This window comes from Salvelinus fontinalis, chromosome 25 (genome assembly GCF_029448725.1).
Source record: "Salvelinus fontinalis isolate EN_2023a chromosome 25, ASM2944872v1, whole genome shotgun sequence".
Classification (NCBI taxonomy): Eukaryota; Metazoa; Chordata; class Actinopteri; order Salmoniformes; family Salmonidae; genus Salvelinus; species Salvelinus fontinalis.
The window spans coordinates 3,297,956-3,427,026 of record NC_074689.1 but is presented as its reverse complement, the minus strand read 5'-3'; the positions used below and the strand labels follow the sequence as shown (position 1 = coordinate 3,427,026).

Sequence of the window (129,071 nt, the reverse complement as noted above, 5' to 3'; positions counted from 1 at the left end):
TTACTGAGGTAAAAAAACTGTTATTTTTGGATGCAGTATTTGTAGCATACTGCAGTTATACTGCATTCTAAATGCAAACTTTTTTCGTAAGGGATGAAGTTCTAAAATGTCTCCACTACTACCAATGACTATTATCACATTTGGGAGAAGTTATCACAGCTGGGGGTGTGGAATGCCATACCATTTCATTCAGCCTAATGGGAACCCACGCATAGAACATGCCCTCTCTGGTTTGTGGCCCCTGAAACCTCTTTGCCCTGGAGAAGCAGTCCACTGATCAAAGACACATGGTTTTCTCAGGCTAATTAGCACATGAATGCAATATGACCCCCTTTTATCTTACGTTAAAGCCGCATGTTTTACTGAGTGTCTAATGGAATACTATTTTGGGGGCGGCAGGTAGCCTAGTGGTTAGAGTGGCGGGCTAGTAACCGACAGGTTGCTAGATCGAATCCCCGAGCTGAGAAGGTAAAAATCTGTCGTTCCGCCGTCATTGTAAATAAGAATTTGTTCTTAACTGACTTGCTTAGTTAAATAAAGGTTACATTTTTTATTTTTAAACACACAGCTTTTCTGGTTGTCCCAAAACCTCTTATGTCCACATTGAACAAAGCTGTGTGTGTGTGCAGTACGCTCCCTCAAGCTGATCCTGATCCAGATCAAGCTGATCCTCTGGTACGCACTAAGTCGCAATCCGATTCTACAAACAGATCGATCTCTGACAAAACAGGCAAGGTTGACTCGACTCTGAGCCCTGTAGAGCTCTGATCAAAAGTAGTGCACTGTATAAGGAATAGAGTGAGATTTGGGACTCATCCTTCTTCTCTTTGGATAACGGAGCCCATAACCCAGGCTCAGTGTTAAGGGCTTGGCTTATGACAGTCCGGAGTGTATCAGATTCCAGACCTGTCTGAAATAATTTTCGGGGTCATCCAGTGTTTTTCTTATGGCTGCAAAACTGTTGTTTTACCATCGGCCATAATTGCAGCTGCAGGCTGGTATTAGGGCCCAGGTAAAGATCACAGTGGCAGGCAGTCTGTAGACCAGGCTCCTGCTGGGCCTCTTTCAGAGGTTGGGACCTACTTTGCTGAGTCAGGGCTCTTTTGCAGTACAGAGGGTTCATATGAACCTGGCTGGAGATAGATACCACATAGGTGGTATCGAACTACAAGTTCCACATTCTTCACTAAGTTAGTCAAGGAACGTGCTCTAACGCCCTGGACCAGCGCTAGATGGTCACATGATGAGAGCCTTTGGTGGCTCGGCATCCATGTTGTAAGTTTGGGTCCTGGTATCGTTTTTTTTGTGTTTGCTAAACGCTAACTACTTTCTGCTCTGCTTGTGTAGCTAATGCTTCCTTGCTTGGGTAGGATTTGTGTTTGCTAAAAACCCACTACTTTCTGCTCTGCTTGTGTAGCCAGTGCTTCCTTGCTTGGGACAGTAGTAAGAGTAAATTCAAAACAACTAACCAGATGAGTTTGTACCAGACGGTGCCCTAGGCGATGTGGCTTCACAATGAAAATGAAAGATACTCACAAGTGGTGTCCTGTTTGCTTGCGGTTGAAACACGCTGAGAAGACTTTGGCTTGGACCAGTTCATCGTCTCTGGCTGGGTTCGACTTCCATTGGGCGTCAGGATGACTTTGTGAGAAAGATTGTGGCTGTTGGCGAAGGGTCTTCCGGTGGAGTGACCTCGGGAAAAGGGATTGTCTGAGGCCGGGAGAGAGCAGCAGCGGTGGTTGGAGTTGATATGAGGCTCATTCCGGTTTCTCTGGCAGTGTTCAGAGTCCGGATTCCAGGAATGATATACAGCACTATCCTTGGTTGGCTCTGGAGAGTTTTCAGAGTGTGAATCGGATGACAGCCCATGGTAGCCTTAAGCCCCTGCTTTGGATTCGGGGGGGAGAGTGAACCGTTGGTGGTTAATGTGCCTTTGATGGAGCTGTGTCGTAGGGCGGCAGATCACCTGGGGGTGGATTGGTCGTCTTCTCACCTGCAGTGGAGTTCCTCCAGGTTTGGGGGAAGGTATTTACCTCTTGTCCCTGCAGCGGTGAAGCGTCGCTTACCCCTGTTTAAAGATTTTTCCGATGAGCTAAAGGCAAACTCTGATTGGTTTGTGGTATGTAATACGTATTTTTTTTTAAGTAATTAGGCATGTATGTAGGCTTCTATGAAGTATACAGTTGAAGTCGGAAGTTTACATACACTTATGTTGGAGTCATTAAAACCCCTTTTTCAACCACTCCACACATTTTTTTGTTAAACAAACTATAGTTTTGGCAAGTCAGTTAGGACATCTCCTTTGTGCATAACGCAAGTAATTTTTCCAGCAATTGTTTACAGACAGATTATTTCACTTATAACTCACTGTATCACAATTCCAGTGGGTCAGAAGTTTACATACACTAAGTTGACTGTGCCTTTAAACAGCTTGGAAAATTCCAGAAAATGATGTCATGGCTTTAGAAGCTTCTGATAGGCTAATTGACATCATTTGAGTCAATTGGAGGTATACCTGTGGATGTGTTTCAAGGCCTACTTTCAAACTCAGTGGACACCAGCTCTTTCTGGAGGAATGGGCCGAAATTCACCCAACTTATTGTGGGAAGCTTGTGGAAGGCTACCCGAAATGTTTGACCCAAGTTAAACAATTTAAAGGCAATGCTACCAAATAATAATTGAATGTATGTAAACTTCTGACTCACTGGGAATATGAATAAATAAATAAAAGTTTAAATAATTCATTCTCTCTACAATTATTCTGACATTTCACATTAAGTGGTTATCCCTTCTGACCTAAAACAGAGAATTTTTACTTGAATTAAATGTCAGGAATTGTGAAAAACTGAGTTTAAATGTATTTGCCTAAGGTGTATGTAAACTTCCGACTTCAACTGTACCTATTTTTGTATTGGCAACAACTGATGACTGATATTGCACTAAGAGAAAGGCTGTGTGGTGTCTTTTGTCATGTGTTTTGCTCTTACTGTCTTTTTTGCTAGGGATGATATTTAGCTCTGACAGAAATACAGAATATGAATATTGTCAGTGGGAGAAAATAACGTTCCTTTAGCATTGAGTTACTCTGTAGTTTGCCATCCTGTAACGGCTTTCCTCCTCCTCTTCATCAGAAGAGGAGGAGCAGGGATTGAACCAATATGCAGCGGATTGTGACGACATGATTTATTAAAGAAAAAAAACACGAACTCGACTATACACTAACAAAACAAATAAACGGTGTAGACAGATCTGAACGACGGACTCACATAACACACGAGAACGCACGAACAGGGAAAAAAGCCTACACATAAATGACACTGAACGAACAAACCGAAACCAGTCCTGTGTGGGTCAACGACATACACAAACACAGGAGACAATCACCCACAACGAACACTGTGAAAACACCTACCTAAATATGACTCTTAATTAGAGGAACGCCAAACACCTGCCTCTAATTAAGAGCCATACCAGGCAACCCATAAACCAACATAGAAACAGAAAACATAGAATGCCCACCCAACCTCACGTCCTGACCAACTAACACAATTAACAAACTAACAGAAATAGGTCAGGAACGTGACACATCCACTATTCAGTAACTTCCGTTGCATTTTTAGTGGATTATTTATTTTGTGGACATAAATTATTTTCTGTCATAACCCATCCCTAAAATGTGAATGATAAACATCATGGTCAATCTAATCTATCTAGCTGTTTATTGTCCTCATGAATTGCAATGTCTTTTACAAATCATAGGCCTATTTTCATGACTCGTCTGAATAATTGAGATATGGCACCCCCTTGTGGCAGAATACTAATTCGTCACATATGGTGTCTATTCTAATCCTCTGATCTGTGAAGATCAGACAAGATCAAGCATTCTAAACGAATCAATGACTTCCAGGAAGGTTACATAAGATGTCATCACTCTAAAGACAAATTCAGAGTCCACAGCCGCTAGTCCGGCGGCCCATTGTGACATACCTAGGGCCAGTCAAGAGAGCACGTTTTTCTGTTTCTTTTTTCATGCAGTAAAATATTCAGTCATTTTAATCGAGTCTTAGCAAATCGAATCCAAGTAAAGACCAAGACCAGAGGGAGGGGGGGGGGGGGGCGAGAGACCGATTCAAGACCGAGACCGGGAGGGCGACAAGGGGTCAAGACCGAGACCAGAAAAATGCGAGTCCCATTCATGCCCATGATTCTAATTTTTTCCCAAAATGCATGCTGAGGGAAAATAGGGCTTCTCTACAAATTATTACTACCTCAAACACAGTGGTGAACAATGGGCCTTCTATGCCTTCAGAGAAGGGATAAGGATTTATAAAATAATGATTATAATCATATACAAATGATGATAATGATATTATTATTTTCAATGTTGTTCTGATTTGATTTCTTCAGATTTTGTTGGAAAGGGTTAACATTGAAGCGAAAAAAGATCCAATCAGGATTTTTCTTTGCTGGTCTCTGGGGAGATACATCTAGCTAGCTGAGTCAGTCATTGGCTAGGCCATCAGAAGCATGATAAAGGCAACTGTATTAGGGCAATATTTTGGAGTGACAGTGGAATCAACCAATCACATTTTGACTTAATGAGTGGGACCGTTTTTACAAAAACGTATGAAAACGTATTCTTTCTTGAAGGCCAACAGGTTACTGCGCAATAGCGAACAGTAGTTTTCCCATGGTCCAGCTAGCTAGTTAGCTTTTGTTTTTGGCTGGTTTGCAGCGGCTGCAGCAAGTGTTACCAAAGAGGATGTAGTTGCTAATTTGTTAGCTTCTCCCTTTTCATGAATAATTTTCAACAAGAACTTCAGTTTGAAATGATCATCATCTGGGGAGTAGAACTATGTTTTTAATTGCAGCGCGTTTGCTGTTGTTAGCCATCTCTTTGAAAATAACTTTTGTTTGTGAAACATTGTTGCATTTAACGTGGAACGGACAGCATTTTAGCAACATGAAATCTTATTAAAATCTGTTCATATACACCCTCTGGAAGGATATGACACTTAAAAAAAAAAAATCTGACAAGCGACCACTTATATGGTCATTTTCACGTTTTAATAAATTCATATTTAATCTCAGTTTTTCACAATTCCTGACATTTAAGTAAAAAATCCCTGTCTTAGGTCAGTTAGGATCACCACTTTATCTTAAGAATGTGAAATGTCAGAATAATAGTAGAGAGAATTATTTATTTCAGCTTTTATTTCTTTCATCACATTCCCAGTGGGTCAGAAGTTTACATACACAATATTTGGTAGCATTGCCTTGAAATTGTTTAACTTGGGTCAAATGTTTCGGGGTAGCCTTCCACAAGCTTCCCACAATAAGGTGGGTGAAATTTTGGCCCATTCCTCCTGACAGAGCTGTTGTAATTGACTCAGGTTTGTAGGCCTCCTTGCTCGCAAATGGTTTTTCAGTTCTGCCCACAAATTTTCTATAGGATTGAGGTCAGGGCTTTGTGATGGCCACTTCAATACCTTGACTTTGTTGTCCTTAAGCCATTTTGCCACAACTTTGGAAGTATGCTTGGAGTCATTGTCCATTTGGAAGACCCATTTGCGACCAAGCTTTAACTTCCTGATTGATGTCTTGAGATGTTGCTTCAATAAATCCACATAATTTTCCATCCTCATGATGCCATCTATTTTATGAAGTGCACCAGTCCCTCCTGCAGCAAAACACCCCCACAACATGATGCTGCCACCCCCGTGCTTCACGGTTGGGATAATGTTCTTCGGCTTGCAAGCATCCCCCTTTTTCCTCTAAACATAACGATGGTCATTATGGCCAAACAGTTCTATTTTTGTTTCATCAGATCAGAGGACATTTCTCTAGAAAGTACAATCTTTGTCCCCATGTGCAGTTGCAAACCGTAGTCTGGCTTTTTATGGCGGTTTTGGAGCAGTGGCTTCTTCCTTGCTGAGCGGCCTTTCAGGTTATTTCGATATAGGACTCGTTTTACTGTGGATATAAATACTTTTGGACCTGTTTCCTCCAGCATCTTCACAGGGTCCTTTGATGTTGTCCTGGGATTGATTTGCACTTTTCGCACCAAAGTACGTTCATCTCTAGGAGACAAAACGCGTCTCCTTCCTGAGCGGTATGACGGCTGCGTGGTCCCATGGTGTTTATACTTGCGTACTATTGTTTGTACAGATGAACGTGGTACCTTCAGGCATTTGGAAATTGCTCCCAAGGATGAATCAGACTTGTGGAGGTCAACCATTTCTTTTTATTTCTTTTTATTTTCCCATGATGTCAAGGAAAGAGGCACTGAGTTTGAAGGTAGGCCTTGAAATACATCCAGAGGTACACCTCCAATTGACTCAAATGATGTCAATTAGCCTATCAGAAGTTTGTAAAGCCATGACATTGTTTTCTGGAATTTTCCAAGCTATTAAAACGCACAGTCAACTTAGTGTATGTACACTTCTGACCCACTGGAATTGTGATACAGTGAATTATAAGTTAAATAATCTTTCTGTAAGCAATTGTTGGAAAAATTACTTGTGTCATGCACAAAGTAGATGTCCTCACCGACTTGCCAAAACTATAGTTTGTTAACAAGAAATTTGTGAAGTGGTTGAAAAACGAGTTTTAATGACTCCAACCTAAGTGTATGTAAACTTCCGACTTCCACTGTATAATCACATTCAAACACATGTACAGTACATATACATATCTTTTTTTAAATTTAACACGGTCTACCCCGTCCAAACCCGGACGACACTGGACCAATTGTATGCCATCCTATGGGACTCCCAATCACGGCCGGATGTGATGCAGCCTGGATATTGACAGGACACTCAACTTACCTCTTATCTCTTTTCCTACATCAGATATGCAGGTGACATTTCCACCTGGATGACAGCACATAATCAGCAAGACAGAGATGCTCTTCATCCGAAGGAACGCCTGCCCGAGATGATCAAGTCATTTACATTCCAGCCCTTGTCAGCTCCAGATTTGACTACTTCAACTCACACCCTGCTGGAATCCCTGCATTATCAGATTCCCCTCTGTTATTAATCTCTATATTGTAATCAATAAAGTGTTTTAAAATGCTGTACTTTTATTAACATATACAGTACACTGCCGTTCAAAGTTAGGATTGTTGCCTCCCCTTTTAAGTTTATTGTGATGGTAATGATGATTGTTTTTGATTATAATTATTAGGTGGAGGTCGCTAGCTACAATGGTATCTTCAAAGTAGGCTAGCTTTTAGGAGTATCCTACCAATAGCCACCAGTCTAATAAATCAATTTAATATACACAATGACATAGAAATCCATTCATATTTTGTTGAGGAAGGTCATAAAAAACATGATACTAAAACAATGTATTTCAAAAGAACAGAATAGCATGTTTTAAGATGTAGTTCTCTGTGCAATAGTAGCTGAGGCTATGTTTTAGGACATGTCAACAAAATGAATTTACTTGTTATGCTCTTTCAGATAGGGTATAGCAATCAAAACGTCTGGCCTGCATAGACTTCTGTGGGATTATTTGGGAAAGTAAGAAAGTGCAAACAAGCTTCATGAAGACACCCTCAAAGATGCCCTCTGGTGGTTTGAACGAGCATGAACGGCAACAATGGCTGACTGGAAAATACACTGAAGTCATGCATTGTAACATGCTGTACTATACCGCTGTATGGTGCATCTTTTAAATGAGAAACCACTGTAGCTGCTATGCAGTGCAAACTAGCTTGACTTACTATGAAGTTAGAGAAAGTAAGTTGAGGAAAAAGTAACTAAACAAAACATGTTTTATTATCACCTTAAACAATGTACCGTAATCATCCTGTCTTGAATGAAAATGTCATATTTTGCTATGTATAAATGTGATCTCTGACGAGAGGGTTCTCCTCCATATTGCTTTGCCAATGATACACTTGTCCATTCAAGACTCCTTGAAGATGATGTGCACGGGGCATTACCTTATTCAGTTGCGTAACGCACTTATGCAGGTGTGGCTACCTTGCAGGCTTTGAATAAGTTTAATTCAACCGCTAAAAACCCTCCCACTTGCTGGCCAACACATTTTCTCATGGAGTTTTCATTCAATATGTTTTTCAGTACATTTTCTTAAGCCATCCCTTTAAATACGGTGTAGGAAATAGAATTTTGTCGACAGACTCACAGCAAAATATATTTGGTGGTGGGGGTGCTGCGCATATGTTTTTGTTGTTGCCCGCACTATAGATGGCTATATTGGTCCTCTAATACACGACTAGTAAAGGCCCAGTGCATTACTTTTGTGGGGAAACATTTTTTTTATTTATTCAGATTTTTCAGGGGGTGCTGCGGCTATGGACTATGGAATATATCAAGAGAACTGGTTTAGAATATTAGGAATCAATGAAAGAAAGCCATCTACAATAAATATATGCATATTCATCTCTGTTTCAATACCAATTGGTAGATTTAAAAATACTCTTATTTAGGCTTAGGAAAGTATCAAAATCATAAAAATAACTGGTTTGGAGAGCCTTTATACAAGAAAATGGGGGTTTGATTTATTTCTGAAAATTGCCACGTTCAGTTCTTCAACCCACGGTAACGTTGGAAGATTAGTGTACATAGAATTATTATAGGGAAATAGTGTAGGCTATATGCTGGTCCAGGGTTACTCAACTCTTATGTTATGAGGTCTGGAGCCTTCTGGTTTTCTGTTCTACCTGATAATTAATTGCACACACCTGGTGTCCGAGGTCTAAGTCAGTCCCTGATTAGAGGGGAACAATGAAAAAATGCAGTGGAACTGGCTTCGAGGTCCAGAGTTGAGTTTAAGGGCCCTAGTCTATTTCCTGAGCTAACCATGGAACTGTGTGATGACACGGCCAAGCATTGCGTAATTGGTTGGTTTCAAACTGTTATACCTTGATCTGCGCTCTGCTCCATAACGATTTAATTAGCATATTTTTAAACATTTTGTATATATATTATCAGCTGTTACTAATGATCCTCAGCAACAACCACACTGCGTTTATAGAAGAAGCAAATCAAGGTAAATGAAACAATGTAATTAAATTAAATGATAGGCTATACTATACCAAATGAAGGGAAGTAACAGTAAATAGGCATTTGAATATGTGTGGTTATTAGGCCTACTGATGGTTGATACTGACAGTGGCCAATATTTAACATGATAGAAATAGGAAACAGAGAAGGTTGTGGTAGCCTATAATTAAGACATTAAAATCCCCCTATACCATCAGACTACTAATATACCTAGATCTTATCAATAGCTCTTATCAAGTAAATTACAGTGCATGGACAATGGTGTTATTTCTATCGGAAAAAATAAAGTAGATGCCTTTTCCAATTTTAACCAGTAGGTTCGCTAGACCTTGTTCATGGTTTCCTCCCACGTAAAGGTGGTGGAATTATTTGAGTCAAAATCAGAACGCGACGTGTCACCTCAGAACACCTCTGCCACACCTTCATTTGTTCAAACTCCACCCTCAACAAATAGCAGGTGAATATTGCGTGAATTCAAGGTCAGAATACGCTTAGAGAGAAAAGTGCATAGAAAGGGAATTATGTTCCATTTACACACGCTTAACTTGGGTCGGAATTCGTCCCTAAGTGAATTCATAACGTTTTTGGTGACAATAAGCTTTGAAATCAGCATATTTTGTGTTATGGTTGGCATATAATCACAAAACAAGTACTAGGGTAGTGAATTGATGTTAGCATCAGCTGTAAGTTAGCAAGGAAAGTTAGCCTACAAAGCTGGAAGCTACCGGTATCTTCTTGCATTGTAAAGTGTTCTATCCTGTATGGACATTGCTTTGCTAACATTAATTAACAGTTTCAACATTTCTGCATGCCGTGTTGCATTATTCAAGTGTGTTAAGTTTTGTGCAGAATGAGTGGGGAGGGAACATGTTTCAGCCCCGACTTCCAGTGCTCTAGAAATGAGTAAGTGGAGCCGGCAAGAAGCAAGGTTCACTTGCGCTATAGGGAGCATCGGCTCCAATGATAGACAGACTTGATCCTCTCAATCAGTATAGGAGGTGAGACACATTTGACAGAATTACCTAAAGTAAAACAAATTCTAGTACCAAACCTTTTTTCATGTTCTAGTACTAACAAAGTACAGAAGTTTTAGTGTACTGTGCAACACTACAAATCAGTGACTTGCTCCTGCATGTTCATGCTCTACAACATTTCCTCACACAAGAAGCAGCGCAGGTCCTAATCAAGGCACTTTTCATCTTCCGTCTGGACCAGTGCAACTCTCTGTTGGCTCGGCTCCCTGCTTGTGCCACCAAACCCCTGGAATTGATCCAGAATGCCACAGCCCACCTAGTGTTCAACATTCCCAAGTTCGCCCATATCAAACCTTACCTCTTCAAATAGTATCTTAAGTAAGACATCTGTAATACAATTGCACAGAGGGTTCTACATCAGTGGAGGCTCATCAGAGGAGGAAGCGGAGGACCATCCTCAGTGAATTTCATTTTTTTTTTTAATAGTTAAACATTTAAAAAGTTCTCCTTTTTACATAAACCTATACTAAATATATTCACGTCACCAAACAATTGATTAAAGCACACTGTTTTGCAATGAAGGTCTACAGTAGTCACAACAGCACTGTAATATAGCACCATGGTGTAGCCAGAGGAAAGCTAGTCTCCATCCTCCTCTGGTTACAATGACTTCAATACAAAACCTAGGAGGCTCATGGTTCTCACCCCCTTCCATAGACTTACACAGTAATTATGACAACTTTCAGAGGACATTCTCCAACATGAACTGACATATTGTCCAACCAATCAACGGATCAGAGAATGAATCTAGTATTGAAAGCAGAAGCTACAGCTAGCTAGCACTGCAGTGCATAAAACATGGTGTGTAGTTGACTCAAAGAGAGAGAAAGACAATAGTTTAACAGTTTTTAACAAATGTATTTATTTAAAAATTAATGAGAAGCAAGAGAGAGAGAGTTATATTTAGTTTTTTTCACTTTCACTTAGCTAGTGAATGCAGCTAGCTAGTTTAGCCTACTCAAACACCCGGCTCAAACAGAGAGGGATGCTATGTTAGCTAGCTGGATATGGCTATCCAACACTGGAAATCTTCCAAGTCAATGTAAGCTTTTAACACCAGGTAAAACCACCAGTGTAACTGCTAAACTGCTGTATTGCATGATTGCAGCGGGTTTACTAACGCGTTAGTTCTAATAGCTATGTTGACGTTAGCTAATATGGTGACAACGATGTAGGCTGTGTGTAGCGGTTAGCAGTTATGATATGAAAGTTTGGCTTGGAAAGGTTTTTTCGCCTGGTCACAGAAATCTGATGTGTTGTGCACTGAAGTCCACAAGTGAAGCGAAAAGGTGAGAGGAGGAGAACGCGTAGATGTGAGAAGGAATTACACAATGAGCAAAATGTTAATACTGTTTTTATGTGGCTGCTATGAAAGTGAACTGTGTTTGCGTGTGATCAGGGGTGTATTCATTCCGCCGATTCTGTTGAAAAACGTTTCTTAACCGGAAGCAAACGGAATGAAACGGGGATTAACATACTTGAGTTTGTCCAATAGAAACTCTCGTTTGCAACTGTTGGACTAATGATTACACCCTAAATCATCTAGATGCAGGCAAGAGTGTGCAAGGCGGTATTGAATGTGTCAATTTCTGTCACCTTGATTACTAAAAGATTTATCTCGATGTGTCCACCTACATTGTAAACTTTCATTCTATAGGCTAGGTTGTAGCAACCTCGTGATGGGTATATATCATCCTCCCTCATATGCCACCAACCAACACTGTTCTACATGGAATCCAATAAGGTTTTACCTGGAACCAAAAAGGATTCTCCTATGGGGACAGCCGAAGAACCCTTTTTTCTAAGAGTTTAGTGCTCCTGCTCCTAGGTCAGGGCTTCCGAAACTATTCGTAATATGACATAACGTAGCGTAACACATCATACTAACTAGAGGTACACAAATGTAAGTAAAATATCCTACATATAGTTCTGATTTTAGGCTGGCCATACAGACTGAACGGCAGCTCTTTGAGAACAGACACACACACATGATAATAATATGGCGCCAAAGAGGATGGCTGACATTTTACATGCTCCTAACCAACTGTGCTATTTTGTTCGTTTTTTTGCGTTGTTTGTAACTTATTTTTTTACTTATTTTGTACATAATTTTGAAAAGAACTTCTGGACATCCGAACAGCAATTACTCACCTCGAACTGGAAGAAGCTTTTTCCTTTAACAAGTAGGATATACTGCTTTCCCAGGAACAGGCACAAATCCCGTCATTTGCGTGAAGAAAAGACGGAGGAAACAGGGGCGCAGGTCGGGCTTCCTTCTGAGTATACGTAGGCGAGCGAGTAAACTCCCAGTGCCATCCGTTCTACTGGCTAACGTGCAATCAATGGAAAAGAGAATTGATGACCTACGATTAAGATTATCCTACCAACGGGACATTGAAAACTGTAATATCTTATGTTTCACTGAGTCGTGGCTGAACGACGACACGGATAATATAGATCTGGCGGGATGCACCGGCAGAACAGAGAAGCTACGTCTGGTAAGACGAGGGGTGGGGGTGTGTGTCTATTTGTCAATAACGGCTGATGCGCGATGTCTAATATTAAAGAAGTCTCAAGGTATTGCTTGCCTGAGGTAGAGTACCTTATGATAAGCTGTAGGCCACACTATCTACCAAGAGAGTTCTCATCTACATTGTTCGTAGCCATCTATTTACCACCACAGACCAATGCCGGCGCTAAGACCGCACTCAACCAACTCTATAATGCCATAAGCAAAGAAGAAAATGCTCATCCAGAAGCGGCGCTCCTAGTGGCCGGGGACATTAATGCAGTTTTACCACATTTTTATCAGCATGTCAAATGTGCAACCAGAAGAAAAAAAAAACACTAGACCACCTTTACTCCACACGCAGAGATGCATACAAGGCTCTCCCCCACCCTCCTTTTGGCAAATCTGACAATAATTATATCCTACTGATTCTTGCTTACAAGCAAAAACTAAAGCAGGAAGTACCAGTGACACGCTCAATACGGAAGTGGTCAGATGATGCAGATGCTACGCTACAGGACTGTTTTGCTAGCACAGACTGGAATATGTTCCAGGATTCATCCAATGGCATTGAGGAGTATACCACCTCAGTCATCGGCTTCATCAATAAGTGCATTGATGACGTCATCCCCACAGTGACTGTATGTACATATCCCAACCAGAAGCCATGGATTACAGGTAACATCCGCATCGAGCTAAAGGCTAGAGCTGCCACTTTCAAGGAGCGAGACACTAATCCAGACGCTTATAAGAAATCCCGCTATGCCCTCAGATGAACAATCTAACAAGCAAAGCGTCAATACAGGATTAAGATTGAATCCTACTACACCGGCTCTGATGTTCGTCGGATGTGGCAGCGCTTGAAAACTATAACGGACCACAAAAGGGAAACCCAGACGTGAGGTGCCCAGTGACACAAGCCTACCAGATGAGCTAAATGCCTTTTATGCTCGCTTCGAGGCAAGCAACACTGAAGCATGCACAAGAGTACCAGCTGTTCTGGATGACTGTGTGATAACGCTCTCGGTAGCCAATGTGAGCAAGACCTTTAAACAGATCAACATTCACAAAGCCGCAGGGCTAGACGGATTGCCAGGACGTGTACTCAAAGTATGCCCAGACCAACTGGCAAGTGTCTTCACTGACATTTTCAAACTCTCCCTGACCGAGTCTGTAATACCTACATGTTTCAAGCAGACCATCATAGTCCCTGTGCCCAAGGAAGCGAAGGTAACCTGCTTAAATGATTACCACCCCGTAGAACTCATATCGGTAGCCATGAAGTTCTTTGAATGGCTGGTCATGGCTCACATCAACAGCATCCTCCCGGATACCCTAGACCCACTCCAATTCGCATACCGCCCCAACAGCTCCACAAATGACGTTATCGCAATCACACTCCACACTGCCTTTCCCACCTGGACAAAAGGAACACCTATGTGAGAATGCTGTTCATTGACTGCAGCTCAGCGTTCAACACCATAGTGCCCACAAATCTCATCACTAAGCTAAGAACCCAGGGACTAAACACCTCCCTCTGCAACTGGATCCTGGACTTCCTGATGGGCCACCCCCAGGTGGTAAGGGTAGGCAACAACACATCTACCACACTGATCCTTAACACTGGGGCCCCTCAGGGGTGTGTACTTAGTCCCCCCCTGTACTCCCTGTTCACCCAAGACTGCGTGGCCAAATATGACTCCAACACCATCATTCAGTTTGTGACACAACAGTGGTAGGCCTGATCACCGACAACAATGAGCCTATAGGGAGGAGGTCAGAGAACTGGCAGTGTGGTGCCCTCAATGTGAGCAAGACAAAGGAGCTGATCGTGGACTACAGGAAAAGGCCGAACAAGCCCACATTAACATCGACAGGGCTGTAGTGGAGCGGGATGAGAGTTTCAAGTTCCTTATTGTCCACATCACCAACGAACTATCATGGTCCAACCCCACCAAGACAGTCGTGAAGAGGGCACGACAAAACCTATTCCCCCTCAGGAGACTGAAAAGATTTGGCATGGGTCCCCAGATCCTCAAAAGGTTCTACAGCTGGACCATCGAGAGTATCCTGACCGGTTGAATCACCCGCAGTGTATGGCAACTGCTCGGCATCTGACTGTAAGGCGCTACAGAGTGTAGTGCGTATGGCTCGGTACATCATTGGGGCCAAGCTTCCTGCCATCCAGGACCTATAAAATAAGCGGTGTCAGAGGAAAGCCCATAAAATTGTCATAGACTCCAGTCACCCAAGTCATAGACTGTTTTCTCTGCTACCGCACAGCAAACGGTGCTGGAACACCTAGTCTAGGACCAAAAGGCTCCTTAAGAGCTTCTACCCCCAAGCCATAAGAATTCTGAATAATTAATCAAATTGCCATCAGACTATTTACATTGACACCCCCCCCCCCACTCGTTTTGTGCACTGCTGCTTCTCGCTGTTTATTATCTATGCATGCTCACTTCTCCCCTACCTACATGTACAAATTACCTCAACTAACCTGTACCCCCGCACACTGACTCGGTACCCCCTGTATATGGCTATTGTGTTGTTTTTTTTACATTTTTTACTTTACTTAGTTTACTTTAGTAAAATATATTTTCTTAACTCTTCTTGAACTGCACTGTTGGTTAAGGGCTTGTAAGTAAGTGTTTCACGGTAAGGTCTACACTTGTTGTAATCTGATACAGTCACAGGGAGACGCCAGGGAGGGGTGCATGAGAGCGTGTCTGTACAATACATGGCTCTTATATGACATATTACAGTCATGTGTGTCTTTCATTCTTGTGTCTTTCATTCTTATCTACAATACACCATTACTGCGCATAACCAGACTCCTGATTTCCTGTAAACCCTACCCCGACTGTTGAAGTGAAGTACAGTTCAGCGTTTTAACTCTTCAGCGCTCCAGGCTTCACACATGCCTTAACTCCAGGATTCTAATTTACATTGGGATTTAAACTGTTAGGAATAGTGAAATACTGAACACATACAAAGAGCGAATATGAAATAGACCTATTCTGACTCAAAACTGTGACTTTCCAGAAGCTGAGACTGTAAGGTAGGTAAACGTTTGACTAGATATCTTTACAGAGAAGAGCGTGTACTATAACTGCACTGTAATAATTCTGCCATTGGTAAAAGTACAGCCACACACAAGCTAACTATTTGGCAAGTAGCAAAACTATAGTCTTAAACCATCGAGCTATAGATGTTTATTAATGGTTTGTAAACTACATAACAATGGAAAGTGTTGAAAGGAAATGGAACTTTCCCTGTACACAATTACACCAATGTTTTTTTCTGTCTTACAGAAGTTCTGCTTTCCTGTAACTTCACCTTTCTGGAGGTGTTTCACCAAACTCAATTACCAAAGGGCTGTTTGTTACCTTCACTCTCCCGAACACAACACCGGGATTCTTAAGGACAAAGTTAGAACTAAAGGTTAAAGTATACTGCCAGTAGTGCTGTTACTGTATCTGGTGTTCTACGATGACAACATCTAATCCTGTCCCTAAGCTGCTGATGGACATTCTGGAAGAGCTGGGTGAAAATGACCTGAAAAGATTTCAGTGGTACATGATTCAGAACAAGTTTGAAAGCTGTCCCTCCATCCCATCAAGTCAACTGCAGAATGCAAAGAAGGAGGAAACGGTGGATACGCTGGTGCGAACCTATGGAGAGAATATGGCTGTGGATGTCACACTGGATATCCTACGTAGAATGAAAAACAATAACCTTGCTGACCAGTTAACTGAAGGTAGCCAGTGGTATATGAAATTAATCAATATCCATGACCACATTGTATTGATCATTTCAACATTATGTAATTCTGGGTCAAATCTTAGTGCTAATTTCAAAGGTGAAACTAAAAACATTTCATTTCAGCTTGGAAGGAGCGTATAAAGATCTCTCCGTCAGTGGCACCATCTGAGAAAATGGCTTCCAGATCGTCTCTCCTAGAGGAGGATCTCTCTTGTCCTGTGTTTGGGGAAATCTTCAAGCGTCCTCTCATCCTGTCCTGTAGCCACAGCTTCTGTAAAGAATGTCTGGAGAAGACCTGGAAAAAGACCCCGTCTCGGGGCTGTCCCCTTTGCAGGAGCACATCTTCGATGGAATTACCTAACTTGGCTTTGAAGAACTTGTGTGAGTCCTTCTTACAGATGACTGAAAAGAGAGGTGAGACGAGTCTGGTAAGTCCTTTATGTTGGCATCAGGATCTAAGGAGCTCTGCAGTCTACATAGTTAAAGATTCAAGATCTTCTGTGCAGCTGCAGGAACACACAATTTGATTAATGTGTTATAGGACAGCTGTAGTTCTGGAACTTTAACTTTTTTCAAAAAACCTCTACTGCAGCAAGGTATATTCTTAATGTAACAAACTCTCGCAGGGTGACACCAAGAGCCAAGTTAATTAGCCATCATCTAACAATAACCTATGTAATTAAATACATTTATGAAAAATATATTATTGATGATGCAGTTACATCAATTGATATATAATTAATTCATTAATTGAACTGCAGAAAATCTTACAGAATGTGTCTTTCACTGGGTCACTGATTCCCTGTCTCTGCAGTTTACATTTACATTTTCCCTCAATAAAGAAGTTAGTAAGGTTGTTCCAACAATTTGGTGGATTTTGAGAAGTGTAACTTGGTCAAAAATAAATCTGTCATAAAGAACACATTTCAAGAGGTTAAATTAAAAAAAATATATAGTAAGTGCCTATTAAGTGCCAAATAAAGTATGGGGTTGACCGTAACAGGGTTGATGATTTCATCTTAAATCAGCCATAAATCCCCTTGTGAAATGGGGAATGGAAGCTTGTTGTGTGCAACAGGGAGTGGCAATTGAATGCAAGCTTAAAAAAATTATAGATTAAAAAAAAAATTCTAGTCTGTCTATGAGTAACAGGGTTGACTCGTTATGCTCGACCCACTCAGTTTTCCTCCACAAAACACCAGAAAATGCCCCAAAAGCATAGATCCAGCTCACCTGGTTTTACACTATGATTTTAATATTAGAAGTCTGTTTCTTTTGAAAAAAAAATATTTAAAAAGGAATAGTTTCACCATATTAAAACGAGAGTTCAGTTCACATAACAGGGTTGACTTTAAAACGAGGGACAGACGTAAATGATACACTAATCACATAAAATTAAAAATAATCTTCAGAAATTACTTTGTCAACGCAACAAAATAAATAGGGCTTTACAATTATGGTGCAAAGTTTGGGGTTAAGTGGGTAGAAATCTTCCTTGAAGTCAAGTGTGCACGGAGGGACAAGTCAAAATGCTGCATTTTGGCACTTTAGCAAGTCTATAATCGTATAAAAAAATCAGATTTATTGAATAATCCATGGGGTCTATATTAAAGGGCACTTCAATTAATATACAGATATAGGATATTAATTTGATCACTCTTTTGATGCTGAGAATTTTCCTGCACAAAAGAAAATGCAAACTTGTAGTGTATTTGAGTTTTAAAAAGGCCTCTGAAGATTGTCATTTCAACTTGAAATTTCAGACTTGATTTGCCCTAATGGAAAATGTATCAACCCCTACAAAAAATGTCTATTTAATTATGATTGACATTTCCTATTTTCCTTCTAAAGCAAAATGGCTCAACTGAAGATCCTACATCTGTAACAGGCTTATAAAATTCAATATTGGTTCACAATTTCCACTTAAATTATCAAAGGGATGCAACAGGCACTATTTTAGTGGAATGACTCAGTAGAGTTTAAGGTTAAAGCTGAGTAACACAGTTAGACTGCTCTCTCTCTCCAGTAAAATTAGTTTCTTTCAATGAGGTTATGTCCTATTACAGGATGAAGTCTCATTCCAGACTGGCCTAAAGCCCCTTGAAGAGAAGCTGAAGGACTTTAAGAAAATTCAACAAGTCTGTGATCAAACAACTAAACACATTAAGGTGATTACAAGTCAAACAAGGTTGCAGCAACAATGGACTTCACTTGTGAGAGCTATTCCTCTCACTGTTTTCAGAGCCAGGCCCAGAACACAGAGAGGCAGATTGAGGAGGAGTTTGAGAAGCTTTACCAGTTTCTACGACAGGAAGAGAAGGCCAGGATAGCTGCAGTGAGGGAGGAAGAGCATGATTGAAGAGATGACCAGAGGTACATTATCACTTTCAGACACGATCAGAGACATAGAGGAGCTGCGAACTGAAGACATCTCATTGGTGCAGGTAAGAACTGCTCTCTTTCAGACATATCGTGTAATATGTTTTTACATAGATTCTAAATACATTCCACACAGGAAAAATATATGACTTACATCGTTGATAATATTGATAAGTATGCTGTCCTTCATCTGCAGAACTACAAGGCCATGATTGAAAAGTAAGTGATTATGCCTCCTCTCTCTTCTCTCTGGTTCTGAACCCAACCCCAAAGCATCACTGACTCCTGAATGTTTTCTTAGGACCCAGTGCACACTGCCCAATCCAAAGCTGCTCTCAGGAGCACTGATAAATGTAGCCACACACCTGGGCAACCTGCAGTTCAGAATCTGGGAGAAGATGCAAGGGATCATCAAACACAGTGAGTATGGCACAATACAATACATCTATTAATATGGTAAGTACTTTCATAATACATTATTGATAGTTTATTTTGAAGGAGTTGGGCGGGTCCACACCGTACATATTTATATTGGATAGGATAGAAAGGTAAAGATGTAAGGGAGTGTTCTGAAATAGCATAGGCCGAATTCGTACCCATGCTGCAGCAATATATGTATTCCTGAGGCTTAGACCACTAGAACTCCCCAGGTCACAAATTATTGATCGTTTATATTATATTCTCTAACCAACAGAATGTCTTTCTTTGTCTTACAGCTCCCGTGATTCTGGACCCCAACACTGCTGCCCCTTGGCTGTCTCTGTCTGATGATCTGACCAGTGTGAGTCAAAAATGGCAGCAGCAACCTACGAACCTAGAACGGTTTGAGAATTATCAAATTGTACTGGGCTCTGAAGGGTTCAGCTCAGGAAAGCACAGCTGGGAGTTGGAGGTGGGGGACCATCCTCTCTGGGATATGGGTGTGGCCGAAGAGTCCATCGAGAGGAAGAAAAATCTGACTGTATCACCAGAATGTGGAATCTGGGCTATTTGGTTGAGGAACAGCAAGTACATAGCAGGAGTAGGCGAGATCCTCCCTCTGCAGAGGAGACCCGAGAGGATCAAAGTGCAGCTGGACTATGACAGTGGGGAAGTATCTTTCTACGACTCCAAATATATGACTCACATCTACACTTACAAAGACATCAAATTTAAAGAGAGGATGTACCCATACTGTATGGTTGGACCCAGTAGTAATGCCACCAACCCTGATATAAAGATCTGCCCATCAGAGGTGTCTCTGACAATGTTATCTCAGTGAGGTGTGTGTTCCTGTGTCTTTGTGTGTGTGAATTATTAACTTTGATAATGACGGTGATTATGTCTTGAAGATGAAATCAGATGAGCGATGAATCTGTTTATCTCTGTTAGTGTGTCAAGTGAAGTAATGTGTGTGTGATTCTAGTTTCTCACAATAATGGTCAACTGGTATAATTTCTACTCTTTTAAATTCTGTATAATAGTGTATGGTGTGTGTGGTGGTTGGGGGGTGGTGAGTGGGGTTATTTTACTTTATCCACCTTCTGTTGACTTTGTATTTGAATTATGCTACATCCATTTTTGGATTTATAAGTAAATTATATTTACCCATTGATTCTCGAAGAATATACTGTATGTTATAAATGCCTCATGAGCTTAGTACAACTGTCAAACCACATCAGAACCCATATCAAACGGTATTTGTCACGTGCTTCATGGACAACAGGTGTAGACTAACAGTGAAATGCTTACTTACGGGTCCTCTTCCATCAATGCAGAGTTAGATAACATAAGAAATAGTGAGAAGAATCTAATAAAAAATAGAAATAGTGACACGAGGAATAAATACACAGTGAATAATGAGTAAAAATAAAGAGTAAAAATAACATGGCTGTATACAGGAAGTAGAAAAGCACAGAGTACAGGGAGTACCAGTACCACGTCGTGCAGGGATACGAGGTAATTGAGGTAGCTGCTGTATGTACTGTACATATAGGTAGAGGTAAAGTGACTAGGCAACAGGATAGATAATAGACAGTAGAAGCAGCATAAGTGGTGTGTGTGTGTGTGTGTGTGTGTGTGTGTGTGTGTGTGTGCATGTTATGTGTGTGTGTGGGCGTATGTAAGGTGTGTGTGGGGGTGGGGGGTAAGTGTAAGAATGTGTGAGTGTGTGGGTAAAGTCCAGTGTGTGTGCATAGAGTCAGTGCAAGAGAGTTAGTGCAATGTTTGGAAACAAACACTATATAGCCTATGCAGTCTATAATTGTGGGTTCTATTCATTCCGCATCGCGGAAGTTGAGCTTTACAACATGATTGAAATTTAAAGGCAATGTTCCTGCTTTAGCGTAGCCTGCATTCACGGTAAACGCTGCATGTGTCAGGTAAATCGAAAATTACCTTTACATTTCTATCTCGGAATGTGTAACGCTTCTGTAATGCTTCAGCTGTACAGATTGAATAGAGCCCTTTGATATAATGGATGGTGTGTCCTTGCATCCATAGCTCTGTCTATGAATTTGAGAGTGGTTACATTTCTCCAGCCCTATCCCTCAGCTTTTTACCGACACAAGGGTGGGGATCACTTTAAGGGCCACGCTGTATGACATGTTCCTCTAGGAAATCGCACTTGAATTGTAAAAAAGGATTTTAGACCAGGAAATGTTTTTGCCTCCATCTTTTTTTTGATTGGACATAACTTTATGTAGTGTCTTCGACGGCTACCAAATTAAACCCGAAAATTGAACGAGACGTTAACGCAGAAGCTGACACTATATTAATTCTTTCTGTATTTTTGTTAGCTAGCTAACCCACAAAATGCCTGCTACTTCTGACATACATACAGCAGCATCTTGTAATAACGAAGAGCCAAAGAAAGCAGATAGTCAGGTCGGAAACACGTCGTTGTCTCTCTTCTGTGATGAACGCGTGTATCTGAGTCAATGTGAATACATTCTACAACACGGCAACCGAAAGGGAGACCGAACAGGAACGGGGGTCATCTCTGTTTTTTGGCTCACAATCGAGATACAGTCTCCGGGGTAAATCGCTGAAGTTACTTTTCTGTGTGTGCTGGAAGTTGTGCGTATGCGTTTCAAGTTTGAAACGCACGACTGAAACCAATGTAATATTTTGACATGGTGGGAATTGCATGCAACAACAAAGCACTACCTCCTGACTGTTCAAATGACTAGCTAACTATTTCAAATCAAATACATTTGTATTGGTTACATACATGGTTAGCAGATGCTAACATGGTTAGCATGTTAATGCGAGTGTTGCGAAGTGCTTGTGCTTCTAGTTCCGACCGTGCAGTAACATCTAACAAGTAATCTAAGAATTCCACAACAACTACCTATTACACACAAATCTAAAGGGACGGAATAAGAATATGTACATATAAAGATATGGATGGGCAATGACAGAGCGGCATAGGCAAGATGCAATAGATGGTATAAAATACAGTATATACATATGAGATGAGTAATGTAAGATATGTAAACATTATTAAAGTGGCATTATTTAAAGTTACTAGTGATCCATTTATTAAAGTGGCCAATGATTCGAGTCTGTATGTAGGCAGCAGCCTCTCTGTGTTAGTGATGGCTGTTTAACAGTCTGATGGCCTTGAGATAGAAACTGTTTTTCAGTCTCTCGGTCCCTGCTTTGATGCACCTGTACTGACCTCGCCTTCTGGATGGTAGCGGGGTGAACAGGCAGTGGATCGGGTGGTTGTTGTCCTTGATCTGTTTGGCCTTCCTGTGACATCGGGTGCTGTAGGTGTCCTGGAGGGCAGGTAGTTTCCCCCCGGTGATGCATTGTGAGTTTGTGAGTGTTTTAGTTGACAAGCCAAATTTCTTCAGCCTCCTGTGTGGGTGGACAATTTCAGTTTGTCCGTGATGTGTACCCAGAGGAAATTAAAACTTTCCACTCTCTCTACTGCTGTCCCGTCGATGTAGATAGGGGGGTGTTCCCTCTGCTGTTTCCTGAACTCCACGATCATCTCCTTTGTTTTGTTGACGTTGAGTGAGAGGTTGTTTTCCTGACACTACACTCTGAGTGCCCGCACCTCCTCCCTGTAGGCTGTCTCGTCGTTGTTGGTAATCAAGCCCACTACTATTGTGTCGTCTGCAAACTTGATGATTGAGTTGGAGGCGTGCATGGCCACACAGTCATAGGTGAACAGGGAGTACAGGATGGGGCCGAGCACGCACCCTTGTGGGGCCCCAGTGTTGAGGATCAGCGAAGTGGAGATGTTGTTTCCTACCTTCACCCCTGTGGGCGGCCCGTCAGAAAGCCCAGGACCCAATTGCACAGGGCGGGGTTGAGACTCAGGGCCTCAAGCTTAATGACGAGCTTGGAGGGTACTATGATGTTGAAAGCTGAGTTGTAGTCAATGAATAGCATTCTTACAAAGGTATTCCTCTTGTCCAGATGGGATAGGGCAGTGTGCAGTCTGATGGCGATTGCATCGTCTGTGGACCTGTTGGGGCAGTATGCAAACTGAAGTGGGTCATGGGTGGCAGGTAAGGTGGAGGTGATATGATCCTTGACTAGTCGCTCAAATCACTTCATGATGACGTAAGTGAGTGCTACGGGGCGGTAGTCAGTCATTTAGTTCAGTTATCTTTGCCTTCTTGGGTACAGGAACAATGGTGGCCATCTTGAAGCATGTGGGGACAGCAGACTGGGATAGGGAGAGATTAAATATGTCCGTAAACACACCAGCCAGCTGGTCTGCACATTCTCTGAGGACGCGGCTAAGGATGTCGTCTGGGCCAGTAGCCTTGCGAGGGTTAACATGTTAAAATGTCTTACTCATGTCGGTCACGGAGAAGGAGAGGGGGAGGGGCGCAGTCCTTAGTAGCAGGCGCGTCTTTGGCACTGTATTATCCTCAAAGCGGGCAAAGGTGTTTAGTTTGTCTGAAAGCAAGACGTCGGTGTCAGTGACTTGGCTGGATTTATTTTCGTAGTCCGTAATTGCCTGTAGACCCTAGGTCTTATGTCTGAGCCGTTGAATTGCGACTCCACTTTGTACCTACACAGACATTTCGTTTGTTTGATTGCCTTGCGGAGGGAATAACTACACTGTTTATATTCAGCCATATTCCCAGTCACATTTCCATGGTTAAATGCAGTGGTTGATCTATCCACGGTTTCTGGTTAGGGTAGGTTTTAATAGTCACAGTGGGTACAACAGTGGGTACATCTAAAATGCACTTCCTTATAAACTCACTCACTGAATAAGCGTATAAATCAACGTTATTCTTTGAGGCTGCCCGGAACATTTCCCAGTCTGCATGATCAATACAATCTTGAAGCGTGGATTCCGTCAGACCAGCGTTGAATGGTTCTTGTCACAGGTACATCCCGTTTGAGTTTCTGCCTATAGGACGGTAGGAGCAAAATGGAGTCGTGGTTGGATGTGCCGAAGGGAGGGCGGGGTAGGGTCTTGTACGCATCGCGGAAGTTAGAGTAGCAAATTTGAGTGTATTGCCCACGGTCCAGTGTATTGCCCACGCAACAATCAATGTGCTGGTAGAATAAAAGAAGCCTTGTTCTCAAATTTGCTTTGTTAAAATCCCCAGCTACAATAAATGCAGCCTCAGGATATATGGTTTCCAGTTTACATAGAGTCCAGTGAAACTCCTTGAGGGCCGTCGTGGTGTCTGCTTGAGGGGGGATATGCACGGCTGTGACAATAACCGACGAGAATTCTCTTAATATGGTCGGTATTTGATTGTAAGGAATTCTAGGTCAGGTGAACAAAAGGACTTGAGTTCCTGTATGATGTTATTACACCATGAGTCGTTAATCATGAAGCATACACCCCTGTCCTTCTTCTTCCCGAGAGAGATGTTTATTTCTGTCGGCGTGACACATGAAGAAACCCTGTGGCTGTACCGACTCCGACAACATATGCCAATAGAGCCATGTTTCCGTGAAACAGAGAATGTTACAATCTCTGATGTCTTTCTGGAAGGCAAATTCATTTTGTCTACCTTGTTGTCTAGAGACTGGACATTGGCGAGTAATATACTCGGAAGCGGTGGGTACGCCTTCGAAGTCTGACCAGGAGGCCGCTCTGTCTACCTCTTCTGGGACCACATTGTTTTGTGTCGGCCTCTGGGATTAGATCCAATGTCCTGGTTGGTGGTCCAAAGAAAGGATCTGCTTCGGGAAAGTCGTATTCCTGGTCGTAATGTTGATAAGTTGACGTCGCTCTTATAGCCAATAGTTCTTCCCGGCTGTATGTAATAACACTAAAGGTTTTCTGGGCTAACAATCTAAGAAATAATACATCACAAAACAAAATACTGCATAGTTTTCTAAGGACTCAAAGCGAGGCGACTTGCAAATGTTTATCATTGTTGATCATTCCAGATCAGTTTCCTTTGTTGACAACAAAAAGGGTTTTTCTGGAAAGGAATTCTCAAAAAACTACTTTGGTTTATCAAAGTAAGAATGAAACCATATCCTCTGAAATAATCCACACTTGTGTGTTAGCTAAAATGCATTGAATTGTAGGTCTGCCTACACACTTGCATACCACATCCAGTAGGTGGTGCTCCATACCATACATGGGGCAGAGAAGTTGACAGGTCTTGGTTCTGTGTGTATGCTGTAGGGCACAACAAATGCCAAGGAGCTCTCAGAGAAAGGGGTGAATATTTGGGATGCAAACGGGTCCCGACACTTCTTGGACAAGATGGGGTTCAGAGACCGGGATGAGGGAGACCTGGGACTAGTGTATAGTTTCCAGTGGAGGCACTATGGTGCGGAATACAGAAATATGCACGCAGGTACGCCACACCCTGACATGGTATTTTAGGATTATGAGTGTTTCATTTAAAAAAAAATGGAACTAGTGCTTCATTTTCATGGATAATACTTCCCTTATAGATTACACAGGACAAGGCGTAATCAACTACAGAAAGTTGACACAATCAAGACCAATCCAGAAGAATCATCATGTGCGCGTGGAACCTCAAGAGGCATCTGACAGTCTTATGACTTCACTGTGTATACACTTAACAGTCAATGTTGGTTTGTATTGCTCACACACCTGTGCCTGTGTTGTTCCCAGACCATATGGCGCTGCCCCCTGCCATGCCCTGTGTCAGTTGTACGTATTTGACGGGAAGCTGCCGTGCCAGCTGTACCAGTGCTCGGGGGACATGGGCCTGGGAGTGCCCTTCAACATCGCCAGCTACGCCATCCTCACCTACATGATCGCCCATATCACAGGACTTGAGGTGGGGCAGACACCAGCTTAAATTCCCTATTCGCTTTGACTCAAAGGATGATCTTTTAAGTGTAATGACCGGTCTATAATAAAAGCAGGGTAGTAAAATAAGGTATTTCATTCCTGCCTTTCTCCCTCCAGCCTGGTGAAAGTAGGTTCATGACAGACACAACTGAGATATACACACTGCAGTGACAGGTGTGTAAAGCTATGGCCACACAGATGAATGAAAACAAATACACATTCATCCTTCTGTATTTGTCCATCAAAAGTTCAACTGTTTTCAGACTAGTTGCAAAACGGACAAAGGCCTACATATTGTGCGTTTGACGGACTGTCGTCCATTATCCGTCAATGGATGACTCCCATTGCAAAATCATTGGCTCAATCCATACATTTCTGACAGAAAGTGTCTGGCCGCGGCCCAAACGTGATGACTCTTCCCTTACAGCTCCAGAGAGATTCGGCCCTTCCCCAAGCTGAAGCTCATTCGGACGGTGGAGAAAATAGATGATTTCCGTGCAGAAGACGAAGATCGTTGACTACAATCCCCAACGCATCATCAAAATGTAGATGGCAGTTTAAACGGGCTTCAATTAACAAAAATATAAACACAACATGCAACATTTTCAAAGATTTTAAGTATAGCTCATGTAAGGAAATGTCAATTGAAATAAATTCATTAGGCCCTAATCTATGGATTTCACATGATTGTGAATACAGATATGCATCTGTTGGTCACAGATACCTTAAAAAAAATAGGGGCATAGATCAGAACCAGTCAGTATCTGGTGTGACTACCCTTCATTTGCCTCGTGCAGCGCGACACCTTCGCATAGAGTTGATCAGGCTGTTAACTGGGACCTGTGGAATGTTGTCCCACGCTTCAATGGCTGTGCGAAGTTGCTGGATATTGGCGGGAACTGGAACACCGTTGTACATGTCGATCCAGAGCATCCCAAACATGCTCAATGGGAGACATGTCCGAGTGTGCAGGCCATGGAAGAACTCGGACATTTCAGCTTCCAGGAATTGTGTACAGATCCTTGCGACATGGGGCTAATGCATCATCATGCTGAAACATGAATGGCCCGACAATGAGCCTCAGGATCTCATTGAATCTCTGTGCATTAAAATTGCTATCGATTAAAATGCTATTAATTTATTGCAGCTTATGCCTGCCCATACCATAACCCCACCACCACGGGTCTCTGTTCACAACGTTGACATCAGCAAACCGCTTGCCCACACAACACCATACACGCCATCTGCCTGGTACAATTGAAACTGCTGCGACTACGAACTGCAGTCCGGTCAGAGGAAGCTGATTTGCTTCCCTGAGATGATTTGAGTTTATGCAGAAATTCTTTGTTTGTGCAAACAGTTTCATCATCTGTCCGGGTGGCTGGTCTTAGACAATCCCACAGGTGAAGAAGCCAGATATGGAGATACTGGGCTGTAGTGGTTCTACGTGGTCTGCGGCTGTGAGGCCAGTTGGACGTACTAACACATTCTCTAAAATGACGGAAGTAGCTTATGGTAGAGAAATGTACATTAAATTCTCTGGCAACAGCTCTGGTGGACATTCCTGCAGTCAGCATGCCAATTGCATGCTCCCTAAACTTGACATCTGTGGCATTGTGACAACTGCACATTTTAGTGGCCGTTTGTCTACAGCACAAGCTGCACCTGTGTAATGATCATGCTATTTAATATGCCACACCTGTCAAGTGGATGGATTATCTTGGCAAAGGAGAAATGCTCAGTAAAAGGGATGTAAACAAATTAGTGCACAAAACAAAAAAAGCTTTTTGTTCATATGGAACATTTCTAGGATCTTTTATTTCAGCTCATGAAACCAACACTTTAAAATGTTGTGTTTATATTTTTGTTCAGTGTAATATCTGGGAGGTTTTCCTTTTGATTGAAATATTCTTGTACAGTGTCTACCTGTTGCCTTTTTAGATTCAATTGTGTATTTTATGGTTTGCATCATAGGAATTTGGTAAATAAAGAATGTATACATTTAGTTAAAGCTTGATTATTTCCACACATCCCTTTTAGAAACATACAAAAGTGAAATCATTTCATCTTGTGCAATGATAACCAAATACAGGAATTTTTCAATGGTTACTTAAGAATGTCATCGTCTGGCAACTTTGTGCTTGGTTGAAAAATCTACTTCAACTGCCCGGCTTCCTCCACGACACCGTACTCGTCACTGGAGCTTCTTCCACACTTGCCCCTGAGGGTACTGGTGTGTCTGCACTGACGACTCCAACATCTCACAGGAGTAGCCTGGATCCTGATGGAACAATGACCAACAGAAACCATGGGCAAGACGTAAAGATCCACAGCACTTAAATGAATGACCACAACACCAGATCATGTAGATTAAACCATACCTTGGGAGGCATGTAGTGGGCGTTCTGAATCACAACAGGGCTTTTGAAGTGCTGATGGAGGTGGTCCACAAATTCACACATCCTGAGAAAAACATATTTTATTTCAGCCCCTGACCACAGCTCAAATAACTACACAGTTATAACCAAATGAAAAAATTATGGGGTCATGGTTATATTCTATATTATGTCGTTGTAGCTTGAAAGGTTTAGAATGACGGGCTGGGATGTTCACTCACCGGTTGTCCAGACTGGCAGACACAGAGATGTAGTCAAAGAGAATCAGGTGCTGAACCAGCTCACACAGTCCAACACCTCCAGCATGAGGACACACAGGCACTGGGGAAATAGATTAAAGGATAAACACGCAGCACGGGCAGAGAGACACGCACAGCTGGGCTCATCTGCTGATCTAGGATCAAGTCCCCCCCCCATCCATACAATCTTATCTACAAGGCAAAACTGATCCTAGATTCGCCCTCCTATTCTGAGATGCTTTATGAATATGACCGCTGATGTCATACCCTTGAACTTGTGGGCCATGAGCAGCACGGCTAGGTTCTCGTTGACACTGCCCAGTCTACAGCTGTCAATCTGGACAAACTGCAACGCTGACGCCTGGAGGAACTGCTTGAACATCACTCTATTATGGCACTGGAGGGGCCACAAGAACAACATTCATTACATATCAGTTAAACTGACTAAATACTGATAGCGCTAGTGTGAAACACTGAACACAATGAGTCAGTAACATTGACACACAGTGAGTCCTAACCTGTTCTCCTGTGGCCACTCCAATGCCAAGCGGAGCCAAGGCCTGCAATGGCAGAACAGAAATGTGAAACTTAAGCAGAAACAAGCATCAAGGCTTTGAGAATAACCTTGTATTCTGAATCCATGACCGTTTCTCAATTTGTGCTGCCGCAATTTCTCACATCCCATCTCCTTGACTCCTCAAAACACATCAGCGAAAAGGTCCAAGGGGAGGGACCTGCTCTAATACAGTTGAAAAGGAGGCGAGGAAATAGGATGCGAGGAATCACAAAGAAATTGAGAAAGAGACCAGGCCTCAGATCCTTCCCTCATCACCTTGGAGATGGTAGCATGTCCCAGGATATCGTCAGGGGAAGTGGGCTCTTCGATCCACAGGGGTTTGTACTCAGCCAGCCTGGTCACCCAGGTTATGGCCTCGCCTACGTCCCACCTTTGGTTAGCATCAATCATCTGAAACAGAGAAGACAATTGGCTGCAGAATGACTTGATCCAATCCTGTGCATTAGGTTTACTGAATCCAACGGCATCACCGATTTACCAGTGTGTTGTGGGGTCCAATCATCTGCCGTATGAAACTGCACCGGCGAATGTCATCCTCTAGGTCAGCCCCCACCTTCACTTTGAACTTGGTCCATCCATCATTTAGTGCATCGGTGCACAGCTATAGGAAGATAGATACAGAATGACATAGTGGGGTCCGAAATGATTGACACCCATACCCCCAAGACATGCTAACCTCTCACCATTACCAATAACAAACCAAAACGAACTGCATATGCTTGATGTAGTCATTGCATGCTAGGACTAGGGGACCAAATATTAAACTTTCGACTCCTTTATTCATAAGAGTCTTCAGGGGTGTCAATTCTGACCCCTATCTTTTTGAGAACAAAAAAGTATCACTTGTTAAACTCTGAGAAATTGTATTAGTTTAGAAAACAATCCACTTTTTTTGCATTCAATATAGCTCAGCATTTTTATTATTTCATACAGTAATTATTGCTCATCTTTATTAAGGGTGTCAATAATTTAGGACCACACTGTATATACTGTTTCCTTATGGGGCCTGGTAAAACGTAGTGCCCTACATAGGGAATAAGGTGCCATTTGGCACTCGGACCATTGCACAGCATGTGTATGAGAGGAGACCTGTTTCAGCAGCTGGTCGGAGTATCCTAGCCAGGCACAGGAGGTGGTATAGGCAGGATAACCCTCCTTCAGCATTTGGTCCACTGAGAGGTCACACAGTCATATCAATACACTTCATTAATAAAATTCATAATCCAAGAGAGGAAGATACATTTTTATAATTGCAGTACTGAGTATATTATAAGATCGTAGGGCACTTCATACGTCTATGTGTTCATGGAGGAGCAATTACAGCCACTCAAACCCACTTATCAAAGCCATTAACGTCTCAAGCCCTTTAAGTGTGCTTACCTCTCTGCTGCTTCCCCGTCTGAGCTTTCACAAGTATATCTGAGAGAGCGCGAGAGAGAGAGAGCGAACACACAGATCAAAGATAATAGGTAATGGTTTTTGTAGACTACCTTGTGAACCTGTTAAAACAGAGTGCAGATGGCCATTTCAGGCAATAGAGGAACATATTATGGACAGTGTTCAGCAAGACATACCAAGGGCCTCCTGTTCAGTAAGGGCATCAGTGATATATCTGAAGTCGATGCATGAGATGAGCTTGCTGGGGTCCTGAGGGAAGAACACAAGCATGTACAAGCACATGTACATACACTACCTCATCCTAAAACGTGTCTGATTACAGCACATTCCAAGATGTACACATTACATTGTGTCATTCCAAACTTTATCCGCAACATTTTCCAACGTCGCACAAAATGGAATATGACGTTGCGGATAAAGTTCGGCACGACAATTTCATTTGTACACATCTAAAGACCTGCATCACTATACCGAGAGCTTTTCTGTTTCTATAAAGACGCATTTGGAGTTGTTCGAGCCCACATACTACAGAACGAGGATGTCAATCGCTGGTTTGGGTAAGTTTCTGTCTTGACATTTCTAGAACATGCCATTTACATCCAAAATACAGATTTGATTGTCAAAAATAAACTTCTCCTTTAAGTTTGATGTTTTACTCAGGTTAAAAAGCTCTCCATATCAGCAACTTACCATGTCAACAAGCAGCTTCCACAGTGGCTGTTGACAAAAAGGAGAACAGTCATTTTAGCAGGATCTCGACATATGAAATGTCTTGCTATATTGCTTGGCATGCCTGGTCCACTAACATCCAATAGCGTCGCTGTCTGATGAAAACCTCAGAACCAAAAATCAATAAAAAATGTAAAGAAGAAACATATTTTGAGTACATTTTCTTGGTCCTATGATATGTTCAGAGTACATTGAGGGGTTACTGCTTTCAATTCATTTGAAAAATAAATAAATTCAGTTACAAGGTTCAGACCGCAACGATTACTGAGGCAATGTGGGCCATGGTCAAAACTAGCACACTATATAGGGGACAGGGTTCCAATGTCTCACCTTGCCCTCGGACCGTGCCCAGAGGTCCCATACTGCATTCAAGACCGCCGCAGTGGCCAACTGAATGACTCCTTTCTCTGGTCCAATCTGGCACAAGACCGGGGGAAAAAAGCTGATTACACACATATTTCAGTGAAGGTTAGTTAATCAGTTTGGATTGATTAGGGTAGTTTGTGTTGGAGTGGCTGTGTACACTCACCCATCGCATTTGTCCATCGCTGGTGAGGAGACGGTAAAATCCACGGAAGTCACTCACAATCTCCTCTAGAGATTTCCCAACAACTAGGGCTGACAGGGCTTCCACAGCGCACACAACTGCAGTTTAAAGGGACAAAAGTTACTCATTTGAAAACAGTACACAGTATTATCCTCAGACTGGCAAATCGGTTCACATTGGGACAACTAGCATGTAATGCATAATCATTTAGAGATCTGGGAGCACCTATGCATACAAAGCCAGACCTGTAGTGTTTACACATTACCACAAGATGTCGCTGTGGATAACATGTATTTAGACTACTAAACAAAGCCCACCAACTATAACACATTGAAAATGGTGCAGGTTGGATCAAGAATCTTACCAATTTCTGTGCCTCTCCCCACAGTAAAAGTCAACCCATATCCTTGCATTCCTTGATCAGTTTCGATGACAACATAGGCGACAGAGTAGTCCGGGTCGGTGTGCTGAAAGAAGCCACATTTATATTTTCCTATATGATCCTTAGGCCTACCATATGTAGGGGTAGATGTGACATGAATAAAGCAAGTGCTGCAGAAATAACTTGTGTCTGCAACTTATGAAAGAAAGCATTCATTGCATTGATGCACGTACCATTGCGTCTGAACCATGTTGCTCCAAAGACGTTGGAAATCTGACATCGCGGACAGTCAACCTTATAATTTTTTTAGGCATTTCGCTCAAATTTTTAGACAGGGAAGTAGCCCGCTAGTGTACTATCGCTTGCTCAACATGGAGTCCCGCCCACTGCGACTGGTTGAAATGCCTTTCCGCGTAGGAAAAGTGTGATTCTCACATGACTTTATGCAATCATAGTGGCTACAACCGGGTGAACCAGGTTGGCGTTGATTGCAATCTATTTGGAACCGGCTGCCTCTTGGGCTTGAGCCTGGTGCTCCGTTTTGTCCGACGGCAAAAGTGACGCGCATGGAGTAATGAGTAGGATTCGGTGTTTTCACATGCAACAGTTATTGGTTTTGATAAAAACGTAGCATTGTTGACAACATGACAGTGCAAAACAGATTACCGTTCAATTAGAGCAGGGCTCGCGGTTACGTCTGGTCACGTGACGGGCCATAGTCTAGGTAAATCCGGGGCAGTTTAATAGATCTCCGTCAATGTAACAGACACAAAAAGAATTCATTAATAATAATATTAACATTATGACAGCTCGTGCCTCGACAAGTGACATCAACTCCCCGTTGTCTATATAAAACTATTGCATCTAACGAATTAAGCAAAGAATACCACACATTCAAATCTGAAATGTTTAATTTTCCAACTGTAGAAATTCCACAGATTAGCATCCATAATTATTTCTCCAACGTTATAATTTGCATTCTAGTTTTAGCTGTCTTTAAAAAAACGTGATATCAACTGTCTGTATGAAACTGATGAATCTAACGAGTTCAACAAATAGCACACATTTACATTTTTAATTTTCCAACTGTACAAATTCCACAGATTAGTATCTAAATCATATTTCTCTTTACACCAACTTTATGACTTGCATTCTAGTCTTTGCTGTCCTTTTTTATTTATTTATAAAATTAGGATTTCACAACTTTGTACAAAGCCCTTCTTTAAAACCTCAGCTGACCATGTGTGTTCTGCCCATCTATGCAAGTATGCATGATCAAATGCATCACTGAATTGATGAGTTTAAAGAAAAACAAAGGAGTAAAATGACAACTGTTGATGTGACATGACACATTAAAAAGACCTTTGAGCTTCCTCCTGTTGCAGTCTTAAAATAACTGACTGCTCACGGGTTATGACTACTTTATAAAAACAAAAATGTCAATAAAAACTCATTCTCTTTGTATCTAGACTGAATTAAATCCATTCACACAATAAAATCACATGGAGACAACATAAAACTGTTCAGGTGCTTTGGCAATATTTTCCCATAAAGGCAAAATTGTTACTTTTTTTTATAACCATTTTTAGAACTGAAAGTGAAACACGTGAGGATGAGTCAAGTATAAAATCCAAAACAGAACGTTTGTTGAAGGACTTCTAAATGTATGTGAAAGAGAAGGCCAAGTCCTCTTTAACATAGGTGTGTAGAAGCATTTGCTGGCATGTAAATGGCCAAATCAGGTGGTTGTATCAACAAATTCAAATTCTGGAACTATGAGAGAGAACATTTTAGTTTGTGTTGTGTAGTGCTATGATATGCGCAGAGACGAGACACATTGGCATGTAGCTTAGTGATCTACAGGGCTGTGGGTTTTGCAAGGAGAGCTGAATATTCTCCCATCTCACAGTGATACATTGGTCTGGGGTGAAGTTTCCCCTAGGTACAGATCTAAGATCAGCTTCCCTTTCCATAACAAATAGGGGAAATGCTAAACTGAACCAAGATCAGCGTTTAGGGGCAACTTCATCTTACTCCTACATATGCAGAAAATACTCTGTAGTGATCTTTAAAGAGGCTATTTAACTTGGCATAGCAATGGTCAGGGACACATAACACAATGGCCTTAGTGTTGTAAAAATGTCCAACTGAAGGACACGAAGGGAAGGCTTCACATGAACCTAGAACCATGTCCGTGATGTGAATTATTCTTAGTTACATAGAATAAAATCAACAAACAAAATAGAAAATGAGCAGACAAGACGGACCCACGCAACTGTCCCTGATCCGCGCCACTCAAGTCAATCGTTCAGAAAAACACAGGAGAAAGAAAAGCATTTTCCTGTTGAACTGATGAAATATACTGAACACAGAACTGCATTATCCTAACTGAAATATTCCCACAGTACTTGACAAAATTCTCATCGCTTACCGTACATCCTTCTCTCTCATCCACCATTTTGAAGAGCTCTTATTCCAAGGGCCCCTACCCATCTCTCTCATGTGGCATTTTCACAGTTCAACAAAGATTTTAGAAACAACAAAACAGAATGATTGGTCACTTCGAAAAATAACATGATCATTAGAACCATGTGGGAAATTGAGGAATAAAAAAAAAACAAAGGAACAAAAGGAGTAAAGTCATAGAAACTAAGACCTGTAGTACCTGAAATAAAAAAGACAATAAAATGATCAGTAAAAATTTGTGTAAAAAAAAAAAAAAAAAAAAAGCATTTATTTTTATCATCAAGGATAGCAGTGGTTTGTGCAACTCGATAACCAAGCTTCCAGTTGCCTTTTCTGAAGCACATTATTCATAGCGTTTAATCTCCATGCGTCTGTATCAGAGTCTGTTCCTCCTGGGTGGAGGGATACTTTGCACGGTGAAGGGGTCCAGGGCTGCGCTGCGCTGCGGCCAGGCCTGACTATAGGTTATCCCCGGGCTGGTACTGTGGCTCCGTGGCTGTGAAGTAGTCCTCCAGGAAGGACTGGATGTACTCGAAGGTGGGCCTCTCGTCGGGGTCCTTCTTCCAGCACAGCTTCATCATCTCGTGGAGGGAGTCGGGACAACCCTGGGGGCAGGGCATACGGTACCCCCGCTCCACCTGCTCCAGGACCTCCCTGTTCACCATGCCTGAGTGGAGAGAGAGAAATGGAAAGAAAGAGATAAATAACAGAGCGAGGAGGGGGGGGGGGGGGGTTAGTTTGTTTAGTGCCCATTACATTAACTGTGCAGTCAACCGTGTCAGTTAGGTCACGCAATAAAATCAAGATTATCCACAACAAAACTAGGTCTGTGATCTAATTCCATTGAGAAGTCGCTCCAATCGCTTCACTAGCCTATATTACACCCCCTCCTCCCTCCCCCTCAAAAAGCATAAATAAATAGGAGGCCTGAATCAGGGGTTGGAATCGGTTCAGGGAACAGAACCAAAAACAATGACATTTTTCAAGGAACAGAATCAGAATCAGTAATGAAAGTGTTTCTATACTGTTCCAGGAACAAGCATTATTTTAAAAGCATGGGAACCGGTTAATAACGTTATATTATGTTACAGGCATTTTTTTCCAGTCCCACAAAAAATATGCAAAGCCCTCTGTCACTTAGAAACTTATTCCACTGTCTGCCTGCCAGCTGAAAACCTTTGCCAGTGCGTGTAGGCTGCCTGCCCCTCCCCTTCCGAAGCATAGTCTACTGTAGCCTGCTGATGTTACAAGCGGGATTCAGAAATTAGGGAGAGAGATATTTAATTAGAGAAGAATGGATAAACTTTTTTAATGCTAGTTAAGGATGCTATACAGCAACTTCAGAAGGTTTTTCAGACCCCTTGACTTTTTCCACATTTTGTAACAGACTATTCTAAATCTGCTAAAAACTCCCCCCCCCCCTGATCAATCTACAGACAACACCCCATAATGACGAAGCAAAAACAGGTTGAGACATTTTTGCTAAACAATTTTTGCAATAAAATGGAAATATCACATTTACATAAGTATTCAGACCCTTTACTCCACACTTTGTTGAAGCACCTTTTGGGGATTACAGCCTTGAGTCTTCTTGGGTGTGACGCTACAAGCTTGGCACACCTGTATTTGGGGAAATTCTCCCATTCTTCTCTGCAGATCCTCTCAAGCTCTGTCAGGTTGGATGGGGAGCGTTGCTGCACAGCTATTTTCAGGTCTATCCAGAGATGTTTGTTCGGGTTCAAGTCCGGGCTCTGGCTGGGTCACTCAAGGACATACAGAGACTTGTCAACACTTCTGCATTGTCTTGGCTGTGTGTTTAGGGTCGTTGTCCTGTTGGAAGGTGAACCGTCACCCCATTCTGAGGTCCTGAGTGTTCTGGAGCAGGTTTTCACCAAGGATCTCTCTATACCTTGCTCCGTTCATCTATGCCTCGATCCTGACTAGACTCCCAATCCCTCCCGCTGAAAAACATCCCCACAGCATGATGCTGCCACCACCATGCATCACCATAAAGATGGTGCCAGGTTTCCTCCAGACGTAACGCTTGGCATTCAGGCCAAAGAGTGCCATCTTGGTTTCATCACACCAGAGAATCTTGTTTCTTATGGCCTGAAAGTCTTTTGGTGACTTTGGCAAATTCCAAATGGGCTGTGATGTGCCTTTTAGTGAGGAGTGGCTTCCCATCTGGCCACTCTACCATAAAGGCCTGATTGTTAGAGTGCTACAGAGATGGTTGTCCTTCTGGAAAGTTCTCCCATCTCCACAGAGCAACTCTAGAGCTCTGTCAGAGGGACCATCGGGTATTTGGTCATTTCCCTTACCAAGGCCCTTCTCCCCCGATTGCTCAATTTGACCGGGTGGACAGCTCTAGGAAGAGTCTTGGTGGTTCCAAACTTCTTCCATTTAAGAATGATGGAGGCCACTGTGTTCTCGGGGACCTTCAATGCTGCAGAGGTTTTTTGGTACCCTTCCCCAGATCTGCGCCTCAACACAACCCTGTCTCGGACTTTTACGGACAATTCCTTCGACCTCATGGCTTGGTATTTGCTCTGACATGCACTGTCAACTGTGGGACCTTATATAGACAGGTGTGTGCCTTTCCAAATCATGTCCAATCAATTGAATTTACCACAGGGGGACTCTAATCAAGTTGTAGAAACATCTCAAGGATGATCAATGGAAACAGAATGTACCTGAGCTCAATTTTCATGTCCCATAGCAAAGGGTCTGAATACTTATGCAAATAAGGTATTGCATTTTTTTTTTTGTATAAATTTGCAAAAATAATCTATAAACCTAATTTCGCTTTGTCATTGTGAGGTATTAAAAAAACAAAACAAAAATTTAGATTAAGGTTGTAACGTAACAAAATGAGGAAAAAGTCAAGGGGTCTGAATACTTTCCGAAGGCACTGTAGTGATTAATTAACTACAAAAAGGTAAGACTTGTTATTATTTAAATTATGGTGCCGCTCTGCACACACAAGCTTCTTAGATAGCTAGCTAGCGCTGGTCCAACATCAAGGCAACTCTCTGAAGTTCAAAGACACTCAAAGTTCCTTCATACTGTAGAAGCCGCTCCTCCGTAGGTATAAATCTGTGGGCCTAATTCAGATAACGAATGTCATAACAACAAGATGCCCAGCCCTTCAAGTCAAGCCTCTTCCTCCACCACCTCTCCCCACCTGCAAAATTTCAGTCGCATCTCACGCCCTAACAATGGTCTGTACAATGCATGTAAATAGTTTGCACACTCCATAGCAACCTGCTCTATCTGCACTGATTGGTGAAGTCATTTAATGTCGAGCTAAATGTAATAAAAAGGTTGATTTCAAGAGGTTTAAAAAGTAACAGAAAGGGTTAGGCGTTCAAACCGGTTCAGAATTTAATTTTGCTGGTCGGGGAAAAAATTAAAATAATGGTACTGTTCAGAACGAAACGATTGGAAAATCATTTCGGGTTCCAAAGCCTGGCCTGAAGGTTAGTGTCTGTGTGTGTGTCAGTGTTTCAGAGCACCCGCCAGCCTCTCTCTCTCTCCCCAGAGCTCCATCAGTCTGGGACAGATGGTTCTAAACAAGAGTGGTGTTCAATCTCCGGATCAGATCCCACCAGATGGTCTCCTCTAATCTCAGCCAGCTTGTGTGTGTGTGTGTTTACCCCACAGAGACAAAAACAGCAATCAGACAGTGTCACCCCTGGCCCACTTCCTATGACAGTATTAACTAGTCTAGGCTATAAGACTTGTGACGGATCACCTTTAACCAAATGAGTCACTTCCTTGTTTACATTGTGCTGGCATCTACTTCTATGACTACTCCTCCTGGTCACACAAGAAATCTGCTTCCCAGTTTCAGGCATCATACAATTGAAGTATCTTAACCAGATGGACAGCCTCACAGACTCCAATTGTTGTTATGGGACTGCGTCCCAAATGCCACTCTAATTCCTACATAGTGCCCATTCCCTAGGAGCTCTAGTCAAAGGAAATGCACTATATAGGGAAAAGGGTCCCATGTGGGACGCAAACATGGTTTTTCATTTTGTCTGTGTTCTCACCTGGGTAGGGCACCCTGCCCTTGGTCACCAGTTCGGTGAGTAAGATGCCGAACGACCAGCCATCTGACTTGATGGTGAAGCGGCCGTACAGAGCAGCCTCAGGAGCCGTCCACTTGATGGGGAACTTGGCCCCTAAAAACCAGAGCAGGACGGGGAAGAGATAAAAGAAGAGCGGGAAATACAGAGAGAAAAAGAAGAGACAGAACGTTAACTTCCACTAGGGGTCATCAGAGACCTTACAGCTGTACCATAACCACTGAGAAGTGACCCGATATTACAGTTCACACTCAAGTCTGCCATAACATTTACACTATTGATCTCCATCACAAAATTAATCATAGTTCAATTTTTAACGGTTGAAGTGTGATCTGATTGCAAGGTAATTGATCGAAAAGGAATCCTACATTATAAATATATCACAGCGGGGCGAAAAAAATCAAAAGTCACATTCCAAAAGGTTTGAGGTTTAAGCGTGTTGTTGAGTCAAGTGAATACTGTTTTTTTGTGTTTGAAAAATTTGGCTTTTTTTTAAAAAAAAAGGAGTGTTCGTGTCCAAACGTCTGCTTCTCTGCTGAAACCATTGGGCTTAAATGGTTAAGCAGCAGGAAGCTCGAGAAAGAATTTACTCACCTCGACTAATCAGATTGGATATGACCATCTGCTTTTCGCCATTAGCCTAATTTACCATGGTAGGAAATCGGGTTGAATATTTTCCCGGTATTTTACAAATGTTCCATTCCGAGAATAAATCACTTTTCTCCCAGGTAACCCGGTATTTCCCACCAAAACCTGAAGTGTCAATCTAAAGCATTATAAAGGATATAAATATGTCTGGATTTGATTAGAGCTTTGATCAGCATGAACATTCCAAACCTGATGCTACCTGAGCCTGATGAGCCATATATTCAATGCATTTTATGAGCCCTACAATACTGACATTTAATGAGCCAATCACACCGGCAGCTTATGAAACTGAGGAGTATTTCTGTCTGTAATAAAGCCCCTTTGTGAGGAAACCCTCATTCTGATTGGGGAGCTAGGCCCAACCAGTGGGTTGGCCTATGCCCTCCCAGGCCCACCCATGGGAGGGCATAAATCCATACATTAGGGCCTAAATATATTTGAAATTCATTTAAATTGACTGATTTTATTATATGAACTGTAACGCAGTGAAATTGGTGCATGGTGCATTTATAATTTTGTTCAGTATATATATACACTGTATATATCTTTCTTGATGTAAAAACTTAAACGACTTAAACCAGGTAGAAAGTGTGTAGAAATTATAATTATTTAAATGTAATTTAATCTGAACAATTTTTCTTCAATCACAGCATTTTCAGCATTCTTCATCAAGAAATGTTTATTATTGACAATGAAAGAGGTGGGAATTTTCTTCCCTTCTCATATAATAATAAAAATATATATATATTTTTTCCAGAGTTATTACCAGAATGCTAACAACATTAGCACACTTGGAGTTTGCCAAAAGGCACCTAAAGACTCTCAGACCAGATGAAACCAAGGTGGAACTCTTTGGCCTGAATGCCAAGCGTCACGCCTGGAGGAAACCTGGAACCATCCCTATGGTGAAGCATGGTGGTGGCAGCATCATGCTGTGGGGGTGTTTTTCACCGGCGGGGACTGGGATACTAGTCAGGATTGAGGCATTGAGGAACGGAGCAAAGTACAGAGAGATCCTTGATGAAAACCTTCTCCAGAGCACTCTGGACCTCAGACTGGGGCGAAGGTCCACCATTCAATGGGACAACGACCCTAAGCACACAGCCAAAACAACGCAGGAGTGGCTTCGGGACAAGTCTCTGAATGTCCTTGAGTGGCCCAGCCAGAGCCTGGATTTGAACCTGATCGAACATCTCTGGGGAGATCTGAAAATACCTGACAGAGCTTGAGAGGATCTACAGAGAAGAATGGCAGAAACTCCCCAAATTCAGGTCTGCCAAGCTTGTAGCGTCATACCCAAGAAGACTCGAGGCTGTAATTGCTGCCAAAGGTGCTTCAACAAAGCACAGAGTAAAGGGTCTGAATACTTATGAAAATGTGATATCTTTTGTATTTTTAATAAATTAGCAACATTATTTTTTCCCCCAACTGTTTTTGCTTTGTCATTATGGGGTATTGTGTGTAGGTGGATGATTTAATACATGTTTTAGAATAAGGCTAGAACCCAACAAAATGTGAAAAAAGTCAAGGGGTCTGAATACTTTGAGGGCACTGTAGGTAGGAGCTACCGAATGTCTTTTTGTGAGTTTCAAATTTTCCCCTCTCTCCACTGGGATTCTCTGCCTCTAAACCTGTTACAGGAGCTGAGTCACTGGCTTACTGGTACTCTACCATGCCGCCCCTGGGAGGGGTGCGTCACTTGAGTGGGTTGAGTCATTGACGTGATCTTCCTGTCTGGGTTGGCTATCTGGCCTGATGACTCCTTGCTGTCCCCAGTCCACCTGGCCGTGCTGCTGCTCCAGTTTCAACTGTTCTGCTTGCGGCTATGGAATCCTGACCTGTTCACCGGACGTGCTACCTGTCCCAGACATGCTATTTTCAACTCTCTAGAGACAACAGGAGCGGTAGAGATACTCTGAATTTACTCCAGAGGTGCTGACCTGTTGCACCCTCGACATCCACTGTGATTATTATTATTTGACCATGCTGGTCATCTATGAACATCTTGGCCATGTTCTGTTATAATCTCCACACGGCACAGCCAGAAGAGGACTGGCCACCCCTCATAGCCTGGTTTCTCTCTAGGTTTCTTCCTAGGTTCTGGCCTTTCTAGGGAGTTTTTCCTAACCACCGTGCTTCTACACCTGCATTGCTTGCTGTTTGGGGTTTTAGTCTGGGTTTCTGTACTGCACTTTGAGATATCAGCTGATGTAAGAAAGGCTTTATAAATACATTTAATTTGATTTATTTGTCACATGGGCCGAATACAACAAGTGTAGTAGACCTTACCGTGAAATGGTTACTTTACAAGCCCTTAACCAACAGTGCAGTTCAAGAGTTATGAAAATATTTACCAAATAAAATAAAAAATAATAAAAAGTAACACAATAACATAACTATAATGAGGCTATATACAGGGGGTACTGGTACCGAGTCAGTGTGCGTGGGTACAGGTTAATTGAGGTAATTTGTACATGTAGGTAGGGGGGAAGTACCTATGCATATACAATAAACAGCAAGTAGCAGCAGTGTACAAAACAAATTGGGGGGTCAACGTATTAGTCCGGTGACCATTTAATTAATTGTTAAGCAGTCTTATGGCTTGGGGGTAGAAGATGTTGAGGAGCCTTTTAGTCCTAGACTTCACGCTCCGGTACCGCATACCGTGCGGTGGCAGAGAAAACAGTCTATGACTTGGGTGACTGGAGTCTGACAATTTTATGGGCTTTCCTCTGACACTGCCTACTATATAGGTCCTGGATTGCAGGAAGCTTGGCCCCAGTGATGTACTGGGCCGTATGCACTACCCTCTGTAGTGGCTTACGGTCAGATGCCGAGCAGTTGCCATACCAGGCGGTGATGCAACCAGTTAGGATGCTTCGATGGTGCAGCAGGGGGAAAAAAGGTTTTGTCGTGCCCTCTTCACGACTATCTTGGTGTGTTTGACCCATGAAAGTTTGTTGGTGATGTGGACACCAAGGAACTTGAAACTCTTGACCCGCTCCACAACAGTCCCGTTGATGTTAATGGGGGCCTGTTTGGCCCGCCTTTTCCTGTAGTCCACGATCAGCTCCTTTTGCTCACATTGAGGGAGAGGTTGTTGTCCTGGCACCACAGTGCCAGTTCTCTGACCTCCTCCCTATAGGCTGTCTCATCGTTGATCAGGCCTAACACTGTTGTGTCGGCAGCAAACTTAATGATGGTGGTCATGTTTGGCCATGTAGTCGTGGGTGAACAGGGAGTACAGGAGGAGACTAAGTACACAACCCTGAGGGGCACCAGTGTTGAGGATCAGTGTGGCAGACATGTTGCCTACCCTCACCACCTGGAGGTGGTCCGTCAGGGAGTCCAGGAACCAGTTGCAGAGGGAGGTGTTTAATCCCAGGGTCCTTAGCTTAAGTGATGAACAAGAGACGAGAGACATTGAGCAAATGAACAACGTTTTGACGAATGCCGTACTGGCTCTCCAGCAGCATGTCTACAAGCTGTGTCTGTGTGGAGTCTGGAGTCACTGGGGCAACGGGCCTGCCTGCTCTGCTCTGAGAAGAGGGGGGAGGAGGAGACCGCCAAGAACAGAGAGGAGAAAAAATGCAAGGAAATCCCGATAGCAGTGGCAGCTGTACAAATAACTCAACCAAAACGCTTTGACTTCTCAAACGCTAGCACAATATGATGCCCCATCACTTTAATAATTCAGCCACTTACTTAGATAGCAAATTAAACTTAGGGGTCATGTTAACACAGAATTATGCGGTTTTCACGCAGATAAAAAATATGAAACGCATAAGAAATAACTTGCTATGTTTCTTATTGTAATTTCTGCTCGGCATCAGACAAATGTTGTGTGCAAGTTGCACTTCTAAACTCGGATGAGAATTCACTAATGGGCATTCTATCAGCAGACAGCGCTCTGACTGATGTGGAGCTACTTATCTCTGGTACTTTCAAGATGAATATCAGGAAATGTAGCTGGCTACATTCTTCCTATGACAGGGCTAAACATTAGAAATATGATGGCCGTGCATCGTATTTGCTTTTTCATTGTAAGCTCGTTTAGTCGTGTGGCTTCCAGCCAAATAGCGTTGCACTTCTGTTGCCATCTGATGAAAATGAAGCTACTTTCTGTTGAATGTGTTGCACTAATGTATTTTCTGTGAAGGAAAACTATAGTTGCATGTCCCTGATCACTATATTGAAGCAAAAAATAAATAAAAGACTTTCAATATAAAACGTGACCCCTGTCAATACACAGTTGGACTCACCTGCTCCTGCTTTCTCCCATTGTGCTATTTACAAGCCAACACAAGACCTGCTCAACTATTCTGGGGAACTAAGTAAGCTTCATAATGTAAAATAATGTGACAGGTGAAATAAGAACGCTTTGCACACGTTGACAGCAGGTATTTACTTAAAAAATAGATACAAATATTACAATGTATTGAAAAAGTTAAGAAATAGTTTAAAAGTATTGATGGTATTGAAGAAACGTCCCGTGGCTATTTCCAAATACCCCGGTATACGGTATCCCGCTCAAGCCTAGTCTGTGCTCTACTAACCTTGCCTAGCCGTGTACTCATTGTCCTCGATCAGCCTGGCCAGACCGAAGTCGGCGATCTTGCACACCAAGTTGTCCGCGACCAGGATGTTAGCGGCACGGAGGTCCCTGTGGATGTAGTTCATCCTCTCGATGAAAGCCATACCGTCAGCGATCTGAGGAAAACAAGAAAAATTGTTTAACACTCCATTTCATCACCAATGCCTACGTTAATATTTGATGTGACCCACTCAGAGCGGAGCAGCCTTTCTTAGGATAGGTCCTAAATGACACCCTAATCCCTATATAGTGCACTACTTTTGAACAGAGCCCTATGGGCCCTGGGTAAAAGTATTGCACTAAATAGGGAATAGGGTGCCATCTGGGACGCATAGATACACACAAGAGGGAGGAATCTGGTGATGGAGAAAGGAAGAAATAGTTTTTTCTTGTACTATTGGCAGTCAAAAAGAGGCCAAACGTATCCTTGGGTGGAGATACTGATGGGCAAGAAACTTGGAATCATACATGGCGGTTTACTGAGAGGCTGACTTTTGACTTACCTGTGCGGCCATATCCACCAGCAAGGGAAGCTTGAGGAATTTACCATCTCCCTCCTTCAGGAAATCCAGTAAACTTCCTACAATGACAAAATCAGCAACACGTGACAGTTACTGTACCAGAGAGAGAGTGCTGCAAATGTTGCCAACAGTGTGGCAACAAAACACCACAGAAATAGTGACTTAAGGCTTCTTAAATACGTCATCTTAAATATTCCCTTGGTATTGATGATGCTAGCAGCGTGTGTCTATGTTTGGTACATGGCTCTTAAAGACATTTAGGATGTGTCCCAAATGGTACCCTATTTACCTATATAGTGCACTACTTTTGACCACAGCCCTATGGGGCCCTGGTGACTGGCCCAAACTAGTACACTATATAGGGAATAGGGTGTCATTTAGGACACAAACATTGCCATTTCCTTAGTGTGTGAGAGGAAACCAAGATTATAGTCACAGGGGACATCAATGGGATAAACACACACTCCCCTGTATGAGTTAGGCTAGTCTACACACACACACACCAATGCAATCTAATTTAGAACACACACACACAGTCACACACACAGGTCACTGAGTCCACTTACAGGGATAAGTCATTAGTGTTCAATCACTAATTAAAAGGAAACAGGGAGACGCATTGCAGTCAAGAAAGATGAAAGCTCGCCACAAAACTGCTGCAGTTTTCAATGAAACATCTCTGCTCCGGGCCATCCAAAACCCACATGGGATTTGCAAGGACTTTCAAACGGTAGGGTACGTTAATTAAAACGGCCGTAATATTTAAGGAAATTGTCCGGGATACTTCTAATAGGATGACGTGTGTGTTGTGGCGTAATATCTAAAACTTCAGATTCCAAACTTTCGCACGAGTTCCCGCGCCCTAAGATCTTTCGGAGACATGCAACAACTAACGTCCAAATCTCATGCCTTCTCTTCTTTGTATTAAAATCCATGTACAGGTTCTCCAACTCCATCACACATGTATAACAAGCTCCAGCTGAGCCAGTCAGCCAATCACCTGCCCCAGGCGTGTGTGAGTGTGTAAGGACCCTTCCGGAGAGAGGCTCTAGCTAGAACTTTTTAATTACACATCTGATCGGCCGTAGATCTAGATCTCAACACCATGCTGCCAGTCACACACACACACACACAGACACACACACGTCACTGCATCTGTGTGTGTCATGAACATGTGTACCTGCTACCTAGCCATGTCTGTTGGCAGGTTCCACATTGTTGCCGACGTGACGCATTTTGGGTAAAATGTGACTGACTGCCTGATCCACAAATAATACGGAGTAGTTATTTGTTGCAATGTCATTTGTAGATCAGTCAGTCGGCAGTCGCCTGCAATGTCGAACAAGCCCTCGGACTACTGCCCCTATGCAGATGGGTTATGCGATGGGTTGTAACTATGTAGATGGAATTCCATGTCACATGCGTGTGTGTACAATAATATGTGTGAGTGATTTATACGCGTCTGCTATACGTGCGTACGACGATGTGTACCTTTGGCCATGTACTCAGTGACGATGTAGATGGGTTCCTCAGACACCACGGCGTAGAGGGGCACCAGCTTGTCGTGCCTCAACTTCTTCATGATCTGGGCCTCCTGGAGGAAGGCCTCGGGGGACATGGTGCCTGGCTTCAGGGTCTTAATCGCCACCTTGGTGGTGCCGTTCCACGTGCCTGAATAGAATGGCAAAATTTTAGTAAGTCGTGTTTGAGTCATGATGCTACCTCTTATTGTACCAGAAAGACACTAGTGTAAACAGGAGTAAACAAAATGGTCGTTTCCTGCACAGTACACATTATGTAAGTGTACCAAATGGCACCCTATTCCCTACACAGCCTGGTCAAAAGAAGTGCACTACATAGGGATTAGGGTGCGATTTGGGATGCACAAACTGACATATTACAGTATGGCTACTGTCTATAGAGTTATACATTGTGTCATAGGTACAATGTGACAAACGGGGTGTATTTGGATACAGAGAGGAAAGCACACATGAAGTTATGAGCTGTAGCTGAAAGGACTTGCGTCCCCGAAGGAGCGGATGCCACTGTGACAGAGCGAGTCTTCACTTTTACGCAGATATGGGATATGCAAACATACAGTTGAAGTGGGAAGTTTACATACACCTTAGCCAAATACATTTAAACTCAGTTATTCACAATTCCTGACATTTACCCCTAGTTAAAATTCCCTGTCTTAGGTCAGTTAGGATCACCACTTTATTTTAAGAAGTGTGAAATGTCAGAATGTCAGTAGAGAGAATGATTTATTTCAGCTTTTATTTCTTTCATCACATTCCCAGTGGGTCAGAAGTTTACATACACTCAATTAGTATTTGGTAGCATTGCCTTTGAATTGTTTAACTTGGGTCAAATGTTTCGAGTAGCCTTCCACAAGCTTCCCACAATAAGTTGGGTGAATTTTGGCCCATTCCTCCTGACAGAACTGGTGTAACTGAGTCAGGTTTGTAGGCCTCCTTTCTCGCACACCCCTTTTCAGTTCTTCCCACAGAATTTCTATAGGATTGAGGTCAGGGCTTTGTGATGGCCACTCCAATACCTTGATTTTGTTGTACTTTAGCCATTTTGCCACAACTTTGGAAGTATGCTTAGGGTCATTGTCCATTTGGAAGACCTGTTTGCGACCAAGCTTTAACTTCCTGACTGATGTATTGACATGTTGCTTCAATATATCCACATCATTTTCCTGCCTCATGATGCCATCTATTTTGTGAAGTGCACCAGTCCCTCCTGCAGCAAAGCACTCCCATAACATGATGCTGCCACCCCTGTGTTTAATGGTTGTGATGGTGTTCTTCGGCTTGCAAGCCTCCCTCTTTTTCCTCCAAACATAACGGTGGTCATTATGGCCGAACTTCTATTTTTGTTTCATCAGACCAGAGGACATTTCTCCATAAAGTACGATCTTTGTCCCCATGTGCAGTTGCAAACCGTAGTCTAGCTTTTTATGGCGGTTTTGGAGCAGTGGCTTCTTCCTTGCTGAGCGGCCTTTAAGGTTATGTCGACATAGGACTCGTTTTACTGTGGATATAGATAAATTTGTACCCGTTCCTCCAGCATCTTCACAATGTCATTTGCTGTTGTTCTGGGATTGATTTGCACTTCTCGCACCAAAGTATGTTCATCTCTAGGAGAGAACACATCACTTCCTGAGCGGTATGACAGCTGCGTGGTCCCATGGTGTTTATGCTTGCATACTATTGTTTGTACAGATGAACGTGGTACCTTCAGGCGTTTGGAAATTGCTCCCAATGATGAACCAGACTTGTGGAGGTCTATAATTGTTTTTCCTGAGGTCTTGGCTGATTTCATTTGATTTTCCCATGATGTCAAGCAAAGAGGCACTGAGTTTGAAGGTAGGCCTTGAAATACATGCACAAGTACACCTCCAATTGACTCAAATGACGTCAATTAGCCTATCAGAAGCTTCTAAAGCCATGACATAATTTTCTCAAATTTTCCAAGCTGTTTAAAGGCACAGTCAACTTAGTGTATGTAAACTTCTGACCAACTGGAATTGTGATACAGTGAATTATAAGTGAAATAATATGTCTGTAAACAATTGCTGGAAAAATGACTTGTGTCATGCAAAAGTAGATGCCCTAACCGACTTGCCAAAACTATAGTTTGTTAACAAGAAATGTGTGGGGTGGTTGAAAAACTAGTTAATGACTTCAACCTAAGTGTATGTAAACTTCCAAATTCAACTGTATATATAATTATTTAGTTTTTTGTCCTATCATGATCAAACGGTACCAACCCTATATCCTAGATACCCACCTAAGCGACCCACCCACTAAGGAGAAGTCCTTATTGGTTTTATAGGCCTGCTGCAAGTAGCCTATGCAGTCATGACAGAAAGGTTAATGCGGTCTGAGATCCACTAAAGCAGGACCGCCCCCACAAGATTCTGACCCTGCCTGGCAGGGTAGGTCCAAAAGCCAAAGCCCCAGATGGGATTTTCTCAAAGCTGCTAATGAGAACCTTGATGACCTCACACCTAGCCGGTGGGAATTCCGGTGGAGTACCCCCACCCAGGTAGTGTCAGTGCTGGCAACACTGGCTGCAGTAACCCATGGGGAGGGAGTTGCACTCGGACAATCAGAGTGGGGGTATATTATTGTAGCCCTGGCGGCACAGAATAATCAAATGGTCTGACTGCACAGAGGTGCTTGGGAAGATGGGTCACAATGGGGACGCTTGTGTGGGTGTTGGGGTGAAAGTGGATGTGCGAGCTCCATCAGCTAGGACTAGATATTGGTTAATCAAATCTTCCAATTCTTGCTCAATTTGGCATGCCTTCTTAAATAGCCAAACTGCATATGCATTCACACATCAAGTATTCTCTTGAGTTGGGGGGGTACAAACGGGGCGAATGTGTTCGAAATTACGTTGGCTGTGAATCTGGATCTGTAGTGTAGGTGTCACCATGTGCTCTTTTTAAAGGATGGGCCCTTATCTCTTAAAGGCCCTAGGATCCATGTGTACAGGGGGTCAAAATATACTAGATCTTGGAACATTGCTGCGGGGACTTCCAATCAGCCACAAGAGCATTAGTGAGGTCGGGGACTGATGTTGGGCGATTGGACCTGGCACGCAGTTGGCGTTCCAATTCATCACAAAGGTGTTCAATGGGGTTGAGGTCAGGGCTCTGTGCAGGCCAGTTAAGTTCTTCCACACCGATCTCGACAAACCATTTCTGTATGGACCTTGCTTTGTGCATGGGGGCATTGCCATGCTGAAACTGGATAGGGCCTTCCCCCAAACTGCACAGAATTGTCTAGAATGTCATTGTATGCTGTAACGTTAAGATTTCCCTTCACTAAGGGGCCTAGCCTGAACCATGAAAAACAGCCCCAGATCATTATTCCTCCTCCACTAAACTTCACAGTTGGCACTATGCATTCGGCAGGTAGCGTTCTCCTGGCATCCGTCAAACACAGATTTGTCTGTCGGACTGCCAGATTTTGAAGCGTGATTAATCACTCCAGAGAACACGTTTCCACTGCTCCAGAGTCAAATGGCAGTGAGCTTTACACCACTCCAGCCGACGCTTGGCATTGTGCATGGTAATCTTACCCTTGTGTGCGGCGGCTCGGCCATGGAAACCCATTTTATGAAGCTTCCGACAAACAGTTATTGTGCTGACGTTGCTTCTAGAGGCAGTTTGGAACTCAGTAGGGAGTTTCACAACTGAGGACAGACAATTTTTACGCACTACACGCTTCAGCACTCTGCGGTCCGTTCTGTGAACTTGTGTGGCCTACCACTTCGCGGCTGAGCCGTTGTTGCTCCTTGACGTTTTCACTTCAAAATAACAGCACTTACAGTTGACCGGAGCAGCTCTAAGCAGGGCAGAATTTTGAAGAACTGACTTGTTGGAAAGGTGTAATCTTATGACGGTACCACGTTAAAGTCACTGAGCTCTTCTATTACCAATGTTTGTCTATGGATATTGCACAGCTGTGTGCTCGATTTTATACATTTGTCAGCAATGGGTGTGGCTGAAATAGCCAAATCCACTAATTTGAAGGGGTGTCCACATTCTTTTGTATATATAGTGTACCTCAACGGAACATAAAGGAAATCACACTGCAAACTATCACCCTCATGCACTTAAAGAAATATTATCAATATATTGGAACTAGTGGATATATGGAGGCTTAAATATCCTGACCTAGTGAGATATACATGGCGGAGGCTCAATAAAGCTATTCGTCTTTACAACAGATGGTGTCAAGCACTCCTCCAGCGTCTTTTCATTTTCTCGGTCTCTCACAAATGTTCTTCTTTGTGATCCGAACACCTCAAACTAAGATTTGTCTGTTCATAACACTTTTTTTCAATCTTACTTTGTCAGGTGTCTGTGTTATTTTGAACATCTTATTATTTTATTGGCCAGTCAGATATTGCTTTTTCTTTGCAAAATACTTCCAGTTGAGGACTTGTGAGGCTCTAATGTACTTGTCCTCTTGCTCAGTTGTGCACCGGAGCCTCCCACTTCTCCTTCTATTCTGGTTAGAGCCAGTTTGTGCTGTTCTATGAAGGGAGTAGTACACAGCATTGTACGAGATCTTCAGTTTCTTGACAATTTCTTGCATGCAATAGCCTTCATTTCTCAGAATAAGAATAGACTGATGAGTTTCAGAAGAAGGTTCTTTGTTTCTGGCCATTTTGAGCCTGTAATCGAACCCACAAATGCTGATTCTCCAGATGCTCAACTAGTCTAAAGAAGGACAGTTTTGCTGCTTCTTTAATCAGAACATCAGTTTTCAGCTGTGCTAACATAATTCCAAAAGGGATTTCTAATGATCAATTAGCCTTGGATTAGCTAACACAACGTGCCATTGGAACACAGGACTGATGGTTGCTGATAATGGGCCTCTGTATGTAGATATTCCATAAACAATCTGCCGTTTCCAGCTACAATAGTCATTTACAACAGGTTTTTACATGGACGATACATTGGAGATATTATAAGATAAGTACTGGAAACAATAGACCACTAAAACAACAACAAAAAAATCAGGCAAACCAGGCCTGGTATTCATAGCTAACTTTGAAAAGGCCCGGAATGTATATATAAATGCCTGGACTATTTTAATTTAGGAGAATCTCTTAAACGATGGGTTAAAGTTATGTATAACCCCAGGGGTAAAATAGTAAATAATGGCTACTTCTCAGAAAGTAATAAATTGTCAAGAGGAGTAAAACAAGGTTGTCCACTATCGGCACATCTATTTATTATGAACATTGAAATGTTAGCTATTAAAGTCAGATCCGACAACAATATTGAGGGGCTAGAAATCCAGGGCTTAAAAACAAAGCTGTCATTGTACGCTGATTTGGATCCCTGCACAGCCTGACAGGAGCTAGATAATTTTTCTAACCTCTGGATTCATACTGAATAATGATGTGCACCCTGATTAATTATTTAGTCATATCCCAGTTGATCTATTTACTTATGGTCCTTCTACACCTAAAAAAGTTTTTTTAAATTATATGAGCAAAAAATATTCACTTTATTTGGAACGGAAGCTCGACAAAATTAAACAGGCATATTTATATCATGAATATTAATTCCGAAGGCAGAAATGATTAAATATTAAAGCATCGGAAATCTCACTAAAGGCTTCAATCACACAAAAACTATACTTAAATCTGAACTGGTTCTCTAGCAGATAGGTAAGAATGGCTCACCCCGTGTTTAAGAATGCTCTTTTACCCTTTATTAAAATAAATATTTATATATTTTATTTTTTAACCTTTATTTAACTAGGCAAGTCAGTTAAGAACAAATAATTTTTTACAATGACAGCCTAGGAACAGTGGGTTGGTTGCAATTTCAGTTTAATCCACTATAAAAGACAGAACAAATACTATGGTTAAACTCAAATATACTAATTGATGATAAAACATTATTTATGAAAATAAAAATATTATCTTTGTGAATTTTATCATAAATAGGACTGGTGGAATGTCACACATGCAGTTAACAAAAATACATGGAAATGTCTGCTCTTCCCAAAATTACAACCAACTGATTGCAGCATTACTGCAAAAATGGATGACATAAGTGGATATGGGAGAAGGTAAGGAACTTGTCTGTCAGCCTTGCAATAAGGACCAAAATTGGCTATAGAAAAATTATGATAAATTAAAAAAAGTATGCCAGTTTCATTTTAGGACCAAACAATTGACAGATGCACCATACAGGTTGCAAAATAATTGGGAGGAGATTTTTGATATACCAATTCCATGGCACATGGTTTATGAATTGATACACAACACTGGATTCAAAACGTAGTTTTTCAATTTAAATCATCATACAAAATTCTTGCAACCAATAGAATTTCATATATATGAGGGATTACAACCCTCCCAGCTCTGCAGATGTTGCTGCGAAGAGACAATCATTAGGTCACTTGTTTTGGTACTGCCCATGTGTAGCTTGTTTTTGGTTGCAGGTTCAGGAATAGTTGAAATATTGCAACATTTACTCTGAGCTAACTCTACAAATAGCACTGCTGGGTGATTTTAAAAGTCATAGTAATATAACAATATGTCATAATGTATATCCCCTGTCTGTGTTGCCCATCCAGACCATTCGGAGTGTCAAGTATGTGTGTGTGTCTCTGTCTGTCTGTATGTGTGTGTATGGCTGTATGTGTGTGTGTGTGTGTGTGTGTGTCTGTCTGTCTGTGTGTGCGTGTATCTGTCTGTCTGTGTGTGCATGTATCTCTGTCTGTCTGTATGTGTACAGTCTTACCCATCCAGACCTCTCCGAAGCAGCCCTGGCCAAGTTTGAGCTCCAGACGGAGGGACTCCCGGGGGATCTCCCAGGCATCCTTGGCCAGGCCCTGAGTCTGGGGCTTCACCGTGGGGCACACCGTGGTCAGCCGGTGGCACAGCCCGTCTGCATGCTCTGAGCGGGGGGACAGACACACACATATAGACGCACACAGATGCACGCACGCACACACCCACACACATAAATACCATGGTCAACATTCTTCTGAGTCACAGGAGTAACTAATATACAACGAACGCAGCTTAAAAAGGGGACATTTCACACATTACTTCAAGTTTCTCCGTACGCCATGTGATACGGCTAAATTCAGCCTATAATTACACGGCTAAAATATGAATGAGAAAAGAATGGTTTAACACGGCTTGGACCTGCTGGTTTCAAAATGCACCAGAGAAAAGTAGATTATGTCCCAAATGGCACACTATTCCCTATATAGTGCACTACTTTTCACCTGGTCCAATAGGGCTCTGGTCAAAAGTAGTGCACTGTCTAGGGAACAGGGTTCCATTTGGGACACATCCAGCCGTAAATTGGTCTCACCCAGAGCGCTTTAATCTCTCTCCTTTGGCGGCAAGGGAAGCACTTAAGGAAGGTATCCATTAAATATTCAATCTGTGTACCATTCCTCGAGCTGGAGAAATCACCGGTACAATTACAGGTAAGCCAGTTATTACCAAAGCACAGACGAGCAGTGGTGGGCCGTCAGGGCCTGCAAGGCCTTCTCTGCTGGCCTAAACATCATCAGAATATAATTTTGTTTTTTAAATATATTTTCCCACAAATGTATTACATTTTTCCCCAGAGTAAGAGTTATACTCTTCATTTCATAGCTTTCCTCTTGGTTGCACTGCTTCCAGCCCCAGGTTGAGATTTGGAGGGCTTGTCTTTATGTTAGATCTTTTATCCAATCATATTCAGCCATCATGTGTTGCCAGGGGTCTAAAATCTGCCCTTAGGCCTTCAGAATCAACAGTGATGGCGCTTGTCGCTTATAGTGAATGGAAATGAAAATTTAGTGTCAACCAATCAGCTTTAGAGTTGGCTATTGTACGCCTGCTGGCTGGCTCCAGTGTTACACAGGAGCCAGCTAGCAGGCGTAGTGCGTGCACGTCTTTTGATTGGATTACCAATATTGAGAGGCAGGTCCTATGGGCAGGTCTATGCAGATCTAGGAAACTGAATTTGATAAACGAATTAATTCGCGTACTACTAAGCTGTTTTTTCAACCCACAATGGCAGAAGGAGGAGAAGATATAGATTTGGTCGAGGATATAATTATAACGCCATTCTCAAGACGAACTTTTCAAGAAAAGTTAGACATTGTAAGGAGAGGTCGCCCGACGCCACAAAGCCTGTCACAGGCGGCTCGCCCCTTTTAAAGTTTCAACTACGAGCGCTGTCAATGGGGTGAGCGCTGTCAATGGCTCCTTGGCTCCGAGAAGCACTGCAAACTGTACTGCTGGGAATGCCTATTATTTGCAAGTGATCGATTTGGTGTTTGGAGCCACACTGGCTTTGCAAACTTGAGTTGTCTAACCAAGGCAGCAACGAGACACTAAAGTACGGCTGGGCACTAACAAGCAATGGTGCTTTTGAAAACTTTTGGGGACACCGGAATGGATCTACAGCTCAAAGAACACGCGCGCAGGGCAACGGAGCTGCACAATGAAAAGGTGAAGGGAAATATTGAAAAGACTCATTGATTGTGTCATGTTTTTGTCAAATGTCAATTTGTCAATTTCAAGGTGACGCAACGCCTGGTTATACTGCGTTTCTGTCTAAATGTATAGTGTCTAGAGCCATGGCATCATAATGAGGTGGATTAATTCGGGTGGGACTGTGTAATACCTCACTGAAGGCCCAGGCCCCAGGCCCACGGCACGCCACTGCAGACGAGGGACAGAGAGAGAGAGACTGTGGTAAAAGAGAGTGAATTTTAGATCAGGAACTGCTCTGTTGTTGGAGAAGGGAGGGAAGCTGTGAATGAGAAAGTTACTGGGGAGCTACACTCGGTTGTTGTGAAAACAGTTGTTTTTTTAGGTAATACACTGGACGCGTGACCTTTTGCCGGCGTGAACAGAACGCAAGCCACTTCATTAAGTGTTCTCGTGTGTGAGCTGCACATCAAACTCTTGAAAATAGAACCAGTGTAATTTTACGAGGAGCCGTGCTGCTTCCACCCAGGTTTCATTGAAATGAATAGGAGTGTCTCACGCTCAGCAAGGCTACATTTGCAGGGTACCAGGTCTGTAAGAGAGTGAGTTTGAGAGAGTGCTAGAGAAGAGAGAGAAAGAGAGAGATCCTATGAAAAAGAGCAAGAAGACCTACCTGTGTAGTGTTTGACCAGTTTCTGCAGGGTGTCAAACTGGGCGCGTGTGGTGATGTAGTAACCCCCGTTGTCGAGTTTGCGGATCTTGTAGTGTTTCACATTGTCGCCTTTGGCATCGTCCCAGTCTCGTATGGACAAGGAATAAGCACCTGGAGGAGACAATGACCAGATTCTTCGTCCATCCATCCAACAGTATTAAGATCTAGGCTTTATCTATTAATGTAAATGAGAGTGTCACTGGCTATGTCTTAAATGACTCCCTATTCCCCATATAGTGCACTACTTAGAGCACCATATGAGCTCAAGTGCTGATGTCAGATCAGTTTCACTTTTTAGATCACAATGAATCAGATTGTTATGGATGGGGAGAATCTGATCCTGGATCAGCACGCCCATATTCTGAGACACTTTATGAATATGAACCCTCAAAAGTAGTGCACTCCATGGGGAATAGCGTGTTACTTGAGATGCGGTCCATGCACGATTTTTCACGCTAATCATCTTCACCTTTAGTGGTTTCACTTTCTCGCACCAGGAAGGTGCCACGGTTGTTGCCTGGATTCAACAGCAGCCTCTCGGCATCTTTACGGCCCATTTTACCAAAGTACCACCTGAGGAAGAACACAGACTTAGAATGAGTTGAGCCTTTGTAAAAATGAGCCTTTCCCAAATCTGTCCTTGAGAAGCCCCAGCCATTCCAAGTATTCATTGCGTTCCAGAACTAGCACATCATTCCATTCCTATGAGAGGACACACATTAACATGAATACCGGCTTGTGTTATTATTACAGTGGGGCAAAAAAGTATTTAGTCAGCCACCAATTGTGCAAGTTCTCCCACTTAAAAGGATGAGAGAGGCCTGTAATTTTCATCATATGTACACTTCAACTATGACAGACAAAATGAGAAAAAAAAATCCAGAAAATCACATTGTAGGATTTTTAATGAATTTATTTGCAAATTATGGTGGAAAATAAGTATTTGGTCACCTACAAACAAGTAAGATTTCTGGCTCTCACAGACCTGTAACTTCTTCTTTAAGAGGCTCCTCTGTCCTCCACTCGTTACCTGTATTAATGGCACCTGTTTGAACTTGTTATCAGTATAAAAGACACCTGTCCACAACCTCAAACAGTCACACTCCAAACTCCACTATGGCCAAGACCAAAGAGCTGTCAAAGGACACCAGAAACAAAATTGTACACCTGCACCAGGCTAGGAAGACTGAATCTGCAATAGGTAAGCAGATTGGTTTGAAGAAATCAACTGTGGGAGCAATTATTAGGAAATGGAAGACATACAAGACCACTGATAATCTCCCTCGATCTGGGGCTCCACGCAAGATCTCACCCCGTGGGGTCAAAATTATTACAAGAACGATGAGCAAAAATCCCAGAACCACACAGGGGGACCTAGTGAATGACCTGCAGAGAGCTGGGACCAAAGTAACAAAGCCTACCATCAGTAACACACTACGCCGCCAGGGACTCAAATCCTGCAGTGCCAGACGTGTCCCCCTGCTTAAGCCAGCACATGTCCAGGCCCGTCTGAAGTTTGCTAGAGAGCATTTGGATGATCCAGAAGAAGATTGGGAGAAATAGAACATTTGGTAAAAACCCAACTCGTCGTGTTTGGAGGACAAAGAATGCTGAGTTGCATCCAAAGAACACCATACCTACTGTGAAGCATGGGGGTGGAAACATCATGCTTTGGGGCTGTTTTTCTGCAAAGGGACCAGGACGACTGATCCGTGTAAAGGAAAGAATGAATGGGGCCATGTATCGTGAGATTTTGAGTGAAAACCTCCTTCCATCAGCAAGGGCATTGAAGATGAAACGTGGCTGGGTCTTTCAGCATGACAATGATCCCAAACACAACGCCCGGGCAACGAAGGAGTGGCTTCGTAAGAAGCATTTCAAGGTCCTGGAGTGGCCTAGCCAGTCTCAAGATCTCAACCCCATAGAAAATCTTTGGAGGGAGTTGAAAGTCCGTGTTGCCCAGCAACAGCCCCAAAAAAATCACTGCTCTAGAGGAGATCTGCATGGAGGAATGGGCCAAAATACCAGCAACAGTGTGTGAAAACCTTGTGAAGACTTACAGAAAACGTTTGACCTCTGTCATTGCCAACAAAGGGTATATAACAAAGTATTGAGATAAACTTTTGTTATTGACCAAATACTTATTTTCCACCATAATTTGCAAATAAATTCATAAAAAATCCGACAATGTGATTTTCTTTCCTCATTTGGTCTGTCATAGTTGAAGTGTACCTATGATGAAAATTACAGGCCTCTCTCATCTTTTTAAGTGGGAGAACTTGCACAATCGGTGGCTGACTAAATACTGTTTTGCCCCACTGTATCTTCGTTTGACTCAATACTAGTAAGGATCATTTCCGTGTTTGGAAAAGTCAAACTTGAAATACACAATGAGAGGAAATACAGAATTATTTGAGTCCATCAGGGGTCATGTAACAAACCGGATTAAATTCTATTTCCTTGCTAAACGATCATAAACCTCTAGGCTTATATCCAACATGAGACGGTAGATGAAACCCCCAGGGGACACATGTATCAAGTGTCTCAGGCGTAGGAGTGCTGGTTTATTTGAGCCAGTTTTCTACAGCAGGAAAATAATCCTGCAGCAACAAGCCATGTGGATTAAATTCCAGGACATTTTTGTAGGGGTTGATACGTTATGAAAATGAAGTCTGAAATGTCAAAGTGGAAACTTCAGAAGCCTTTTTAAACCTCAAATACACGACAAATTGAAAATTGCAGGAAAGTTTGTCTCGATCCAATTAAGATCCTACATCTGTAGATCGCTATGAATGAGATTACACGGACAGGAGGAACCTGATCAGCACTCCTATTCTGAGATGCTTTATAAATATGGCCTCAGGAGAGCAGAAGAAGATATGAGCTATTCTAGTTTGGGGCGGCAGGTAGCCTAGTTGTTAGAGCATTGGGTCCAGTAACCGAAAGGGTGCTGGATCGAATCCCCGAGCCGACAAGGTAAAAATCTGTCGTTCTGCCCCTGAACAGCGCAGTTAACCCACTGTTCCCCAGGAGGCTGTCATTGCAAATAACTGTCTTGCCTGGTTAAATAAAAAAATTGAAACAAAAAATGTGAATGGGCCTCCAGTGAGAGGCATGTGATGCATGATCATGATGCTGTGGTTAGGATAGTGCTGTTGTGTCAGTGGAAGGTCCTAATCAGGTTAGGTCAGGTGAGAGGATAAACAAGGGCCTTACTCTTCAGCCTGGATGGAGTCAGCTGGAGCCACATAGTTACTGGGGATGTAACCCTTCTTCCCTGTGTTGATGGAGCGCGCCTCCCACCAGTCCCCTTCTCTGTAGGGGGAAAAACACAGAGAGAGAGAGAGAGAATCATCCAGATATAGTATCACTACTATGTCTGCACACTCCAGCACTCACGGTTCCTAGTAACGGTAGCCTGGTTATGTCTTGTACATGCTGTCTTTCATGCATGTGTTCTATAGCTATATTATGGAGTGCGGCAATGCATTATATTTGAATTGAACAAAGTCACCCAAGGCTACATTCTAGAGCAGAGAGGTATTTATGACCTGAGGCACATCTGTGTTAAAGGGGTTTCATTAAATACATGAAAGACTACAGTGATCTGGGTGTAAAAACAGGATCAGAGAAAACATAAAATCTAACCAATGTTTTTTATTTTATTTAACATGTAGGAAGAAAGTTGTACAGAACGGGTGCAAAGCAGGAGCCAGCATCCCAAAAGGCATCCTATTCGCTATATAGTGCCCTACTTTTGACCAGGGCCCACAAGAACTCACGTGTTATTGATGATCTGGAAGCGGTCCCCTTTTTTGAACGTCAGGTCGTCTGAAGTTCTGGCTTCATAGTCGTACAAGGCCACGAAGAACGTAACCCCACCTGAACACACACACACAGACAGACAAAAAACATTCAATAAAACATTCAAAAAGCACAAGTGAAATTCATGGACAGTATATACATTCAGGGGATTCAAAAATAGTTTTGTTGACTAATTTTGGTGGAGAACCAGTACAGATGGTGAAAAAGTCACAATATGACGCCTTTCAGAGCTACTAATAGCCTACTAAGGATACAAAGATTTTCTATAAATACCTGGCGACCTTTGTGCCAAGATTGGTACTGTCAACATTCAGTGACATTGACAGAAACAAACTCTTATCTTCGCTGCAAAGGCACCAATGGGAGGTCAGGTCAGAGAAAGTAGATCTGTAGAGGCGGTCCTGTTTCCATAGCGGTGGTACGTGACTGGTATGTGTAGTGTGACACACTGTTGTGAGAGGAGGGTAGCAATAGATCCGTGGTCTCCGGCCTGCACGCTCCCTGTAGATTTTCCCCTGCCGTTAATTCTACTCGATGGAAATGTCCGGCGTAGAAAAATATGAACAAAACTGCCACGTGTCAGGAAAGCGACGCAGACACGCCATTGGCCCTGGATCCGACCTGGGTTGAGATACTATTTGAAATGATTTGAAACACTTAAGCTGGGCATAATTGAGCTTTCCTGGTGCAATGGAATCAATGTAATTGATGAAAACTGCACATCTGGCACTCTAGCCTAAAGCAAAGATTTCAAATAGTATTTCAACCCAGGTCTGCCATGGATACATTGGGAAGGGTAAAGGGAAAGACTGTCATCCATGTCAGGCTTTCATTTGGCAGGGGGGCGGATACTACATTGGTTGCTCTGACGGGAGGGGATTTAACCATGCGGCGAGGTTGTTTGTTTGTTTAGCGGCGTAGGGGGAAGTGTTTACGTCAGCTCGGTGCAAATCGAACGCAGTTTACAAAAGCGTGAAGAATAGCACAGCACAGGTCATCTAATCTCACAGCTGTAATGTCGATACAGAACACTATGCAAACCATTCTGCTTACTGGACAGAGATTAGACAGGTAGGGCAGATCGTGTGGATAACCAACTACATCCCAAACGGCACCCTACTCCCTACACACGTTAGTACACTACTTTTGACCCGGGCCCGTAGGGTGCCATTACAGACACGGCCTCGCAGGGAGCACATATTCCTCTAAACCAATGCTGAACAACACAAAGCTGCCAACGCTAATCCCATTAACTGGTCGAGGAACGCCATAACGTGCCATGGAGCACCACCACCACCCCCGGACCAGATAACACAACAGGGATTGGGGATTACAAACATAATCCCACCTATACAGGAGGGCTCAATCCCATCTCCCTGCTCACTGGGACCTATAAAAAGATGTAACAAGATTTGTTTGTTTGTGCTAATGGCACCTGTGGACAACGTGACTGAAGGACATCTAGAGGGAGACGACGATAGACTGTCGGATTTGAATTGGCTGGAACACAACGGCAGATGGGGTCTTCGAGCGGCTCCGGATATTGAGGTGTCAGGTCACCGACTATTCCGTTGGAGAATAAGTATATGGGCCCCTGTGAAGGAACCATAGCAGTCTCATATTGCACACCTTAGAGTGCTTATATAGCACTGTTGTTGTGATAGAAAGCCACACGGGTACGAAAAGAAACCCACACTCGAAAGATACATGCGCACAAACGTGTCGCACAAATCATCCATTGATGTCAACACGTGATTGCACCGAAACTCGAGTTACGCCTTAAGGTCTCAAGTTTGGATTCTGTAAATAAAATGTCAATGTGTAATTCGCACGAAAATTCGAGGTAGGCTACGCTTGAAGATCTACATCTAGGATTATGTGGATAGTAGGCGAGTTTCACCTGATACGGCACCGGGGAATGCACCGGGGAGAGCACCGGAGAAGGAGGTGGATGCCCCTCCGAAGGGGGTCATGATGGCGGCTCCTCCGAAGGGGGTGATAGCGTGGGGATTGAAGCCTGCGGCGGGTCCAGAGGAAGGCGGCTGGTTCTGCTGCAGCTGGGTGGGGTCGGGCCCGTAGGGGCCTACATGGGGGGCGATGACGTCCGAGGCCGAAGCATTGTCCGGCCGGTACTTCATGGTGGGACCCTTGTCTTCTTTACTCTTGATGCAGCCCATGGTCACGTCTGGAGGGAAACACACAGACACACACTTAGTTAGAGCGTAGTTTCAGAACAGTGTTCACTGTGTCACCCGCGGCATAGACGTGATAGGCTGAGTGTGCAGGGGTGGCACTTCATCAGTCGAAACAACGAGGAAAGTGTTGGAAAAAGAGCAAAGAGGTTAATAAATGATGAAGGATTACAACATATGGACAGGTCAGGAGGATGCCTTTAACAATCAGATGACTCCCTCTGTAGCTGTCCTGCAACCTAGACGACTGTACGCCTATTAAATGTTTGTCATAAACCATTTGTTTGTCATTTGATGGCTTAAGCCACCAAGCCCAGATGCTCTATAAATCTGGGGACAAAAAATCCTAAATCTGATCTGAAATGATTTGGTTGTAGAGCATCACTCTTCCTAACGCATGTTACATGGTCATAATCAAACCCATGACCGGGTACAAGCACACACATACGACTGTGAGACAGCACTCGTCTAGTGAATCCAATGTAAAATACATGCATGTTGTGTTGACAGTCTAAAAGAGGTTTTATAAGGGGGTTTAGGACTGTTGCGTTGCATACCTGTAGGATTTAAGGAGATGTTTATTACATATGAATTTGAAATTGACAGCATCTGAAATGCCGTGCTGATGTAGGCTAAATAGTCAGAATTCTGAGAAAAAAGGATTAAAAGCATGTTTCCCCCCCCCAGAATTCCCATTTGCTGCTTCTTTTGTGGGTCAAACATCACAATAAGGGTTGCAACACATGGCCACCAGCCATTAAAAAAAACTCCATAGGCATTGCCCCAATTCTCCATCCTTCTTCTGAAGTGTGCACTTGCACACTCCCCGTCATGGATTTAAGAGCATAGGAATGGTGTAAGCATTGGCCGGAGGGAGTTTCCACCATTGCTAAATCCATGCAATAACGTGTGCGAGTACATGCTTCAGGAGACGGTTGGCAAATCGGCACGTCGCCTTAAACCACCAGTAACTATTACGTGAAACCATATGTCCAAAAAGCTACAACACATCTACACTGGCGTCGTCCCCGTCTGCATTGTTGTCATTCTTCCAGCCAACAGAATTTGCCAGTGTTATGTCAAGGCGAATGTGTGATGTCATAAGGTGAATGCACCAATTTGTAAGTCGCTCTGGATAAGAGCGTCTGCTAAATGACGTAAATGTAAATGTAAGGCATTCCTTTGTGAAGAGAAGGCCTAGTAAATACGGTTGCCATCAGACACGCTCCTATAGCAGGCTCCAGTCAGGGGATGTTTTGACGGATCCGGAAACAGCTGCTCTCGTCAGAGGGTTACAGCCAGGATTCTCTATCGTTTTCTCTACCCTGAGGTGGGTAGCTGTCTTTCAAAATCGGGAGCCTTCCGGCAAACAAGCGATGATTAATTCCTTACTTTGAAGGAGGACTTTGATTTACTCTTGAGAGCCGACTAAATCAGTGTGACTGAACTGACTATCTGAGCGACCTGTCAGTTAGCAACACCCCAGGGACATACAACGCAAAATTCCAGTAACTTTCCCAAATTTTGCTGAAATTATGGTTAGAGGTTCCCCAGATTTCCATCCTTTTTCCCTCTTAATGACAGGAATATTCCAACTAGGATTTCTGGAAATCCTGTGATTTTTGCGAAAGTTGCCAGAATTTTGCACGCCTATGATTGTCTTCTAGGCCAGTGTTTTGCAGAGACAGACAAAAAGGGAATGGCAGAAGTTCACAGAGTTTGTCAGTAGCAGAACTGCCAAGTACACTGAATAAATTGCATGCTATGGTTCGAATTACGTGCCGGTAGTTCTCTATAAAACTGATGTAAGAGTAGGGCTGGGAATTGCCAAGGACCTCAAGTTACGATATTATCGTGATACTTGGGTTGCCAATACGATATGTATTCTCATGATTCTATATGTATTGCGATTCAATACTGCGATTTTATTGTGATTCAATGTTCCAAACATATTGCTCACTATGTCTGCTGTAGAGGGACAAGATAGAGCAATGAGAACATGTGTTTTGATCTGTCATGTTGGCTCACTATTTAAAAAGAAGATGATCAAGCTGTAGGATGAAAAATACCTGTGTTTTGGCGCAGGTATATTTCGGGCGAACACTACCAATCAAAGAAATTATGGTAAAGTAATGTTTACAAATCGAAACGGAGTCAAAGTATCTGATCGAACTATATTAAGTGAACGCAGAGCCTATATTAACTGAACGCAGATTTGTAAAAAAATAAAATAAAAAAGTAAATGAAAAGCCTTGGTCCATATGAATCTAATCACAGATGTTCAGCTCGGAGGCCAAGGAATTCTGTCAGCCACATAACTACAGAACCAGCCCTCCCTTTAAAAGGAGTCTAACCTACCCTCCCTTTTAAACTTGAGATGGTATGCTGGGCTCCTGGAGGGTAGAATGGTTGGGTTGGTTGACTGTGGTTGCTTTGAACTTTACCATCAGAAAGAAGTGGCCCAGAGACAGGTTACTTAACTTGCCGCGCCTCAGTTCCAGGCCTTACATCCCAGTCACAAGGCTCCAGCCTGCATCAATGCCATTACGACGTCTGTCCAAAACTCAGAGACCATCTGGTGCAACATTCTTCTAATGGAGACACAGTCAACCATTTGGTCTGGGTGACACACACGTAAAGCTGGAAAGGCAGTGCATGTCATCAGCACCCGACTGGGTCGACACACGCACACACACCTGGTCCTCTTACGCTCCAAGCGTTCACACCCGAGACGTTTTAAAAGCCCCCTTCCCTAACCCATGGCCCAAGTGAAACTCTTCTCCCATTGTAAGTAAATGGGCACAGCAGCAGGTTCACATAGCCATGAAGATGCCGAGTGCAGTATTACAAGCGATTGTTCTTCATCTCGTGTCATGCTTTCGCCCATACGCTAATCCCCATAGCCCCCCTCCGATACACAAATGCAGATAATCGGAGCAGAATACCATTGCCTGGCAAAGAGAGCGGTAGAGATTTGCTCTGAATGTAGAGAGAAAAAAAAGAAAGAAAAGACATTAGTATTTATGTGTGCATGTGCGTGTGCCAAAGATACACAGAGAGTGGGCTGGGATTTTGAGCCAAACCCTCTCACATGGGGGACTGTCAGCACAGAGAAGAATCTGTTGAGCGAGAGAGAGAATCCCCTGGCCAACTGTATGCAGGATTATGAGGAGGGAGGCTTTGCGCTGGCTGTGAGGATGATGAGAGAAACATAAAAACCCACTTCCATACATGTACAGACCTGGTGTGGTGGACGTAGGTTAAAAGAGGGTGGGGGATGGAACTATCTGAAGAACAGATGAGGGATGGAAGGCCCAACTACTTCCCTAGCCTTTTATTCTTCTTCTACTTCCACTATAGCACTCTCTTCATTTACCACAGTTAATTCTTCTCCTTGTGCCACCTGTCTTGTGTAGATCCTTCCTGTGATCCAATAACATTAGTCCTCGAGAAGGATAACGTCCTCAGGCTACCAGTGATCTGATGGTTTCTGTCCCGGAGGAGCTTAACGACACTCTTGGCTTTGATGGCGTGATCCGGAGTGGCTGGGCAGGCTTTGGGTGACAGCCTTCATCAGCTCACAGCTAACAGTACAGGCCACAGTTAAAGCAGCCCACACACATAAAGACATGATGGGTTTAGCCCACAGCATGCTTTGTAGTCTTCAACACCAAAAGCACAATCTCCTCAGAGATTACCAGGGGGTAGAAATAAGGCAAGGCGAGATGAGATAGGACTGAGCTGCATCTACTCTGCATTGATCACAGTGTAGAGACTATGCTGATGATAATGATTATCTCAGACAAAAACACACACAAAGCCCATTGAGCGTCTATTACCAAGTAATTGCGAATTTCCATGGAGGCCACTAGCTACATATTATTAGGGCTCTATGATTTCCGCGATGCAGAAAACGCGGACGGAATCGCAGAATTTGGTTATAAAAATTGAATAAACTGTAAAACGTGGAATATTGCAGAATATGACATAATTTGGCTGAAATCGATTAAAAAATAAAATAATAATTAGATCTAAAGTAGGCCAAATTATTATCGTATCATAAATTATTTCATAACTGTAAAATTACAGACGGGTAGGCTTGGAGAAACAATTCCGTTTTCGATTGGGATGTTTTGAGGGGGGGGGGGGGGGGGGGGGCGGTCGTGTGGGACCCTTATGTCACCTCATAACTTGGCTGTCTCTTTGAGAAACATGTCGAAGAGGCCGTCTGAGAGGGCCAAGTCGTCCCCCATTTTTTTTTTTTAAATAAATAAAATCGACCCCTAAATTCAGAGAATCGCAATACCCAAACGACTATTATGAGTCAGGCGATAAATTCTGTCAGCATACTATTGATTGGACCCGTAAAAATATGTATGATGACCACCTAAAGTCGAGAGCCCATGTGAAGAACAAGGAAAAGCACCATGTTAACCAGAGCATGCCTCTTCAAACGACCATTACTAGTGCAAGCGCATCAGCAGATTCAAGACGAGAATTTATTCAGGACTTTGTGGCTGTGTGCGCCGAGTCTGACATCCCCTTAGAAAAGCGAAGAAAGCTATTGCAAACAGGGAGGAGCGTTGCCCCGAAAATGAGAGCAGCCTCCGTCAAACGTACCTGCCCGGTGTGTTCGACCAACACGTGACTGCCGTTCTACAGAAGATCGGTGGGAATAAGTTTCCGGTGGTTGTTGACAAGACAACAGATTCAAGGGATTTCAGCGTTCTAAACATCGTCATTGGTGAGTTAACTTAACAGCCTATTAATATACCGTTGCAATAGCCTACATTTACGCTCTGCAATGTGAATTGAACACTGCCTCTCCATCTAGCTAACTATCGCTGTATCTATATTGTGTTTACACTTGACATTTTAATAACACTTATCTTGTCACAATATTATTTTAGGTCAAAACATGAAGTGTTGAAAACCAGTACTTTCAGGTGGATGACATTTTCATGGACAGATGCATCTACTCAACGTTTTCCCAGCTGTACTAGCCTCCCTCCACAGCAACCATCTGAACGATGCCTGGGCAGCGGTCACAGATAATGCCTCCTACTGCCTGAAGGCATACACGGAGTTTCTGAATGGAGTGATGCCCAACAGTGTCCATGTAACCTGTCTCTGCCATGTCATTAATCTGGTGGGTGGACCTGGCAGTACTACAAATACTTCTCTGAAGTTGCATCACTTGTGACATTGATGAGATCTGTCTTCTTCAAGAACCCTGCCAGAAAGAGAAGACGGGTGAGCTTCCTCATTATGTGGGCGTTTGTGCAGGCCAAGGCTCCTCCTGAAGCAGTGAGCTCCAGATGGAATAGCTGGTTTGAGGCAGTGAAGTACCACGCAGAGCATGTTCATCTGTGCAGAGAGTTTTTGTTGGCAGAAAAGTCATCATCCCAGGCAGTCACAAACATCCTCAGCCAGCTGGAAACTTTTTTTCATTTATAATGAACTCTGTATTAAATTGCCTTGATAAAAAAATAGTGCAATGTGTTGCATCATTACAAATGTACTGTTCTATCTTTTTAAATTGTTGACTTTTTATTCATTCACATTACTAGACACTCTCTGATGCTAAAATTAGTGTAAATTGTAAAACACATAATTCAGAAAAATCGAAACGGGGAAAAATTAACTTGGGGAAAAAAGTAACGGAATCTCGAGAGAAAAAAAAAAAGCGGATTTCATATGGCCCTATATTATAACGAACGCAAACTAAAATAAACTAATTGCAGACAGGCAATCATAAAGAGATACTGACATTTACAAGCGAATGTGAACGAGAGACATTGAGCAAATGAACAAAGTTTTGATGAATGCCATACTGGCTCTCCAGCAGCATGTCTACACGCTGTGTCTGTGTGGAGTCTGGAGTCACTGGGGCAACGGGTCTGCCTGCTCTGCTCGGAGAAGAAGGGGGAGGAGGAGACCACCAAGAACAGAGAGGAGAAAAAACGCAAGGAAATCAAGATAGCAGTGGCAGCTGTACAAATAACTCAACCAAAAGGCATTGACTTCTCAACACTAGCACAATACGATGCCCCGTCACCTTATTAATTCAGCCACTTACTTAGATAACATGACCCCTAAGTTTAACTTGCTAACACAGAATTATGCGTTTTTCATGCAGGAAAAAAAGATAAAACTCATAAGAAATATCTTGCCATGTTTGTAAACATGGACCGAAAAAGCTTCTTATTGTAATTTCTGCTCGGCATTAAACTCATTTTGTGCATCAGTTGCACTTCTAAACTTGGATGAGAATTCACTAACGGGCATTCTATCAGCAGACAGCGCTCTGACTGATGTTTAGCTACTTTTCTCGGAGTAGCCAGCCTATTTTTCTCTGGTACTTTTCAAGATGAACTTTAAGCAAAACATTAGGAAATGTAGCTGGCTACATTCTTCCTATGACAGGCCTAAACATTCGAAATATGATGGCCATGCATCGTATTAGCTTTTTCATTGTAAGCTCGTTTAGTCGTGTGGCTTCCAGCCAAATAGCGTTGCACTTCTGTTGCCATCTGATGAAAATGAAGCTACTTTCTGTTGAATGTGTTGCACTAATGTATTTTCTGTGAAGGAAAACTATAGTTGCAAGTTCCTGATCACTATATTGAAGCAAAATAACAACAACTTAACTTTCAATGTAAAACTTTAGCCCCGTTGATACACAGTTGGACTCACCTGCTCCTGCTTTCTCCCATTGTGCTATTTACAAGCCAACACAAGACCTGCTCAACTATTCTGGGGAACTAAGTAAGCTTCATAATGTAAAATAATGTGACGGGTGAAATAAGAACGCTTTGCACACGATGACAGCAGGTATTTACTTGAAAAATAGCTACAAATATTACAATGTATTGAAAAACTTATAAGAAATAGTTTCAACAGTATTGAAAAAAATCATCCCGTAGCTATTTCATAATACCCCGGTATACGATATACAGTTGAAGTCAGAAGTTTACATTCACCTTAACCAATTACAAATGAACTCAGTTATTCACAATTCCTGACATTTAATCACAGTAAAAATTCCCTGTCTTAGGATCACCACTTAACTTGAAGAATGTGAAATGTCAGAATAATAGTAGAGAGAATGATTTATTTCAGCTTTTATTTCTTTCATCACATTCCCAGTAGGTCAGAAGTTTACATACACTCAATTAGTATTTGGTAGCATTGCCTTTAAATTGTTTAACTTGCGTCAAACGTTTCGGGTAGCCTTCCACAAACTTCCCACAATAAGTTGGGTGAATTTTGGCCCACTTTCCGCACCAAAGAACGTTCATCTCTAGGAGACAGAACGCATCTCCTTCCTGAGCAGTATGACAGCTGCGTGGTCCCATGCTGTTTATACTTGCGTACTATTGTTTGTACAGATGAACAAGGTACCTTCAGGCATTTGGAAATTGCTCCCAAGGATGAACCAGACTTGTGGAGGTCTACAATTTTTTTTCTGAGGTCTTGGCTGATTTCTTTTGATTTTCCCATGATGTCAAGCAAAGAGTCACTGAGTTTGAAGGTAGGCCTTGAAATACATCCACAAGTACACCTCCAATTGACTCAAATTACGTCAATTAGCCTATCAGAAGCTTCTAAAGCCATGACATCATTTTCTGGAATTTACCAAGCTGTTTAAAGGCACAGTCAACTTGGTGTATGTAAACTTCTGACCCACTGGAATTGTGATACAGTGAATTCTAAGTGAAATAATCTCTCTGTAAACAACTGTTTGAAAAAATGTATTGTGTCATGCACAAAGTAGATGTCCTAACCGACTTGCCAAAAGTCGGAGTGGTTGAAAAACGAGTTAATGACTCCGACCTAAGTGTATGTAAACTTCCAACTTCAACTGTATATGGTATACCACCCAAGCCTACCTACATGTTACATGCCTTTAAGATTATTGGTCTAGAGTTGAACGATCAAGGCCTACACCTCCAGGAAAAAGGTTCCTTTAAGTCTGACCAGACCACTGTGTCCACACCACTGTGTCCACAGAGAAAGCTTCCTCACTTGCTTTAAAGCCCCCCAACTCCAGCTCCCAGGTTTGACTGAGATTAGACTGGGTTTGACTGAGATTACAGGAATAGTGGAGAAGCAACATGGATATTGCTACGGTTTTAATTATAGTATAACAATTCTTTAAAGGTTATAACATTGTTTGGAAAACGACACAGTTCTAAGCAAGGTTGAAGGAGTCCGCACGCTGAGAAATGGTGCCCATATTAGACATCCCCAGATCCCTATGAACAAAGAGCGAGTACACAATGTAACCTAAATGACATTAGTCATGTACTCAAATGATTTCCCATGAATCCAAAGTCACAAAGGAGCCTTAAGTCTTAGTAACCATCACTTCCAAGGATCTAAAATGCATAGAGGCGCTCATTATTCATGCATTACAGAGCCAAAAATACTAAACAAAACTGCCAATATGTTTGTGGATTTGGAGTTAAATTTAGTAACATGTTCTAATTACTGACAGCATCCTGTTGCCCTGAGCATATAACAAAATAACAGCACACATACATGAAAGGATTTCCAGTAGTGTCATTCTGTGTAGCAAGTAGTACACCGGGAAATATTACTGTAACTGGGCGAGGTAAGAGTCGAAAAAGGAAAAGTTTGGTTATTACAACCCTCAAACATTTCCTCTGTCTGATCTGAAGGAGAGACAGAATAAATGCAGACCATAGATGTGTTGTCTTATCAGAGAAAAGCTCTGAGACTTCTCAGGAGGTCTTTCATTACAGTGTGTCAGCTGCTGTTGAAATACAAACGTGTCCTTCCTAAACTAGGTCGAAGTTGCCTCGTACTTCCCTCTGTCTAAATCAAAAGCGTTGTGTTCTGAGACGGCGAAAGATTCAGGAATAACTTGCTTATTTAGAAGACAGCAAATATCGCTATGTAGCAAGCTGAGGAAGACGCAAACACATTTTGGCATCAAACGTGTCGACCTGATTTGCATAGGGTTCTTGTGGCTCAGATTACACCCTAGTAACGTTTGGAATGCATTGGCTGGCATAGGGTGAAGTTGCCCCAAGACGGTGATCTTGGGTCAGTTTTTCCATTGTCCTCACTAAGGATTGGTTGAGGGAAAGCTGATCCTAGATCTGTACCTAGGGGAAACGTCACCCTGGAATTTCTTTAGCTGAACGGTACGCCCCTCATACATTCCACAGAGGGGGACATGGAGTTACACCGCCACCTGAGGCTCCTTGACCCCCTGACTTCCTCACCCCTGGTGTGCTCACTAGTGTTTCATCACCAGTGTTTCGCCCAGGCAACAAAAAAAAATATTGTTGCAAGCCACCCAGACAGCATATGAACACGTCATAAGCCATGGCAAAATGCTTAGAATTCAAGTAAATTCGCTTTAAAATAGCAACATTTTCTCTCAGCCTCGAGGCAAAATGTGTAGAAATGAATGAGATTAGCTATAAAACTGCACATTTATTCCTCTGCCCCATGGCAAAATGTGTAGGGGCCTCGCAAACCTGCGCAACACCACTGGTTGATTCTTGACTAGGGGAGGGGTGAGTGTTGAAGAGGGGTCAAACTTAACTGGTGCAGGGGTGAGACTTGACTAGGTGGGATCTGAGAAGGAATGGCAAAGTCCATATCAGTGATTGGTGCTACAGCTCTGCAGTGAACAGCCCCCTGTCCTGAGTGTACTGTGTTTCTTGCGCTGGCAGGTTTGGCTGCCACAGAGTTAAATAACCTTTAGAACGGTGTTGTACCCGGACAGATAATATATTTACAGAGGAAAATGCAAATGCCCATCACAAAACTTTATTGAAAGTATGTTTGGTAGAAAAACGATGAAAAAATAACACCGATAAGATTAAAGGGCTAAAGTGGTCCCAAAGGTCAGCCCAGATTGGACGGTCAAGGCTAGAGAGGAGCTATGATCGCTAGGAGCTATTATTTAAAGCTGTATAGATTTAAATCAGTCGGCAGTCTGCACTGTTTGTCAGTCCAATTATATTTGGATGGATACCAATAGAGATTTGAGTACCTTCACAAAAGTTTTAATGGTAGAGGATTAAAAATAGTCACACTAAATCCACATTAAAACAGCAGAATCAGCTTCCGTCATCAAAAGGGATTTGATGTGTTTACTCTAAATCTCAGATCACAGAATCAGATTATTCTGTAGAGCTATCAAAAAAAAAAAAAAAAAAACGCATTACAACAGAAAAAGATAATATTTTCGGCAATTCTGCTGAACATGGCAAAACAGAACTATAGTATGTTGGACCCGTTCCAAATTGGACCTGGGGATTTCCCACCAAGACCTGATATGCAGTCAAATGGGCTTTCTCGTCCTACACAGTTACAAACAACAACTGCATTCAGAATATAAAGTAACAGCCGACCAGTTGTAGCCTATCCTTCTCCTTTAACTTTTAATTCCATCCTTTTAATTCCATGTTCCTCCACTGATTAGATGTCTCCTAACTTGACTGTAGCCTATTGCCGCTTTGATGACTTATGATTGGCCAACAACAAGCACTCTCGTGAAAAAGCAAAGTGCAGCAGCAGAAATGACAACATGTCTCTCTCCCTACTGCAGCAGTCGTGTTCGGATCTGTATGGGTCCATCCGGACAAGTCGGTTAAAATGACATGTATCCAAGAACCGTGACAATCGTATCAGATGCGACCCGGACCCATGACATTATTTAGAATTCTGGAACCAGACCCGCTCGGGTCCTGGATTGGGTTGGTATTCGGATACAGGTGGATCCATGAAGACCTCTACTGTACAGTCGTGGCCAAAAGTTTTGAGAATGACACAAATATTAATTTCCACAAAGTTTGCTGCTTCAGTGTCTTTAGATATTTTTGTCAGATGTTACTATGGAATACTGAATTATAATTACAAGCATGTCATGTCATAAGTCTCAAAGGCTTTTATTGACAATTACATGAAGTAGATGCAAAGAGTCAATATATGCAGTGTTGACCCTTCCTTTTCAAGACCTCTGCAATCCGCCCTGGCATGCTGTCAATTAACTTCTGGGCCACATCCTGACTGATGGCAGCCCATTCATAATCAATGCTTGGAGATTGTCAGAATTTGTGGGTTTGTGTTTGTCCACCCGCCTTTTGAGGATTGACCACAAGTTCTCAATGGGATTAAGGTCTGTGGAGTTATGGCCATGGACCCAAAATATCGATGTTTTGTTCCCCAAGCCACTTGGCACTTTTGCCTTATGGCAAGGTGCCCCATCATGCTGGAAAAGGCATTGTTCGTCACCAAACTGTTCCTGGATGGTTGGGAGAAGATGCTCTCCGAGGATGTGTTGGCAAAATTGTGAGTGATCCCACTCCCTTGGCTGAGAAGCAACCCCACACATGAATCGTCTCAGGATGCTTTACTGTTGGCATGACACAGGACTGATGGTAGCGCTCACCTTGTCTTTTCCGGACAAGCTTATTCCCGGATGCCCCAAACAATCGGAAAGGGGATTCAGAGAAAATGACTTGACCCCAGTCCTCAGCAGTCCAATCCCTGTACCTTTTGCAGAATATCAGTCTGTCCCTGATGCTTTTCCTGGAGAGAAGTGGCTTCTTTGCTGCCCTTCTTGACACCAGGCCATCCTCCAAAAGTCTTCGCCTCACTGTGCGTGCAGATGCACTCACACCTGCCTGCTGCCATTCCTGAGCAAGCTCTGTACTGGTGGTGCCCCGTTCCCGCAGCTGAATCAACTTTAGGAGACGATCCTGGCGCTTGCTGGACTTTCAAGGGCGACCTGAAGCCTTCTTCACAACAATTGAACTGCTCTCCTTGTAGATCCAATAAATGGTTGATATAGGTGCAATCTTACTGGCAGCAATATCCTTGCCTGTGAAGCCCTTTTTGTGCAAAGCAATGATGCCGGAACGTGTTTCCTTGCAGGTAACCATGGTTGACAGATGAAGAACAATGATTCCAAGCACCACCCTCCTTTTGAAGCTTCCAGTCTGTTATTTGAACTCAATCAGCATGACAAAGTGATCTCCAGCCTTGTCCCTGTCAACACTCACACCTGTGTTAACGAGAGAATCACTGACATGATGTCAGCTGGTCCTTTTGTGGCAGGGCTGAAATGCAGTGGACATGTTTTGGGGGGATTCAGTTCATTTGCATGGCAAAGAGGGACTTTGCCAGAGGGACTTGCACTCTTCATAATTCTCTGGAGTATTTGCAAATTGCTGTCATACAAACTGAGGCAGCTGACTTTGTGAAAACTATTATTTGTGTCATTCTCAAAACTTTTGGCCACGACTGAAGACTGCTGTGGAATGAAGGTTCTGTGTATATCGTATCCTCCACCCCTGGCCCATTCTTTCCTGACAGTGGGAAAGAACTGGAAATTCCACACAGCTTCATGAAAGGCCCTGGGCTGATAACATGGAGGTGAGCGGAGACATGTTAATTCACCATTAAAACTTCTTGCCACTAGGGGGGTGCCATTTCGGCATAGCACAAATGTGTACCCAATGTAAACGGCCTCGTACTCAATTCTTGCTCGTACAATATGCATATTATTCTTACTATTGGATAGAAAACACTCTCTAGTTTCTAAAACCGTTGGAATTATGTCTGTAAGTGAAACAGAACTCGACTTAGAGCACTTTTCCTATGTCTGTGTGAGAATGGCAAATTTTATCATCTGCTTTGAGACCTGTTTTTAACTTTGCCTGTCTTCTATTGGTTGAGATGCACTGCATACGCCTTCCCCTGGCTGTTAGCGAATAGGGAGAGTTGAAATGCAGTTTCTACACGGTTCGGGAAGTCTATAAATTGGTTGGAACCGAGGTGTCCGGCCTTTTGGGACTTCGCGCTGACGCAGAAAGGCTCTTGGCATGTCTTTTTAGAACCTCTGGTTTTAGCTCCTAGATGTATCCGGCTCTGTTTTTATTCGCTATAGGCTTTGAAGACATCATAATCTTGTTATTTTGAACCGAATTATACCAGTTTATGTCAGTATATTGCGATTTTCAGGTATTTATTTCCATGGCGCTGTAGAAACTTGGGTGTCTCTCTCTCGAATGCCATTCTGTACTGCTAATTGCAACGTCAAAGGAAACATTCTCCAACCCAGCAACGATTCTTTTGGCCAACGGACACCTTTCACAAGATTCTGATGGGAGTTCAGCTAATAGTAAGTACTATTTATGCTGATAAAACGTTGTTCTGTTGAAAAAGTTAAATATATTAGACGCCATTATTTTCCGTGTAGCGTTGCGCTATCGCACCCTGTATTGTACCCAGTATTGCGCAGTAAGGTTAATTTTAAAAATGTAATTCAGCGATTGCATTAAGAACTAATTTGTCTTTCAATTGCTGTCCAAACTGTATTTTTTTAGTCAAGTTTATGAATAGTTTTCGATAAGATTAGGTGCCTTTCCAAAATGGCACCGGACAGATTGCTCGATTTTTTGCCCACTAAACACGTTGTGTAACCACGAATTGTGCGGCTAAATATGCACATTTTCGAACAAACTATATGCATTGTGTAATATGATGTTACAGGACTGTCATCTGAAGAATTCTGAGAAGGTTAGTGAAAAAATGAATAGCGTTTGGTGGTTTATAACGTTATTGCTATTTTTGGCTTGAATCAATGCTACTGTGTGACTGACTATTGTAGTAAGCTAAGATAACGCTATATTGTGTTTTCGCTGTAAAACACTTAGAAAATCTGAAATATTGTCTTGATTCAATAGAGTGGTGTCTTTCAATTGCTGTACGCTCTGTATTTTTAAGAAATGTTTTATGATGAGTAATTAGCTAATACACAATGGTCTCTGTAGTTATTCTAGTCATTTTAGTGATAGTTGTGATGGGGGCTGCAATTGTAAACTATGATTTATACCTGAAATATGCACATTTTTCTAACAAAACCTATGCTATACAATAAATATGTTATCAGACTGTCATCTGATGAGGTTTGTTTCTTGGTTAGTGGCTATTTATATCTTTATTTGGTCTAATTTGTGATAGCTACTGATGCAGTAAGAAAATGGTGGAGTAAGAAAATTGTTGTCTTTTGCTAACGTGGTTAGCTAATAGATTTACATATTGTGTCTTCCCTGTAAAACATTTTAAAAATCAGAGATGATGGCTTGAATCACAAGATCTGTATCTTTCATTTGGTGTCTTGGACTTGTGATTTCATGAACATTTTATTTTATGATATCCCTGTAACTTTAGGCTAGACTATGCTAGTCAGCTTTTGTGATGGGGGTGCTCCCGGATCCGGGTTTGTGAGGCGTTAGAGGTTTTAAACAGCCTGGAGTTCTGGCTCTGGGGTGACATTTCCCCTAGGTACATATCTAGGGTCAGTACATACTGTATCTAGAGTGGGGGAAATGTAAAACTGACCAAAGATCAGCATCTAGGGGCAACTTCACCCTTCTCCAGAGTTCTGCATCAGACTTTTGTACACTTGTTTATCAAATGTTTTTACTTTTTTTTCAATTGAACCTTTATTTAACAAGGCAAGTCAGAGTTAAGAACAAATTATTTTTTTAAATGACGGCCTAGGAATTGCCACTTAAGTCTCCCATTGTCGTCATCAAATGACTAATCAAATGACTAACATGACTAATTGAAAACTCAGTTAGGATTCGCCCCGTCATGATGAAAATGGCCTGATTGCGTAGCAGCAAGAGCTGTTTGAGGACTAGACCGATAGTCCCAGATCTGGTCCCAGATCTGTTTATTCTTGCTACCTCCATTGATGTCATTGTTTGGCATTACAGTTCCATGAGGAGTTGGCAAGAGAGCAGAAACAGACTGGCACCCAGACTAGAACTCATAGGGACATGAATCCCCTGTGCCGACTGCTCTGAAATGGAGGGAGTGTTGGGATGGTCAGTGAGAAATGGACAGATCACTCTGGCCCAGACTTCCTTCCGCCGGGCCTTTCTGCTCCAGGCCACCTGCTGTGGCTTTCACTGAGAGGACCGCAGACAGGCAGAAACACGCGCAGAAACGCATGCTCAAAGTCTACACACAAGCGCACGTGCACACACAAATGAGTGTGCGCACTAAGGAAACTCACTGATGAATACACACATTCAGTATGGCCAAGAGGCCATCTCAATGACACCTCTATGTGCTCGTCCTACTAAGGACAGAGAGAGAGAGAGACAGAGAGAGAGAGAGACAGAGAGAGAGAGGAGGAGGAATAGGAAAGAAAGAAACAGACAAACTGGTTAAATGATGGATATCAGTCAACCTTGTTGTTCTGGGTCATGGTTACCAAAACAAGGTAACTTAGACATAAAGCTGATGCCTGACAATAATGAGCGATGCAGGTGAAATGACATACTGTACACTAAATATCAGTCGGTGACAAACAGAAACATTGATTGACACTAGGGCTGTGGTGGTTATGACATTTTGTCAGCCAGTGATTGTCATGCAAATAACTGTCGGTCTCACGGTAATTGACCGTTAATTAACATAAACGCATTTAGCATCTCCTGGCTTCCACGCATAGCCTACAAGTCACTGAGGCAGACCTTTGGAACATCTACATTTTTTAAAATTCAAATACATCCATTTAATATAGCCTACACCATCACAATAAATCCATGATTTATTTTAGACAGGTCTAAAGAAACCTGACAAGAAGAAAATGTAGTCTATTTCAGAAGAACAGAATAGCACACTGAGTTGTCCTTAAGTTAGGCCCTGACCTGGCTATGCCATATGGCTGTGGGATACACTAGTTCATTTATTTCCTTGGCATTATTTTATAGTATGAAGAAGACAATTGAACATAGCTTAATAAGATAAAGGATATTTTCTCCAAACAAGTTAACAGGAAGTCATTCCGTGTTGAGCGGTTAACAAAGAAACTGGTCCTCCTACATGCCTAATTTAGAGTTATTTATGCAACTTTAGCTGTGATCAAACGTTAGGCCATTTTTTTTAATGTTTAATACATTCCAAGGCTGCATGATGGGACTTTAACGATGATATGAAAAAAGTAGCAATCTACACACTCTTCAACAGCCTCTCACAATTTGACAAGCACTTGATAATATTCTCATCAGGACTCGAATTTCCCGGCGGCGTCCCACTTGTGTGGCCGTAATGCCCCCTACAGAAATCCATGCCTTTTGAGGCCAAAGTGGCCGTTGTGCCCTTGGGCTGAATATAATAGGCTAATTATAATTCCCTTCTCCCAGCTGCCGTGCTCCGAAGCACCTCTCACTCACATGGCTCTCTCAGATGTAGCCAATGCCTGTCACACGATCGGGTTCTTCTCACAGGCATTTCAGCTAAGAAGTAGGCTACAAGTGAATGAAGACAGAAACATCGGGGACGCAACTGCTCGCGTCCCTCTAATCGAATTCCTAGGCGCATATTTAAGATAGAACTGTCCACATTTATCCTACTTTTCGTCAGCCAACGTGATGAGTAGGCCTAACAAACAGCAAAAGCACTAGCCTATGTCAATATACTGTCCCCCATAGTACACAAGTTGACCTATTATATTGGCCAACTTGTCCTTCTATGCAAGAAATAAATATTCCAAGCATACTCTGCTACAGTTGTGGGATGCAATAGATCCCAAATGAATACAACCACCCAGCATCAAAAAAACGATTTAAAAGAAATGAGGCTGATCATTTAGCTTAAAAATGTTGATAAAATATTAGGCCATTTCTTCACATTATAAGCGCAGCAATGCACACATGGCAGTAGGCTATAAGCGCGAATGTTCCAAAATGCAATCAATTAGCGGGAAAATCATCTTTCCCAAACTTGAAACTCACGTGCAGCCTATGTATGCCAGTTAGGCTCTATAAAAAAGGTTAATGTGCTTCATTTTCAGTTAATTACCGATTTTAGTTGTGATACAAACCCAAAACATATACTGTGACGTTGGATTCAGACCCCTTGACTTTTTCCATATTTTGTTAGGTTACAACCTTATTCTAAAATGTATTACATTATTTCCCCCCCTCAATCCACACACAATACCCCATAACGACAAAGCAAAAACATGTTTAGAAATGTTTGCTAATTTATATTAAAAGGGGAAAAAAAGTATTCAGACCCTTTACTCAGTACTTTGTTGAAGCACCTTTGGCAGCGATTACAGCCTAGAGTCTTCTTGGGTATGACGCTATAAGCTTGGGGCACCTGTATTTGGGGAGTTCTCCCATTCTTCTCTGCAGATCCTCTCAAGCTCTGTCAGGTTGGATGGGGAGTGTTGCTACACAGCTATTTTCAGTTCTCTCCAGAGATGTTCGATCAGGTTCAAATCCAGGCTCTGGCTAGGCCACTCAAGGACATTCAGAGACTTTTCCCGAAGCCACTCCTGCGTTGTCTTGGCTGTGTGCTTAGGGTCGTTGTGCTGTTGGAAGGGGAACCTTCACCCCAGTCTGAGGTCCTGAGCGCTCTGTAGCAGGTTTTCATCAAGGATCTCTCTGTACTTTGCTCCGTTCATCTTTGCCTCAATTCTGACTAGTATCCCAGTCCCTGCCCCTAAAAAACATGCCCACAGCATGATGCTGTCACCACCATGCTTCACCGTAGAGATGGTGCCAGGTTTCCTCCAGTTGTAACGCTTGGCATTAAGGCCAAAGAGTTCAATCTTGGTTTCATCAGACCAGAGAACCTTGTCTGTAGGTGTCTTTTGGCAAACTCCAAGTGGGCTGTCATGTGCCTTTTACTGAGGAGTGGCTTCCATCTGGCCACTTTACCATAAAGGCCTAATTGGTGGAGTGCTGCAGAGATAGTTGTCTTTCTGGAAGGTTCTCCCATCTCCACAGAGGAACTCTGGAGCTCTGTCAGAGTAACTACCGGGTTCTTGGTCATGGGAACTCTGGAGCTCTGTCAGAGTGACTACCGGGTTCTTGGTCACCTCCCTGACCAAGGCCCTTCTCTCCTGACTGCTCAGTTTGGCCGGGCGGCAAGGTCTAGGAAGAGTCTTGGTGGTTCCAAACTTCTTCCATTTAATAATGATGGAGGCCACTGTGTTCTTGGGGACCTTCAATGCTGCAGAAATGTTTTGGTACCCTTCCCCAGATCTGTGCCTTGACACAATCCTGTCTCGAACCTCCACGGACAATTCCTTCAACCTCATGGCTTGGTTTTTGCTCTGACATGCACTGTTAACTGTGGGACCTTATATAGACAGGTGTGTGCCTTTGCAAATCATGTCCAATCAATTGAATTTATCACAGGTGGACTCTAATCAAGTTGTAGAAACATCAAGGATGATCAATGGAAACAGGATGCACCTGAGCTCAATTTTGAGTATCATAGTAAAGGGTCTGAATACTTACAGTACCAGTCAAAAGTTTGGACACGCCTACTCATTCCAGGGTTTTTCTTTATTTGTACTATTTTCTACATTGTAGAATAATAGTGAAGACATCAAAACTATGAAATAACGCATTTGGAATCATGGTGTAACCAAAATAGTGTTATATTCTTCAAAGTTGCGACCCTTTGCCTTGATGACAGCTTTGCACACTCTTGGCATTCTCTCAACCAGCTACCTCTGTGGCAGAGGATAAGTTCATTAGAGTTACCAGTTAACTGCCTTGTTCAGGTGCAGTACAACAGATTTTTACCTTGTCAGCTCAGGAATTTGATCTAGCAACCTTTCTGTTACTGGCCAAACGCTCTACACACTAGGCTACCTGCCGCCCCAATCAGGCCTTCATGGTCGAATTGCTGTAAAGACGCCACTTCTAAAGGACACCAATAATAAGAAGAGACTTGCTTGGGCCAAGAAACACGAGCAATGGACATTAGACCGGTGGAAATCTGTCCTTAGATTTTTGGTTCCAACCGCAGTGTCTTTGTGAGACGCAGAGTAGGTGAACGGTTGATCTCCGCATGTGTGGTTCCCACCTTGAAGCATGGAGGAGGAGGTGTGATTGTGCTTTGCTGGTGACAGTGTAGGTGATTCATTTAGAATTCAAAGCACACTTAACTTCTTGTGGGCAGGGGGCGGCATTTTCACTTTCGGATAAATAGCATGCCAAAATTCAACTGCCTGCTACTCATCCCCAGAATATAAGATATGCATATTATTAGTATATTTGGGTAGAAAACACTCTGAAGTTTCTAAAACGGTTTGAATCATGTCTGTGGGAATAACAGAACTTATGTAGCAGGCAAAACCCTGAGGACAAACCATTCAGAATTTGTATTTTCTTGATGTCACTGTCTTTTCAATTAGTTTTCTTAGAGACACCAGATATTTAATGGACTTGCTTTCAGTTCCTACCACTTCCACTGGATGTCACCAGTCCTTGGAAATCGGTTGAGGTTATTCCTTTGTGTAATGAAGAAGTAGGGCTATTGTAAATGAGGGTCACATGAAGTAAAATCTTTGAGAGAGGCACGTTACGAAAAAAGTTGCGTCAGTTTGTTTTCTTTTTGTATTGGACACAGATCATCCTGTCTTCAAATTGATCGATTATTAACGTTTAAAAATACCTAACGTTGTATTACAAAAGTAGTTTGAAATGTTTTGGTAAAGTTTACATGTAACGTTTGATACATTTTGTAGTGAAGTGGCGAAAGTTGGAAGCTGTGTTTTTCTGGATGAAACGGTCCAAATAAATTGACATTTTGGATATATATCGACGGAATTAATCGAACAAAAGGACCATTTGTGATGTTTATGGGACATATTGGAGTGCCAACAAAAGAATTTCGTCAAAGGTATGGCATGATTTATATTTTATTTCTGCATTTTGTGTCGCGCTTGCAGTGTTGAAATATGCTTCTCTCTTTGTTTACTGTTGTGCTATCATCAGATAATAGCATCTTATGCTTTCGCCGAAAAGCATTTCTGAAATCTGACATGTTGGCTGGATTCACAACGAGTGTAGCTTTAATTTGGTATCTTACATGTGTGATTTAATGAAAGCTTGATTTTTATAGGATTTTATTTGAATATGGAGCGCTGTATTTTCCCTGACGATTGCGTCCCACCTGCCCGAGAGGTTAACCAGCATGGCTACCACAGCATTATGCAGCGATACCCCATCCCATCTGGTTTGAGCTTAGTCCCACTATCATTTATTTTTCAACAGGACAATGACCCAACACACCTCCAGGCTGTGTAAGGGCTATTTGACCAAGAAGGAGTGTGATGGAGTGCTGCCTCAGATGACCTGGCCTCCACAATCACCCGACCTCAAACCAATTGAGATGGTTTGGGATGAGTTGGACCGCAGAGTGAAGGATAAGCAGCCAACAAGTGCTCAGCATATGTGGGAACTCCTTCAAGACTGTTGGAAAAGCATTCCAGGTGAAGCTGGTTGAGAGAATGCCAAGAGTGTGCAAAGCTGTCATGAAGGCAAAGAGTGGCTACTTTGAAGAATCTAAAATGTAAAGTATATTTTTATTTGTTTAACAGTTTTTTGGTTACTACATGATTCCATATGTGTTATTTCATAGTTATGATATCTTCACTATTATTCTACAATGTAGAACATTTTTAAAATAAAGAAAAACCCTTGAATGAGTAGGTGTCCAAGCTTTTGACTAGTACTGTATATAAATAAGGTATTTCTGTTTCATGTCTAAAAACCCATTTTCACTTTGTCATTATGGGGTATTGTGTGTAGATTGCTGAGGTTTAAAAAAAAAAATCCATTTAGAATAAGGCTGTAATATAACAACATTTGGAAAAGTCAACGGGTCTGAATACTTTCTGAAGGCACTGTAAGCCTATGGGCTAGGATGCGAGGTGTGCGACTATGATTTGAAAAAGTCGACAAAAAAAGGTATGCGCTCTTTCTTGCCTGAATGCACAAGCTGGGCATCATTCATAAGTGATAGGCTAATATTGTCACCCATCAGACTATTCTTAATTTAATGTTGTATTTACATATACTAAATAATATGTGTATCAGTTTTGATTTAGAATGGACCATTATAATGCACCTGCCTCAGAACAAGGGCATGGAAATAAAAATACATGTCATCTATGCACTTAAAGAGAATGGAGGACACTTTTCCCATGGTTAATTGTCATGCCTGCCAGGTAAGCTATACTCCTGCTGTAAAGCAAAGCAATGTTCTTAATATTAGGAAAGTGCATGATATAGTAGGCCTAACCTTTAGAAAGCTGATGACACCCTCCTTTTTTTAACAGAGGCCATCAAAATGATTTTCTCACGCAATTGCATAGCCTATAGAAATGTTGCGCAACATGAGCTCTCATGAAGTGTTTGATTAGATTTTCGATTATATTTGCATGGATGTCGGAGTGGTTAGAGGAACAATAGAGTACTGAGTACCAGGCAGTTAGCAAGTTTGGTAGGCTACTAATGACCATCCGCAGCATCAGCGCATGGAGAAGCCGAATTATATTTGTTTCTATTTACTTGTCCAGGGATTTTTTTGTTGACATTTAGAATGCTTAGAAAATAGATGCCACAATTGCCTGCTAGGGCGCGTTTACATTTAGTCATCTTGTGTCGATAAAAAGAGCTGGATGTCACACCAAAAAAAAACGTAGTGTTGAATAGAAATGTAGTGGTTGAAGTGTTTTCATTACCCATATAGGCAAATTTCACATTAATAAATTGCCAACTGTATGTCAGCCCTCGTACCTATCATGTCTCAGGTAGCCTGCGATAGCAAGCACGTATAGAATGCAATAATTGACAAATATTTGCGATACTCAAATAATTCTCAAGTGCCAATGTATCGCCACGGTCCGTGCCATGGTGAAACTAGCACCCCTGTAGATCAGACATAATTGGATGGTGAAACTTGTTCAGGCCTTCTTCAGTCAGGACAATCTTTGTCCTGCAAAGAAACATGTTTTTTTGTTACATTTTATTTTGCTAGCAGTGGGCATTCAGAATAAAACGTGGAGTGTAGCTTACAGTTAAGTGATTGCATCCCGTGTCCCGCTGATCTTCAAAAGTATTCGGCAGTCATAATTTATTCGACAAAGAGCGTTCCTATCATCATTTGTCGCAAACAAAGAAAGTTACACAAAAATAAACTATCCAACACTGTCGAGCGGATAACGATTGTCGATCTTTAGAAAATGTATCCTATATCTGCCTTTTCCATTACACGTCGCAATGATTTATTTGGCGACAATGCTCCTATCAAATAAACCTGGGTCAATGGAAACGTGCCCACTGTAACGCAAGGGGAACCATCCCTTATGTTTGAATGAATGAAGGGGCGTGATGGGGGAAGTTTCCACGGCAACTAAGGGTATGCGAGTAGCCCCGCCTTCTGGACGGACAGCTGTTAGCAGCTGACACCGTGGCTGTAGACAGGGAGGGTCCTTAGAGTTTACCATGCTTTAAATCCTCAACAGATGCTGCGTCTTCTTGCGCATTCCTCCAATTCCAAGGTTTTAAACTGCCCATTGGAAACTGCAGTCTTATAATATCAAACAATAAATATTTTACAAAGGAAGGAAGTTGGAACATCACTTTACATTGATGACTTATTCTACCAGCATTATTACAGAATTAGGCCTTAATGTAGTCTCTCACATGTACGGCATGCAAGACTAGGCCGAACATGAATTTGAAATGAAGAGGTAGTATAAATGTTGCTATGATTATTAAGGACGCAGTGTAGTGTGTGTTATGGTGTTCAAAAACCATGTAGCCTACTATTGGCTATGCCGGAATTAGAACATCTCTCCATCTTTGGCGCTGTGCCAGGCTGCCAGCGTCACAGAATACCTGGTTGCGTCTGCCAATTCTATGGTCAATCTTGAGTGTGTAGGAGCTATTTTAGGAGCAGGTGTCCACACACCTTCCGTTTTTTTTTTTTACAGTAACAGCCAGAGAAAGACTATTTAAACTATCAACACCTACTTCTCAGGATTTGCGCTGACTGCCAATGTGTGTTGTGGTGACTTGTGACATCACCACCATTACTAACCCTTCCTTCAAACACAGTCACGGTGTTCGAATACCCATACTAACACACTGTATACTATACTTAATGAGTATATACTACATACTATTAATTCATTTTAGTATATTGTAAACAAGCGGTATCCCTTCAGTTGAGCGTACTCTGTCTACCGGAAGTTGATGCTGTTGCTATGCAACCTCTTGCTAGCTTGTTAGCAAAACAAATGACTAGCTAGACTTCGGGTGTGTTCATAAACTCAATCTGACCATTCTACTTGCCCTCGCAGAGCTGGTTAGGCTGTTTTTATGTTATCCAGAGCGTTGGTTACTCTAACTGTGCTGCTGGAAACAATTGAATGACGCTTTTTTTGCAGACGTTTACTGACAGAGGTCATATTCAATGGGTGTTGAGCGTTCGTAAATTCATCTGTTATTCTGCACACCCGAACATCTATACCACTTAGCTAAGCTATGAATGACGTGAATAATCAAGTCAATAAACGTTGCGTAGTTAAATAGAAAAAAGTAAATACACCGGCAAGTTTGATGTATTAGTAGCCAACTAAAGTTACAGTAGCTAGCTAACATACCCGGTACATACTGCTGTAATGATATGCTATGCTGTTCATAAGGACATCGTAGCTAACAAATTGTCAGCCAGCATCACGTGTGACGTAACTTATTTGAAAAGTCATTACTTTATTACATTGCTCAACATTTTCTTCACATTTGTCATAATTAGTTAAAGCAACTAATATCCACTCTCGTCGGAATGCGGCTGCATAATTTCCGCCATTTTCTTCAAATCTGAAAACGTGAAAGTGTCCCATTGCTTGTATACTTTGTATTTTGACGAATGTAGTACGACATCGGGGAACTTTTGGCATACTAACTATATCCATACTATGACTAATAAGCATACTACATGCTCAATTTATGTCACAGAGAGTATGGTTAGTGCGGTTAGTATGAGTATTCGAACACAGCTTGTGTTCAGTCACACCAATGTACACAACTGTAGCTTGACGTCACTTACTGACTGCATGGTATTGATGTAGGGATGATAAGATTAAGCAACATCCTACGCTACTTCCTTCAGCAATAGGCTCCCTGACGTAAAGAGATGTTCCCTCAATTTCCTTGGTTCCACACTCAACAATTATCTCTATGTTATACGTAGCTACGACAGACAGACACTACCATTGGCCTGGCATCGCCAAGGATTCAGGGTCATATTCAATAGTGTAAAACGTAGCAACAGAAAAATACAGTAGCGTATTGAAGTTCAGGTAGTCCGTCCCTATTTCAGTCAATTTTCTTTCATTGGTGCCTAGTATATATACGGCCCAGGTCTCCCGTCTCCCAGCTGGAACAGTTTACTAAAAGCTCATAGAAGGCAAGTCCACTGTGTTTTTCACAAGCTACACAACTCTCCAATACTTCTGTCCCAGATCCAGCTGACATTCTCGCTGCAAGGCACTGGCGTGGGTGTGAAATGTCCTCATTCCCACTGACAGTCTCTAGAGAATCAGACCCATGTCTCTCAAGTCATGACCTACTGTATGTGACTGATGTTCTCATCCTTCTATCACAGTGGCTTCTCAATCAGTTTGGTTGTAAAATCTTTCGTAAGGCATTTGTCATTACTGTGCGGTTACCATGTCGTGCCTTAAGTAACCTATATACCTAGGTCATTTCCGTACTATAACATTAAAGGCAACCAATATCACAGAGCAACACACAGTGAATGCTAGTGGACGTTAAGCTAACGTTGGTTCATCCAAGAGGGTGCATCAGTGTCTTCGTGAATAGGCTCTAGCCTAGGGGGTCACATTTTGAGCTTTGGTAATGTCTAGGTTGCTCTGAATCCTGAGGACGACAGTAGACATAACAATGCTTAAAGGCCTTGGATCTTTCAGACATAGTATTTTAATCCCTGCAACGGTAGTCAGTCAGTAGTTCTCTCCATTCAACTGACACCGCTCCAAACATCTGTCGGTGTATTCGGACGTTTTACAAGCTCAAGCATACGCCTCAGATATTTTTAACATAGGGCGGTGTGGAGTTGGTATTCTTTTATGAGGTAGTACTCTATCCCCTTCTACCATTTGAACCTCCATATTTGCATTCTGGGATGACTAGTGTAGGCCTATACCGAAATTGAATGAGGTAATTCATTTCTTCACTCTCATTACTGGAAATCGTGTAGGAATGGACTACGTGTAGCCAGCCTGCAGATGGACATGATCAATTTACCAATCACATTCCGTACAGTTGCTTTAACTTAATTACCTGTTAGCAATCTTCAGGACAATCAAGAAAAGGATTTGTTACATTTGACCATGCGGTGATAGAGTCCAGACAATGCTACATTGTTGCTTCTTCAGTTCACTGTTCCGTGTGTTCGGTATTGGAGCAGTCGTCTCGAAATATCGGACACTGTCGTCTGGACTAACGTGATTACCATCAAGAAACGATTGTCGGGGTTTGAGAAAGGAATGCAGGCTTTACGGAAACTAAAGCCCATAGCATACAAATAAAACTTAAATCACAGGCTCAGACCAGAGATAGCCTTATTGTGAACTACACTAGGCCTGTGAAGCTTATCTCCAAAAACGAATTTTAACTTATCACACCAAGATTGTCATGTAACTTTAATAATAGGCTATTGACCGCTATTCGTAGGGGTCAGAGCAATTATGTGCAGACAATGCCCTGAAAAATCGACCATAGAGGGCTGGTAGGCCTAGCATGACTATTGGATCGTCAACTTGTTATTTTTTATCATGGTAAACAATCTTACCTTTTAGAAATCCACGCTCTTGTGCCACATGCGCCTGTGTTTGTATTTCCAATTTATTTCTGGGTTCGACGCAAAATCAGCTAGTATTCCAACATGGAAATCACAGTCGCCCCCATCCCGACTCCCTGCAACAAATCATCAGCCTTTCTCAATCGTTTTTGTTCTCGGTGAATGAAAAAAAAAAAACAAGGAAGTTAAATCAAAGCAAGACGAATGTTGAAGAAAATAAATAAAGGGGCTGACACAGACAGAACCTCAATGCATAAAACCCCAGCAAAATCTGTCCAGCGACATGATGACAAAAGAAGTCGTCAAAAGTAACCCAGTTCCTGTAGATACACTTCCTACCTCTAAACTTACGCCAGCCCGCATCCAACCCCACTACAACATGGCCGACCAGACTCCAGGGAATGACGCGGTAGCTGGAGATACCAACCCTGCAGACCGGTGTCGAGATGGTAGAATGATGATCACCCCCCGATAAAAAAAAAAACATTGAAAGGGAGAAGTCATTGTTTGAACCAGAAATGCGTCTGTATACCGTGTGTCTGGTTTCATGTGATTTGTTTATGAAAGATGAATATAATTATATCTCTCCAAAACTGGTGCTCTATCGCCTCCTACTGGCAGTAGCCTAATATCGGATTATCCCTTGTTCGAACTGCCTTTTTCTGCTGTTTGAGTGGGGAAGTGGTTAGTTACATATTTTGCTACAAGGGCCAAGGACCAATCTTATCAAAATCCACCTGGCTCCCCATTGATTCTCCCTGTCTACTCCTGTTGAGCCATTTAGGCCTAATACATTTTTTTTAAATCCATGTGAACATCGGGACTACAAAAGTAGCAGACTTTGGCAGACTATGGCAACACTTTAAATTACAGTGACCTACTCCTGTAATTGCAGTGTAACTGGTATTGTAATGAATCATTGTTACAATTAATTACAATGTACTTACAGCAGTAACCCTAACCTTAGCAGTAACCCTAACCCTAAGTAACCCTACATAGAGTTGAAGTCGGAAGTTTACATACACCTTAGCCAAATACATTTAAACTCAGTTTTTCAAAATTCCTGACATTTAATCCTAGTAAAAGGATCCCTGTCTTAGGTCAGTTAGGATCACCACTTTATTTTAAGAATGTGAAATGTCAGAATAATAGTAGAGAGAATGATTTATTTCAGCTTTTATTTCTTTCATCACATTCCCAGTAAGTCAGAAGTGTACATACACTAAATTAGTATTTGGTAGCATTGCCTTTAAATTGTTTAACTTGGGTCAAACGTTTCGGTAGCCTTCCACAAGCTTCCCACAATAAGTTTGGTGAATTTTGGCCCATTCCTCCTGACAGAGCTGGTGTAACTGAGTCAGGTTTATAGACCTCCTTGCTCACACATGGTTTTTCAGTTCTGCCCACACATTTTCTATATGATTGAGGTCAGGGCTTTGTGATGGCCACTCCAATACCTTGACTTTGTTGTCCTTAAGCCATTTTGCTTGTTGTCCTTAAGCCAACTTTGGAAGTATGCTTAGGGTCATTGTCCATTTGGAAAACCCATTTGCGACCAAGCTTTAACTTCCTGACTGATGTCTTGAGATGTTGCTTCAATATATCCACATAATTTTCCTCCCTCATGATGCCATCTATTTTGTGAAGTGCACCAGTCCCTCCTGCAGAAAAGCACCCCCACAACATGATGCTGCCAGCCCTGTGCTTCACGGTTGGGATGGTGTTCTTCGGCTTGCAAGCCTCCCTCTTTTTCATCCAAACATAACGATGGTCATTATGGCCAAACAGTTCTAATTTTGTTTCATCAGACCAGAGGACATTTCTCCAAAAAGTACGATCTTTGTCCCCATGTGCAGTTGCAAACCGTAGTCAGGCTATTTTCTCGCGGTTTTGTAGCAGTGGCTTTTTCCTTGCTGAGCGGCCTTTCAGATTATGTCGATATAGACTCGTTTTACTGTGGATATAGATACGTTTGTAACTGTTTCCTCCAGCATCTTCACAAGGTCCGTTGCTGTTGTTCTGGGATTGATTTGCAATTTTCGCACCAAAGTACGTTCATCTGTAGGAGACAGAACGCGTCTCCTTCCTGAGCGGTATGACGGCTACGTGGTCCCATGGTGTTTATACTTGCGTGCTATTGTTTGTACAGATAAACGTGGTACCTTCAGGCATTTGGAAATTGCTCCCAAGGATGAACCAGACTTGTGGAGGTCTACAATTTTTTTTCTGAGGTCTTGGCTGATTTTTTTTGATTTTCCCATGATGTCAAGCAAAGAGGCACTGAGTTTGAAGGTAAGCCTTGAAATACATCCACAGGTACACCTCCAATTGAGTCAAATTATGTATATTAGCCTATAAGAAGCTTCTAAAGCCATGACAACGTTTACTGGAATTTTCCCAGTTGTATAAAGGCACAGTCAACTTAGTGTATGCAAACTTCTGACCCACTGGAATTGTGATACATTATAAGTGAAATAATCTGTCTGTAAACAATTGTTTGAAAAATGACTTGTGTTATGCACAAAGTAGATGTCCTAACCGACTTGCCAAAACTATAGTTTGTTAACAAGAAATTTGTGGAGTGGTTGAAAAACGAGTTTTAATGAATCCAACCTAAGTGTATGTGAACTTCCGACTTCAACTGTGGCCTACACTGTAAATACAGTGTAACAATGGTTAATTATAATAATTGTTACACTTATTATAGGAATATAACCCTATATAATTATCTCCTTAATAAATATAAACCCTTCAGCCCTCGACAAAGAGGATACTCAGAGGGAATGTGTTATTCTCAGTGCTCACTTTTCCTCAGTAACAACATGCACGACCGTACGATCGTAACATTGAGGCTATTGACAACGTGCTGGCAAACCTCTGTCCCCCCAGATACAGCATTGGCCAGATCAAAAAATGTTTGAAGCGCAGTGTTAATTTAACACTCTTTTTTTTTAGATCTAGTCTCGTCTTCGGAATTTTGATTAAAATATAATGAAGTCACATTTTTGTCATTTCAATAATGATTTAGTCTAGTTATTGTCAAAAGGACGAGAACAGTGGGTCATTTTAGTCCCACTTGTTTTGCATCATTAATCTATAGTGGACATAAATCACTGACTTCCATGTGCACAAACATACATAGCCTTCTCCTATCACCATATATTTAGCATAAAAGCAAGGAAAAGGTGGACTACTTTGAAGAATATTAAATATATTTTGATTTGTTTACCACTTATTGTGGTTACTACATGATTCCATATGGGTTATTTCATAGTTTGGATGTCTTCACTATTATTCTACAATGTAGAAAATAGTAAAAAATAAAGAAAAACCCTTGAATGAGTAGGTGTGTTCAAACTTTTGACTGGTACTGTATATAAGAATTATCTGGCCATGTAAATTCCTAATTCAACCTACATAGATGCACAATATACAAAACCAACAGACACACAAGCACGGAGAGAGTGAGAGAGAGAGAGATTGAGTAGCACAATCACAAGCTGGTGCCGCAAAGTATTGACAAAGTAGTATGGGTTGCACCTCCGTCACGCTGTCGCGTCATTGCCATTGTTATCAATGTTCAACAGACGCCACAGCCACATTGATGTCCAATAGTAGAACGGTTGCTAATGACTTTGAACAGGAACTAATGACTGTTTCGCCCAGTGACATAGTCAAGTCACAAAACCTTGAGTCGGAATAGAGTCCCAAGTTCCCTGTGATCAAATCCGAGTCCAAGTCCGAGTCACCAATGGTCGAGTCGCAAGTCGAGTTACGAGTCCCTATGACTGTAGTCCATGTCCAAGTCTCAGTTCTCAAGTCCTGGTCCAATTGCTCAAGTCACTGGACCTACATTAAGTCAAAATAAGTTATTTACCCAGTCAGCTATAGTGTAGTGCCAAGAGGAATTTAATCAATAAATAGTTTGCTATCACTTTTACTTTCTTTCTGTGCCATCAAATGTTTGCATATTGGCTACTGGTAATGTCACCAGAGCCACGTTCAGTTGCGAAACGTTCTCAAACGTCGCAGATAGAAATTTCATGAACAGAGCTGACATTATTGCTAATTCAACATGTCAGTGAGGCATGTTTGTTCTATATAGTATATTTCTATCAGAACGTACCAAAACGGTGCTTCCTGCTGAACGTGCCCCAGGTTGTTAGCTATAGCTAGGTAATGAGGGATCATGACTGAAAAAACATACAGCCTAAACAAATGGTTAATGGTCCCATTTGCAAGTAGCCTAGTTTTAGAACAGCCCGCGATATGCTTTATGACTGTAAAATGGTTTCACTGTTAAACAATACTGCTATTGTTTTTAATTTCGTAAAGAAGTTTGTATTTCTTAACCAGGTGAAGGGTAGCTAACTAGAAGGCTGGTTGTGACTGGTTAGTTAGGTAAGAGAGTCGTTTAGTTCTAGTTTCTTCTGGGTCTTATTCGTCGGTTATAGTCTCTTCAATTGCCACGTAGAAATAGGTGTTAGACAAATATTTTAGTCATTCTTTTTGTTGAAAATTAACACTGCTGAAGCGTCTGAATGGGCAGAAGTCTGCACACCCCGAAGAGATTCCTCCCTGGTTCCTGAAAACATACCACGAGGAGCTTGCACCAGTACTGTGCCATATTGTAAATTGATGAACTTCCCCTCTCAATGGAAATGCTATATAATCTGTGCTGTGCCTATGAAGAGCAACCCTACCTTCCGCCAAGAGTACAGGCAAATCTCTTTCCTCGTGGGAAAAAATCTTTGAGGTTGCTACATGACATAGTGGAGAAGGAGACGGCTCATGTCATCAAGTCTTCACAACATGACTTTGTGAAGAACAGGTCAACAGTGCTCGTATTCAGCTCCTACAGGAGTGGCACAACGCCTCAAACTAAGTGCCAAAGCAGGATGTCCATGTAACCTTTATAGACTTTTTCAGAGCATTTGACACCATAGACCATGGCCAGCTCCTCCTCACTCTAGCAGAGCATGGCGTGTCCCGCTCACTATCAACAGCAAGCAGACAGTGAGATCGAGAACATGCCTTTCTAACTCACAGTCAGTCCAGCTGTGGTTCCCCAAGGTGGAATGCTCCCCCCCACCGTTTGTGCTATGCATGAACACCCTAAACTCCATCCTCCCAAGCAGCGTCCAACCTGTCAAGTATGCTAATGACTTCACACCCACAGAGTTGCTTCCTGGCAAACTACCTGGCCAAACACAAGCAGCCGTCAATGTAGTGGCTGAGTGGGTAAAAAGCAACTGCCTGTACTGTATGTGAACGAAAAAGAAAACCAAGGATATGGTTATCAGCTTTAGGGCGACTGACAAGGCCTCTCCACCAGCGGGTGCTGTAAATGGCCACCCATTTGAGCGCGTGGAGACCGTGCACCTGCTTGGCGTATTGGTGTCAGCTGACTTGTCCTTGGAAGAGCACATCAGGCATATCCTAAAAAAGGTGAAACCCGAGGAACTAAGTGTAGCAAGACGAGCTGGCAAGACGAGCTGGCCTCCCTACCGAAGTCCTACTGTAGGTATACCTGGCCTTCATTGGACAAATCATGGCGTATGACTCGCCAGTGTGGGCCGGCCTTCCAAAGTGTCTCTCTAAGGACTTAGAAGGCATTCAGAGACGATGCTGCCGCATCGTTGGCACTCTACAACTCGCTCCCATCTTCGGAGAGCAGACGAGATGAAGCCACAGTCGAGTCTTTTAAAGTGCTCCTGCATGACCCCAGGTCCACCGCACAAGTTCCTAACCCCCTACACAGAGGCAGTATGATCTGAGGATGTCATTGCAACAAGCCACACTACAAGACATCAGACATCTTTCTTGGCAAGAACCTCTCGAAGTATGCAAATGGCACTCTCTAAAGACACTCACTAAAGACATTGATATGCATATTTATTGATTTGGCGGTATGCTAATTTGTTGTTTATGAGTAATAATTTATTGATGATTCGCTGTCCATATAGTTAGGCTGATCATATCCATTGTATGAATGTTTCTGCATATGTACCAATATGTTCAAGTAAACCTAAACCTAAGCCTAAATAATAATAACATTTTTAAAAAATGTTGACCAACTCTTTAAATGTTTTGCATGTCATGTCTGTATTTCCGGTCTGTCGACCCTAAGAACCATTAGCCTAACTGTTAACTGCTCTCTAGACCATCTGCTAAATGACTAAAATGAATTATGAAATGAACTGTAAGTGGGATGTTCCGCTGTATGAGACGCACCATTAGACGGTCATTACTGTTAATAGTGGTGGAGTAGCATTTCTGTGGAGTATATTATTTAATGTCACAATGTCAGATATTTGAGGGGCTTGCAACAAGTATGGGTTTGTCATAACATATGGCAATGAACAATTCATTTAAATGTTGCTTTAGAATATATTCGTCGTTTATGTTTTTTGCTTTGACTTTAATGCAAATGTTTTGTCATTGGTGAGTGTTCTGTTTTGATATCATTTTTTTATTTTTGATATTTCATTAAAACCAATCAAACCACTATAGTCCATCCGTGGAAAACGTTTTGAAGCTTTATTTGATCATTTCAATAATAAGAAATCGAGAAACATTTCTTAATCAAAATCGAATTAAAGCCCACTGCTGTAAGAAACGCATGCCTAAATTACACACACACACACAAACCCTAGTGAGATAGATATTTGCCCACTGCAAAATAAAAGATTGTACCTGTCAACCCTATATAAATGAGTCATTAGTATTGTCAACAGAAAGTGGTTCTTATTACAGGTGAGTCCAATGTGCCTTTTCAGTCACCTCTGGTTGCTCACTCAATATGATAAGAGATGCCCTATAGCCTGGTTTAATTTATCCTAATCCTGGATGTGGGTCGTAAAGTCATTAACAGATTGAGATTGAGCAGACGGAATGTTTGTGTACCCACTCAGTCAAACAGTGGACATGGGGATCTAGTGGGGGGTTATTGTGAAGGGCCAATGATGAGTTCTGTAGCCAATATCACACGACACACAAAGGACAGAAGGAGTTTGTATGAGGTATGGATGTCATGAAGGGCTGTATAAACTCTGATCCTATCAGAAGGCCTGAGTAAATCTGAGTCACTCTGTGAAACTCTATGAGTCAGTTACACTGAGACTGGAAAGAGGATATATTTTGGTGAGGGGTATGCCATTTTAAAAACGCAACACTGTATTTGTTGTACACAAAAGAGAGAAAATGTCGTCAAACTCATCTGAAGCTGACATCATCCAAATGTTTTATCCAAAGTTTTCTAGATTGTGGTCAGGTCTTGTTCTTGGTTGCAGTAAAAGCTTATGTGGTTGCAACAGCCAGCTGCAGCCTCAATTAGCGCTTTCAGCTGGGAATGGCTCTAATGTTCATTAGCTTCACTTAACGATTTGGTGGATATTGCGAACAAATATTCACATTAACATTTTGGTCATTTTAGCAGAATCTCTTATCCAGAGCCACTTACAGTAAACCTTTGTCAACAAACTGGGAAAGGGTTGGTTTCAGAGTGGCCACATATTATGACAGGAAGTAGCTGAAGCACTCTGTGTAAACACTTTATGGCATGACTCAGAAATTATGGGATATAAATAACCTTATCAATCTTCCTGACAGACATCACATCCTGCACTTTGGAAATGATGATGGGTTGGTTATTGATTGTGTTCTTGTTATTAGATATCACCGGGTCCAAAATGGGACAATATTTTGGCGATTGATATCTTTTTGATAAAAAAAGGTATTCTCAGTAGTCATGGCTATGGTAGGTTTACAGTCGCCATGTAATCAGGAACTTTAGCCATAGTATTAGCTTGTGATAGATTTGTTTGTGACTTATGTTTATCTTGTACCATGCCTCCTATATCATTTGAATCTGTCATGTGTAAATGTTGCTTTAATATATATCTTTATCTTGTCTGACTTGCCACACCTAAAGTTCCTTCTGGGAAAAATAAAGTTACTCTATTCTATTCTATTTATCTATATTTCTATTCCCTTCCGGTGGTTCAAAATAGTCTATGTACATTGAATTATTATGAATAGTTATACTTAATTGTTAACACATTGAATTCATAGGGCAACCTGTCTGGAATAGTCATGAATATCATCTAACTGAAAATGTACTGTCGTCTATATCGTCAGTATTTCATCCTGTTTGCAAAATTGGATGGTTCCTGATCTTCCATTCTCATCCTGATGCACTTACTCCATATCACCACTTGGCTGCAGTGCTCGCTCAGCACATGGAGCGACCACTTCATGTAAGGGGCGTTTTTCTGAGCAATTTTTCGTATCATCCCCGCATTGAAAAAGACAAAAAGTACATGAGTTTGGGGGAATGTTCATCACATGACGTCAGAGCTGGGGTCTGAATAATTCACCAAAGATTCCACACATGATCCAGACATGCACGTGAAATAGACTTACAGGCAATGGTCATTCATGAATGATGGTCAAGTGTCAAAGACACTTGAAAATGTCCCAATGGAAAAGTAGTTTAACAGGTTGACAAACGACAATTTATATATATTTTTCAAGTTTATATATTTGTCATTTCAGGGGTTCATTTGGGATTTTGTATAAAACAAGGTATTTTGCTACTCCATGATCATTTCCACTGATTCCTATTTCCCATTATAAAATTCCATTCAACCCCTATCTATAATATTGAAAACCTGCATACAACATGATCATTTGTCATAGAATGTAATTTTTGTGTATCTCTGGAAAAGATCACTATTACAAGAAAGTACATCTTGTATCGTTGAGTCATAATTTGAGGCAGTTGTACAGGATGCATTTTTAAAGAAACGTCATACGCTTCTATGGCTTATTGAGCAACTCTATCGTTTGAGCATGTGCATAACAGATAAAAGCCAATGGTACAGTACATGACAAAATGTATGAAGACACCTTCTCGTCCAACATCTCATTCCAAAATCATTGGCATTAATATGGAGTTGGGTCCCCTCTTTGCTGCTATAACAGCCTTCTCTCTTCTGAGAAGTCTTTCCACTAGATGTTGGAACATTGCTGCAGGGACTTGCTTCCATTCAGCCACAAGATCATTAGTGAGGTCGGGCACTGATTTTGGGAGATAGGCCTGGCTCGCAGTCGGCATTCCAATTCATCCCAAAGGTGTTCGATGGGGTTGAGATCAGGGATTTGTGCAGGCCAGTCAAGTTCTTCGGCACTGATCTCCACAAACCATTTCTGTATGCACCTCGATTTGTGCAAGGGGGCATTGTCATGCTGAAACAGGAAAGGGCCTTCCCCAAACAGTTGCCACAAAGTTGGAAGCACAGAATCATCTAGAATGTCATTGTATGCTGTAGCATTAAGATTTCCCTTCAATAGAACTAAGGGGACTAGCCCGAACCATGAAAAACAGCCCCAGACCATTATTCCTCATCCACCAAACTTTACAGTTGGCAAAATGCTTTGGGGCAGGTAGCGTTTTTTTGGCATCCGCCAAATCCAGATTTGTCCGGCGGACTGCAAGATGGTGAAGCGTGATTCATCACTCCAAAGAGCGCCTTTCCACTGCTCCAGAGTCCCATGGCGGCGTGCTTTACACCAGTCCAGCCAACGCTTGACATTGCGCATGGTGATCTTAAGCTTGTGTGCTGCTGCTCGGCCATGGAAACCCATTTCATGAAGCTCCCGGGGAACAGTTCTTGTGCTGACATTGCTTCCAGAGGCAGTTTGGAATTTGGTAGTGAGTGTTGCACCCGAGGACAGACGATTTTTACTCGCTACCCGCTTCAGCACTCGGCGGTCCTGTTGGCCGTTGTTGCTGCTAGATGCTTCCACTTCACAATGATAGCACTTATAGTTTACCAGGGCAGCTCTAGCACGGGCAGAAATTTGACCAACCGACTTGTTGGAAAAGTGGCATGCTATGACGGTGCCACGTTGAAAGTCACTGAGCTCTTCAGTAAGGCCATTCTACTGCCAATGTTTATCTGTGGAGATTGCATGGCGGTGTGCTCGATTTTGTACACCTGTCAGCAACGGGTGTGGCTGAAATAGCCGAATCCATTCATTTGAAGGGGTGTCCACATACTTTGTCTATATGTTGTACACAATGCATTGAATGCATGGCGGCTATGAAGTCCTAAAACATTTTAGGATAACATTCAGCAGTCAGAATTTAACTATTGTTTTTTTTTGTTTCAAATCAAATGTTTCTGTGGAACAAGCTCCGCATGCCTTTCACGCTGTCTTGCTAAAACGCGCCGATACAACCATTGCCACCAGTCCCAGGGTTTCAGCACCTGAGTACTGGACATCTCTCACTCTATTTCCTGTCGTGCGCTAAGGGCGATGGGGCACAAAGCAAGCACGCGACCTTGATCATGTTCACAATATATGGGCATAATTGAAAGATTGGTCAAGTTGGTTTTAAGTTTGACGCGGCCGATTTTACTTTAGTCATTTGGGTGAGGTTTTGAAATTAACCACGCACAATGACCTCACTTGACTTACGGCTTATGTATGTCACGCTGACAAATATTAGCGTTCATGCATTGTCCCACAATTACGTGGTTGAACTAAACATGCATATGCACTTTATGACTCGGGCCATCTCATTGACGGGGAAGGAAAAGTACTACAGTGTTACATTCCGAGAGGATGGGGGCAATGACGTAGATAGTATCCCCTAGGGTGAGCAGTGAAAAAGGCATGCTGTTGGATTCAGGAATAAAAAAAAGCCGAGGCAAGCAGGTCTTCACAACAAAAAGTTTCCTCTGTGAAGACAAACGTGTGGGCTCTTTCTCCCGGGGTTGTGTGCATACAGAGATCCGATAATCGCGTTTTATGTGTGAGCGCACGGAGGGTTGTACACATTAAAGGAGCATCAGGAGGCGGCAGAGACGCTTTACAGACGAAGCAAGAAGAGAGAGAAAGGGAAGGAGAGAAAGGGAGAGAGAGAGATTATCTCACTCTCCCAGTCGCAGTCGCAACCGGATCACATCCAGCTTCTCTCTCCACACGGCAATAGGTACGTGATGCTTTCTGAACTTTTACACACACAAACGAGAATACAGCAACAGGCTATAGTACTTTAGAAGGTTTAGAGGTAATGTTTGGAGGTCATAATTGGCATTTTAGAATGTTTGGGGCAACACACTTGAGGTGCGTCGAGGCACTGTTGCACTCGCAAGCAGTAAGTGATGAATAGATGGGGAGTTTGGATAATTTTTGGAAGCTATTGTTCTCCAAAATATAAGAAAACCCTATCCATTAAAAAAATGCATTAATTTCGTTTTTCCTCACTCTGACTTTGAAAATGCTAGATAGCTTTCGCACGTCTAACTTTGTGATCATTTCTTTCTCAGCAGGACAATGTCTAGTAAAGCGACTTTAGCCTTACTCATCTATGGAATCATAATGCACTACAGCATCCACTGCTCACCTCTCGGGCTAAGCTATCCTAACCTTAGGTAGGTACCTGAACACTTCTCCTTCAACTGAGCGTCTCTGCATGTAAAATGAACATTGGAAAACGCATTGTTTCTGCTGCCGAGGACAGTAGTTATGTATTAGATCTAGCCTACTGCAACCACATAGGTCTAGACCTATGTCATTTATTGCTATACAATTTTTGTTCGTTAAATCAATGTGTGGAGAAAAAAGAAAATAGAAAATACCTAAATGAATACACCGTTTTCCCCTGCAGAGCATTTTGTCAATTTGGGTATACAAATATATGCTATACATTGAAAGATACTGGTATATGTGTTTTATTTTGAGTTTGAATATGCTGCAATGTTTTGCTATGAGGGGCTTTAGAGCGCCTGGAATCATAGCAGTGGAATATAGCATATTACCAGCTACTGGTAGATCAAGCGTCTGATACGGAACTCTATCTCTGCGTTTATACGCGTCCCGTGGGAATGACAGAGAGGGGTAATTTGCTGAGGCGTGAGGCAAACGTGGAAGCCACTAATTCATAGAATAACAAGATCGATTTATTTTGTATCCTCTTAACTAAGCAGACACAATCTGCATTATTATTTTTTTTTAATCACAACAATGAATTTTAATTTAGTTTTTGAGATCTGGTTATGGTGTAATTTAATTCACAATGAAAATTATTTTATATTAAACATGTTTTTTTCTCCCCCATTTCCGATGTGGATGAGTTTGGTTGCCTTTTGGGAAATATAGCCTATGGTTCCACTAATGTTTTTATGTAAGATGTTGTAGCTTACTTAGGAATGACCAAAAGCAATTACAATTATTACACATTTAAGCAGATATATTATGGCTATTGTAGGCCTATCAAATATTTTGTAATAACTATAATTTCTTAACATGGAATATAGCCTAGACAATCTTAAATGCAAGTAATTTATTTCGGTGTTTATTTTCAAAATTGGTTTAATCATGATTATACATGATTAATCCTATATCAAAAAGCATATAATATTCAAATGCATTTCCGATTTCAGACTTGAAAATGAGGTTTATGACGAGAATGGAAATTCGTTACCGGACTTGGCTTTTGACAGTGATCAAATTGCTATAAGAAGTCCCCCATCTGTGGCGGACGACGTGTACACTTTATACTACCCACCGGAGAAAAGGTGATTATCATTGTAACTACACTCAACCTATTATTTTTTTTATGTCGTTGACATTCATGCTAGTCATTTCATTATGGGGCTCGTGTTCATGTTCATCTATGTTATATGTTTTATGTTAGTTAATGTACTGTACCGTCAATAATCACATTTTGTTATTTAATCGTATGATGGAAATACCTAGGGAAAAAAATTATCCTTTCAAATAACAAACTTCCCACATTTTCATTGCAACAAGATAGACTATGGTTGGTAGCCTGGTATTCAAACGAAGCTAATCGGGAAGCTCTGTAGGCTATAGAATCAAGTTAGAAGCCTATATTTAGTAAGCGAACTAAAACAGAACGAGACACTTTTAATATGAACCGGCCATTTCCAAAGTCATACAATTCACCAGAATAGCATTGTCCACTATTTCAGCTCACATTTTGGAAAGCAGACCATATGACGCGATGGATTTGCTAGGCTAAATACAGTATGTTGCCACTTTGCGTGTGATCATTTATTGTTTGGCGTTTTATCATCCCAGAACGGAAAGGCATGCAGACGGAATGTTTAATAAAGCCTACAGGAAAGCGCTGGGTCAGTTATCAGCAAGAAAATATCTCCATTCTCTGATGGCAAAGCGTGTAGGGTAAGGACATCTTCTTAGTTGTCGTCTCTTATTTTGTGATCTTAGTTATTTTTTGGTGTTCGTTTTTCTTCTAACTCAGATTTTCCGAATACTCACTATTCATTCTATGTTTCGTCAAATTGTCCCGTGTGTCTATGTGTGTGTTCTTCCGACTTGAATTTGACGCCTTCGGGTACAGAGTAGGTTCCCTTGATCAAATCTTCGACAGCGCAATTCCGGGTGCGGCATGATTTAGATCGAATCGGTGGATCTCAGTGCTGATATTGTCCCTTTAAGTAGCAAAGCCCAGGATCCACGTGGATGAATACATTTCATTTTCATTATTAATAATTGATGGTGGTAGGGGGTTAGTCCCAAGGGTTGAAGATAAATGTAGGCTTCAATTATTCCCTACATCCTCGACCAGCCAGCCTAACCATGATGATATCAAAATAAAAATCAATTTGGGATGATTGATTTAAAAGTTGAAGAGATGAGAAAATATAAAATTTAGAGCTGTGCAGTGCAGTCTATGGGCTACATTCCGAGGCAGGGTAGGCGTCTCCTAACAGTGAAAACTATCCTGCTCTCCCCCTTTCTTAGTGGAGGGAGCACCATGGAAGACGACTCTGAGCCTCTGTCAAAGCGACACTCGGATGGGATCTTCACAGACAGCTACAGCCGCTACCGAAAGCAAATGGCAGTCAAGAAATACCTGGCGGCAGTCCTTGGGAAAAGGTATAGACAGAGATATAGAAGCAAAGGACGCCGGCTAGCGTATTTGTAGCGTTGCTAAACTACCATGTGTGTACAGCCCAGATCAAGTCATTTTGAGAAAACGGAACAATCGGTGGATCGCTCTTGTGTTCTTTAAACATGTATTTATGTATGAAGTAAAGCCATTAAAATTAATATTTTGATAATAATATTGTTTTTCTTTTGTACTTAAGCACTTGAGAACGCACAGATCTACTTTGTGGACCAATCCTTTTGTTCAACCTAAATATAGCCTATATTTATTTATTTTTAGACCTACATAGAAAAGAAGATGAAATGATGTGCACATGAACAATATGCTCTTTACCCTGTCTTTTAAACATTTAAATCTAGATATGAATACGACGGAAATAAATAGTTTAAAAGACAATCAATGTATTGAATGTTACTTTGTGGCAACTGAAATTAAGAGCTTAGTGTCTTTATTTACAACAGCCCTGAAGACTTAGGTTTTCACCATATTCTACAAGACATAGACTTTGATGCCCTACCGGATGGGGATGAGTTTGAGGCTATTTTGGGAGACTGGCTGAAACAGTTCTCTCCCGAATTTCCGGTGAGTTCCAGGCTCTTTCCCGAGGCCTTGTCTTGAGGGATGTCTCTTGTCCCTCCCTCTCTTTCTCACCTTACCCTGTGATCTTACACTCCAGATACTATATACAACCCAATCTTCTTCTTTTCTCATTTGTGTTCCTGTCTCTCTAGAGGTACTGTACAACTGTATCTATATTCACACCTATACTGCATGCAGTATACGTATGAACGTGAACATAGATGCATAGATGTGTTTTACACATTGAATGTGTACTGTAAATCCTTTAAAATTCCCCACAAATATCATATTGGAGGCTGTAGGATAATAATGTGACTGCTAAACAGTATTATAAATCAATTATTTATTTAAGGCCAAAACAGACATGACCCCACAGGCTCTAGAATCCTTATATATGGCAGTAATTCAAATACTAAAGTGGAATACTTGTTAGAATGACCCCTATGACCTCCGTGACCCTCGTAAGATGAGGACCAGAGTGCTTTTGAGCTTTTACTTTCCTTCCTGTTCTTCTTCTTCAGTGTTAAAGAAAATGAGCTTACACTTTTGAACTTTGTGCAAAGTATCTATCTTGTGTTCCTCTGTAGTGGTATACATGTGTTTGAAAAGCTCTTGAAAACCTGGAACGCTGTTAAAGGTTTTCCATTTGTCTCTTCTCGCCACATAAGAAGCATCGTGAACATAGAATAACCTGAATGGTCATCGGACTCAAAAAGAAAGTCCAATAAGAAAATCGAGACCATTTCCACTGACATTGTACTTTTTATGTGGCTTCACTTAATTTCAATGTATTTTTTTTTATTTTTCACGAGGAACATTTCAGAGGCGGTTTGAAAACGTGTTGCACCTTCCTGGTCTACTGTGCTTTCCCCTATCTTGTCATGTGAACCGATGTAAAGCTAGATCGCATGATTAAAGTAATTGCACTAGCCACCAAATCTGTGCAAACTACTGCAATTGGATGGTTTTCTTTGCTCACTGGTTGACGTATATACATATGTGTTTTTTCTGGATGTTGTTTTGTTTTTGTTCTCTCCCCAACATTACTGCACAAAGTGTTTGATTGAACGTCTCACCCCTGTCTTCTGTATGGGAAAGCTCAGATGAATGTACTGCAGGGGAGAAGCTTTTAGAAAGTGTCGCGTCATGTTTTCTTGTTAGTCTCTTCTCAATGGGACTTGAGACATGATTCTGTTACATTCCAATGTATTATATGCCAAAAACAATGCTTGAATGATTGTTGTTTTGAATAGTCCTTACCTATCCTGGCAGCCCAAGCACAGCACAGTCAAACTTCTACCTTATCAACAGTTGGACAAAGCCTTAAACGTACTTCACCGTGCCTGTACTATTCTGAGCACCACCAATTCCAAACTAGCTTCTCAGTTTACTTGCCTCTTTTTTCTTGACTCTAGTGATCACAAGATGAGTAACAGAGAAAACCTGTTCAGTGCTAGATAGACCCAAGTACGAGAGGGCGAGTGGGAGGAAGAGAGCGGAATGAGGATAGTGGGTGCGAGAGAGGAGGACAAAGAGAAAGAAGGCCACAGAAAGAAGGAGAGTCCATGACCAATCGATTCGAGAGAAAACAGGGTGATCTTTGGCAGTGAAAGGAATTTACCAGACAAAGGTTTCCACACCTCATTAGAAGAACTTGGCCTATCATCTCACTTGTACCCATCAGTGACAGATAGACAGAACAAGCGACACTTCTTCCCACTAGAGGCATGATTGGGTTCGCTTCTTCTGTATTAGCCATCCCATTTTTCGACACCACGAAAAATAGTAGCATCAGAATCCGTACAGTATACTTCCATTTCCTGGCCCCAAGACATCATATTCACACTTCCCTAAATTGCAAGGAGATCTAACTCCGCTAGTGCACCAGGCAGATTCTACAGACACTGTAGGTTAGGTTTGAGCTTTGTGACACTTAGCAGTAGGGCAAAGTTCTTCGATCTGTGCCTGTGTGTATGAAATCAATCTTTCTTTAATTCTGCATTCCCCTCCAGGCTTTGTGACGCAGAATGCAGCTTGCGGCTGTGGTGCCTTGCTTCGACTTTAAAATCGCCACGAATCACAGATGGCTATTTAGTAGCCCTACAATGCTGCAAATCATCAGCTTACATTTCACCATTTGGTTGTTGTTTTTGTGTTGCACAGACATTTGATTGGATCTTTAGTGCCATTAGGTGTAGTCTCCGAGCACTCTTGCTCACAATCATATCTTTGAACGATTTTTTTTTATTTTTTAGAGCACTTAGACTTAGAGATTTGTGGTAGATAGTTGCAAGCATCATGATTACCCTCTTTCCATAATGTGTATCATTTTGAAAGCGCCAACAGCCTTACTAAACGTGAAGATTAAACGTAGAATATATATATATATATATTTATTGTGTAGAAAATTGATATTAGAGAGTACTATTATAATGAGAGAAAAAAAATGGCGATCCACAAGGGTTAAGTCTATAAATGTTTAAAAAAAAGCGGTGTTGTGAAATTTGTATGAATAAATTTTTGTAAACAACACAATTTCGTCTAATCTTTTAAACCCATAACATTATAAGTCCTCCTCAGCTCATAGGTAAGGATGCTAGAACAGTACCACTGTAAAGTACCATTGTTATACAACAATACACAATAATTGTTAGCTCATTTTAGTCCTGCTCCACACATCATTGTGCATCCATCCAATATGTGTACTTTCTCACGAGTACATCACACCAAAAATGCCTAAAGAGAAATCACAGAAAGGAGGACGGAGGGAGAGAAGACTAGGACAAAGGACAAGAGAATACAGTTTTTCAGGTATCTAGGCACCTAAAGGGTATCACATAATTAAATAGGGGTACTCTAAATAATCATCTGAAACAATCAACAAACAAAAACAACAACAAATGGATATTTAAGGAACCAAGTGTCCATAACTATAGTCTTCTAAAAATACAGTCAATTTTGTACTGCTAAAAGCACAGTATAAACCACAGATGTCCTCGCTGTCCATAAATGTCTTACTAGACAAATAACCTCAATAAATACTGTGAATAGTCTTATAAGTCTACAATAAATGAACATCAAGATACTAAGAAATACACTACCCATAGGAATCATGGATCTGAGGGTGAAAACCCCGACTGCTGTCTCTGCCCTTCAAAGAATCCGAGAACACCAAATTGCTCTTTGGCGCGAATAATGTGAAACCCTGACTCTTCACTTGGCGGGGTGTCGATACACCCAGACCCTCTTGGGACGGCGCCAGCGGAGAGACAGACGTGGGAGGGATCTCCCGACCAGTACCACCCACCTGCTGTCCTGCTGCACCCGACATCCGACTAGGACGTTACAGATGAAGAGCTAGGGCCATGATGGCGTCTATAAGAAGCCTACAGTATATATCAGACCACCAATTCTCAATGGCACGTTCTTTACCCTGATAGGAAAGGTAAAGGAACAAGAACGCTACCTTGCTGTCAAACTCTCCAACCAAGGTGCATAAATTGAGGAGCAAAATGAAGTGAGGAATGTAGTGAGAAAATGTGGAAAATCAAATAAATAAACTCAACATGCAAAACACTAGACCTAAAGATTACATACAATACACACACATGTATATTCAAACACATGGTGTACTACATAGTCAATCCAACAAGTGTCTATAGCTACCGTGGTGTCTCTCCATCCAAAAGCAGTCAATATTACTGTGCACAACACTAATCAATCATTTTATGTTGCTCCGTACCTTAGTGTGAGGTTACGGATGAGTCAGACATATTTACTTATCTGTACATTTTGTATTTTAAACACTCGACCCACCACACACACATTAAACCCAGGCAGGCAGGCTCTTAACAGGCTGCTTGTGGGTTTGAGCTTTGTCATGGGTCCAGTCCCACAATAGATACAAGAACACCCAGCTCCTCAGTCCCCATGGTAACAAAGACAACAGAAGATAGACTATCATGCCCATCTTAGAAGTGCAAGTGACTATGCAATGGACACCACATCATTTGTGTAGAATGAACACAATTTGTTAGAAATATCATAGGAATCAAGTGCCGTAATAAAGCACATACTATGTCGCTCTGACTTTGTTTGGTTTCACTGAGAACCTTTTTTAGTTTTGTACCTACACCTGTGTTCTGGGTGAGATTTATCGATATGGTTGACTAAGTGCTCAGTGGAGTGGCTTTACGGTGCCTGAGTGTGTTCCACTGTGGGGCCCTTTTTGAAAAAAACACATGATTTCACATGTGAAATTTCAACATCTTTTGCACATGTCATATTTTATTTCACATGAGAAATCTCACATGGGATGTCATGTGAAAACGTGGCATTGGAAAAGTTCCACGTGCGGATATTTCACATGTGGATTTTCCCATTTGATCACATAACCTTTCACATGTGGATTCAAATGCTCACATGTGCATAGATTTCACGTGAGATTTCACAGGTGATCCCTGGGAAACAAAAATGAGTTGTTAGGATGTCCCTGGAAAGTCACAAAATACTCACAGTGTTTTCAAGTTACGTATTAAACACATTTTGACACACACGATTACATTGTGTATATGTATTTATACAGTAATTATTATTGAACCTCAACCTCTTGGTTCACGGCAACCCAATCGTCCTGCCACGCCACCATATCTGTGTCAATGACTGATTTCACATGTATTCATACACTTTGGAGTTGACAGTAAATCTCAGCTTTGTATAATACACTCAAGAACAAATATTATATTTATCATAGTGATTCAGGAGTAACATGAAAACAGAATAATATGCCTCACCAACATTAAACTATACAGAAAACCCCCGCAATTGTTGAAATAATGAAATCAATGATGCGAGAATAGTCAGATTGAGTAGATAACAGTGCAATGGCACTCTTTTGCTAAGTGCAGAGACGTATTATAGGTAATGAGTGTGTACGGGACTTCTGAGAATGCTGCAGAGTTGGTGGTCCAGCAGAAAGCTCAGAGGACACCAAATGTAATCATGTTGTCACTGATTCATTATTTTTACACTGTTTTAGCTGAACAGCGTACCACTTACCTTAAACACCCATGTCATTCCATTACTTCCCTTACAAAAAAACGTAACATGTGAAATTCAATTTTTACAATTAAAATAGCTTTTTCCACATGTTGAGCTGAAAGGTTCACATGTGAAAACAAAAGAGCCACATGTGAGGTCAATTGTTCCCAATTTAGAGTTCGTACACTACCTTCAAAAGTTTGGAGTCACTTTGATCAGTGATCATATACAGAGTAGACACTGTTAATATTGTAAATGACTATTGTAGCTGGAAACGGCAGATTGTTAATGGAATATCTACATAGGCCCATTATCAGCAACCCTCACTCCTGTGTTCCAATGGGATGGTTGTCACGTTCCTGACCGGTTTTCTGTTATTTTGTATGTGTTTGACGGTCAGGGCGTGAGTTTGGGTGGGTAGTCTATGTTATGTGTTTCTATGTTTGTATAAGGGTGACCTGATATGGCTCTCAATTAGAGGCAGGTGGTTTTCATTTCCTCTGATTGAGAGTCATATTAAGGTAGGTGCTTTCACACTGTTTGTTTGTGGGTGGTTGTCTCCTGTGTCTGTGTCTGTATGTTACGCCACACGGGACTGTTTCGGTATCGTTCGTTCGTTCGTTCGTTCGGTTTGTATGTAGTCTGTTTCCTGTTCATGCGTTCTTCGTGTTATATGTAAGTTCGTGTCCAGGTCTGTCTACATCGTTTATTTGTTTTTGTAGTTTATCAAGTATAGTTCGTTTTGTGTCTTGTTTAATAAATCATTATGTCACATAACCACGCTGCATTTTGGTCGAATCACTACTCCTCCTTTTCGGATGAAGAGGAGGAGGAACGCCGTTACAATGGTGTGTTAGCTAATCCAAGTTTATAATTTTAAAAGGCTAATTGATCATTAGAAACCCTTTTGCCATTATGTTAGCACAGCTGAAAACCGTTGTCCTGATTAAAGAAGCAATACAACTGGCCTTCTTTAGACTAGTTGAGTATCTGGAGCATTAGCATTTGTGGGTTCGATTACACGCTCAAAGTGGCCAGAAACAAAGTACTTTCTTCCGAAACTTGTCAGTCTATTCTTGTTCTGAGAAATTAAAGCTATTCCTTGCGAGAAATTGCCAAGAAACTGAAGATCTCGTACAACGCTGTGTACTACTCCCTTCAAAGAACAGCGCAAACTGGCTCTAACCAGAATAGATAAAGGAGTGGGAGGCCTCGGTGCACAACTGAGCAACAGGACAAGTACATTAGAGTGTCTAGTTTGAGAAACAGAGGCCTCACAAGTCCTCAACTGGCAGCTTCATTAAACCCACAAAACACCAGTCTCAACGTCAACAGTGAAGAGGCTACTCCGGGATGCTGGCCTTCCGGGATGCTAACACAACTTGCCATTGGAACACAGTAGTGATGGTTGCTGAAAATTGGCCTCTGTACGCCTATGTAGATATTCCATAAAAAATCAGCCGTTTCCAGCTACAATAGTCAATAGTCAATGTTAACAATGTCTACACTGTATTTATGATCAATTTGATGTTATTTTAATGGACAAAAAATGTGCTTTTCTTTCAAAAACAAGGACATTTCTAAGTGACCCAACTTGTTAACACCACCTTTTCACATGTGAGGAGAATAACATGTTCTCACCTCATGTGAATTGCAGATTTAGATGTGAAATTAGCAACAACAACAAAAATAACTCACATTTGGAATTTAATTTTCATATGTCAAAAACATTCATATGTTAAAATTGAATTTGCGATTTCTTATGTCAAAAACATTAAAATGTTGTCACGTGTAGTTTCATGGTATCACATGTTGAAATTTGTCACATTTATTTCACATGTGCTCAAATGTTTTCACATGTGTAGTTTCATGTTATCACATAAAATCACATGTGAAATTCATGTGTGGTGATACTAATCAGAGGTGGATCCAGGCTAGGTCGCTGTCTGTCTCTGTGCCCTCTGGTCAGCCAAGAGGGGGTGGATGTGCGAGGTGGCGCCCCAGCCTGGCCGTGCCTCCCGGAGGCACCTGGAATACCACCACAAACCCCCCAGCGGGACGCAAGCGGAACCTTTTAATGCCTGTCGTGCCGGATTAGAGCTAATGACCTCAAACTGATCCCCCCACATCTCATGTGGCCACCGCAGGGGCAGCCAGGGACAGCCAGGGACCTTTTACAGACATCACAGACTCTGCCTCTGACCCACCAACCCAACCCTGCTCCTCCTGCCATTTCTCCCTCACTATGGTTCAATAAACATTTCATCGGAAGTCAATGGGACACTGAGGAGGCGTGGTTCCAGACAGTCTGCAGGGAATACTGTACTGTAAGGACATCAGGATGAGGTTGCTGGCCAAAGCCTCACAAAGCCTGGCTCGTCTTCCTCCTCCTCCCCTACATGCGTAATACCCCCCCCCCAGTCTCTTCCTCCCTCCTCCCTCCCAGATAGACACAAAGCCAGGGGCTTTGATTGTGCGGCCGCAGCCCCGGGCCTCAGCAGAGCACAGAGAAAGGATGATCAATGTGAGTGATCTGATTTCTCCAGCCCTCTGTCAGACCCCCTCTTAACCCTGCTAACCCAATCAGCCCACGTTGCCAGGCAACGGTGCCCCAGGAGGATGCGCTGGGGATGCGATGGAGCTGGGCGGGGCCGCGTTGGGCTTCCTGGACACCCAACGATCCTACTGGGTATATTTCACACAATTCCCTTTAGTCGGTGGACTCGGCGCTGGCCGCACTCTGCTTTACCAGCTCTGATGGCAGCATGGAGGGACTAATGATGAATGGGTCCTCAGAGAGAGAAAGAGAGACAGAGCTCAGTGTCATATCTTAACAGCACACGCATGCACGCACACACAGGCACACACACACAGACGCACACACACACTCAACAGTGCCTCAGGGTGTCGTATCCTAGTAGTACAACCACACAAAGCCACACACAGCCTCACACAGCTAGAGTATACAATCAACTAGAGCCACACCCTGCTTACGTAAGATGAGACAATAGCATCAAACCACACACATGCTCAGAGAGAAGCACAGTTGCCTTTCTATCCCGCCAGCCTGATGTGTAGCCAACGTGTTTTATATTATCTTTGTTGTTTACTGAAAAGTCCATGAGGATAAGAATGTGTAGATCAGACTTTTATGACATTTGAATCTTTTTACAACAATACAACAGCTGTTCAATTTATTTATATATAAAAATAAAAAAAAGTATTCACATATGCCCAAATTTTACAGATATTTTCTTCAACCTGGTAGACTGTACAGTAATAGGGTTAAATGGTTAAACAGTTGTATCAAATATTTATACAACTAACCCAAGATGCATTGTTTCAAATGGGAGCAAATTAAGCATAGAGGGCAGAACAGGCAAGGAGGTGGGCACAGACAAGTGCAAGCTAGCAATGTCCTGTTGGCGTATTCTAGGATGCATTTGCATATTTCAGTTAGGAAACGCCTACTCGGTGAAGTGCACGTGTGCAATAACTCACTATGCCTTTGCACTCCTTCTAAACAATGCCTTTTTGTTTTTTACTTTTAGAAAGGGTTACGTCTCCAAAACTTAGTGCACTCTGTTCAGTAAATAGTTTTGGGAACAGAAAACTGTATTGATATTGAATGTTTCATTGATGAGAACATTTGGGGAATGTTTCATCTTGCTCCATCTTCTTCCACTTCCCGCCAGTGGACTTCCACTCATCACCATATTTGGTGGTGAGAATAAATTGTAAACAGATGCTTCAAATGTACACATACTGTAAGACATCTGGCTCCGTCTTTGATGTGGTTAAATGGTGACAGGCATACGGTGCCTTCGGAAAGTGTTCAGACCCCTTGACTTTTTCCACATTTTGATATGTTACAGCCTTATTCTAAAATTGATGAAAAGTTTTTTCCCCTCATCAATCTACACACAATACATAATGACAAAGCTAAATGAGTTTAGAAATTGTTACTAATATATTAAAAATAAAAAACAGAAATATTACATTTACATAAGCATTCATACCCTTTACTCAGCACTTTTGGCAGCAATTACAGCCTTGTGTCACGTTCTTTCAAGATCGAACCCAGAAGCAGACCAGGACAAGGAGCGTAGGAAGAAGGTGAGTATTTATTTACAAGAAAATGTTTAAGGGTAGATATATCCAGATGGCGTAGCGGGCAGCGGTGGTGAATTGATGAGAGGAAATAGGTGAATCCAATGGAGTAGCGGAATCCTCCGTCAACCAGGCGGGAATGGGGTGAATGATCCGGGTGAGTAACTGAAGGCAAAACAAACGGAGGTAAGTTCAAGGCAAGCAATACGTAAACAAAAACAACAAAACAAATACTATCCAACTTGAGTCTGATACTATGGCACAACATACTGATCATGGCTAACGATCCGGCAGGAAATGGAAGTCAGGTCAGAGCTTTTGAGGGGAGAGATGATGATCAGGACAGGTGTGCAGATTACTGATGGGAAACAGGTGCGGGTGAACATCAATCTCCCAACAAGCTAATTCGCCCGGCAACCAGACAGGGTGCGTTCCAGGACACCTGAAACACACTCCAGGACAGACACACAGGCAAACCCAGACTCAGGAAGCGGGATTCGTGACAGTACCCCCCCTCCGACGAACGCCACCGGGCGGACTACCTGGAGCGCCAGGATGGAGGCGGTAGAAGTCACGAAGCAGGTTGTCATCAAGGATCTGACGCCGAGGAATCCAACTCCTCTCCTCTGGACCATATCCTTCCCAATCCACTAGATACTGGTACCCTCGACCCCGCCGTCTGGAGTCCATGATGCGGCGCACCGTGTAGACAGGACCACCTCCGATCATCCGAGGAGGAGGAGGAGGAGGAGGACGAGGAGGAGGAGGCAACAGAGGACTGAGGTGAACCGGCTTGAGACAGGAGACATGAAAGTGGGATGCACTCTAAGTGTTGCAGGCAACTTGAGTCGAACCACCACAGGATTAATGATTCTCTCCACTACAAACGGGCCAATGAACTTCGGTGACAACTTCCTTGACTCCGTCCGTAGAGGAAGATCCCGTGTAGCCAATCAAACCTTATCTCCAACCGTATAAGCTGGGGCAGGAATACGGCGACGATTCGCCTGGATCTGATACTGGTCAGAAACTCTAAGGAGAGCCTTCCTGGCCCGATTCCAGGTCCGGTGGCAACGACGAATGTGGGTCTGGACAGAGGGAACCGAGAGATCCCTTTCCTGAGAAGGAAACAAAGGAGGTTGGTATCCGTAAATGCATTGGAAAGGGGACATCCCAGTGGCAGATGAAGGAAGGGTATTATGGGCATACTCAACCCGGGGTAATTGAGATGACCAAGAGGTAGGATCAGAGGAGACAAGACAACGCAGCGTGGACTCCATCTTCTGGTTGGCTCTCTCCGCCTGACCATTAGATTGTGGGTGAAATCCAGAAGTGAGACTGACTGTAGCTCCAATGGCCAAACAGAAGGATCTCTAGACAGCAGAGGTAAACTGAGGACCACGGTCAGAAACAATGTCACTGGGCAATCCGTGAACCCTGAAAATCTCCCTAACCAGGATCTCAGACGTCTCCGTAGCCGATGGAAGCTTGGAGAGAGGGACAAAATGAGCAAACTTGCTGAATCTGTCCACAATGGTCAGAATGACCGTGTTCCCAACAGAAGGGGGCAATCCCGTGACAAAATCCAGGGCCAGATGCGACCAAGGTCGCCGAGGAATAGGTAGGGGGTGAAGAAGCCCAGAGCTGGGCCGATTGGTACTTTTGTTCTGAGCACAAACAGGACATGCGGCCACGAACCTCCGGGTATCTTCTCCCATGGCAGGCCACCAAAATCGTCTGCGCAGTAGCGCCATAGTCCGAGCAACGCCAGGGTGACAAGCTATCTTGCTGGCGTGGGACCACTGAAGAACAGCAGAACGGACCGACTCAGGCACGAACAACCGACCGGGTGGACCGTTACCAGGGCCGGGCTGCGTCTGAAGGGCCGCCATCACATCCTCCTCAATCCTCCAAGTAACGGCTCCCACGACAAGGTTCTGGGGAAGAATCGTCTCAGTCTTGACCCCACTCTCCTCCGTCTTGGAGAACATCCGGGACAAGGCGTCCGCCTTGCCATTCTTCGACCCAGGTCGGAACGTCAGAGAAAAATTGAAGCGTCCAAAAAACAAAGCCCACCTGGCCTGACGGGAGTTGAGACGTTTAGCCGATTGCACGTAAGCCAGATTCTTGTGGTCAGTCCAAACCACAAACGGTTGCTCCGCTCCCTCCAACCAGTGACGCCACTCATCCAAGGCAAGCTTCACAGCGAGAAGCTCCCGGTTACCCACATCGTAGTTACTTTCAGCTGGAGAAAGACGACAAGAGTAGAAAGCGCAGGGATGGAGTTTACCGTCAGTGGAGCTACGCTGGGACAGGATGGCGCCCACCCCCACATCAGACGCGTCCACTTCAACAACAAACTGACGGGAAGTGTCAGGTTGAGAGAGAATCGGGGCGTTGGTGAATCGACTCTTCAAGTCCAGAAATGCTCGGTCTGCCTCAGGAGTCCAACAGAACCTTCTGGTGCAAGACGTCAAGGCAGTTAATGGAGCGGCCACCTGGCTGTAATCACGGATAAACCTCCGATAGAAGTTCGCAAACCCCAGGAATCTCTGGAGCTGCAATCTCGTACCGGGCTGAACCCAATCCCGAACCGCCCGAACCTTCTCTTGGTCCATCTTGATCTCTCCCCTGGAGATGATGTACCCGAGAAAGGATGTAGTGTGGGCGTGAAAATCACACTTTTCTGCCTTCACAAACAGACGGTTCTCCAATAACCGCTGCAGGACCTGCTTAACATGCTGGATGTGGCTAGAAAGCTCCTTGGATTAAGTCAAGATGTCATCCAGGTAAACGAACACAAACAGACCGATCATATCCCTCAGCACGTCATTCACCAAACATTGGAACACTGCTGGAGCGTTGGACAGTCCAAACGGCATCACCAGGTACTCGAAATGTCCCATAGGTGTATTGAATCCAGTCAACCACTCGTCCCCCTCTTTGATCCGAACCAGATGATACGCATTGCGTAGATCAAGCTTCGTAAACACAGTAGCACCCTGTAACGAATCGAAAGCGGAGCTCATCAAGGGCAAGGGGTACTTGTTCTTGACCGTAATATCATTCAACCCCCTATAATCAATACACGGTCGAAGAGAGCCATCCTTCTTACTCACAAAAAAGAATCCAGCTCCCAGAGGTGATGACGAGGGACGAATGAGACCTGCAGCAAGAGACTCCTTTATGTAGGTTTCCAGGGCTTCCCGTTCAGGTCGAGAAATACTGTATAACCGTCCCTTGGGAAAGGCAGCTCCAGGGAACAGCTTAATCGTACAATCATAAGGTCGGTGGGGAGGAAGTGACTGAGCTTTCTGCTTACTGAACACCTCACCCAACTCGTGATATGTTTCAGGAACCAGGGACAAATCAGGAGAAGCAGACCCAACGACCCGACTGGGGACAGCATGAGAACAGGCAGTCCTGAGACAGTTAGCATGGCACTCAATGCTCCAACTAGTTACCCTTCCAGTCACCCAATCGAACGAGGGATTGTGTTCCTTTAGCCAGGGATATCCAAGAACCAGAGGTACATGGGGGGAAGGCAAAATGAAAAAAGAAATAACCTCTGAATGATTCCCCGACAACAGCATCTTAACCGGTTCAGTCCTCATAGTGATCCGTGCCAGAACACTGCTGTTCATAGTGGTTGCTTCAATGGCTTCCGGTAATTGCTCCTTGGAAAGCCCCAGCTGTTCCACTAAGTCGGCATCAATGAAGCTGTCATCGGCACCTGAATCGATGAAAGCGTTGATCGCTAAACTCTGATCCTTATTTATGAGGGTAGCAGGAAAACGAGGTCTGACAGAACTCTTAAGAGGTTGAAACTGGCTCGCTAACAAACCTCCCAAACTTAACGAGCCGAGCAGTTTAACGGGCGCTGAGGACAAACGGAGATGTAATGTCCCGAACTACCACAGTAGAGGCAGCTGTTGGTCTCACGTCTACGTTGGCGCTCGTCCTTAGTTAACCCGTGCCGCCCCACTTGCATAGGTTCAGGATCTGGCGGCCGAACTCCTCCACTTATCCCGTGTGAAGGAAAATGATCAACCCGTTCTGGTCCATCTCCTGACCCGAATGATAACCGAGTCTCAGATTGATTAGATGGACACCACTTCTTCTCCCTCCTTCTCTCTCGGACTCTATTATCTACCCGAATAGCTAAGGTGACCAAACTATCTAGGTCACTAGGCTCTGGATAGGAGATCAGCTCGTCCTTGAGTTGTTCCGACAACCCCTGGTAAAAAAACGTTTGTAGTGATTCCTCATTCCAACCACTCTCCACAGCCAATGTCCTGAATTCTATCACAAAGTCTGCCACACTGAGAGTTTCTTGGCGAAGAGAGAACAAACGTTTAGCTGCGTCCTTACCTCGGACTGGATGGTCAAAAAGCTTTCTCATCTCTGCCGTGAAACCCTGGTATGACGTCATGCGGGTGTCTCGTCGTTCCCAAACAGCTGAAGCCCATTCCAGAGCTCTACCACGCAGCAGCTCAATAACAAAAGCTATCCTAGCCTTATCTGTGGCGTAAGAGTAGGGCTGCAGATCAAAAACTAACCCACATTGCAAAAGAAATGAACGGCATCCTCCCAGATCTCCCTCGTACTTATCCGGTGTCGGAACCTTGGGCTCACGGAAGGAACCCTCTCCCAAATCGGCAGGTGATATGGGTGAAACAGGTGGTAGATGATCCACCGGCAACCTGAGCTGATCCTGGATACTCGTTAATCTATCCGATAAATTTCGGATCGAACCCGCTATCTCGTGTAGCGCCGTCTTGTGTTGTCCCAACATCTTCTCCTGCTGGGTGATTGCATGGCAAACGGAGTCCAGGTCCGCTGGGTTCATCACTGGCCGGATCGTTCTGTCACGTTCTTTCAAGATCGAACCCAGAAGCAGACCAGGACAAGGAGCGTAGGAAGAAGGTGAGTATTTATTTACAAGAAAATGTGTAAGGGTAGATATATCCAGATGGCGTAGCGGGCAGCGGTGGTGAATTGATGAGAGGAAATAGGTGAATCCAATGGAGTAGCGGAATCCTCCGTCAACCAGGCGGGAATGGGGTGAATGATCCGGGTGAGTAACTGAAGGCAAAACAAACGGAGGTAAGTTCAAGGCAAGCAATACGTAAACAAAAACAACAAAACAAATACTATCCAACTTGAGTCTGATACTATGGCACAACATACTGATCATGGCTAACGATCCGGCAGGAAATGGAAGTCAGGTCAGAGCTTTTGAAGGGGAGAGATGATGATCAGGACAGGTGTGCAGATTACTGATGGGAAACAGGTGCGGGTGAACATCAATCTCCCAACAAGCTAATTCGCCCGGCAACCAGACAGGGTGCGTTCCAGGACACCTGAAACACACTCCAGGACAGACACACAGGCAAACCCACACTCAGGAAGCGGGATTCGTGACACCTTGAGTCTTCTTGGGTATGACACTACAAGCTTGGCACACCTGTATTTGGGGAATTTCTAACATTCTTCTCTGCAGATCCTCTCAAGCTCTGTCAGGTTGGATGGGGAGCGTTGCTGCACAGATATTTTCAGGACTCTCCAGAGATGTTCGATCGGGTTCAAGTCTGGGCTCTGGCTGGGCCATTCAAGGACATTGATAGACTTGTCCCGAAGCCACTCCTGTGTTGTCTTGGCTGTATGCTTAGGGTCGTTGTCCTGTTGGAAGGTGAACATTCACTCCAGTCTGAGGTCATGGGCACTCTGGACCAGGTTGTCATCAAGGATCTCTCTGCACTTTGCTCTGTTCATTTTTGCCTCAGTCCTGACTAGTCTCCCAATCCCTGCCGCTGAAAAACACCCCCACAGCATGATGCTGCCATCACCATGCTTCACTGTAGGGATGGTTCCAGGTTTTCTCCAGAAGTGACGCTTGGCATTCAGGCCAAAGAGTTCAATCTTGGTTTCATCAAACCACAGAATCTTGTTTCTCACGGTTTGAGAGTCTCCAAGTGGGCTGTCATGTGCCTTTCACTGAGGAGTGGCTTCCGTCTGCTCAGTCTACCATAAAGGCCTGATTGGGGGAGTGCTTCAGAGATGGTTGTTCTTCTGGAAGGTTCTCCCATCTCCACAGAGGAAATCTAGAGCTCTGTCAGTGTGACCATTGGGTTCTTGGTCACCTCCCTGACCAAGGCCCTTCTTCCCTGATTGCTCAGTTTGGCCGGGTGGCCAGCTCTAAGAAGAGTTTTGGTGGTTCCAAACTTCTTCCATTTAAGAATGATGGAGGCCACTATGTTCTTGGGGACCTTCAATGCTGCAGAAATGTTTTGGTACCCTTCCCCAGATCTGTGCCTCGACACAATCCTGTCTCGGACAATTCCTTCGACCTCATGGCTTGGTTTTTGCTCTGACATGCACTGTCAACTGTGGGACCTTATATGGACAGGTGTGTGCCTTTCCAAATCATGTCTAATCAATAAAAGTTAGCACAGGTGGACTCCAATCAAGTTGTAGAAACATCTCAAGGATGATCAATGGAAACAGGATGCACCTGAGCTCAATTTTGAGTCTCATAGCAAAGGCTCTGAATACTTCTGTAAATAAGGTATTTCTGTTTTGTTTTTAAATACATTTTTAAAAATGTCTAAAAACCTGTTTTGACTTTGTCATTATGTGGTATTGTGTGTAGATGTGCTGAGGATTTTTTTAAATCAATTTTAGAATAAGTTTGTAACGTAACAAAATGTGTAAAAAGTCAAGGGGTCTGAATACTTTCCGAATGCACTGTATATCTCTCTTATTCCCAGCCTCCATGTCTCCCTCCTATCTGCCTATCTACCACTCCCTCTCTCTTGCTCTTTCATACTTTCATTTCCTACTTCCAGCTCTATATATAACTATATTTATCCGACTCGCTTATCGATCTCTAATCAATATATGGGCGTGGCCAGAAAACCTGCCTCCAACTACTGCATCCCGTCACAGATAGAGATAGAAAGTAGGAAGGAGAAAAAGAAACCACAGCCAGAGCTAAAGATTGAGATAAGAGCGAGTGAGATTGGGGGTTGAGATCAACAAAGTTCTTTCCCTGCTCTCTACCATACATTCTGCATAGCCCCTCGACCCCCCTCCTCCTGCTCCACAGATCTCCGCCCCACCCCAGGAACCCCATGGCTCTCTAGGGGCCAGCTGAGTGACAGCTTTCTGGAGGGGAATCCACATGCCGCAGCCCTTTCATCAGCACCTCCCTCTGGGCCCTGTCTGTCTGACTGCTCAACAATGGAGCATGGATGGAAGCGTGTTGGGGAACTAAGAGCCTCTGTGTGTTTTATGAGGGTTTGTGTTTGTGATGTGTGTGTGTAGGGAGGGTGTTTGTGTGTGTATGTGTGGGGGGGGGGGGTGGGTGTATATGAGTGTGGTGTGCATGTGTGCATATGTGCATGTTTCCGTGTGTGCTTCCTTGCATGTGTGTGTCCTTGGATTCTGATTGGCTGCTGAGATCCTAGTCATTCCCAGAGTCACAGTAGGCCTTGTTAGTAGTTCTATGTGAGAAGTGGGTAAATGCCTTGCCAGGGGTCTGCATGGTGAAGCTTGAGGTGAAGGAGAGGTGTTGGTGTATGTATTATTTTCAAAAAGTTCTCTGTGAAAAGGGTTCAATGACGAGCCTTGCCTCTGAATTATTGAATTATCACTTTCACATTCATATCTCTATCCGTCTCCAACAACTATCCCTCTCTCTCTCTGTTCCTGGTTTGGGACTGAACTATGTGCTCATTATCCAGCTGTCAGCTGCCCCCACATGTCATGTCCTCGCACACATTAGCAATAGCATACTGTAGGATTCACACACTTATCACCAAGTGTTTTCCAGACACACGCACACACAAAAACATGTGGACACGCTCATGCGCGCACACACACTCAAACACATACCCATGCACACACACACACAGACACACACAAATCCATTTGCCGCCAAGAAGTGGAGAGAAGCTCTTCACCTGTACAAGCCGACATTTCGGTAAGGTGAGGTCAGAGACACACTTACATCAAGTCATCCACAGTTGTTTTGTGTGTGGGCAACATTTGCAGTTCAACAGTACATAATATCGGAGGTAGCATATTACTGAACTATAGAAACGGTACAAAGAGGAAAACACTTTCCGCTATACAGTTGTGTTGAAGGAACCTTTGCTTTTAAATAAGAGCTCCGTGTGACTTTATTCAATCAAGAAAAATAAGCTGTTTCTAGTCTAGTCATTGGTCATGTCTACCATCACATCAATCCAGAACGTTTCGAGTTCACCGTTAGGAACCCCAGTGAAGAAAGCAGCCATTTGTTACAGATGCAATTGATGTGGGTACACCTGTCTTTGCTCAATCTGTTCTAAAGGGAAGTACAGATCAGGTGTAAATAAATCAGAGGAATTGAGGTCTCAATCTCTTGGCAAAATTCAGTCATCTTTTATAAACCAGTGTCAGAGAGTGATGTGAGTGAGATACTTCTCTCCCCCCAAAGCAATACTTCATAAATGCTGTGATTTCTCATCTCTGACGTCTACCTGAACATTTTCCGTCGCAATTGTTGCAACCCCTATTACTAGCCTGTTCAACCTCTCCTTCGTATCGTCTGAGATCCCTTAAGATTGGAAAGCTGTCATCCCCCACTTCAAAAGGGGAGACACTCTGGACCCAAACTGTTACAGACCTGTATCCATCCTGCCCTGCCTTCCTAAAGTTTTCGAAAGCGAAGTTAACAAACAGATCACCGACCATTTTGAATCCCACCGTACCTTCTTCGCTATGCAATCTGGTCACGGGTGCACCTTAGCCACACTCAAGGTCCTAAACGATATCATAACCGCCATCGATAAAAGACAGTACTGTGCAGCCGTCTTCATCGACCTGGCCAAGGCTTTCGACTCTGTCAATCACTGTATTCTTATTGGCAGACTCAATAGCCTTGGTTTCTCAAATGACTGCCTCGCCTGATTCACCAACTACTTCTCAGATAGAGTTCAGTGTGTTAAATTGGAGGGCCTAATTTATTGAAAATGAAATTCAGAAATATCTTATTTACATAAGTATTCACACACATGAGCCAATACATGTTAGAATCACCTTTGTCAACAATTACAGCTGTGAGTCTTTCTGGGTAAGTCTCTAAGACCTTTGCACACCTGGATTGTACAATATTTTCCCATTATTCTTTTCATAATTCTTCAAGCTCTGTCACATTGCTACACCACCATTTTCAAGTCTTGCCATAGATTTTCAAGCAGATTTAGTCAAAACTGTTACTCGGCCACTCAGGACCATTCACTGTCTTCTAGGTAAGCGACTCCAATGTAAATTTGTGTTTTAGGTTGTTGTCCTGCTGAAAGATGAATTAATAGCAGACTGCACCCGGTTTTCCCTCTAGAATTTTGCCTGTGCTTAGCTCCATTCCGTTTCTTTTTAACCCTGAAAAACTCCCCAGTCCTTAACAATGACAAGCATACCCATAACATGATGCAGCCACCACAATGTTTGAAAATATGACGAGTGATACTCAGTAAGGTGTCTTATTGGATATGGCTCAAACATAATACTTTCTATTCAGGAAAAAAGTGAACTGTTTTGCCACCTTTTTTGCAAATATACTTGTTTAGTGCCTCGTTGCAAACGAGATGCATGTTTGTCATGTTTTTATTCTGTACAGGCCTCCTTTTTTCACTCTATCAATTAATATTGTGGAGTAACTACAATACTGTTGATCAATCCTCAGTTTTCTCCAATCACAGCCATTAAACTCTGTAACTGTTTCCTCTCCGGCAACTGAGTTAGGAAAGACGCCTGTATCTTGGCAGTGACCTTGTTGTATTGATACACCATCCAAAGTGTAATTAATAATTTCACCATGCTCAAAGCGATATTCAATGAACTGTTTATTTTTTTTACCCATCTTCCAATAGGAGTCCTTCTTTGCAAGGCATTGGAAAACCTTCCTGGTTTTGTGGTTGGATCTGTGTTTGAAATTCACTGCTCGACTGAGGGCCCTTACAGATAATTGTATGTGTGGGGTACAGAGATGAGCTATTCATTCAAAAATCACGTTAAACACTATATAGTGAGTCAGACTGTCAGTAACTGGTTTAAGTCAATGGAAACTGTGCACTGAGTGTACAACACATTGGGAATACCTGCTCTTTCCATGACATAGACTGACCAGGTGAATCCAGGTGAAAGCTATGATCCCTTATTGATGTCACTTAAATCCACTTCAATCAGTGTAGATGAAGGAGAGGAGACAGGTTAAAGAAGGATTTTTAAGCCTTGAGACAATTGAGACATGGATTGTGTATGTGTGCCATTCAGAGTGTGAATGGGCAAGACAAAGATTTGTGCCTTGGGACGGGGTATGGTAGTATGTGTTTGAATATGTCAAGAACTGCAACACAGCTAGGTTTTTCATGCTCAACAGTTTCCCGTGTTATCAAGAATGGTCCACCACACAAAGGACATCCAGCCAACTTGACACAACTGTGGGAAGCATTGTCAACATGGGCCAGCATTCCTGTGGAATGTTTTCAAAACCTTGTAGTCCATGCCCCGACTAATTGAGGCTGTTCTGAGGGAAAAGGGGGGCGCAACTCCTAATGTTTTGTACACTCAGTGTATATCTCCATTTAAGACACTCTCCCACTGTGAGCACAGAGAGATTTGAGTTGAGGTGCCTCATGGTCGTCAGATCTGATAACCCCCTACTCTAGGGAGGGCACTGTGAATTAAACCCCTCGTCTCCGTGGGGACAGGAGAGTCGCCACGACGATGGCACTGGCGACTGCGAGGATATCTCATCTGGTGTCAGTCATCTGAGATGCTTTCCAAATGGCACTCTATTCCATATACTGTATAGTGCACTACTTGTGACTAAGGCCCTATGGGCCCTAGTCGAAAGTAGAGCACTATAAAGGGAATAGGGTGCCATTTGGGAAACAGCCGGTCGCCCGCCAGCTAGAGCAGACTAGGGCTTTAACACCTCACCTTCAATTTATCTGTCTTCACACCCCTCCCTCACTCTGAGAGAGAATTAAAGAGCGCGAGAAGCTCTTTCATCTGTAGGTGGGTATTCTCAGGGCAGGACATCTTTTTTTCAACATTTTGCAGAACACATTACCTCACTCTCTCTGAGAGAAAAGTAATTGTTAGGCTAGATGGAACCACTGCAGAACCACCCTATGGTGGTGCTGTGTATTTTTTTTTGTGAATGGCTGTTTGCAAAGGATACATTTTGTTTGCTGAGATGACGAGGCAAAGTAAGGGTGTACAATACCTCATTATTAGTTTTAGACTGACATCACAGGGAACACTCTGGGTTGTCTCTGAGAATGCGTGAGAGATAGATGAGTGTGAAAATATGACCACAACAGAGTGTGGGTCATTGTGTCTTTTTTAATTATCCAGCACCGATTCCTCACTATTTCTTTGTCCTATAAAATAAATGGGAATTAAATGTTTCACATCTACGCCCAGATCCCGAGTGAGGAGCCCAACCATATATTCTCTGGTGGAATGTGACTTTTCACTCATTACAATCTAATGAGATTTTACACAATGAATACAAGCTGATGTGGGAGGACAGGCAAGCGTTTGCTTGGTACTGTATATGAGAGCTGTGTTTTGGGACTCTAGTATCGCAAGAGGATTTTAGAGCAAAATCCACAAACAAAATCCTATTGGCTTGTGTGGTGACTTTTCAAAGATACAATGGAGGGGTCTATTTTGCTTCAGTTGCAAATTATGTGGGAAGGTCGCTGTCCATTGCCATGTGGTGCTAAACTGTCCGCTTCAATGGTGCTGAATCTACGCTCGTAGCCTGTTTTTGTATTGAATCTCCATCTGATCCTTTTAGTCACCACAGCATGGATTTGAAGCATGTATCCCTCCACCTTGTCTAGCCTTCCTGGACTGAAAGCCTATGAGTTCAACCCACAGAACTATTCTATTCTATTTATTCTATTTCTATGGGTCAGGCAGGAGGCCACATTACCAGGCTGAGAGAGTGGGAGGAAAGGACTTGGCTTGCTATCTGAGTGGACTGACTCCTGGTGTTGTCCTTGCTCTAGTTTTTCAGGGGTCAGTGAGATCTAATTAATTCACCTGTCAGAGCCAGAGAATGAATGGACATGTCAGCACAGAGTATAAGATGTATGTCACATTTCATAACAGTGGTCCTGGTTAAGGCGGATTCACCTTCGGAGATATAGTAACAATCTCCGTATCAAAGAATGAAATGATGCTCATTTGCATTTTTCACTTTACTTGACGGTAGAACAGCCTAAGCAACCACATAACATATTATTTTCAAGATGTATTTTTTGCGAATGGCTGTTTGCCAAAAGTGGTATCTTGAGATATGAGTAACCGTCTCTGTATAAAAGGTTGAAATTAGGGTCAATTTCATTTGAGTGTTTGCACAACGTGGTATATTCAGGTCAGGGAATAGTTGTGAGTAATTTGCGGAGCATGGAGTTACCTGGCATAACCTTTAATCCGCTTCTAGGTGACAGGATGCAGGTCTGTGGGAGAGCTCCGTGGTGGGCCCCTGATTAGAGCGTAGACGAACCACGGGGTGTTGTGTTCAGGTTCCACCGTCAGAGACATCAAACAGCCAGACATTACTTCAGGTACGTAACAACCAGGTGGGGGACGGGAGTGACTCAAATCCTCCTCCCACTGTCTGGCCCACAATGACCTCTGACTGTAGGTATGGAGGTATGGCCCGCTCCCCTGCCTCTCCATGAATGAGGGAGATAGTAAGAGAGAGAAAGAGAAACAAGAGAGAGAAACAAACAGAGGGATACAGAGAGAGAAAAATAGATAAAAGAAACAGAGGGGGGTGAAAAATTGAATGAAAGTGTAAATTAATTCAAACTGAACACCCGCACTGTTTTTTTTTACACATTTTTTACACTTCTCAGAGGCACTTGCATAATTAATGAACCACTTAGAGCCAAAATAGATTTTATATACAGTACCAGTCAAAAGTTTGGACACACCTACTCATTCCAGAGTTTTTCTTAATTTTTACTTGAATAGTGAAGACATCAAAACTATACACGTATGGAATCATGTAGACTTCAGGTCTTTCTGTATGGGCTATCTTTGTAATGTCCTCTCTCTAATCAAACCATACAGTGCAAGAGTCAAGCCAGCCAATTGACTATAAACAAATATTCCTATAATGATCTGACCCTAGACACAGTAGAGGCATGATGGCCCACTGCTGCAATTTCAACGTGTCTACATGGGACTGTTCTGAGAACAGCGTCAGTTGGTATAGTCAGATGTTGGCTGGTTGAGGGAGAGATAAGACAAGGCAAGATATCTAAATCCATTTTGTACACGTTGGTGACAAAGAATGGTGGCAAAACAGGAAAAGATAAAGATTGATAGACTTGAAAGAGAGAGGAAGAGAAGAGAGACGGGATGGGCATCAATTCACCCACAGAGCTAGAAAATGAGATCAAATGCTGAGTGTGTATGAGACAAAGGGGTAGAGAGAGGGGGAGAGAAAGGGTGACAGAGTAAGGATACATCCCAAAAGACGCCCTATCCCCTACACGGTGCGTTACTTTTGACCAGGGCCCTATGGACCCGTTGTCAAAAGTAGTGCACTATGTAGGGAATATGGTGCCATTTGGGATCCAGACCAAGAGAGAAGAGAGGTGTGTGAGAGAGCCCTGGCACCAGGAGGAAACTCATTATTCATTCACACATGTAAATATCAGCAGATTGTGTTCAGCAGGCGGGGTCGAGGAAACTCATTTACAGACGGCGGAGGAAACGCTGTCTCTTTGTCTGTCCGCCACCCCATAAGGCCACACAACATCGTGTGTGTGTGTGCGTGTGCATCTGTGTGTGTGTGTGTGTGTGTGTGTGTGTATGTGTGTCATATTCCGACCAACAGAGAGTGAGATGCCAGAGCTGTCAGTCAACGGAGGGACTGTAAGATGGTCTCTCAGTGGAACATCTGCTCATGCGGTTGAGCTGTGAAGTTGTCGAGGCTGTAGCCAGCCTAGCGGTCATGTGTGTGTCAAACCACCACCCAGTTGACTAGTATACAGCACCGTTATACTATACAAGATGCTGAGGGGTACAGCAAGATGCGAAGATGATCCAAACGTAAGTAGCGTGCTGTAATAGTTGAGAGTAGCAGTGTTCATAAAGCGTCTGAGTAGGAGCGCTGATCTAAGATCAGTTTATCATGGACATGGAGGATCTGATCCGAGATCAGCACTTTTAATCTAAGATGTCAGTAGGACTTTTTGGGGTTCTATTGTTCTCATGTAAATGTGTGTAGTTCCGTCCTTGAACTGTTCTTGTCTATTAATGTTCTGTATTATGTCATGTTTTGTGTGGACCCCCGGAAGTGTACCTGCTGGTTTAGCTAATGGGGATAAAATACTAAACAAACACTAAATCTTCCACAGACAACACATTTGTCAGGCTTCCACAGGATGAGTGAGAGAGAGTCCTTCTAACCCCCCCCCCCCCCCCTTAAAAGAGTTAGATGCACTATTGTAAAGTGGTTGTTCCACTGGATATCATAAGGTGAATGCACCAATTTGTAAGTCGCTCTGGATAAGAGCGTCTGCTAAATGACTTAAATGTAAATGTAAAGAGAGAGAGGAGGTGAGAGGAGGTGAGAGGTAACGAAACGGGTCATGCTGTAGAGGCATTAGAACACAAATCATGTAATTCTTCGTCATCCTTGCGATGTGAGATGGTGTCAGGCAATGTTTACTCTGACGCCCGCCCCTTCCAGACCAGGCCATTCTCCTGGTAGAGACACTATTGATTGATTCTCTATAATGGAGTAAAGATGATCTCATTTATAGCCCAACACTCAAAGTAAACGTGACCTCATGTATCTGATTCATCCTGCCTTCCGCTGTGGGGTCAAAACATGACTTAAAATCCTCTGTCAGAGATTCATAGGGATCCATCCATTTGTTATGCCATCATGGGGGAAAGGGAAAGGCATCATTGAAAATGATTGTATATATATCTTTAAATCATTAAAAAAAAAATAGATACAGTATATCATCATGTATGGCCAGCTGTAATATTGGTGTAATGTGGTGTAGTAATGGTGTAATATTTAATAACCATTCAAATAGATGGCAGTTGAGCATATACCCAAACAGGAGCAGTGTACAGGGTCTTTGAGCTTTGCTAGTAATGTGTGTTCCCTCTTTGCAAATTGTTTATCTCTGTGTATCACATTGTAATCCCCATTGTGAGTATATCTTTGATTATGACGGGTAAAAGCTGCAGGAGCAGCGAATTTGCTCTGTTGGCTTCAAATAGTTCTGAGTAAAAACCAGAGCAACAACTGCCAGGTATACCTCTGTATGCAGATACGATGATAGCTACAAGACCTGCATGGTGACAGAACAACATCATGTCTTATACATGTATATCATATCAACGATGACCATTAAAAGCATAATGCCCATAGCCATCGCACCAGCATAGCCAACAGGACATATGTCAATGTTGGGCTTGTCCAATTAGTTGCTGCCTTGGGGGTTCCTCTGATCACATTGGGCCAGCTGAGGCCCTGTAGTCAATCTGACAGGGGTGAGGGGCGAAGTGAGGGGCGAGATGGGAGCTCAGACACGCATCCTGCCCGGGGATCCGCTCTCGCCCTTTCTCCCACTCCTCATTATCCTCTCCCTGGGTTGAAGGGAGTCGTCTGGTGGGGGGATGGGGAGCGTGGGGGGTGTTGGGGGTGGAGGGCCAACCCAACACCCCTCCCAGGGGGACAACGAACAGATGGGACCCCTCTACCTCCACACAAACCACTGCCAATGAAGATCCCCCCCCTCTCTGCGCCTCCCAACTGTTTCTAAACGACAACACTGTTTACAAGGAGAGAGGAGAGTCATGGGAGAGCTGGGGGACGGAAGGGTAGAGAGAAGTGCTGCTGGACTGAGTCAATGGATACACACAGACACAAAGGACAGAGGAACAGATGATGCAGCTTTATCCCTATGGCCCAGCTTACTCCATTGTACGTCACTGAGCATAGACGTTAGTATGTTAAGTTACGTTTGGTATGATTACATAAGACAGAAGGTTACTTAAGGCAAAAAAGAAAGAAGGGTGGTTGGTTGGGGTGGTAGCATAACACAAACGTAGCAGCTTTTCAACTACTTAGCATGTTAGTCTAACCCTAACCTTAACCCTTTCAGCAAACCCTTCCCCTAACCCTAACCTTAACCCTTTAACCTAACTCCTAACCTTAACCCCTAACCCTACCCCCTAGCTAATGCTAGTCAACTAGCTAACATTAGCATTAGCAACCTAGCTAACATCAGCCACAACAAGTTGGAATTAGTAATATGTCATACGTTTCGCAAATTCGTAACCTATCGTACATTTTGCGAATTCGTAACATATCATACGAATTTGAATTCATGTTCATATCATACAAGATGGATGATGGACATCCACAAATGAACACATACCACACGAAACGTAACATATCATACTAAATGGAGTGTGTCGGATTTACATACAGAATAATACGAAATGCTCTGAGACCAGGTTGCAGCAAGACATTGTTGTGGGAAAGCAAAAGTTGGCCCAAGTTCAATCACAAGCAATAGATGATGAACCCGCTATTGGATCATGATGATCTGGTGCTTGGCATCCAAAGACTATGAACACGTGATATTGCGTTGGTCAATATACACTGAATTTATACAACAATGTATAGCTCTATTGTTGCTTCATATTAAATTTGTATTAGAATCGGGGTTCAGCCTTATTATGTTACAGTCATAGAATAACATTGAGAACACGTTCAAGTGCAGTTATATCAACCATTGTCTTTTGATTGAAACTACTGTTAGATCGTAATGTACAAATCTGTGTTGGACACAAATGTACACTGTTATAAGAACTAGAAGTGGCGTTAACGGATTCTTCCTCCCCAATGGATTATCTTGATGAGGAAATGATTCATTAACATTGTCATTTACCGCTGACGAGCCATCCCATCCCCCCTCTCACCTTGTCAGAGGGCCAGGAATCATGGGAAATGTAGTCATCCACCGGATAGGTAATTAGAGAGCTACCACCTGCACCTCCTCTTCCTCTCCTCCTCCTCCTCCCCTCCTCCAAGCCCAGACAAGCCTCGTTAGAGCTCACCTAGATGGTCTGGGTGTGGGGAAAAAAACGCAAAATAAATATACTATGGAAATCTGACACTAATTAGTATTTTTGGCAAAAACCCCTCGGAGGTCCATAGAGACAATGTCTATTGATTCACTGACTACATTTTAATTGTGCTCGTTAGATCTGGAAAACAAAAACAGATCAAAACACCTCAGCAATTGCATTTTAATGAACAGCCATTAATGAGGCTAAATTGCCAGACTGGTAAACCCTATCCGAAGTTGGCTTGGAGGAGACAAAAAAAGGATGTAAGGATAGATCCACTAGAGTCAATGGCCAGTGTTAGCCAATGTCCTGTCAATGAGACTTCATTACGGTTAAGCAAATGAGAAGACATCTCCAATCAATGTGTTGTTGTTTTTTCGATTTAGAGGATGCTTCCAGTAGAGACAGAGTAGACCTTGGGGAACCAGGGGGATAAGGAAGAGATGGTCTCCAGGGTGGGGTATGTGTCTGTGGGCAGCTGTCAGGGAGGATGTGGGGCGTCTAGTAAGGGGATGTGATTAGATGTGGCTGCTCAGAGGATTCCCTGGAGAACACTATCTATTTGGCTCTGCGTGGTGATTCAGACTGGTGATCCACAAAGAGACCAGTGATCCTCATCGACAACATACATCTCTCTATCTTCTCTAGCATTGAAATTCTAATTGAAAGTTATCCCTCTGTCACAGCCTGGAGATGCATGCACCACACACGTGAGGGTACTCTACCATAACATTGAACCTCCTTTCCTCCCTATTATTGTCAATTTTATTTATTTATTTTTATATTTTTTTTACCGTTATTTTACCAGGTAAGTTGACTGAGAACACGTTCTCATTTGCAGCAACGACCTGGGGAATAGTTACAGGGGAGAGGAGGGGGATGAATGAGCCAATTGTAAACTGGGGATTATTAGGTGACCTTGATGGTTTGAGGGCCAGATTGGGAATTTATCCAGGACACCGGGGTTAACACCCCTACTCTTACGATAAGTGCCATGGGATCTTTAATGACCTCAGAGAGTCAGGACACCCGTTTAACGTCCCATCCGAAAGACGGCACCCTACACAGGGCAGTGTCCCCAATCACTGCCCTGGGGCATTGGAATATCTTTTAGACCAGAGGAAAGAGTGCCTCCTACTCCTAATTAAGAACCAACTTAATATAGTAATCAATTCTAGACACATTTAGAGGTTTGTTGTCATGTCAAAATGTTACACTAACTTCAGTAAAAAGGATGTGG

The 129,071-nt window shown here is 42.6% G+C and overlaps 3 protein-coding genes and 2 pseudogenes across 7 annotated transcripts; 3 read left to right on the top strand and 2 right to left on the bottom strand.

Annotated features, from left to right (window-relative positions):
* Positions 1-15,899: 15,899 nt before the first annotated feature.
* On the top strand, positions 15,900-20,192 carry LOC129823359 (zinc-binding protein A33-like; annotated as a pseudogene).
* Positions 20,193-21,256: 1,064 nt separating this feature from the next.
* Positions 21,257-25,979, top strand: LOC129822766 (thymidylate synthase-like; annotated as a pseudogene).
* A 1,772-nt stretch (positions 25,980-27,751) lies between these two features.
* On the bottom strand, positions 27,752-32,810 carry enosf1 (enolase superfamily member 1). Its single transcript, XM_055881154.1, has 15 exons — positions 32,470-32,810; positions 32,219-32,321; positions 31,837-31,952; positions 31,638-31,724; positions 31,269-31,295; positions 30,755-30,827; positions 30,561-30,599; positions 30,270-30,352; positions 29,659-29,781; positions 29,436-29,570; positions 29,122-29,163; positions 28,871-29,000; positions 28,586-28,685; positions 28,350-28,431; positions 27,752-28,249 (listed from the first exon to the last, which is right to left on the bottom strand). The coding sequence occupies exons 1-15, from the start codon at positions 32,548-32,550 to the stop codon at positions 28,163-28,165; spliced, it is 1,308 nt and encodes a 435-aa protein (XP_055737129.1). The 5' UTR covers positions 32,551-32,810; the 3' UTR covers positions 27,752-28,162.
* A 319-nt stretch (positions 32,811-33,129) lies between these two features.
* Positions 33,130-87,532, bottom strand: LOC129822764 (tyrosine-protein kinase Yes-like). 2 transcript variants are annotated; one of them, XM_055881152.1, is made up of 12 exons: positions 87,313-87,532; positions 60,978-61,262; positions 59,035-59,134; positions 58,469-58,567; positions 55,722-55,825; positions 55,214-55,363; positions 52,844-52,999; positions 46,048-46,227; positions 44,539-44,615; positions 43,998-44,151; positions 38,758-38,889; positions 33,130-35,369 (listed from the first exon to the last, which is right to left on the bottom strand). In XM_055881152.1, the coding sequence occupies exons 1-12, from the start codon at positions 87,458-87,460 to the stop codon at positions 35,161-35,163; spliced, it is 1,794 nt and encodes a 597-aa protein (XP_055737127.1). In that variant the 5' UTR covers positions 87,461-87,532; the 3' UTR covers positions 33,130-35,160. The 2 variants fall into 2 exon arrangements, with proteins under 2 accessions (XP_055737127.1, XP_055737128.1); XM_055881153.1 differs by having other exon boundaries at positions 86,965-87,395.
* A 10,357-nt stretch (positions 87,533-97,889) lies between these two features.
* Positions 97,890-104,038, top strand: LOC129822763 (glucagon family neuropeptides-like). 4 transcript variants are annotated; one of them, XM_055881149.1, is made up of 7 exons: positions 97,891-97,975; positions 98,313-98,417; positions 99,429-99,563; positions 100,090-100,194; positions 100,777-100,911; positions 101,386-101,506; positions 103,516-103,606. In XM_055881149.1, exons 2-7 carry the CDS (start codon positions 98,320-98,322, stop codon positions 103,522-103,524), a joined length of 603 nt encoding a protein of 200 aa, XP_055737124.1. In that variant the 5' UTR covers positions 97,891-97,975; positions 98,313-98,319; the 3' UTR covers positions 103,525-103,606. The 4 variants fall into 4 exon arrangements, with proteins under 4 accessions (XP_055737122.1, XP_055737124.1, XP_055737123.1 ...); XM_055881147.1 differs by lacking the exon at positions 101,386-101,506 and having other exon boundaries at positions 97,890-97,975; positions 98,316-98,417; positions 103,516-104,038; XM_055881148.1 differs by lacking the exon at positions 103,516-103,606 and having other exon boundaries at positions 101,386-102,460.
* The last annotated feature ends 25,033 nt before the right edge of the window (positions 104,039-129,071 follow it).

Excerpts from the sequence above, each read along its gene's own strand:
- LOC129822764 (XM_055881152.1), bottom strand. The coding sequence starts at position 87,460 with ATGTTTTTTTTTTTATCGGGGGGTGATCATCATTCTACCATCTCGACA. Across the intron at positions 53,000-55,213 it reads ACTGGTCAAACACTACACAG|AGCATGCAGACGGGCTGTGC; the intron begins GTAGGTCTTCTT and ends CCCCCCGCTCAG. Across the intron at positions 35,370-38,757 it reads GGGCAGGGTGCCCTACCCAG|GCATGGTGAACAGGGAGGTC; the intron begins GTGAGAACACAG and ends CTCTCCACTCAG.
- LOC129822763 (XM_055881147.1), top strand. The coding sequence starts at position 98,320 with ATGTCTAGTAAAGCGACTTTAGCCTTACTCATCTATGGAATCATAATG. Across the intron at positions 98,418-99,428 it reads CTAAGCTATCCTAACCTTAG|ACTTGAAAATGAGGTTTATG; the intron begins GTAGGTACCTGA and ends TTCCGATTTCAG. Across the intron at positions 99,564-100,089 it reads TACTACCCACCGGAGAAAAG|AACGGAAAGGCATGCAGACG; the intron begins GTGATTATCATT and ends TTATCATCCCAG.
- enosf1 (XM_055881154.1), bottom strand. The coding sequence starts at position 32,550 with ATGCCTAAAAAAATTATAAGGTTGACTGTCCGCGATGTCAGATTTCCA. Across the intron at positions 29,782-30,269 it reads CCGACCAGCTGCTGAAACAG|CTGTGCACCGATGCACTAAA; the intron begins GTCTCCTCTCAT and ends ATCTTCCTATAG. Across the intron at positions 29,571-29,658 it reads TTGGACCCCACAACACACTG|ATGATTGATGCTAACCAAAG; the intron begins GTAAATCGGTGA and ends TCTCTGTTTCAG.